The following is a 129,147-nucleotide window of genomic DNA, read 5'->3' as shown; positions in this document are numbered from 1 at the left end:
AAGGGCAAAGTCCTGGACCTGCTGGAGAGCAGCTCTGCGGAGAGGGACCTGGGTGTCGTGGCAGACAACAGGTTAACCATGAGCCAGCAGTGTGCCCTGGCTGCCAAGAAAGCCAATGGGATCCTGGGGTGCATCAAGAAGAGTGTGGCCAGTAGGACGAGGGAGGTTCTCCTTCCCCTCTACACTGCCCTGGTGAGGCCTCATCTGGAGTGCTGTGTCCAGTTCTGGGCTCCCCAGTTCAAGAAAGATGAAGAGCTACTGGAGAGAGTCCAGCGGAGGGCTACGAGGATGGTGAGGGGACTGGAGCATCTCCCCTACGAGGAGAGGTTGAGGGAACTGGGCTTGTTCAGCCTGAAGAAGAGAAGGCTGCGAGGGGACCTGATAAATGCCTACAAATATCTGAAGGGTGGGCGTCAGGAGGATGGGGCCAAGCTCTTTTCAGTGGTGCCCAGTGACAGGACAAGGGGCAATGGGCACAAACTGAGGCACAGGAAGTTCCGTCTGAACATGAGGAAGAACTTCTTCCCTCTGAGGGTGACGGAGCACTGGAACAGGCTGCCCAGGGAGGTTGTGGAGTGTCCTTCTCTGGAGATATTCAAGACCCGCCTGGACAAGATCCTGTGCAGCCTATTGTAGGTGACCCTGCTTCGGCAGGGGGGTTGGACTAGATGACCCACAGAGGTCCCTTCCAACCCCTACTATTCTGTGATTCTGTGATTCTGTGAAAGTCAATTCTTTAATACTGCATGTGATTTTTTTATTGCCAATATATTCTTACATTATATGGGCTTTTCTTTCATGACTGACAATCTTGTAAACAGTACATACCCTGACTTCTTCAGGCTTTTCATTTGTAAAGTAAAATGTTTTATATTTATATCCCTTTCTGCCAATGATATAACTTGTTTAGTCTGCCATGTGTTTGGAAAAATGTTGTGCTTCAGTTTCTACCTTAAGTGACACTGCTTGCATTTTTGGAGCAGAAGAGAAGTTTATAGTATGGTTATACGTGTGGTGTGTTGAGGCAGAGGGCTGGAGCACAGAGTCTTCTGGACGTCTTGAAGAAGGATGTAATTCAGAGCAAGGCAAGTTAGTCTTTTAAAAATAAAATCCGAAAAATACATATTAAACTTTAGTCTTGCCTCAGTGAGCTCTCAGCACTGTAGCAAGCGATTTGTCGCTAGCTGCTGGAGCCTGCCTGCCACTACTTCCAGGTCTGCGCCCTGTGTGGTGTCTCAGCCACTTCTTACCTGCTGCACACACACACCATCAGCAGCTCAGTCCGGCTCCTCATAGAAAGCGTGTTGTGTTGGTTGTGCCCTTGCTTACCTGGCTCATTACAGTTGCTCACAACAGTTAATGTGGGCACCTTGTGCTCTGACCACTGTTGATTTGACCTCTTTGTTGCTGTAATAATGACCAAAGAGGAAAAGCAGCTAATAACCCTGTTCCTTAGCCAGGCACTGGCAGATGTTTCTGGGCGATTTCTTTGCTCTTCCTTGGCCAGTGGGGACCTGCAAGGCTGTGTCCTCCTGTATACCGTGTACATGTGCCAGAACAGTGGAAGTCTGGGAAGTGGCATGTGTTACATTGGGAAGTGTTTGACCACAAACACTTGAGCCTTCAGAAAGGCCATCGGGAACATTGTACTTTCAGACTCCCATGTCAGCGTAGTCTTCATATCAGATCCTGCTGTACAAACTTTATTAAGAAATAAGGAACTGTAGGCTAAAGAACTGCTTATGCTTACTGTTGTGCATCCCCAAAAAGTTCAAAACAAGGATTGTCCCCTCCCACGTCCCTGCCCCCTCAACAAGGTCTGAAATAAGGCCCTTGCCTAGCAAGGCAAATGTAAAGTGACAACGTATTTTTCATTTTTACTGTTGACATGTGGAAGTTTCATTCCAAAGCTTAAAAACACATTGTTCTGAAGCCACATAGGTATCTTTTCCAAAAATACCTCTTGCTGACATTAATATTTACCCACATTTTTGGAGTCTCAGGACAGTTCCATTATTTATTAATTAATGTTGTACTGGGATGTGATGCTTCTTGTGTATCTCCCTGGCTTCCCCTCCTCCCAAAGTTTATGTAAATCTTGATGTTTTATAACTGGGGAGAATTAAATCTGCTATTGAAATGGGCTTCCATCCATCCCTAGGAGTGCCATAAAATTTTAATGTCTTTGTTATTTAGTTTGCTGTATAAGTCAGGAATAATTCTCTGTTTTTCACAACAGTGGACAATTTCTTTAGCTCTGTGGGATCCCTACTCCCTATGGTGTTCCCATCTCCCCTAAATAAACTGATGCTGTCTTGTGGCTACAAAGCTATTCTTCTGGAGACAGTTTCACAAAGTACACGGTGTGTGTGGTTAATATTCATGGTAAGTACTTCATTCATAATTTATCATTAACTTATTCATTTTAACTTCTTCCCAGTGGGCTTTGTAACACAACAGTGTTATCTACTTTCTTTCCCCTACAGCTCTGGACATCTGGAATAGTCTTGCCATGTGTCTTTACCTCAGCCACACTTTCACATTTCTCAAAACATGTAAATAAAAATTATCAGCTATAGAGTCCTAAAATTAGATACCAAATAAAAATGGCTTAGTTTTCAGTGTGAAGGCACTCCCGACATTATCACTGAAATCCATAAATCTGCCATGACAGCCAGTAATCAGTGAAGAAGAAAGCTGCATATCTTGTAGCCTGGAGGTTTTAAGCCCTAAAGAAGGCTTAGGTTGATGCTCCTCTGTGTTTAACGTTCCCATTAATGTGTTAGCGAGCTTTGAAACACATCACCCGCTTATCCATACTTGAAACACATTGGTATGCTATCATAGAGTCATAGAATGGTTTGGGCTGGAAGGGACCTTTGAAGATCACCTCATTCCAACCCCTCTGCCATGGTCAGGGACACCTTCCACTAGACCAGGTTGCTCAAAGCCCCATCCAACCTGGCCTTGAACACTTCCAGGGAGGGGGCATCCACAACTTGTCTGGGCAACCTGTTCCAGTGGCTCACTGCCCTCATTTCTTTCTTACATCCCTTTTTCAGCCTGAAGCCATTACCCCTTGTCCTATCCCCATATGCCCTTCTGAGAAGTCCCTCTCCAGCTTTCTTGTAGACCCCCTTGAGGTACTGAAAAGCAGCAATAAGGTGTCCCCAGAGCCTTCTCTTCTTCCGGCTGAACAACCCCAACTGTCTCAGCCTTTCATCATAGGAGAGGTGTTCCAGCTCTCTGATCATTTTTGTGGCCCTCTAGACCTGCTCCAACAGGTCCATGTCCTTCTTGTAGTGAGGGCTCCGGAGCTGGACACAGTACTCCAGATGGGCTCTCACTAGAGCAGAGCAGAGGGGCAGAATCACCTCCCTCGACCTGCTGGCCATGCTGCTTTTGATACAGCCCAGGATATGGTTGGCCTTCTAGTCTGCAAGCGCACATGAGCACTTTGTGGAGCAGTCTGACAGCATGTGAATTGGATTTCTTTCAGCTGCAACTAAACCAAAAAATACACTCCAGCCTGCCAGTAGGCATTCAGCCCACAGGACCAGGCTGCTGGAAGTCAGAAGTAAAAGCCTCTGAATGCCCAACAGTGGGGATATCTCATATTCACCACCAGCCACTTCAGTCTATGGATATGTTTCTACTGTGCTGCACCTCTTGCTAATGTATTCTTAGCCTATATTCTTATTTCTGCTAGTTCCCACCTACTGAAGACCTTTCAGTGTTGCTTTGAACATTGAAGAAAACTGGGAGAAAAAGATTTGAACCCCCCCTTGCTCATCTATCTGAAATAATTCATTTTGGTACGAACAACATTTAGCTTTAAAGCACTACAATCTTTGCTTGGCTTCAGAGCACACTTGCTCAGCACAGCTTACCTGATTTTTCTGTCAGCAGGACTAATTAGAGGGCACCTGATTTCTCCTCAGCTGATAAAATGACCAGTCTGATGACAGTGTCTGAAAGACTGAAGACTATTTTCCTGTATAAGCATTAGTCCTTACTTCTGGCAGTGGACCCAGGAGAAAAAATGCCACATCAGAAACACGTTATGAAGGATAACCTTGCTTTGGCTCTGGCTTAGCAGTCTGTGACAAGGTGCTGCACTTCTTCACCATCTCTGAAGTGTATCTGGCTATGTAATTATGTGTTTTGCTGAACAAAGTCTTCCTCTACACTGTTTTGGTAATTAAATTTGGTTCCTCAAGATCTTCCTAGCCACACAAGCATAAATCCTGCTAGGAATTGATGCCACCACACCTGTGCTAGTTCAAAATGCACCGAAGACTGCTTTCTTTTCCTGCACAGCTCACCCTCCTTGGGTTATCTCCCAGCCTTCATGTTGTGTAAATGCACTCCAGGTCTTCCCTCTCCAGGTTTGCAGAACAAAAGGTTTTCACAGACATCATGATGTTGAAAGTCCTGTAGTGGGACCTGAAGAGTCACAGTCACAGTACTTCCTTGAGATGAAATAAAAACTTGTTTGCACGTGTTTGGGAATGCTATTATAATATTGCCCAGGAGATCTCACTCTTGAACTTCTGAAATATACTCTGGACTCTGCTTCAGTGGCTAGCAACGGTATTCATAAGTTGTACATAACTAGCTTTTGTTTCCTCTTGCTGGCTATAATTTTGTCAGTATAGAATCTGTACTTTAGGGCTGTTTTTTGCACATGTGGGACTTTATTGAATGATGACCCATCTGGGGCACACTTTGCAAAGTTTCTGTATTTTCTGTAAAAACAGAGGCAAAAATAGGGGTTTCTGTATATAGAAAAAGTAGACTTTTTCTCTCCTACCTAATTGGAAGTAGGAAAAAAAGGACTTTTAACTAAAAATTTGGCATGACTGCTTCTTGAAGCATGATGTGTTTAAATACTAAGGCACTTTAAGGATAAAATACGATGTTGCAAATGTACAGAAGAAAACTGCAGGGAATCTATTTGTGAAGGATGTTTCAGCCAACATATTCATGGTAATGCTTCAGGGATGCCTAGTAATTGGAGCAACTGATATTCTACAAACACCTTCAACACAAGTTTCCTTCCAAATTATTCTCAGTCTAATTTAACAAGTGAAGGAGGTTGTCCCAGGGAGTGGCCATGCACTGCTCTGTGAAGACACCCAAATGATGTCATTTACTTAACAGAGTTTAGCTGGAACAGAACCAGAGTACCAGGGAGGAAGAGGAAGAGAACAGACTTGCAGAAACCTGGGGAAGACACAGCGTTAGGAGGAGAAACAATGGAAATATTTTGATGGTACACCAATAGGGGAGAAAACGGATGGCCTACAAATGCCAAGTTGTAGCCAGAGGAGGTCCTCGGAGACTAGTAAGAGCAGTTGGGACAGCATAAGGAAGAGCTATACTCAGGTTGCTCTTCTCAGATTTCAGCCTGCACGTAATGAATGTGCATTAGGTTAGTCTGCAGAGGAAAGCGTGACCCTCTGCAAGTGGGATCAGGAGTGTTTTTTAAGAGGGAGAACTGTGGATGCAGCTGGAAGAGGAAGTGTGACGGTTACCGGCCGCTCATCACATCCTTCCTCCCAAAGGTATTCATCCTCTCACAGCTGCCAGCTGAGTTGGTCATGTGGATGACCCCACACCTGGTTAAGCAAAATGGATCTAGGTTAGGTTAATTAGTTTAAATTGTATGTCTTTGGTGACCTGACTCATGTTGATTGAAAGTAGCTGGAGAACACTCCTACAGGCTGATCAGTGAGAGGAGAACTTCTAGCAGCAGCAGGCTGTAGAAGACAGTAACCTCTTCAGGTGCAGTGGTACTAAAAAAACTAAGCAAATAAATGGATCAACAGCTGTGTGGATGTTTATATGCTGCCATTCAGCGAGACCTGGACAGGCTGGAGAGTTGGGCAGAGAGGAACCTGATGAGGTTCAACAAGGGCAAGTGCAGGGTCTTCATCTGGGGGGGAACAACCCCATGCATCAGTACAGGCTTGGGGCGGACCTGCTGGAGAGCAGCTCTGTGGAGAGGGACCTGGGTGTCGTGGCAGACAACAGGTTAACCATGAGCCAGCAGTGTGCCCTGGCTGCCAAGAAAGCTAATGGGATCCTGGGATGCATTAGGAGGAGTGTGGCCAGCAGGTCGAGGGAGGTTCTCCTTCCCCTCTACACTGCCCTGGTGAGGCCCCATCTGGAGTACTGTGTCCAGTTCTGGGCTCCCCGGTTCAAGAAAGATGAAGAGCTACTGGAGAGAGCCCAGCAGAGGGCTACAAGGATGGTGAGGGGACTGAGCATCTCTCCTACATGGAAAGCCTGAGGGAGCTGGGCTTGTTCAGCCTGAAGAAGAGAAGGCTGCAAGGGGACCTAATAAATGCTTACAAATATCTGAAGGGTGGGTGTCAGGAGGATGGGGCCAGACTCTTTTCAGTGGTGCCCAGCGACAGGACAAGTGGCATCGGGCACAAACTGAAGCATTAGGAAGTTCCATCTGAACATGAGGAAGAACAACTTCCCTCTGAGGGTGACAGAACACTGGAACAGGCTGCCCAGGGAGGTTGTGGAGTCTCCTTCTCTGGAGATATTCAAGACCTACCTGGACACAGTCCTGTGCAGCCTGCTGTAGGTGACCCTGCTTCAGCAGGGGGGTTGGACTAGATGACCCACAGAGGTCTCTTCCAACCCCTAACGTTCTGTGATTATAGACAAAGCAGGGGAGATGAGTAAGGAGTTACTAGGGCAGGCAGGACAGGTAAAGAACCTTTTGGCGTGGGGTAAGAAAAGAGTCATTAGGGGAGGAAAACAGAGGTTAAAAGTGGGGAAAACAACACATGTTCTATCAATGTGGGGTTTTGATGTGTCCTCTGCGGGGACAGATCCTGAGCCTGTGAGAATTCGGTTGTTCTTGTGACTTACTGTGTAGAGGTGCATACAATTTATTTTCTTTTTTAAACTTGGTATGTTAATGTTGTCTGTATTAGCATGACAATTGAAAACACTTCGAGACTTATGTGGAAATGCAAGAAGATTTAACTCTTGTCATCAACTGAAAAGTCAAATTTCAGATCAAATTTTCAGTGTTTGACTATGGTTAGGAGTTACACTACTGTCTACCTGCTCCCTTTGCTAGCTGTGGGATGCTGTTTCTCGTTCTTCGCCTGTCCTGCAAAGCCCACCCCCTGTTCTAAAAAGGGATGCAATATCATCAGTCACCTATCTAGTAGTGGCTGCTCAAGAGTTGATTGCCTCTTGAATATGATGCACCAAAAGAAAAGGGAACCACCACTGCTTTGCTCCATGTGCACACCTTGGTGGGTTTGAATCACGATAGTGTATCACAGAAGACAAGAGCAGAGAACTGAATGAACATTTTCTTTTCTCTAAAGCTACAAATCTTTAATCAATTTCTACTCTGTGTTTTCCCATCCAAATACCTTATGCACTAATGGGACCTATTGTATTTATTCACATTGGTCATTTTTACAAGAAAAGCTATTAAAAGGAAAGGCTCAAATACTCCAATTTACCATGTATCCGGAGGCTTAACCAAAACTATTATTACATGAAAGAATGGAGGAAATTAAGAACAGGGCCTTCAGAACACCAAATGCCAGTACAATCTTTTTTCCTTCATTTTCTTTCTATCTAATTAACTCTGTCATAAGTTTGAAAAAAATTAGGTACTGAAAAGCAAAAAGGGTAAAACAGTCTTACCTAACTCTTCTGTGCATGTTAAATACTTCCATGCTGCATTGCAGGCATCTTCTGGACTGAAAAAAAAAAATTTTAAATGGCTAACATAAACTCTAATGGTGCTTCTGAAATAATCCTGTCCTCAGTTACTGAACAGCATTATGAGAGCCTCCTAGATCATAACAGAGGGCTGTAAAGGTGAAGGAATGATCTGGTTTAGATGATACTGCTCAGATGAATATGACCTTAAAAAAGAAATATTTGTCTGGGCGTTTTTTTCCAAAGGAAAAAAATGGTCAGAAATATTTTTGAGATACCTAGGATGTTCTCTTTAGTGAGATCAATCAAGAGTAAATTAAATTAGATGGAAACGATCGTATCTGCAGAGCAGATACCCTATTTCTTAGGTCTGGTTTCTAATAACCTGTTTTGCTTCGTAGTGCTGTTGTGATTTTCCTCCAGCCTCCATCCCATTTTTTCAAGCCCGTGCCTCATACAATCTCAACAACTGCATTTATTTTGGTCATAGCATAAAAATCATGGACTTAATCTAATTTAATAATTGTAGGGGACTTCTGCATGGAAAATGATGAGATCTGGTAGAAGAAAAGACTGTATGTTAATCCAAGAGTCAAAAACATGCAGCCTATTTGAATGCTTCTGCTGTAAAGCTTGATGAAGTATGTGAAAAATCATGTTTCCAGTAAGATTTTAATTACCTCATGAAAATCTGCCTCTTTGTATGAAGCTCCAGCTGGATATTGAAAAGCAGAAGAGCCTGGAACCTGCCAGCACAGTCACAACTGTGAAGTTAGGAGGCAGTGAGTTTAAATTCACATGTAACCCCGTGCCTTTTCCCTTACTGCAAGAGCAACTATTTCCATCAAAACGTACATGTCCCTCTTCTAAATGAGCCACAGTGACCTCTGATGTGACAGAATGCTTCCCATGGCAAGTGTTTTCTGCTACTGTGTTCTGGAGTTCTTGTGTGAGGTTCTGGTATGTGGCCTTTGGAGCAAAAGGAAATGTCAGAAGTACTAATGTTTGCTCATCAACAGAACTTCTCCACATTAACTAAGCGCCTCAAGTACACTTGATGCAAATATGACACTTTTTTGTTTTGTTTTGTTTTTTTTTTTCTGCTTGGAAGCTCTGTTTCTTTTGCCTTTGGCTGTTAATTTGCAGTATTATTAATTTTGTGCTTTGGCCATGTTCAGCCTGCTGTTCCCAGGCACAGTGGGTTGCAGGTTTTCTGTGAAGAATTCTAGGAAAGATAGGAACAACTGCAAATTGCCTCGGCTGGCAACACGACAAGAGAAAGTGTAATGTGATGGTAAGCCTCACTGCAGTGCCGCTGTGTGTTGAGGGCAGTCATTTTTGTCTCACTGGATGTTTTTTTCTACATGTGTGCCTATCTTGTGCTGGGAAAAACTGCAAGAGCTCTTTATAAAGGAGAGTGAGATTTTTAAGGCTGATTTCTACAAACTCTCATTTTTAAGTTATGGGCTGAGAACATGCCCTGAATAGATGATGCACTGCGAAACAAAACTGAGACCTGTGTCACCAGAGCAGTCCTCACGTGGACCGAGTCTCTTTGCTGGGTTTAGCTGCAAAGGTGCTGAGCCCAGTAGTTTTTTGTCTGTTGTAACAAGAGTCTGTATTTTGATTCTTAATGAGCGCGGTGGCATCCTGGTGGTAATCTGCCTCATGGTATGCCAGAGTTGTGAATTTTGCTAAGCTTTTCACAAAATTAGAAGGAAAGCATTCATTCTGTTCTCTGAAGAGTTTTATAGCTGTCCTGGGTTCAGCCAGGACAGGGTTAATTTTCACCGGAATCCAGGAAGGGGCACAGTTGGGCGGGCTGACCCCACCTGGCCAAACAGAGCGCGGCATTCCATACCATGTGCCGTCACGCTGGGTTCCGGTGGGGGGGGGCAGCGGGGTGGTGGGAACTCACTCACGGCTCGGGAGCGCACAGTGGCGGTCCGGGAGAGCGGCTCTGTGGGTCGTGCGGTTTGTGTTGTGTTTTCACCTTATCTGTATCGTTGTTGTTACTGTTCCCTTTGTCTGTTGTTCTGTTAAACTGCCCTTATCCCGACCCACCAGTTTCTGCCTGTTTTCTTCCCATTCTCTTCCGCACCCCGGCAGGGGGAGGGGTGGCTGCATGGTGCTTTTGTTGCCAGCCGCAGCCAAACCATAACATTAAATTTGGTGCCCAGTGTGGGGCAGGGACAATGGCAGGGCTGAGCAGCCGGTGTTAAAACAGCTTTCTTAGATTTTGTTAAATTTTGTTATACGCATTTACTGTGTTAGTTAAATAGTTGCGGCAAAAAAAAATGTTTCTGACTTTGATCAAATGCCTCTGGTATGTAAATCCGTTCTTGCATTATGTGTTCATTGCTGTGCTGTTCATTACCTCGGGGAAAGGATCAGGATGATGATTTTGCTGTACTGTATGATATCGACTTATGACATGATAACATCACTGTGCATGACATTAGGCTTGTATTTGCATGCAGCACTGCTGTCATTTCCGTACCTCAGATCCTATGTCTTAGAATTTGTTAATAATCGAACGCAATCTGTGGGGAAAACCAGAGGGGATACCTTCCCCCACTCTTTCACCCCTCCTCTCTCACCCCTCCTCTCTCCTTCAGGCTGGTCCTAAGAATTTTGAGTACCTGTGGCATGCTCAGGTCAGTGTGTTTCTATTGTTATGCCTCCTGAATGGGTTTCAGGTTTTGTTTAGGGTTAAACAAGTAGTTAACAACATGGTGCAGAGACCTGCCCCGGGGCTGGACAGCTGTGAGTGGCTGGGTGTGTGGGACAGCATGGACAAGTACCTAGGGCAGTGGACACCCCCGATGTTTTTTAAACTCACCCCTGAGCAAGTGCAGAATCCCGACAAACTAGTAAAATATCTGCAAAAAGTGTGCTGCCACCCTGGGAACTCCAGAGAGACACAAATCACAGCAATGTGCTGGGGTCTGGCCCACGCCTACGGAGCTGCCCTGTTCAACACTGTTCAGTGCCCTAAAGGGGAAAGGGGGAGGAAGTGAAGTGGCAGGTTCTGCAACTGGCGCTGCCCCCCCAGCTGGCCCTGCAGCCCCTCCAGCCCAGCAGGCAGTCACAGCCCCCCCGACTGGCACCACTGCTGCTGCTGCCGCGATTGCAGGAATGGTCCCTGTTTGCCCGACGGGCACAGCAGCAGCTCCAGCCCCAGTTCCAGCAGCAGGCATCACGGCTGAGCCCAACGACCAACCTGTGCCAGCAGCAGTTGCCCCTCTAAAACTAAAGAAAGACGCAAATAAATCAGATCACTCCGGGAAGGATAACAATGAGCCAGGGTCATCGCGGGAGATAGAGACAGAGATCATCACCTGGTCCCTGTCCCTGAGTGAGCTGCGAGACACACGGAAAGATTTCAGCCGCCACCCAGGTGAACACATTGTCACCTGGCGGCTGCGGCGCTGGGATAACAGGGCCAGCATCTTGGAATTAGAGGGCAAAGAAGCCAAGCAGCTGGGATCCCTGGCCAGGGATGGGGGCATTGACAAGGCTATTGGGAAAAAGGAACAAGTCCTCAGCCTCTGGAGGAGACTTCTGTCAGGCGTGAGGGAGGGGTACCCCTTCAGTGAGGATTTTGTATGCTATCCTGGCAAGTGGACCAATATGGAAAGGGGTATTCAGTACTTGAGGGAATTAGCTGTGCGGGAGCTGGTTTACTATGAACCAGATGATGAGCAGGTACCCACAGACCCAGATGAAGTCCAGCGCACACAATTCATGTGGAGGAAGTTTGTGCGAAGAGCGCCATCCTCATATGCCAACTCACTGGCAGTAGTAGACTGGAACAGTAAAGAGGCACCAACAGTGGATGAGGTGGCTGTCAGACTCCGACAATATGAGGAAAGTCTCTCTTCCTCCCTCGTTTCAGCCATGGAGAAACTGGCCCAGGAGGTCCGGCAAATCAAAGAGAATAGGTCCTACTCCCCACCTGTAAGGGGCCAGCATCTCAGCTATTAGGGGAAAGAGTTCCTCTGCTCAGGAGAGAGAATACAGAGGTTACACACCCCGGGGCACCCTGTGGTTCTACCTGCGTGACCACGGAGAGGACATGAGGAAGTGGGATGGAAAACCTACCTCAGCCCTAGAGGCACAAGTGCGTGAGTTGCGAGGTGGAACAATCACCAAAGGGGATTCTGTTAGGAAAAATGCCGCTCCAGTTTCCAGCAGCCAGCTCTCCAGACCAGGTAGACAGTTTGATCTTGATTCTGATCCTCTGGAGGGGACCTCCAAGTCATTCTTACAGCAAGTGAGCAGCAAATTCTCTGACGAGGATTAGAGGGGCCCTGCCTCCAGCCAGGTGGAGGAAAGGGACAACCGTGTCTATTGGACGGTGTGGATTCGGTGGCCTGGCACGTCAGATCCACAAGAGTATAAAGCTCTAGTGGACACTGGTGCACAGCGTACTTTAATGCCATCAGATTTCAAAGGGTCAGAGCCTATTTGCATTTCGGGAGTGACAGGGGGGTCCCAAGAGCTGAGTGTACTGGAGGCTGAAGTGAGCCTCACTGGGCAGGAGTGGCAGAAGCACCCCATTGTAACTGGCCCCGAGGCTCCGTGCATCCTTGGGATAGACTATCTTAGGAGAGGGTATTTCAAGGACCCAAAGAGGTATCGGTGGGCTTTTGGCATAGCTGCTGTGGAGACGGAAGAAATTAAACAGCTGTCCATTTTGCCTGGTCTCTCGGAGGATCCTTCCGTTGTGGGGTTGCTGAGGGTTGAAGAACAACAGGCGCCAATCGCGACCACAGCTGTGCACCGGCGACAGTATCGTACCAACCGAGACTCCCTTCTCCCCATTCATCATCTGATCCGCCAGCTGGAGAGTCAAGGAGTGATCAACAAAACTCGCTCACCCTTTAATAGTCCCCTATGGCCAGTGAGAAAATCTACTGGATAGTGGAGACTGACAATAGACTACCGTGGCCTAATGAAGTCACACCACAGAAAAAGTGCAATAACTTTTATCCCCAAACCGCCAAAATTTTCATGTTCTATAATGCTGCAGATTAAGATGATTTAAGATTCTTGGAAAAACTTTTTAATAGTTGTGGCTTTTACAATAATGATATTTATTGCATGGATTCCTAGATGCGATTCTTAAAAGCTTTTAGAAACTTTCCAAATCACCTTGGGAAAAAAAAAGCTTTCTAACTATATCAGTGACAACTGACAGCTATGGGTCAAAGAACAGAAGGACACCTGGGATCAGTTATTGATGTCTGAATTTGAATTTAATCATCTTTGCATGTGAGTGTGGACTAATTTCTTTGTCTTCTCTACAGATGTTTTCATTGGCTGCTAAAAACCACTGTTTTAATTTATGAAACGTCATAACAAATTGCTGCAGAGAGGTTGCAAGGTGCTTCTGCAGGTAATTGCGTCAAAAATTATTTTCCTTTCTCAAGGTATATCTGGGAAAGGTGTGCCACAACAATTTGTCTTTAAAAAATATATGAATACGTGGTGTCCAGTAGTGTGCATTGTGAAGATCTTCCTACTTCTCACTTGGCATATGTGATTCAGATGGCTTAACTATCTACATGATGTGGTGTAGATTGATGTGTGAGCTTGATAAAAGGATACAAAGGGATAAAGTGGAACCCCCAATGGCCAAAAGTTTTCCTGAGTGGTAGAACCTCTGTACAACTACATTCGACAGAGTTCATTTTGCTCAGTTTCATCACCAGTGCTTCTGAAAAACAGACCAAGGACAAATAGTTTATGCCAGTGAGGATGAATTTTGGATATTTCCCTTCAAATTCACTCAGATGGGTATTTCTCAAGAATAGGGACAGTGTGTTCCAATCTGTAGGGAAATGAGTTTTCTGTAGAATTCACAGAAGTAGCAAATTTTTTGTTTTCCTAACAGTTCTGCATGATGGATTACTCTTGCATATTTTGTACTGCCTTTCTCTAAAGACTTTCCATTGCCATCAACACATTTACTCAATAAAAACAAACCAGAAGAACCAAGGAGAGTGAATGGCATGATTAACATTTGCTATTTTTTTCAGAGCTGACATGGGTTACTAATGAAGTAGTATAAAATATTCTCAGTAACCCAGTTTCACTTTCACTTTGTCTCCAGACACAGGAAAAAAATGTGGATGGGGGTCTAATAAATTTGTACAGATATTTTTTCAGTGGTCTGAAGTAATCACAGTGTGATTCCAAAGGACCCTAGTCAAAATGTAAAACACAGAAACCTATCTTGATCCACAAATCAGTATGTAAATAGATAACTTCCATTTTTTTCCTCGTAGAAAGCACTCAGCAGTGCCTGTTAAATTATTTGTCATGTAGCTTTTTGATTTCCTTTAAAAATATCTGCTGGATCAGGTAAATTAGAAATGAGCCGCTGAATGCATAGTAAAGTTCTTCACTGCGTCTGCTATTTTAAAATATTTCCTCAAGAGCTCCCATAAAGGAGTATATAATTTATTTCAATTTATTCTCTAGCAATTTTTTAAGAACATTTTGTTTATTTTCCTCAGCAGGTAGAGTTCAGGGCTTTACATAGCATTAAAGTTATAGTGTAAAGCATTTACATGATACTGTATTTTTGAAAAATAGGGAAGTTGCATCAAGTATAGGGATTAGGGATAGAAACTTTTTCAACCTGAATTCACCAACAGGAAAATAAACTGTGTCTGAGCAGCTCTGATGGAGAAATAATCCTTAAAAATGGAAAATAGTCTTTGTTATTTTATTGCATTTGGTCTACAAGATGAACATGAACCAACAGGGCAAACAGCATTTCTTAAACTATTCCATTTGCTTTATATTTATAGTTTTACAAAAAATTCACAGATCTCTTCATTTGGAAGTATTTATATAGCCTCTTACCATCCCTAGAGCAGCTATATTTTACAGGATCTTACCCATTTTTGGAAAAATTTGCAGTGCCTTAGTCCAACAATAAAACAAAGGGTAAAAGCAAAATGAGTGATTTCTAGAGAATTTGATTCTGCAACTAATAAAATCTTATTCTAGAAAAAACCTCCAAAGTTCAGAACTCCCCCTCTGAAATCAGACCTAAAACTCATGTTAGATATCTGTTTCCATAGAAGTTAGATTTTATTTTTTCTGGGAATTATAGATCCGTATTTTCCATTTTTTCAACAAACTTACTTATGAATTTAGTTTCTTTATTATTTCTGCCAATCGTATAACTGCAGGAATTCCACTGTTTTGAGACTTTTTAATTGGCAGCACCTGATGTGTAGCATAAAATCATGGCAAAATAGCAAACCTCCTTTGACTTACTGAGCACGATCTCAGTTTTAAGGTGTCAGGTCTGGCCAGATTCTCTTGCTGAAATAACTTCACAGGTCCTGTGTGGGATGACTGCCCACCCTGTTTGAAGGAGACTGGAGGATCGAAAATCTAATAATAGTGTTCAGCCCCAGACAAAGCAAAGGTGGTGCAAAAAAATGCATGGATAGGGGATGAGGCTGACCTCTCCCTTTCAGGCTGCGACATTTGGTCAGATGTGTAGCCCTGCGGAATTCATGGGACACTTTCTGCTGTAGCGTGAATGTATTGGAAACAGCATTATTTCTTTACCCTTGCTCACAATCGAAGCTGGCCAGGAGACCAGTGGTTTCTCTCAGGTGTGGATCTTGCTACTGTAATCCATGTGTATGATACCTAAGACAAGATATCTCCATGTAGAACATAACCGTAAACCTCTCCAAATATAGCTGGTAGTAGTATAGTTTATGAGCACCATATGTTAATGGTGCTCTGCAATATGTGTCATCTGCCTGGGGTTTGAGTGTTGTTTGAGTTGTGCTTTGTATTGATTTGAAATCCATCGCTTTTGAAATATCACTGTTTCTGAGGCTGTAAAGCTGCAAAAAAGCTGGTGTCAAGAGTTTTACTCCTCTAAGTATCATGTGCTTTGTACTGTTGCCTGTTAAATACTCTGACTCTTCAAAAACACTCTTGCCACTTCTCCAAGGAATAATTAATCTGATTTTGACAAACCAGTGAGCATGCTGCTATTAGGGAATTGTTTCATCCCAGTTACAGAACAGGTTCCTTGAATTCCCACTAATTTGTCACAGTTAAGATCTTGTCACAGATAAAAAGAACACACCTTATATGCAAAGACAAGAATTTACAATTAGAATAATTAAAATCCTATTTATCTATCCAAAGGATTATTGTTATTTCAGTTACAATAATACTGACACTTCTACTTCAGAGTAATGTCCCACATGATGTCCTTGTCTCTAAATTGGAAGGACATGGACCACTCGTTGGATAAGGAAATGGCTCGATGGATTCACTCAAAGAGTTGCAGTCAATGGCTCAATGTCCAGGTGGAGACCAGTGACGAGTGGTGTGCCTCAGGGGTCGATACTGGGGCTGATGCCATTTAATATCTTTGTCGGTGACATGGGCAGTGGGACTGAGTGCACCCTCAGCAAGTTTGCAGACGACACCAAGCTGTGTGGTGTGGTTGATACGCTGGAGGGAAGGGATGCCATCCAGAGGGAACTTATCAGGTGGGCCTGCGTGAACCAAATGAAGTTCAACAAGGCCAAGTGCAAGGTCCTGCATGTGGGGCAGGGCAATCCCAAACACAAGTACGGGCTGGGCAGAGCGTGGCTCGAGAGCAGCCCTGAGGAGCAGGACTTGGGGGTACTGGTGGATGAGAAGCTCAACATGAGCCGGCAATGCGGGCTTGCAGCCCAGAAAGCCAACGATATCCTGGGCTGCATCAAGAGAATCGTGGCCAGCAGGTCGAGGGAGGTGATTCTGCCCCTTTACTCCGCTCTTGTGAGACCTCCACCTGGAGTACTGCGTCCAGCTCTGGAGCCCCCAACATAGGAATGACATGGATGTGTTGGAGTGGGTCCAGAGGAGGGGCACAAAGATGATCAGAGGGCTGGAGTACCTCTCCTGTGAGGGCAGGCTGAGAAAATTGGGGCTGTTCAGCCTGGAGAAGAAGAGAAGAGAAGAGAAGAGAAGAGAAGAGAAGAGAAGAGAAGAGAAGAGAAGAGAAGAGAAGAGAAGAGAAGAGAAGAGAAGAGAAGAGAAGAGAAGAGAAGAGAAGAGAAGAGAAGAGAAGAGAAGAGAAGAGAAGAGAAGAGAAGAGAAGAGAAGAGAAGAGAAGAGAAGAGAAGAGAAGAGAAGAGAAGAGAAGAGAAGAGAAGAGAAGAGAAGAGAAGAGAAGAGAAGAGAAGAGAAGAGAAGAGAAGAGAAGAGAAGAGAAGAGAAGGCTCCAGGGTGACCTTATAGCAGCCTTCCAGTACCTGAAGGGGGCCTACAGGAAGGATGGAGAAAGGCTTTTCACAAGGGTGTGTAATGATAGGACAAAGCAGAAAGGCTCTAAACTAAAAGAGGGCAGATTTAGATTAGGTATTAGGAAGAAATCCTTCACCCTGAGGGTGGTGAAACACTGGCACAGGTTGCCCAGAGAAGCTGTGGATGCCCCTCCCTGGAAGTGTTCAAGACCAGATTGGACGGGGCTCTGAGCAACCTGGTCTAGTGGAAGATGTCCCTGCTCATGGCAGGGGGGTTGGAACTAGATGATCTTTAAGGTCCCTTCTAACCCGTACAATTCTATGATTCTAAATACAGCTAAAATGGTGCATACACACATTTTCTAGTATCTATGCCTTTCTCTAATGTTATACTTACCCTTACACTGGCACTCTGCGTCTGAAGGTCAATCTTTTCAGTCTTGGCAGAAAGAGAAGTTTCTGGTGAGTTGTCTGCATCCTGAGTATCCTGAGTCCCTCCTTGGGAGAAATCTTTCTCATGACTGTAGGGTCAGCTTGCAGGCATTTTAACATTTGCTAACATAGTCTGCACTTATCTCATTCTTCACTGGTCTGTAATTTCGCATTACATTTGAATTTACTATACATGGTAGTTTTGACGTAAGTTAGAGGCTTATTCTTTGCTGTCTTGGTTACCCCTATAGCTGGTTTTACCCAGCTTCCAAGGACTCATCTTTCTCCTGACTAGTCACCAGCCACTGGTTGCCAGCACCTTATAGCCCTGGAGCCTCTGGCATCATGCTGTGTCCATACTGACAAGGACATACTGACTGCACAGCTGTCCTATTCCCTTCATGTTGCTTTTTGTTCAGTATCCCAAGCCCTACTTGTTAATGCCATCTTCTACCTACAAGTAAGCCTCGCACCACACACTTATACAAAGCTATGCTGAAGGCTAGAAGTAAAGCAAAGTAGGTAATAATCACCTAATAGTTGTTAGGTAATTGCTCTTACAACTTAACAAACTGAAACATGGCTCCAGGCAGGCTCAGACTGACAAGTCCTGAGAACTCCACTGGTAGCATAATGTAAAACCAAGGATAATGCTTGGCCTGTTACAAGCAATGGCAACATCATATTTACTGGGTAATGGGGCTACAATAGGGAGTTGGTAAATGGCAGAAGCCGTGGTGTTTGGGGTCACTGAGAAGGAAAGCTGGGGTGAGTGAGGAAGGAGAAATGTGCAGCTGAATAGACATGTGACAGGTGAGTGTGGCATGGGGAAAGAAATTAGGCATTGGCTTCAGTTTGCTTTTGTATATCTTTGGATGTGAAAGTGTAAGGATGTAATAGTGTAGAAGCTTTTCTGATATGAACTCAGTTTTAGAAAACAGGGTGTTTGATATGTCTCAGTTAGCAGGATATAGACCAAATACTAAAGAACAGCCTGTTCCAGAAGTTTTTAAAGACTGTCTTCAGCACGCCTTGCCTCTTGGAGTGCCTCCTCGTTGTGTTTTCTGTAGGACTAGCAGGTCTGCGGTCTGCTGAATCTTCCTCTCATCTGAGTGGGGAGAGTGATCTACACGGGTTCTGTCCCACTGTTACACTCAAGTGAGACTTTCAAAACTACTGCAGGTCCATTGAAAGCTTAATTAAGATTTGTAGCAAATTGAAATACTTCTTGAAGTAGCTTGTCCACCATCTCTCTTGGGGGGATAAATCTGAAAACTAGTGGACCATATTGGTTAGGGAAATCTCTTCAGCAATTCTTCCACTGGTTTAGTCAGTCTGATTTCCAGCACAGCTTCAGCCAGAATGTGGTTAGCATGAAGTTATTGCTGTTGCTGTTTGAGAACAGCAATAGGAAAGGATTGTCAGTAGTTTGAAGACCAGCTTGGTATTTTGGAGACCAGGCTATATCTCCCTGTTCTGCCACAGACTTCCAAAGTGCCTCATTTCCCTATCTGTAAAATGTGAGCAATTACTTTTTTTTCAACCAGTATTTTGTGAGGAAAATAAACTTTTTAAATATTCTGGAAATTTTGGGTGAGAAAAGAAACCATGAATCATAGTTGACTGGAAAAACTTTCTTTTCTGGAAAAAAAACCCCAATTTTTTACAAAGTTAGCAGTGCTTCTTTTTTTTTTTCTTTCAAGAAATACTTTGAGAAGCATGGGAACTGATGAGACTGTTCTTTAATGAAAAAAATCAAAGATGATGACTTCTATAGGCAGTATTGAGCTAGTTGTCAGTAATTAGCTTCAGATGAGATTGTTGTCTTTAATGTTTCTTGACTGTTCTTGGATGCGTTGGAACATACGATGAAAGTGTAATTACAGCCTTTGATATTTTGGTGGATGTCTCCATGCTTCCTGGAAGCAGTCCAACAGGTTGTTTGGCCAAGTGGTTTGCGGGGTAGCCAGGTGACTATACACTAAAGAAAGAAAGAGAAAACTGTTTAATTGTTCGTGCAGTAAAAGGTCTCCTCACATACATTTTATGATGTGGTATTTTAAATGCATCTAAGGAAAAGTCAATCTAATGAAAGAACAAATGCTTTTTGTCTTTTATGTGGATTGTGTTACTTCTATGCTTATTGTACTTTTTAAAGTTCAGGCTTTTTAATACTAATTGTTAAAACAATAAGTTCTGTGTGTCTGGGGTGGAGAAAATGAACATTTTAAAGAACATAGTCTGTGAAAGTGGATTCTGATAGGATGTATGTTGGTTTTGTGCTGGTGTGAGTACTGCTACTCTACAACTACATCCATGCACTGCATCTGCAATTCAGGTCTTTAGTGCTTAAAAAACAATTATATATCATTCAAATCAGAATGTTTACAGTTCAGTAAAGCTGTAAGCAGTTTTAAAGCAGGATCTTGAATTTAGAAGCTCTTGTAATTTCAGATTTCTCTGTCAGATTCACATTTAATAAAACTTCAAGTCAGGTATAAATTGGAAAGTGTGAACTAGGTCTAGTAAGTGGTAGCAAGAGGAAAAAAATATTTTGGAAACTGGGAAAGATATTGGCAGATACAAAACAGAAGTAGTCTGATACCTGCTGTGAGCAGGTGGAAAGGAGCAGGGAGTATTATCCCAGATTCTCTTCTACAGAAGCTCTACGAAGGCCGGGAAGAGATAAGATGTCTCCCCTGGGTGAGCTACCTCAGAACAGCACAAAACTATCTGGGAGGTAGATGTCCCCATTGAAACATTGAGTCAGCAGCCATCCCCTGGTTATGAAGGACAGCTTCAGCTCTTTGGGGGTCAGCAGATGGAGATCTGGAGAAAAACCCCAAACTTGGTTATACTGCAGGTACAGTAAGTGGGAACCGTGGATCCACCAGGTACCAACATGTCTGAACCAACATTCTGGAAACCTTTGCCCATGATATGATTTCCACGTGCTTTGCTAAATGTCTGTGGAGGAGGCTGGAGTGAAGGCTGTCTGCTGCAAGCTGTTTCAGGGCTTATCTTCCTTAGATAGTTCAAATAATCATTATCTCAGAGAGATCCCAGATCTGAAACTTTTTGTCTGTGGATGACAGTGACGAATGTAAAAGCATTCAGGTGAGATGCAGAGGGAATAATTAGGATGAAGAATCTACAAGTCGATTTTGTTTGTAGAAACTGCATCACTGAAACATATATCAAATGTCACTTACATAGGAAGACATTTGTAAAGCTCTAAAAAACCTCTGAGATGTGATTTCCAAGCACTGGATTTCAATCAGCATGGGGAATGAGGTGAAAAATGAAAATGAAATTAATAGTTGTAACATTTCGGTAATCGCTTCAGCTAATGAAAATAGCAACCCTTTTTGCTACTGTTTTACTGAGGATGCTTATTGGGTCTTCTGTTGAATAATACTGTGTAATTGAGGATAAATGTGTGCTATTGTGTTTCTGTTCACTCATAAATTTACTCTTCCTGTATACATGAAACTAGCTGTTTGAGTGCACAAGTGAGTTTGCTGATGAACGAAAGTCCTCAAAACTCAAATTAGTAATGAAATTAATCTGACAATGCAATTTAAAAGACAAGGCCTTAACAGAATGCTTAGATTATATATAATAATTAAATTCGTAGCAAAAAATCTTACAGTAATTGCAATCACCAATTGAATGGCACTGGGGGGTCTAATAAATGACTGAGTCTGTTTTCTCTTAGCCATGTATATGATGGTGTCTGTGCTGTATGCCTTTCAGTTTGCTTGCCTCTTGGACTGGAAAATCATAAATAATGCATTCTCTGGTGTGAATTTCTATTTGCATGTATTTCGCATAACACATGAATCTTAGAAATGAATGAACATTTCTCACATCTGGAATATGTCTAAATTGTCACCAATAATGTCCCCACTACAAATGGCTGAACACAACAGTAAGGCACTGTGTCAAATTTAGTCCAATTCCTTCTGCCATTCAATGAACTACTATGAAAAAAGTGAAGCTCTTCTTGTTCCTAAAATCCTATTTAAAAACAAAACAACAAAAGTCAGAATGATGGCTAGTTTTTATCTACAAGTTGTCTTGATTTTCAGTTGGTTTCAAGAGAACCTTATCCCCTGTACTTAAGCCCATACATAATAGATTAGGTATTCTGCAATAGCAGCAGCATTTATACTCTGGTGATGTTCTGCTAAAATGTGCCTGAGATCTTATGGCTGTCCTTAGTTGAAGTCATACAGTCCGTGGACTTGCTTAGCATCTGAAAAATATTCCCCTCTCAAGATGCACAGAACCACGCCTAGCGTTCCTCCTACCCTGCGAGCAGGTGGCCAGCACATTGGTGCAAAATGTCCAGCCATGCCGCTGTATTCAATTAGGCTCCAGGCAAAGCTGACTCATCTGTTACTATGGGGCTCTTGTCAACCTGGCTGCTTTCGACTCATAAGTGTTAATGTGTATTTACCACAGTGCAGTTGTCAATCATTCACACCAACACACTCATGGCAAGGATTTGCTCCATAGGGTTAGCAGTCGTGCTGTGGGGATGGGACTGTCTCATCCAACCTGCAAAACAGAGCACCATGGTTTTGTTTCGTGCATCTGTTCCTTTTATTTTCCATGAACTGAGTAACAGTTTACCACCCAAAGAGATGAAGGGGTATATCCCATGCCTGTTGTGTTTGGATACCAGCACAAAGATGAGCGGGTCTGTGGTGAAGTCTTGTGGTTTAGGAAATTGTACTGCCTAATTTATTTTTCCAGCAGGGTAAATCAAAGAAATAAATAGAAAATAAATGGAGGTTTTTTTTAAATTTCATTTTCCATACCCAACGTTGCACTTGGAGCAATTCATGAGCACGCCTTAATACTTTGCCTCCACCCCACACCCTGTGTGGTTTGCTGCTCGGTCCCATTTTTAAGGAGCAGAGAAATGGGGGCTGGTTGATTTTGCGGACTCTAAACCATTCTCTGGAAGCCTTTTTACTACTGCTTGCACCCCGTCTTTCTTGTGTAGATTCATCACAGCTGTTTGTGGCACAGCATCAGCCGCTGCTCAGACCCTGTAGTTGAAAGCATGCCCTTCTGCAGCTCAAAGGCAAATTAGTCCATCAACTTAATGCTTATGGGATTGTGGCTCTTGATTACTGAGCTCCTGCCACAGAGGTGATTTAATAACTTTCGAGTCTATGTGGACCAGGGTTGATGGAAGGTCATATCCCAGCTCTGTGAGAAATGTGCAAGTTTTCACTTTGTTTTTTTCCCAGTTTAGGCTCTGGTGACACTGATGCAATCCTCACCTTTTATTTTCCTTTCCTGTTCCCCACTTCTGGCTCTTGCAGCTTTGTCTAGACTACAGATATGGATGATGTGGGAATAATGGGCAAGTATGCATGTGCATGCACACACACGTTTTGTGTCTTATAAATTTTGTATTACCTATGTGAAGTACTCCTGCCTGAATGAATAGCGCTAAATCAGAACAGGCTGTGAGAAGGGAACAACAGGAAATGAAAGAACGGCTAAGATAAGGTATTCAGCTTCATCAACTGGTTTAATAAAAATGTCGCTGGTACCTCTCTCCCGATGTGCTTTGCCTTACTTATATCCTTAGCTCATCACAGATAGAACAACGTGGTGACTACAAAGCATGTTGGGAGGTGGATTTAGGAGGAGAGGGTTGCACAGTGAAGGAAATGTTACCTGAGCCAGCATCTCAACCTACTGAACCAGTCAGAAAAACCATGACCCATGGCTGCCTGCTGTGCCTTTATGCCTAGATGTCATTTTTACCTCTGTGCAAGTGCTCTTGATGGCATTGAGGGGAGAGGCACTTACCGCAGGCAAAGTGAAAGGGCCTGTGGGCCGTCACTGTGTGCTCTGTACTGCTGCATGGGTTGCTGAGAGTGCAGGTGTTGTCCTATTGATGCAGCAGGGTTATTCATCTGCTGAAAGCAACTAGCAGTGGTTCTGCTGGCTTTGAGCGTCTGTCTACAGCATTGGTTTCATTTCTGTGGCACCTTTCCTTTCCTGGCTGCATGAGAAGTAGCATTGAGATCTTCTGTGTCTTGTTAGATCACTCAAACACATGCATGCACAGAAAATATTATCTTCTCGTTGTTTTACTTGATTAGTGTCTGCCATGGTTATGTCCCTGTAGGTCTAGGTTTCAGAGATATAGAGGGCGAGATAATCTAATTATTAATCTTAATTAAACAGCCAAGCCATTTACAAAAACAAAATTTGTATTGAATTGTACTTAGGGTAGGGCATGCACTTCAAATACACTCTCACAGGAACATTAAACTTTCATGAGCCTCTGCATTTTCTGCTGCAGATGCAAAATGCATTTCTTCAGCTGGATTTGTCTTCTGCACTGTGTGCAAGGGTGGGAAAACCCAAATCCTGCTAACGCAAAACATACCCTGCACACTCACTTTTTCCCCTAGCAGCAAGATGAGAGAGGGAATGAGCTGCATATGACTGGTATTAGTCACACTGATTACTATGTCCTACTGGAAGGTATATTGCTCTGAAGAGGCCATTACAGGGAATTACACCCGCACGGAGCAGGGCCGCTCACCCCAAAATACAAGGAACTTCCTCTACCCAGTCTAACAGAAATAGTAGTAGAGCTAAACTAGTAACAGCAGAGTATTTAGGACTAATGGACAAAAATAAAAATACTTGGGAGTTTTACTAGGTGCTAATTCTGGGCTTCCCTTGTTGAGTTCTCTGTCTCTTCTGCTGCACTTTCAGTAGAGCATCTCTTTTTTGTTCTACAGTCTCTTCCTTACTTATTCTTGACTTTAGTTTGCCTCTCTCTTTATGTCTGCTTCATCCCAATGTAAATTGGTATTGTTTAACTGCCTTCTTTGGGTTTCTGCAGAGCGCTGTTTTCTGTCCAGAGCTGTTTTCACTCTTTTAGTATGATTCCTTGCACAGTGGGGTCCTCTCTAGTGGTGAGGCCCCAGGACTCAGTGGTAATAAAAATAACAAAGGCGTGATACTTCATTATCATTTACTTTTATGTTGTTGTCAGTAAGGCAGTGTTATGAGCAAGAAAGTAGACCAATTGCCATGTTTTGATACTTTGAGTCTGGTTTGTAACAATTATCTGGCAAAAGAGTTTTATTAATGCAGGTTATGTGGAAACCACTTGGCTGACAATATAACGAGACCCAAAGAAGCCAACCTAATGGCACCCAGATGCTCCACAAAATCATTGGGTGATCTGAGTATGATTATACAATCATTTCTTCCATCTTAACTAGCCTGTGACCAAATATATTCCTTGGTGATCTTCCTTACTGCACAGCTATGTAAAAAAACCTGGATCTGCAAAAGCTTTTTCCCTTGGTGTAGGAATAAATTGTGCACAAGCATGGCATCATCATGCTATAGGAGGGGCTGGTGGGCTGGATTCTTTACTGTGCTGTGGTTGACTTGCCACAGCTCAGTGCTGTGAAACCAGTTCTTTGCGTGGCCATAGCCAGGTGAGCTAAGAGAGCTTTATGGCTGCCTTGTGCTCCCAAAGTGCTGTAAATTCTACATGGTGAACTAATATAGTAGTGAATCTAACCCAAAATTTTAAAAGTGACCGTAAAAGCCACTTTGTTATGTTATGGGGTTTTTTTGTTTGGTTGTTTTTTTTTGTGAAACGGAACTGTGTTGATGTTTGTTCTCGTCTGATGGATTATAGCATAGCTAGCACCTATAGTACTGTAAGCTGGGGATTCTTCAAGCTTAGTATTCTTAGGCAGTTAAATAAAAAAACCTGAACTCAGTTCTAGTAGGTGGAACAAAAGCTGAATTGATTTTAATTACAGAGCTTTTCTGTTTCATTTAAGTGCCACTGCTCAGTCATTATTTGCTGTCCTCTAGGATGTATTTAGATTTTCAAGCAACTAATCTAGAACAGTCAATTAGCCAGAGATCTACATTTAATTCAAGTTTACTTCTAGTATTTAAAAATCTTTTCTTCTCTATGTCCCTGCAATTTGGAGGGACTGTATTTTAAAGTTCATTTTTCTATATCACCTGGATAAAACCAAACTTTGTTTTAAATAACTATGAAAACGCATGAACATGTTGTTATTGACTTGAAAGTGTGTATTAGTGAGTCATATCTTTCATCATTCTGCACTGGTATCCTCCAATGACTTCATTTAGAAATTGGAGTCCCTTTTGACTCACTAAATCTATGTTCTCATGAGCCCTTAAACTGTTGGTGTTTATACTGAAACTGTTTACTTATTGATTTGGGTAAAGGCTGAAAAAATGATTTGTCGTAGTTATTGCTCTGTTTTGAAAATAAGGAAAAAAATTCATAAGTTTGTCAGATGCTGTATAAAAAAATGGTATATACTATTGAATTGTTTCTGCATCCTTTGGGCATCTGAACTTGTTACTACCTAAGTAGAGCACTGTATGACATAGGACTGCAAAATCAAGTTCCATGTATTTGGGCTAGATAGGCATAGTAAGAATAAAACAGAGTGAACACAGAAATGGAAGACAGTAGGAAGTGGTATTCAAAAAGAAAAAAAGCTTGCATTTTCTTAGGGCTTGACAGCATAACCTTTGCCAAGCCTAAAAGATGGAATGATAGAAAAGTGATGAAAGTAGGGCTGATTTGTGGGTTTGTCCCTAACTGTGCTAGCTGGATGTGCAAAGGACTGACAGAACACAGGGAGATCCCAGATGACTTCCTGAAGTTGCACAGTTTTCTTTTGAGCAGGAATGCTACAACTTTATTACCTGAATTGTGACTACATAATCAGTTTTTTTATGATGAGGGTGGTGAGGCAGTGGCACAGGTTGCCCAAAGAAGTTGTGGATGCCCCCTCCCTGGAAGTGTTCAAGGTCAGGCTGGATAGGGATTTGAGCAACCTGATCTAGTGAAATGTGCCCCTGTCCATGGGACATTTGTTGCCGCCATACATGTGACACAGTTTGTGTCAGGTATAAGGCAATAGTTTCTTCAGGAGCCTACTTTGCAGAGGGTCAGCGAAAGTGCATCTTTTCCCTGTCTTTTTTGGCAAGCCATTCTTAACATTCAGCAGTGATGTGAGTAAATGAGGTCCTCGTTGTGTTCATGAAGGTTGTGGGCTAGCTGTTTTGGCTGAGTGAGACTGCAAGTGCCACCACAGTGCTGGCCTGCGGGAACTGGAGGAGAGGTGTTCACGTGGGAGTGGGAGGAATATAAACTGGGAGAGGATTGTTTGCACCTATTTGTGTCTATGCCAACAGGGTCCTGAAAAGCTTTTCTCCCCTGCTATTGTTAATCACTCTACTTGCAGAGAAAAATTGAAGTCTCTTTAAACTTTTTTTTTCTTTTTTTTTTTAATAGGCTGAATAAGCCACCCCATTTTTTAATATCCTAACCCTCTGTTCTCTTATTTGTTCTGGTAGCTCTGTTCTGGTTTAAATAAATGTTTTATGAGCTTGGCTGACCCTAAGCGTACGCAGTCTTCCAAAAGAGGCCTTGCTAGTGTATTGTACAGGGACACAAATGTTTGTCCCTGCTGGAAATTCCTCAAGGTACATCCAGGGTTGGATGGCATAAACACATGAGAGTCACCCTGCGTTTGGAAAATGTAGCCAGATTGTTCTGTCCTCTGCTGTTTCCATCTGTGGAGCTGTCACAGTGGAAATCTGTAGTAATCCTGTTCCTGATTTTCTGCTTTTTTTGCATCGCTCTTTTTTTGTTATCATGTCTACCCCTAAGATCACTGATTTTTTTTTTTTCCTGTAGGATACTCCAGCCTTCCACTGCACTTGCACTGCTGGAAGACTCACAAGCGCATTATTCCTGTTTGTGAAAATGTCACTAAATGAGAACAGTCGGCTCCAAGACTGAACTCTTGAGGAGTTGCAGTAGTAACCTCCTTTTAGCCTCATAGTTTCAGTACTTCCCCACCATTGGTAGTCATGTCCACTATCTCTTTTACAGTCCTGGTGCTAATCTCCACCTTTACCAACTGAATTAATAACTTCCTATACGGCACCATATTAAATGCTTCAGTGAAGTCTGGTGGATTACATTTTCTGTGTTTCTTATCTCTAGAAAATGAATTAACTTATCAGATAAGATAAAATATGCTAGCTGTCTGACACATGTTTTTGAGCTTGGCTGAGGAGCCAAAGGGACAGTGCTACCATCTGTGAGATCATGACTTACTGATTTTGGAAAGTTCTTATTAATTTTGGATAAGAACTGTGCTCAAACAGAATACTTTGCATTTTTGTTGTTGCTATTTCCTAAATGTTACCTGTAATCTGCTTTTATTATATTATTAATTTTTTACCCTTGCTAACATTGGTTAACCACTTGAGTTAATTTTCATGGAGTTTTGTCTACTCCATATTAAACTTCGATATCCAGTGGCAATATAATAGAAAGTACTGTGTGAGAGGAGGAAAAATATGCAAAATGTTTAGAAGAGTTTCCTTTAGTTTACTGCGCAGTAGGAAAAGGTCTATTACTTGGACTATAAAATAACTACTAAAACCAATTGGCTCCATTCTCCTGGTTTAGTTTCTCTGATACCCTTTCTAAAAATAAGATCTGCATTGCAGCTTTTGCATCATCCCCACAATTTACTACTGAAGTGTTTATGAAGCGGCACAGTCTTTACTCTTAGTCTTTTACCAGGGAATTTTAACAGGGAATATTGATCTGGTAAGTCTCAGTAACAGAGACAAACTTCTAATGAAAAATTAAGAGAAATTATTTCCACGGTGTATCTGCAATTCTTTAGTAGTGGCCTGCAATAATTAGCTTGGCAGTAACTAAGTATCATACTGCATATTCTTTGAAAAACAAGTGTTTATGCACAAAGGTCTGAACAGAGTTGCATCAGTGCAATGCATCCAAATTAAGGAAATACTGCAAGTATATTGATCCTTCCTTCCAGGGACTGATAAAACAAAAAAATGGAAATTATCGTATCACACTTCAAGTGAACAAAATAAGAATTCCTGTAAATAAATGGTCACCAAGTAGATTACCTCTTATAGCAATAAAACCACAAACTGATCACATCTGTCACCATGAACTTTACAATTTTCCGTGACAAATATAATAATGCTTTTGCTTGTTAATGCCATTGTGATACTGTTAATGTTCAATACTCAATGAAGATTTTTCTGAAGAAAAATGGAGCCAGTTGTTACATTGGTGAGAATTAGTCTGGAGAAATAAGATTTCAGTGATCATCTCTCATTTTTTCATGCACAATGAAGTGGTACAGTGTTGTCCAAGCCGCCAAATCCCTTTTCAAAAGACTGTCAGATTTTCCAAAAACTCTAATTTTTTTTGAGTAACATTCTCATTTTCATGGGAAAACCTGCATGGTTTGTGCAGGGGACTCAAACTGGATGCACTAGAATTATTCTTGCAAATACAGCACTTAACTCTTCGCCTGCATCATCTTTGACAATGGGAGCATTGAAAGCTGCCTGTGCAACTGTTAAGTGTGAAAATCTACTTGGCTTTTGCAGAAGGTTCCCCCTACATCCACCTCCTGAGATTCAGAAGCTGACATCTGTTTTGGTTCCTTGACCGAGTATTTGGTCGAGGTACAATCAGTAAAGAGTAAAATTCTTTATCAATTATTCCTAGTGGTAGTTAGCTGAATGCAAAAGCACATGCACTTGTCCATATGACTAAATGCTAAAATGGCTAAATATTGAACCGCAGAGAATCATTAAACATGAGATGATGTAATACTTAGAGGTAGACCTGCATATTTGAGGCTGGAAGGCATCTTTTTGTGCTTATGTGTACGTATGTCTGTTATGCGGAGGCAAATTGTACTTCTCTGGACAGGTTCCTTACCAGATGTTTCATACTACATCAGATGACTGAGGAACCAAAGTACATCTGGCTATTAAAATATCTTATATGCTTACATGATTTATTTGGAAAGCATGGTTGAGACTAGTAAGTTTACAGCTATATGAATAACTCTTACCAGTATCTGGACAGAGATAGTAAGCTTTGGAACTTAAATTAGACTACAGTGCTGTTCTGTGCTTACTTACAAGTCATGTTTGTCTATTTTCAAGGTTATTACATTCAGGCAGCCTTCTATTTACACTATTTTGGTATTTTTGCTGAGAGTGAAGAGACTTAAATAAACCCAGAGTCTCTATGGATTATAGTTATGTACAATTTTATACATGCTGGAAAGCTATAAGCCTTCAGGCTGGGATAACTGCATAATAAACACATATTTTATGAAATAATACCTTTAACACATGTAGCTTAAAAAAAAGGAGAGGGAAGACAGCTCATCTCTGTCTGCCACAACAGACTTCTATCAAAAATAAATCTGGAAGAGCTCCAGTTGTTTTCCCAGTTTTGGAAAAGAGATGATTTTACTTGAGGTTTCCATAAGGTAGCAAGGAGCACTTTTGAATATGTTCAGTGAGCCTGATGACAGTGTAAGATCCAAACTGTAGCAAGCTGTCAGTCAAAGGGAAAAGAGGAGGTGTCACTGGGAACACAGAAAGGGTGCTTTGCATTTAAGACTTTGCATTTTGCCGGTCAGTGATTGCCACTGATGAAGCATGAGGTATTACTGTTTGGTGTTTGCAAGGAGGTAATGTAATTCAGTACTCTGGTACAATTATTGGGTGAGTATTTGATCAATAGACAACACTCATTAACAGAGTGGCTGAAATGACAGTTCAGTGTTCCTTTCACTCTGAAGCACCTACCACTTCAGGTGCCAACTCTGGACATGCAGGTGTTTAACTTCCTCAGCTTTGCTCAGTCCTTTAGGAAGAAAAATGCCACGTCATTGTCCCCTTCTATGAGCAATTTCTCAATACTGTTCCTTTTCTGATATCTCAACACTATCAACAAAATATTCTATAGTGGCACAGTAGTTATATATGGCATATTACAGCTTGCATGGCCTCGTATATAACAGCATTTATACAGCTGCAAGGGTGTTATTTTGCCTTGCTTCTGCAAAGGATTAAATAAAAATGTCGACTTTTCTGTTATTGGTCATCTTAGCAAAAATTCATCAAAACAGGTAGCTAAAGTTTGCTTTTTGGAGCTTAGCTTCTCCTACAGATTCAGGCAAACCTGAAGAATCAAGAAGAGTGTGGCCAGCAGGAGGAGGGAGGTTCTCCTTCCCCTCTACACTGCCCTGGTGAGGCCTCATCTGGAGTACTGTGTCCAGTTCTGGGCTCCCCAGTTCAAGAAAGATGAAGAGCTACTGGAGAGAGTCCAGCGGAGGGCTACGAGGATGGTGAGGGGACTGGAGCATCTCCTCTACGAGGAGAGGTTGAGGGAACTGGGCTTGTTCAGCCTGAAGAAGAGAAGGCTGCGAGGGGACCTAATAAATGCCTACAAATATCTGAAGGGTGGGCGTCAGGAGGATGGGGCCAAGCTCTTTTCAATGGTGCCCAGTGACAGGACAAGGGGCAATGGGCACAAACTGAGGCACAGGAAGTTCCGTCTGAACATGAGGAAGAACTTCTTCCCTCTGAGGGTGACGGAGCACTGGAACAGGCTGCCCAGGGAGGTTGTGGAGTCTCCTTCTCTGGAGATATTCAAGACCCGCCTGGACGGGGTCCTGTGCAGCCTGCTGTAGGTGACCCTGCTTCGGCAGGGGGGTTGGACTAGATGACCCACAGAGGTCCCTTCCAACCCCTACTATTCTGTGATTCTGTGATTCTGTGATTCTGTGAAGTGCAGCTGTTCAAATAAAGATTTTCCCTTATAAACATAATGGCTTACAACTTCTTCTTTTCTAGATACTGGCTTAAATATTGAAGGAAAAAACCACCTCTTTCTGACCTTATTGGCTTTTGATATCATATTTAGCCTTTGGTACTAATATTCACTTGTATTTCTTTCCTGTCCTCCTTGTATTTTGATATGTTTTTAAGAAATTCTAAGTTTTGAAGCAGATTTCCTCTCCCACAGATTAAATTCTAATGAATAATTTAAAAGGTAATATTTTCTGGAAAGAAAGGTGAAATTTTACTCTTCTGAATTAAAATCTCCTTCAGTTCACATATCGTGGACTCCAACACAGTCAATCTAGAACTCTGACAAGTAATCTAATCTGTCCAAAAAAATGAAGTGTATTTCCCATTTTGACTAATGGGTTTTTCTGAAATAATGCCCAATTCACAAGTGGAAAAATGTACTTTGGCTGTCTCATGCTCTCCTTCTCCTCTATGGATTGGGTTTCTTGGTCATACTAGAATATTCACAATAAATCACGGCCTCTCTTCTTGGTGAGGAGAACAGAAATATCATGAGAGATGCAGCCCAGCCTGGAAAGGAGTGTGGTCAGTAACTTCAACAAGGCACAGTTACATGCACATGAACAAAAGCTAATATTTTACCAATATGGATTTGCTTCTAGGTTTTCATTTGTTGTGCTTTCTGGTGACCTATCTGTGTTTTCCCATGGAAAGCTGATAGTTTTTGCAGAAATATGTCCATTACTTGGAAGAACAAAATTCTGTCAGCAAGAGTTTTAAGGCTGAATGAATGTTTTTCGATTGGAAATGTTGGGTTTTGGGTCAGTTACCAACGTAGATAGCTACATTTTATGCTGGCTGGAGCTTCTGTACACAGGTAGTCCCAATAAAAGCATAAAGACAATGAATATTCATGCAGATCCATCTTGATCTATAGCTCACACAGCCCTCTCTAACTAACTGAATATTACATTAGATGCAAGATTTTCTTAGTTTTAACAAATGTTAGACTGATGATTAATTTTTATTAAAGTGGCTTTTTATAGTCTTTTAATTTTGTTTGGTTTGTCTGGATATACAATTTTTCTCTTAGTTTGGGTTAGCAATCAAGACGCATGTTTAACAAAAACAGAACTTGAGATGCATACAAAACCTGTGGCCAGATGGTACAGAGAAATCCAGAATTGTACACATTGCTGTTGCTTCTCTATAGCTTTTTGGCAAGGTGGTTTCAGAGTGAAAAACACTTTAGGCTGAAATCTAGTCTTTATAATGTATTTCTGTTAAAAATGCACTTTCATTGATACAAGGAAATTAGACACCAGAATGTGTTAGTTTCTACTTGTTTCTTTACACTTTCCTTTTTCCCTTTAAGTGATTTTTACCAAAATGTTATTTACCTTAATGTTGTCATGTTGTCTTGATTCCTGGCATAGCAGCTCTGTACAATCACACTCTAGAGCTGCATGCATGAGCATAACTGAAAACCACATTTTCCCAGGATGTCATTACTACAGAAATATATAAACCGATTCCATCCTCATTTACCCTGGAGCATCTTGCACTTCTTTTTTTTTTTTTTTTTTTCGGTCTTAATGGTATATCGATTTTACCAGTTTTGATTTGGTTCCTTTTACGAGAGGGGAAAGGAAGAGGGACTGCCTGGCCTTATACAAACATCTGTGCAGGAAAGCAGCAAAAAGGCCACTCTCTGAATTTGTGTAGCTAAGTATATCCCAGCTCCCCTGATTTATGAATATATTTATGCATGCATACTGAATATTTGGTGCTTTTTTGCACAGGGACAAGCATTTGCTGTTAGTGCCAGCAGAACTTATATGGTTATTTCAACTATACTGGTGAAGAGCAACTTGGTTGCCAGTATAACTAACTGCTGGCATAATACATCAGCCTGCACTCAAGGCTTTGCCAGAAAGGCCTGGATGATGACAGCTGACCCTCTCTTCCCCACTGGTACTCTATCAGAAAGGACCCTGGCTTCCAGCGTTCAGCGACCGCCTTGGCAAGTGCGGCATTGTCTTACCCACTCTGAGTTTTAATCTGTCAGGACTGGAGAAACATCACACCACAACAAGGCGTGGGCTCAGTTTAAATAGTCCATTCGTTTCACGTTGTAATAACCTGCTCTTGCCCTTGACGTTTCCAGTGAATGGAGAATTGGGATATTATCAGTGCCTAGTGAGGATGAAAGGAAATACTTCACCTCAGCTGTGGAAGCACCAGCATCTGTTATATTTTAGCTGTTATCTTTGGCCAGGGACCTACAACTGATCTCACAGCTGAGACAGGAACCATATGCATAAAGAAACTTGTTTTAACCCTCTCCTTGCCCATCACTCATGGGTGCTCACGCATGTGTTAATGTGAGAGCCATCAACAGTCCCTCATCAGGAAATGCCACCTAACAGGCAAAAGGTTAATGACTAAATACAATATTTCTGGTGATAATGCAGGAAGATGCTTTCTTTGTGTGATCATGCATCAGCATGACCGAAAGGCCTTATCCAAATTAGTCAGGTATCTGACATATGCTATATGTAGCTGTACTTGCCTCTTTCCAGCTATGTCTGTGGTTTCACATGATTTTCGTCTACTATGAGGACATTTATACGTACCAATAGTATCCAATTAATTGACTTATTTAAGGAAATTTGGATGAAAGGTGATTTGTTAGTTTTAATGCTACATTGGTGATTTAGCAGGTGGTTGATGCATTTAAAGTTGATAAATTGGTGATCGATGTGTTTTAAAAATAAGAAAACACACAATTTTCCAGAAGCCACAAAACAGACATTAGCGACATGTTGATGTCACTAATAATTTCTGAATGCTGTGACTGTCAAATGGGCTGTGGAATTAGAAAATGAAAACAAAAAAATCAAAACATTTTTCACTTGGAGAGTCTCAGATGAATGTTTTATGGTTTTGTATGTCTTTGTACTCTCCTTCTGTTAATCATTTCCCACACCATAGAAGCAAACAAACAAAATCTACTCGCCTTAAAATCACCTTGTAATTGTCAGTCAAGGAGTTTTCTTTAGCTTTAACTCTTCATATGTAGCTGAAGCTAATAATCAGCTGTACCATAAGAACTCCAAGAAATAATCGGGGTGGGGAAGAAAAACCTGAAAGCTCTTTACACAGCAAACCTAATTACCATTGATGAGGGTTTTTTTTTTTTTCCATTGTCATTTAAGACCAGTATTGCATCCTTTCTTGAGGTGACGCTGCACAAGTCTGTCTTGAAGGGTCAGGGAACAAATAAAAATAAAAGCCTAAGGCAAGCCAAAGTAAATATTAATTTTGAAACTATGAACTGATATCCACAATGAAATAACTTCTTTGGCAAACATCTGCAGTTTTGCTTTTAGTTTTCGTTCTTATAGAGAATAGGGAAAGAAAGGATTTTTGATAATTTGGATGACAAGTAGTGATATGAAACACACTTTAAAGAGGTTTCATGTGCCATGAATTATAAAATAAACTTGTTATATTTCCAAGGTTATGACTGACACATTCTTTGGCTTGACTATGTAATCTCTATTGGTACAAATGCCAGATTAGATACCTTATTTTTGAATGTTTGTAGCTCTTTACTAGCTCTCACAGCTTCAAGAAAACCTTGCAATGACAATGGATAACGTTGTTTCATTTGGAGGGAAATACCAAGCATTCTCAATACATTGTACCTTTGTGTGGCTCTATAAAATGTCATTAAAAATTTAAACATTGTACAGCCTATGAAACTAGTGTTAGATAAAGCATTAGCCTGTGCAGAACACTAATTTAAGTGAAAGCTTAGGGCAAAATGTGCTTTCCAGGTGTGTCCCTATTACAGCAATAGAACACACTGTGGTACGCTCAATTGCTTTTTGATGATCAAAATTCATCACCGGTTCCCAGCATTTAGCAAATAAATTAGGCAGTTTCAAATGGAACAAAAGAATTCTGCTCCTGACATTCCTAGCGTGATGTTAATAGTAGCAGGGGGATGTGTCTCCTTTTCAGATAGTCTGTTCGTAGCCAGTTTCTGCTCACAATAACTACGTGAGAAAATTTGGTTTTGGAAGTTTCATTTCAGTATCATCCATATATGAAATCTAGTGCATCAAAGAAAACTTCATTTCTTTGAATCCTACAGGTATTAAGGATTTAGAGGAAGAAAAGATGTAGAATCTCAAGGGAAAAAAACAGCCCAGAATGCAAATAGCCTAAAATATCCTGTTTCCTGCTCCTCTATTTTGTTTTGTATAGGTAAAGAGGAAATAACCTACTTGAAGTTGCCTAACACTTCTTATTAGAAGATCCTTTTAGTAGAGATTCTTTCTTGTAAACTTACGACTTCTGAGATGAAGTTTTCAGATTTCTCATTTCTTGCTTTCCATCCTTCTTGCTCAAGGGAAAAAAAAAAAATCAGGAAAATTAATTCCATTGTTCCAAAACTGAATTCAAGATTTTCAAGATTGAATCTTTTCAAGGTTGAATTAAGGTAAAACGCATTATTTTCTTTCGTTGAAATGACCGGACTGAGCTGCCAAGGAGGGTGAAATTTAGAGGAGCGACTGGACATAAAAAAGCGAAAGCAGAACTATCAAACATTTTTTCTACTGACACCCAGGCAGTCTGGCAGAGTAGGTGGAAACTGTTGTACTGAAGCCCAGACGAGTCAGGGGGCAGACAGAAACAGAGTCTCTGGATAGTGAGAATATTTCCTCTGTTCCTACTAATGACTATTTTTAAATGGCAGGAAATTTTAACGTGCATTTGTAATTCAGCATGGGAAAGGGGCTGCTGTGTAGAGGTATCAGTGTGATGAAATGTTAATGCAAACCTTTGCTACCCTTTCCATTATAAATTACTTTTTTAAATGGATCCAATGTAATTAAAAATATGCTCTGAGATATTGAGCAAGAAGGCTCAGGTTGAATTGTTGAAGGTACCTAATACACTTTGAAATCAATGACAGTTAGGTATTTACAGTTTCTTCCAATTTACAATTGTTTCCCACCCTGACTAGTTCTAAAATTATGTCCAGGGAACAGACAAGGATTTAATTTCAGCTTATATTAAAACTAAATAAATAACGTAACTACTATTTTCAGACATCTTTGTTCACTGTGCCAACATATAACTCAGCTAAGCCTCAGGATTAACATAAGTGATCCATGATACTAATTAACAGATTTATAAATCATTCTGTATGATCAAGCCATTCATAATTTTCCTGTCATATATGGGAAGGTGTGTGCAGTTGCCAGAAATGTATTACAAGGGTAATGAAAACAAATAGTCCAAAATGCTGAGAAATCAAAGTCTTATTAAAAATAACTTCAGTCATGGATCCAAAAAAGTAATTATCTGCACAGTTCCTATACCACACAACACCTGAAAATTAGGTAATGTTTAACATATGTCAGATTGTAGGCCCAAACCCAAAGTCAATTGTTGAAATCTTTGCCCTGGAGGAAAACGGTAAATCAGACAGGATATTAGAAATGGTGACTGACTAATGCTGCTCAAGGATCAGGACAGGCAGAGGTCCTTCTAGCTGGTAAACTTGGCAAAGTGCGTGTGAGTTCATCAAAGGAGCACGGTAAAGGTGGCTCCACCGCGCATGGCATAGCTGTCATGGTGCGTATGTGCACTTGTGCACGGAGAAAAGAGCAGGCTTCAGAGCAAGGTTTCTGTTTCTTTCTTTTTTTTTTTTTAAAAAAAAAAGTATTAACTCCAAATAATCTCTTGCTGAAATTCAGCCTATTGAGTTTGAAACAGTTCTCCAGGGGTAAGTTCATTAAAGGGCTGAAGTATTTTAAACTGTTTCAATGGGAATTTTATTGCAGTTGTTCTCTTTGATTCTCACTTTGAAGCTAGTGACCATCGATGCTGGAAATGTTAGATTGCTTTTGAGGCAAAGATTGAAAGACAAAACTTTACTCAGCACTCATAGACCCCATCTGGAGTACTGCATCCTGCTTTGGGGCTTCAGGACAAGAAAGTTGTTAACAGACTAGAGCGAGTTCAGCTGAGGGCCACTAGGATGATGGGGGCACTGGGATGAGTGCCCTGGGAGTGGCAGCTGAGGGACCTGGGTGTGTTCAGCCTGGAGGAGAGGCAGCCCTGGAGGACCCAGCGGCTACAAGGAAGCTACCAAGGAAATGCCACCAGCCTACTGGAGGAGGTGCATGGCAGGAGGAGGACAGACAGTGGGCATGAACTGAAGCAGGACAGGTTCCCATTTGACACAGAAAAATGGTTTTTACTATGGCAATCAAGCACTGGACCACTGATGCTGTGTGGTCTCCATGCTTGGAGAGGACAGGATTGGAGAAAGCCTAGGGAAATGTGGTGTGAATTCAGACTTGGGATTGCTTTGTGTGGGAGGATGTGCTGGGTGGATGACCTCTCAAAGTCCTTTCCAGCCTGAAAGGCTCTCTGATCCTAAACGAGGACAGCAGAAGAGAGAGAGACGGCAAGTAAGGGGTAAACAAAATGACTAGTAAAACTTCTGTACCTTGCTAAAACCAAATAGTTTGATCTGTTTATTTTACTTAGTAACCAAAAATACAGTGACATAATTGATTCTGACCATGACAGTCCCCAGGCTACCACAAAAATTGTAGCTCTACAAAGTTTTGCAGTATGTAATGTTGTAACGCCTTGCACTTGTGCAGAACTCCTATCCAGTGATCTCTAACCCTGTACAAACTCAACTAAGGAAGACTCAGCATAGTCCTTTGAGGCAAAGGATATATTGCTGCTAATTTCATTTCTGCAGATGCAGCTTGCAGAAAGTTATCTTGACTGGAATTGCACTGGGTTAGACTGTAAATTTTTGTGGGGTCAGGGGAACTGGAACAGATCAGGTGTACTGAGAGCACAAAACAATGGTCAGCTCTCCACTGAGCAGACATGGAGTACGCATCTTTTTCTGCCTATCCTGGAGCAGCTGAAACATGGACTTTGCAACCTGCTTTACTGGTGAATGAGTAGTGGATACAAAGCATGAGTCTCAGCTTCCTGGCCTTGCAATTGGAAATAGCAGGTATAACCTCAGCTTATTTCCCACTGTTGCTTAATACAGCCTGGCCAGTGCTGCATGGAAGAGAAGAGTTTAAGTCTCCTTTTCTTTTGGAGTCACAGAAAGGAACTGGTGCAGTTTAGTCCACAGAAAGTTAACACTGGACTGTGTTTCCTAGATGTGGGCTTTTACTCTAAGAGAAGCTTGCGTGTTACGCAACAACAGGTGAACGTTTTTTTCCTTGCCTTTACACAGTTTTGCCATTATTCACACATAGTCTCTACCCACACTTTCTGTATAACAAAGACATCTTCTTCAGATATCAGTAGTTTAAGGATTTGTAATCTCATAATCTGTGTTCTGTGCCTACCAAGTTACTATAGCATATCTTTGCATCATGACAGATTATTTAACCACTTTGGGAAATCTTTTGGTTGCCTAGACCTGAGACCAGCATACCCATCTTCACACAAAAAAATAGTATTGTGATAAAAAGCATAAAATACTTATGAAATATTTTCTGTTTAGCTATGAAAAGCCTTTAGGTACTTTATTATTTCCTTGATAAATACAGCAATTTGAAACTCATCTAGCTTGCCTTTCTGATTAGGCTTAAAGGAAAAGTCAAGCAAAGAGGTATTCCTGATTCATCCTCTGCAAAAGCAATGGGTGTGTTATCACAGGTTTTCTCTGCTGGCAGGTCTAGCCCCTATGTAATCTACCAAAATTAAAAGAAGCACAACCCAAGCAGGTGTTCCTCACCATTCACAGACACAAATCCCCACAGTCAGCCATGTGAGTTCACCTAGGAGAGCGTTCAGGTTTAGGTTTCGTTTGGATTGAAGTTTTCTCTTTTAGCAAGACTGACTGTTAGGGGGAGCTACCATCTAGACAAGATAACCAGGTTGGAAGAAACAAACAGTTCTCCTGGGTGCACAGTCTGTTCTCGGGGTTGATGATAGAGGTCAAGGTTAAAACAGAGAAGTGAACAGTGACTGACTGAAGAGCAGCACTTTTTTGACCCTGATTTAAAAAGCGCTACTACACAATACCAGCCTTGGCTTTTGTTTCAGTTAAGGACATACTGCTCTTTGCCTCTCCTCTTGCCCCAAGCAGGAGAAAACATGGGCTGTGTTTTGGCTTAGCTCTCATGGACAGGATTGCTAATGTGATTTCAGAGTCTGGCTGATTCTGAACTTGCTAAAATTACCTTGTGTTCAAATTACAGCTTTGTCAACGATTAAAATAGAATTATCTTGATACTTGGCCTGGAAATTACTTCAAGATGAACACAGAATCCATTGGCTTAATTTTTTAAAGAATAAAACTGACTTCAGATGTGTAGCTGTGGAGATACAGGGGGAGCACAGGCCCATTTCCTGCTACTCCTTCTTCTGGCTAACTTCAGGCAGACTGGTTCTTCTGAAGCTGGATCAACCCTAAGTGGGCAGCGTATGGAGGTGAAATTCACTGTTCCACACCTCAAGTTAGTATCCTAACCACCAGCCTACTACATTCCACTCACCCTGAAGTATAAAACCTCAAATAAGCAATATCCACTTTGGCTGTGACTAGATGAAATTTAATTAGAAATGCTCCAGCTAGCACTATTCATTGAATGATAATGCTGTGTAACCAAATTGTGAAATTATTAAACGCTCGCTGTGTCCCTAAACTGACAATGGAAAGGTGAATAAAATCTGTTAATTGCTCTTTGATTGCTCTAGTCAACTTCCATTCCCTAAAAACTGCTAGGTGATTTCTGTCTGCAACTACCTATTTAGAACATAGCATGTGTGATTTTTTAATTGTCTGAGTTATTTTTGTAGTCATCCTTGAGTAGGGAAAAAAATCAAGCATTTCATATGCTTACAAAATTTCATTTATTTTATAGATATGTTATGATTTGCCTCAGTTTACTTTTTTTACATAGAAGGGTGTAATCCACTGAAGTTGGTGTGGCAGCCCTCAAGACTTACAAAACAGTCTTAATCCTGGGTAAAACCAAGCTGGTGGTTTCTGCGGGTGGGCTGGCTGGAGACTGTGCTGGTGCAATGGGGGCAGAAGTGTGGGGCTGCCTCAGCCAGGAGCTGTAGCTGTGTTCCCATCTCGTCCTTTCCTTCCTCCTTCTTGCCCAATTATTAGGCTTAGCCTCAGGCCCTTTAGAAAAACTCTCATTCTCAGCACAAGATCATGGTGAGGTACTCTCTCAGGGAATGTTACCATCTGGTGTCAGCAATTCTTGTCCCAACTCTTGGAGCAGTTAATATTTTCCGGATACATGGGTGGCAGGATTTTCTGTGGCTGATTCCTTTTGTCTCTTTAAATGCTCATTCTTCATTGCAAGCCTCATGGGCAGTGGGCTCTCCAGCCAAAGCGCATAAACATGGAGGGGGGCTTCTCCACTAGTAAGCTTTTTACAATAGATGTCTATTATTCAAAATAAAGAAGGCAGTTTTATAAGGCCTGTGAGTGTACATTTCCCAGTCTTCTGCTTCTTAAATTACCAGGAATGAAAAAATAACCAATAGTTTGACCTCTTAAATCACAAATTGGATAGGCTTACCATTAAAGGACATTGTAAATGTGTTTCCCATTATTTAGTTCATTTGGTATGTTCAGCAGTGAGTTTTTGGATATTTTGTGGTTTTTTATTTCTTTACAGAAATAATTTGATAACTTTCTTGCCTGGAGTTTGATTAGGTCCTCTGGACCTACAATAAGAGAAATTGAAGACTTTATAATGAAGGTTGGGTTGAATTGTAATATTATTGCTATAAAAACTAATGGGTGCATATTATAAAGTCTGGGTATAATGAATCTAGTGACCTTTATAAATAAGATCAATCCATGTTTTATGACTGGAGACAAAGATTATACTAGAGAACTGTCCCAAATTGAGATGTGCTGCACACTGTTTACCAGAGATTGCTCTTCTGCCTAGGAAGGAAACAATTTTCTTGGAAATTTCTGCAGAAGGTGGGATCTGTAAAAATTCTGCCTGGTGGTCTGATCTTGTTCCCACTTAAATGGATAACATTGTGCACTCATTGTGGAAGTCCTGTCTGAGCAAAGCAAGCATGTATCGTTTTTAATGAGTCTTGTCATCCTTGTATCTCTTCTTATTTTTTATTCCTTGATGAAGTTTTATCTTTTAGTTGATCTTCATAACTCGCGGATGTTTCAGTATAGAAGTAACAGAAGGGAGGGCAAATGCTTTGGTTTTACAAAGTGATTGTAAAAAGTTATTTATAAGAGGATTTACAAAATTTTTCTGTCTGACACTCAGCGTGTTTGGAAATATTTGCATGATTTTTATCTTTTAAATCTTTTTGTCAATTTTATTTAGAGTTTTCCTATCTGCAATCGTAATAATGTGCAAGTGGAACAGGAAGGAGTTTTACTGGAACATGAGTTTTAAATATGTATTAAAATTACATACCAGTACTTCATTTTGATTAATCAGGCTTTATATAAGGGGAGAAAATGCGTGTCCTCTAAGTCGTATCTTTATTTGGGGTACAAGATGGGAGAAATTAAGTGGCTGTGTATCGTTCAAACTATGGTAGGCTTGGTCCTGTGCACACTGCCCATAGGTAGGCTGTGATCACGTTTTGACTGCGATCTGCTAGGCCCTGCAAAAGCTTGAGTAGTTGCCTTTGGTTAGTTAGACATGTGGTAATGCATTTGCAGAGTTAGAGCCTGCTGCCGTGCTTGTCTTTCTTACATTTGTGTGTTGGTTGAGAGTGTTAAGTATGAGGTTCCCAGCTGACAAGGACTGTTGCCTTCCTTACCATTACACCTCTCATATGAAGGCGATGCGGTCAGCAGCTCTTCTGTGGCTGACAGGCTTGGAAGGACACAGGTGGCTTCATCGTAGCCATGACTATGCTTTAAATATTTAACTTGTATAGCTTCATTGCTACCCAGTTGACTAGAAAGGCATCAGTGTGAAAGGCACCTTCTGTTAGCCAACCAGGCTTTGAAATTCCAGGGCGTAGGAGTGTATGCAAAATTAAGTCCTGATCTCAAAGGATGAGAACAGTTTACCTTTGTTTTTCATCTGGGGGGCATATAAAGTGGCCTGCTGTCAGGCAGAGGAAATGAAAGAGGGATGAGATCGACAACTGGAAGTGCAGGTGGTTTTACTGCTTTTGTGATGAAACTGTCTGCTGCCTTTGATTCCTTTAAGGGGAGCATGCAGTATGGCAAACCCTTCCTTTATTTCAGTGCATGCAAAGGAAAAATGTGTTTCATTAAAATGAGTTTCTAAATGTGTTTCATTAAATAAGATTTTGAAAAATACTTAGATGATGATGACTAGATTCTCAAAGATAGTTTAAAGAAATGTGCATAGCATTCTGTGAACAGATAAAATGTCATCTGTAATTCTTTGGATATATTACATGTAATATGCACTGTCGTCCTCTCTTTAAAGTCTTATCAGTAAAACATACAGAATAAAATTGTTATCAGTAACAGAACATTGTTCTAAAATGGCTTTGTCTGTCAAATGAAAGGCAGGACCAGAAATAGATATTATTTAACAGTGCAGCTGCTTTTAAAACTCACATAATGGATGTTCCTAAAATTTTGTTGGGCTGTTTCTAACTTTTTTTAAGCTTTTTTTTTTTTTTTTAATCTCTAGAGCAGATAAACCTAAAGGTTCAGGATTCCACTTTAAGTGGTTCCATAGTGTGAAAGGCTACTGATATCTCATGGAGTAGACAATTTCCATATAATCAGTCTGTGACCAATTTGGTCTAAGATACTGGATAGAGGGGGCAAATCTCTGAGGTGCATTGAGGAAAGAAGCAGTTTACGTACATAAACAACAAAGATAAAGATGTTTTACTGTCACAACCTTCCCACTGGGTTTTCTCTATATGTTTTTAGTCACGTAATTTGGATTTTCTGTTTTTTAGTAATTTGTTTGGCCTGTGTTCCCCTAGTTACTCAGTGTATTCCCATTGCTTCAAGTACAGCAAAATGCAGAGCAAAAAGACAGTCTGTGACCCTAAGAATTTATCATCTTTACGTATGATGAGGAAAAGTGTATGTACACAGTAGAGTAGAGTAATAAAAGAATATTTGTCTACAGGACAACAAATGGTCTCAGCATGCAAGCAACTTAACTCTTGTCAGATTATTTTGGAAGAGCCATCTGTAAAAGAGGGATATGAAAGACGTGATATACATATACTGAAATTCTGTGTAAATACCAAGGTTTCAGTGCAGCCTGGCTATTCAGACAATAAATCTCACCGGAACACCATTTTTGGCCTGTAATAACTCAGACAATGAGTAGAACTAGAGTATGCTGTCAACTGCCAAGGACAGAGTCTGTACATTGATTCAAATTCATCACACAAGCCTGAAGGTGTATTTATATTCAGGTGTTTTTATTGTTTTGAAACCATGTTCTCTGGATAGGATCATTGCCTATGGGAGTTTATGACATACCTGTACATATCCATTAATACCACTTTCCAAGAAAGAAGGAAAGTTATGCATCAAGATCCTCACCAGGCTAGTTTCTACACTGAAGGAAAATGGTAGGCAGTGAAAAACCAAATGTGCATATGTTGTTCAAACAAAGTCAGATTTCATTAGGGTATTGGCTAAATAGCTACAGACAGGTTTCTTTTTTTTTAAAAAAAAAGCAGTGGGGATAATGTTGCAAAAAGAAGATGTAAGGGGATAGGAGAAGGGTCAGGGCTGGAATTTACAGTGGAAGCCCTAAATAAAGGAATTAGGAATTAGGCTATTGCAGCATCTAAAAGAACAACAAATGAAAATGAGTTTTTAGGGTCACAACGGGTAAGTGTACTTCAAAGCATGGCACTGATTACATGGAAAGAGTAAAGCAGGCAGGCTAAGGTTTATGTGGTGTAGTAGTGAATTCCTGTTTCAGCCTGAGGAGATAATTTCTGACGATATCCCTGGTGGCCTGTGAAACTTCTCCATCAGTGGAAATGACAGGAGGGGGTGAATAACCTATAGCATCACCTGCCTTTGCTTTCAGTAACAGATGCTAATGCACAGCATCTTGGTGGATAGAGGGAGGTGTAACTCACACTTTTGCCTCCCAGAGTGATTCCAGCCAAATGTCTGTCATTATCAATACAGCTGTCACGTTGATCTTTGTGGGTGAGAGCTAATGGTGGGTGTTCATTTACTTTATGGAACTTGGGGGGATTTTATTGCTATGCTTTTTTTAAAAGAAACTGCTCAACAATTCCCTTTATAGCCAAGCAGCACATTAGTGCATAGAGTAATAGTGCAATCAAATCCTTCTACGAGGCAGAGGAAAGCGATGCTGCTTTTTTCTCAGAATTTAGCAGCATCCAGTAATCACAGTGATATATGCTAGGTTCATACGTTCTCCCAGGGAGAGAAGGCAAGGGAATAACAACAGATGCTAGGCTGGGTATCGGTCTCTTGTGGTAACAAAAACAACATTGAAGGTTTCAAGTGAGGAAGGCCTAAATGCAGCAAGTGTTGGAAGATCTGGTTGAAGATTAGTCTTAAACCTCACGTGGGGGAAAGGGAGGTGAACTCTTTTCCATAAATCATCCGGATACTTAATTTGATATCAAACATGAACCTTAACATGTGTCATATAATCTGGTTTAATACACATGGGTCTTATTAAAATAGTGTGAGCCAAGGACTGTGCTGATTTACACAAGTTTGAGCAAGTCCTTTGCAAGGCAGAAAGTGAACCTTAATTCAGAGCACTTTCATTTAGAAAAATAAATTATTATGTTTTTAATGATTGTAGTAGTTTTCCTCATTAATGGGTCTGCCCAGTGCCTGTTGGTGTCATTGGAAAAATTCCCATTGCTTTGCAGAGGGGGATTCATCCCCTGAGACACTGGTGGTTATCTGAGGCATGGTGATTAGGCAGAGAGACAAGTACTGTTGGAGCAACAGTGACCCTGGTCCAAAACTGGAGCTGCTTCGGACTTGGGTATCAAGTTGTGAGCCCCTCTCTGTGTCTCTTTTTTTTTTTTTTTTTTTTTTTTTGGGCTGACCGTTCCAGAGCAGACATGAAGTCTTTGCTTCTGAGTGGGGAGAAATCGCTCACGTCTGGAGTAAGCACACTAGTTATGTGGTAGTTTTGTGACTGGTACCAAATATCAGTGGGTAGAGTGGACCACAGCCATTGAACGAGGCTGCCTCACTGGGGATTATCAGACTTGCTTCTCCCACTTGTGCACTGAGTGTGGGCTCCAGGCTCTGCTTGATCAGTACATCATTAGTCAGCACTGAAAGTACGCTCAAAAGTGTGCTTAATAGGCTGACAGAGGAAAAAGAATTTACAGCAAAAGCAAGTAAAAAACAGGAGGTAACTGGTTTCTTGACAGACAAGTGAGCAGCAAAGTGTGATTTGAACCATTAGCTAAGGCAAGCCTTAAAAAAAATAAGCAGCGCAACTAAATCAAAGTATAAGAAGAGAGTCTATTTTTATCTAACTGAATTTATATTGGTTTTACTGCAGTAATTTTGGTATCATTATCCATGATTTATATGGTGTTAGTTAGGTCATACTCTAGTCCATTATGAGGGGTGGTGTTTGGTTTTTTTTTTCCAGCTAAATAGTTCAAAAATGTATTTGAGAAGCTAAACAAATAGCTGTGCAAGAAGATGTGAGAAAATTCTGAGACTGAGTGAAAGAGGAGGATTCAGTCTGCAAAATATTCTGAAGCACAAAATGTAAAATATTTGTGAAGATACATCAGTTCTAAAATAGGATCTGTAACAGCTTAAAAATGAAATGAAATCAAGGAATACAGGAACAGCAGGAATCCCTGCAGGAAGAGACTTGCTAGTTGCAGTTGAATTTAGGAATTTTCAAGCTGCCCTGCTCCAGTCAAAGGACAGAAATAAACTTTTTTATGCTCTGACATTTTACAGAATTCCTACAGGAATGGTCTTTTAAACAAACAAAAAAAGATGATGATTCTGGCACACTAGACACATCTTAATCTGACCTATGAGAAAAGATTCATGAAGAAAGCTGGAAATGAGAAAGATCTTAATTTAAATGCAGGAAAATTCTGAACTTCTGTGACCGAGGCACAGGGAACTCAACACTTTTAAAAACCATTTCTGTGTTAAAAATATGGATGATTTATTGCTGTTGTTAGATGTAAGGAAACTGTAATCTTCTGGGATACCAGATCAGTATTTCTGATTAATCAAAACAAATACGTAAAAATAAGGTTTTCTCTGTATGCTATACTTCATCAACTCTATCTTTGTTTTGTTCGATTTCTTGTTTTACTTCTTATATCTTGAAAGTATTTCAATCCTTTGTACAAATTATTTGTGGCACTGAGAGAGCTTTGTTTCCCAAGTGTTAATCATAGTGAATAATTTGTCTTTTGATGGGATATGATCCAACACTTAACCGCAGGAAGGAGTATAATTGTGTTGAATGTAGCTCCAACTGAAGCAGGCTCAAGGTGTTGCAAAATGGAACCTTCAGCAAATGCTTCAGAACAGCTTTGAACTGGGAGGAAAATAAGAGCTATATGCTGATATCTTTCCTCAGGCAGAAAAGTTTTCCACAAAAAATGACTTTAATGGGACTTTCCATAGAGTGAGGTATTAACATCCAGATTATAACAAGGTCTCATAAACTTGATCAAAAATTACACACAAAACAAAGGGGGTTTTTTCAGAGTTATAAACAAGACTTTAGTTGTTCTACAAAAGGGTTTGGAACTGCTTTAATCATATCACTTATTATTGCAGGGAGTCTCACAAACCTCGTTTATGGGACTTGTGGGGTAATAACTTAGTGTGGTTCAAAAAGGCCTGAATGGTAGCATTTGGGCATAGCTAATTTTTCATCGTTTCTTTCTGTTTAAGTATTGAAATGTTAACAAAAATAAGTGTATTGTACTTAGCTGGAAGGTCACTGCCTCAAATAGCTGACTAAACAATCAGCATTTTCCACCGAAGGGACTGAAGATGAAAAAGTCAGAATGTGAGCATGCTATACGAGGACACATTACTCTTAGGAACATCATTTACTATGAGTTAGTAAAAAATAGGAGGAATTGCAGCTTCTCCTGAGTAGGAGAGAATATTCATATAGTAGATTGACCGTTCAAGCAACATTGGTGATATAATACAAATATAGGATGCAGTTACCTTGATTGAAGGTGAAATATGGCAGGTGACTTCTTCCTTAGCTCTACGGCTCTTTCATTCAGCATAGTGTGCTGCCTGCTCTTTTATCTGTCTGCATTCTTCGTACCCCGTCCAAAAGATGTGCAATGTCATTCTTCTTAATTCCTTTTCAAACACTGTATTCAGCGTTACTGTATGTAAATCCACCTCTAAATCAGTTTATCTGAGTTGCTTTGCAGATACCTTCTTTGGAGGGGTGGGACATATGTCTGCATTTTTGGTTTAGAGACTTAAATTTTCTGAAAAGGCGTAATGCTTTTCCTTACCTGAAAGCAAAGCAATCATTACACAGAGCAAGGTCAGTGGAAGAACTTTGGTGAAAGCACAGAAAATACAAAACTTTGTGAAAAATAGATTGAGAAGTTATAAGAATATGTAAAACTTTCATAGAAGTTCTTTCTTTTTGATAGAGGATTTGTAGTACACTTTATTTCCAATACCTCTAATTCGGCTTCTGAGAGGTGTTTTTGGTTTGGGGAGGGGTGTTAGGACGTTTTTAGTAGTTATTGCCCTTATATGAAGGTCAGCAACTGACGAAATCTTGTGTAGTGAAGATTATAAATGAATATGGGAATATATGCTAGCTAACAGTTGTAATTAAGGCTCAGAAATTTTATTCACTTCCACTCTGCAGTTAAAAGTAAAAAGAAAAAAATATGATGCTGAAGGTATTCTATTTTATGGTGTTTGTTAGAGAATAATTGAACTTCATTACAGGGTATGAGAAAAATCAACAGCAGTGATAGCCTTTTTGCAAGAAGTCTGTTCAGACACTGGCTTCGGAGGCTTTTCTCATGCTAACTGTGTACCCAGGTAACTCTATTTTTTATGAGTGTAAACATCTGGAGAAACAGATCCACTGAATAATATTTTGACTCTCCTAGAGCTGGTTTCATTGGTGACAGACTTAAGCTTATCTAGATGGTTAGTTACACTGAAATAGAGAAAGAATAAATGCTATTAACTGAGGGAGAGAAAACATCTATATAGTAAAAGTACAAGCTGATCTCATTCGAGCTGAGCATTATGGTTATTGTCACAGAATACCTTGCACAGGAGCTTGATTTGTATAGAAATTCTGTATTTTCCTGCTTGTGCAAATGGGCAATTAAATCCTAAAAATATAACTCGTTCCTTGTATTTTGAAAAGAGTAGTTACGTGCTTAATGTAATGCCCATGCTTAGTTTCACTAAACCCATGTACTTTAGTTGACTATAATTTTAGGCAGTCAGAAATATTGCTAAGAAATCATTTATTTCAATATCTCACCAAAAATGTGATCTGTAGGAAAAGATTTTAACTAGTTTACATGTGATTTCTGTAAGTTCATTATGTCACAACTGTTACTTACCACCCTAAGCGTGCTGTTATGAAATTGATAAAAATAGCAGAGAACAAAAAAATCCAGTCTTTAAAGATGTTCGTTGTCATGAGTGTAAATATTTCGTGTTTATAAATCCACACAACTACCATTTTGTATTTATTTCACAACAATGCCCATTCAAATATAAAACTTTCAGATCTTGCAATCCTTAAGCAAAATCTCATCTGTTAAGAAATTTTTGGAAACAAAATACATTAAATATAAACACAAAATATAGGATTAATTTTATATACATTTTTATTGCTTGCTTTTTTGAGTCAATATGGATAGGTTTGTATTCTCAGGCATTCTTAAATCTACATCTTCCTTACTACATATTTTCCATGGCTATATTAGAACTGTTCATATACTTTTGATTTTTATGTGTAGAAATGGCCACAAACATGCACACTCGATACAAAGATAATAATGCACAATCTGGGGAGAGTCATACTGTAGAAGCCATTCAAAAACATAGCTCCTTTTGGAAAAAAAATAAATCAGGTACAAAATTTGCTAAAGATTAAAGAAAGTTACCCTGGAAGTGTAAGTTATAGGAAGGGGAACAGAGGAATTGCTGCTTGTGGACTGTTTTCCTTGATTTGTATTTACAATGTTGAAATATTTTTCAAGCATAAAATCTAGGTAAAGAAGAAATTTTATAGCAGAGTAGTAATCTCCTTGAATTTTTTTAATAGTGTTTCTTACTAATGCTGAAATTCAGGCATCTTAGTGTTGACAGTAAAATCCTGCATATGCATTTTAACTGAGATAATACCTGCTAAATACAAATCTAATTAATTTGGTGTATTTTAATATTTTTTGTTATACAGAATCAAATTTTTCCCCCATAATTATACTCTTGAACAATTCTCTTCTTGTACATGCTTAAAAGTTTGCTGCTAGAGAGATTTAGATTTGTTACTATCATCCTACATGCTTTTACTGCATTGTTTGTCTAAATTATGTTAGACGCAGTTTTATATTTTCAATGAGGCAAGCCATGGTATACACATATATCATCATTTCAATGAAGTTAACAGCCATTTTGTCGGGTTCAAAATCGTTCAGCATGCACACTAGAGAATGTTAGATTAATGCACAATTTTCCTGTGAATGTGAGAGGCTAGAGTCTTTGTAGCATAAATCCATTCCATGCTTTTGAAGACAGTGCTTCAGTCTCTTTTCCCACTACAGCAACAGTTTTATTCCTGTTTTTAATCTGAAACCGAACCCCTGATGACTCATCTTTGACGGAATTTTTATTTTGCTTAGAATGATCATGTTGGGGGAATGTTGTCAATTTACATGAGCTGCAATTTTGACCTGTGGTTTATATCCCAGTGTTACTGCTTTTGCTTGAGGCATAGAGTTGAGGACTAGAAAGTCCTCAATGGGTCGGGGGGGGGAGGGAATATTCCTATGCTAATTTGGACAAATAACTTGTCCATCTTTCTGCTTCTCTCATTTGACTGCAAAAAAGTGATTGACAGCACTTACCTATCTTAAACTTTTTTTGAATGGCGTTCTATTAGAACATTCATTTAAAAAATGCAGCATTTAATCCATTTGGCCTCTGGATGTAGACTCAGCAGCTCTGCAGGCAGGACTTTGTTAGGAAGCTTTCCTTTATGTACAATATGTTGAAGCACAAATGAAGCTCTGTATAGTCATCCATTGGCATGTAAAGAGAGCTCACATCACAGCACAGAGTACTAAAATAATCTTTTCTTTAAAAAGAAATATCTTTCCTGTACTTGATTCTGCATTGGAGGCATCTGTAAATTTGGACCAAAAAGCTTCTCTAGGATTTGATCCAAACAGATAACAGATTACTATGTTGCTTAAAAAAATACAAAAAACATTTATAACACAGTTGCCAAGTTTGAGAAAGAGCCCAGTTAAACCTGTTTAAGTCCCCTCTCATATATCATTAGAGATTTCCCATTCAAAATCTCTCCATTAATGTTATTTATGGGCCATTCAAAGCAATATTATTTTATGTTTGGGGGAAATAAAACTTTGGGGATTAAATATTTCACTTGTCAGTGTTCATTCCAGTAAATGTATTTTTCCCTAGCTAAATCCTAGAGTTCTTATGATAATAACTTGCACTTGTAAATACTTGTATCTGTGACCCTAATCTCTCTTTTCTCATCAAAAATGAAATAATTATATTTCACAAACAGGTCAGCCAGCCAACCTTTCCTACACTGTCCCACTAGTTCTATTTCAGTTTTGCTGTAACCTGAAGCTGACATCTTATAGTAAAACCAAGAACACAGCTATGAAGTACTGACTTCTGCCAGCAAGATGCTGGCTACGACTTTACAAAATCAGAGATAAATTTGATTCAGTTGTGTGCCACTCAGTCAAATCCTGCCAGAGCACAGGTTCACCCATGGATGGACTGGTAGTACTGAACACAATTTCTCTTGGTCTTCACAGATTTTAGGGTAGCAGTGGCTGGCCTAACCCCAGGACTCGCCATCCAGCTCAGTGTTTTTGTAGGTAAAATCACTTCTTCCAGCTCCAGCCCTTTCAGTTACTAGCACCTCTGCTAATGGTTTTGGCTGTAATTTTTCGCCTGTGATGTACAATCATTTTATATTTCTGTCAGAGACATCCCGAACAGAAATTCAGGTGCTTGTGGTATGTGGAACATCAACAGCAGCCTTTGTGTATCTGATGCACATAAGAGTTATTGCATATGCATGACATGTCCTTTGTAGATGTAAGTCATCCTTTCAAGGTGTTTCCAATGAGCCCAACAAGTCCAGCCTGCGACTGAGTCTATTGAATGCCATGTGGGGTTGATTTTGGTGTCCCAAGGAAGCTTAGCACACCTGCTGCGTGAGCCATGGTGCTGGTCTGTACATGAGCAGTAGTGATTCCTTTAGGGCTGACTCTGACAGCCAAGACCTGGCCAGTCACCAATGTGCCTCCAGTTTCAAGCTTAATTTTTTAGTCCATTCTGTAGTACTACACATTTATCAAATAACAAGTAATGAATGGGTCAGAAAAGCATTTCCAAGCTCCATGTTTAAGCAGAGGAAGTGGACAATTTCTGGCTGATACCCATGATTAATCATGCAATGCAAAGCACCTGTGTTTGGAACCCAACAAACTGCAGGTTGCTTCATTGATGTGAAGTAGATCTGTGACAGTGCACAGTGCAGGAACAGAGAAATATAAATTCTAGATTGATGTTGTACTATGCAGGATACTTGGAGGAAAAAACTACTTGAGCTGGATAGGGATCTGTCATCTGTAATGTTACTACATATAAGATTTTTTTTTTCTTTTGCGTACTGTGAATGTATTTTGCATCATGACAATACATTTGTGTTGCTGTGGAAACACAATAATGTTATTTTCGTTGTCCTAGGAAACACAGAAACAACACCCAATAACAGCTGTCATACCAGTTTGGATGGATGATTGTTTTCTGTTCTGTCCGACAAAAATCTTCCATTCCCTACCGTACCTGAAATAGCAGAGGTTCTTGTGATCATTGTCATTATCTTTAAGTATCCATTCAGACAAAATGAAACAGGCACTCTGTGCATGAGATACTCAGTCTCTGCGGTAAGGGCTTTTCAGTCTATGGCACTGGTCCAGAAAGTCACTTTTGCCCTTGCTTAACATCAAACCTGTGAGAAGTCCCACTGAAATCGATGGGACTGCTCATGTGCTTAAAGTTAACTACATGCGTAAGTGCTTTGCTGGACTGATGCCGAACTAAAAGTAAATGACCAGCTCGTGGTTCAGAGTGAGCGTTAGAGAAGCTGAGAAAGTTTGTGGCTATTGATTTTGGTTTTAAAATGGGAGAGGATGTATTTGCTGTCTGTGAGTTTCTGTGTTTCCAGCAACCCAGTTGTGAAGGAAAATTTTATCCTTTGGGGGGAAAAAAGAATTGGAGAGTAAGGTTGAGGGGCAGTTGTACATGGGGGAACTGGATGCCTTGTACCACGGGAACATGTGTGTGTTATGGGGTCATGGTGGTTGTTTTCTGGGTGTTTCAGCAAATGTTCAGTTTTTGTCTCTTCTGCTGCGCTTCTGTGCAAAGGGAAGCAACAGGATAACATTATTATTATTATTACTATTATTATTATTATTACGTTCTTTTATTATCATAGAAGCCCCATGTGTCATTTCTAGCTTTTTGATCAAGTGTATAATTATATAAAGAGCTTTGATTTTTGTCCTGTGTCTCCATAAAATCTGTTTTCACAGAGTTCTTTGGCTGAGTAATAACCTTTATTTTACAAAGAAACTTGGATTAATTTTATAACACTGCATGCAAATGTCAAATGTGTAAATACAACTTCTCAGTAACATCGGGTTCATGCTCTGTTACATGTGGTTACAAAAAAAGTCCTTTACTTAGACCATAGATTTGTCTTCTACACTCTTGCTTATATGTCCAAATATACTTACTCGTATTTGTTCTCTTATGTCTGTGGCAAAAACAAAAGCCAAGCATTTCAGCATGTAAGAATATTCTTAGTCCATATTTATATATGGACCAAAGTTCTTGGAAGAAAAAGTTGATAGGTTCAAGCGTGAGTCCAGTATAATGATAAATTTTGACTCCCTATGGATTGCTTAGTGCTGAAAGAAAAAAATACTCTGGAATCCTGCTGGCCTTTTTCCCAGAGGACCTGACACCAGTTACTCCTAGTTACTGGCTTTGTATTGTACTGTCAGTAAGAATAACTGCTCTTTAGCCTGTGCAAAACTTTGCAACTTACCCAAAGTACAGCGTACATGTATGTGTGAGACAGAAGCAGGCAGGGAGGGAGAGGGAGCAAAGAGAAGCAGTGGAACTTGTACTTTAAGAAATGGGGTTTTTGTCTTTCTGGAAGTCACTTCTTCCATCATCATTGTTCTAGCATTCTGTTCTCCACAACCATTGTCATTTCTTGCTCATTCTAGGATGAGCTGTGTGCGAAACAGAAGATGGACTATGCAATAGCCCAAGCGTAATTCATGGAAAAAATGTTAAGTGTCTCTGAGAAGAAATATTTTTCCTGAGAAATTATGTTCGGTGGGACCTTAATTCAGGTAAACAGGCTGATAGGAAAGAAAGGAGAAAACGGAGAATGCAGTTACTAAAATCTGTAATTCTTACATGCTTTCTGTGGTGGAGGAAGGGCATAGTTGTCTAATTCTTCAGAGATGGCTTGGGTGTGGTGGACATTTCTGGCTTCATTCTCAGTGGACGCGGATTTGGGTGTCAACAGCACGCAGAGCAGCACATCTGCATTTTCTGGCTTGGGATAGTTTATTTCAGTACTACATCCGTTTGAGGGGAGGAGAGAGAGAGAGTGAATCTGCTCCTTAGGGGAGGAAATCCAATGAAACACTTGTGCCAGAGTTGTTCTGTGCTCAGTGCACAAGCTACATAACCCTCGAACTGTATAATTGAAAGCTGACTGCAGTTCTCTTCCATATTAAATTAATTTATGTAGGTTTCTTCAACAATGTGTTTTAATTTTATGGTGTGAGAGTACGAAAGTAATCTTCAGAGGAAAGCAAAGGCATTCAGTAAAACCTGAGGATCCACATGATGCTTTACTGCCTCCTTGGCTGTGCAAAGGGCGTTCCAAGGACACAGCAGAGAGGCTGCCAACCCTCGGTGCTGATGCTTCCTGCAGAGCTGGGGCACCTGCCAGGGGATGATTCAGACCACCTGAATTAATGGTTTAGCTTCCTCCCAGGACTGTCAGGAGCCCAGCTTCCTAATGTAAGCACTTGGTTTAGATGCGTTGTAGGAAGCATGGATTCTTCTGATCTTTCCGAGCTGAAGGTTTGTGTCTGAAATCGGTGGATCTACACGTGCCATAAATCTGCGTAGCTCAATGTCATGTTTCATTCTGGATGACGTTTCCTAGTGTTGACTGAGCAGTTTATCACCAAGGCTAAATTTATTGTTGGGCTTATGATACACAGACATAAGCAGAAATCCTGGCAGCACTGAATCTAAGAGCAAAATTATTTGGTTTCAGTCTATGCTTCCGTTACACAGAAATTAATTTAATCTCCTGTTAACTTCAAGGTGCTTGAGGGTACACATCCCTAGAGAGTATTTACTCGCTCTTCCCTGCTCACCTTCCTCAGTAACTTCTTTCTGGTTTGTTTTGTCTCTTTCACAGGTGAAGATCTCTACCATGCTCTCCCACAGGATTCCTAGCCCTTTCAATTTATCAAGCAACAAGGAGCTCTCTTTGTGTCATTCAGACTTCTAGAAACAACTTTCTTCTGTGAAAACTTATATTCTGTGGTATTATATTCCTACCTCTTCAGTTTTTTTGCGTATTTATCTAGTGAGTCAGATGTGACAGTAGCTTAGATTTTAGTGCCTTGAATCATGTTTTTATCTTGCATCTTGGTGAAATACTAGATAAATTTACATTTCCATACTCCTTTTATTTCTTTTGTCTTTGATGTTTCCATTAAAAAATCCCCTAGTGTCAAATCATGATCAAAATGAACACATAGTCTATAAAGAAATAGTATCCTATGACAGGATTGATTCCCATTGCAATCAAAGGAAATCTTTACTGTGGTGTACGGGCAAAAATCATGATCCAGATTTTTATGATCTATAACCTTCATGATAGTCATAGATGATATAAAAAATACTGTTTGATATGGTAAGGCCTAGTCCTATGTATGACAGCTCTCTTATTGCATTGTGTTCTTTTTTTAGACACTTGATTGGGAAAAAAATATTGACCAACCAAAACAAGCTCAAGAACAAAGACCCAAAAAGCATGAGAGGAAAGAAGAAGAAATTTAATCCCTAATAATGAAGTGAGATTAAAATACATACGGATTCAGTGATGATGAAAGGGTGATAAGCCTATACCCTAAAGATTTTGAGGTGATGTGGCACAGAAAAGTGTAAATAAGAACAAGGAAGCAAAGCTAAAAAAAGCAGCATATTGGGTAACTGCCTTGTGGGAAGATTCATTGATTCTATTGTAGAAAATGTGTAAAAACATCCTACCCTATTTAAATGTATACTCAAGAAGCTACAGAAACAAGTGAGGCGTTAGATGATTTAGAAAACTCTCTCACAAAATTGAATTGTCCTTGCAGGTGTTGCCTATTTCTTTGAATAAGCAATAATGTAATATTGTCTTTTTTCCAATGTCGATGCTTCAAGTTCATTTTTGTGTAACACAAGCTAGTGATTAGTCTCGTCAGTGCAGTGCATCAACAAGATTTCTTCTCTTCCTTGATAGATTTGTATCAGCAAACTGATTCTCCAGATATTAATAAAAATAGGAAAATTGTCAACAACCATGGAATTACCATTTGATTACTTTATATAATTTCCATTTCTGTGTAAATTTTTCTTCTCTTATTCGGAGTACTTCTTGAAATAATATAGCTATCCCAACAGAACAATGTGTGTTCCTTTCAGTCGTCAATACTACTGTTGTAATCATTCCAACCAAACACTGCTTAAGGTAGCACATGAAATTTCTGCCCATTTATTTCAAAGTCATTCAGTACAAACACTCTGTCTGTTCTCATCTGGCAGAGCTCGCATTTACTTCAATAGGGTTAGGATTGCATCCTCTATAACGTTTTGCTTTTGTTTTTCTTTTCAAGTGGATGACAAAGATTATAACATTGAAAACAATGTAAGCATAAAGCTGAAAAGAAGTCTTTTTAATGGGTGACAAAACACGATATATAGTTTTAAGTTGCTGCTTAAGAGGCTTAGGTCAGAGAAGTTTGGTGCTCATATTTTGTTTGCTTAAATCACTGTACGTCTGTATCATACTTAAGTGCATGCTGAGGTTTTCTTTGGCTTCATGAAATGGTGTGCTTCCTTTGTAGTTATGCATTAGTCCTTGATGTAGTTAAAATGAACAGTGTCTCTTGGGTAACTGATTTTAACCAAACTGTTACCTTAGTCCCTTGCAAGATGTTTCTCACCTGTGTTTCTTCCCACGTTGCCAAGTAGTGCGTCCAGTAGGAGTGGACTTGTAGAACAAAATGGTGCTGAGGATCCGATTGCCGCAGTTTAGGGTGTGCAGAGTTACTTTGGATAGGCTCTCATTTGGTCCTATAGACTGACTGCTGATTAGCTGTTGGAGTACATCTGCCACCTTAGTTTCATCCAAAAGGGGTCTGGGTTGTGCTTGAATGGGAACTGAAGCATGGGTTAAGTGCTTTGAAAGCCCACTCCTGAGCCAACCGTGTGATGTAAGTGTGTATGAAGATTATGCAAACACCCTTCTTTTTTCCTTAGAGAAGTACTTTCTGGTAGTATTTCTTTCTTCTGACTTGTCTTTCTTTTCTGATAAAATTACTGTCACCTTACTCTCCCCTCATAGCTTTTCCTTTGCGCTGTGATACCTTCTCTTTCCTGCTTCTGCATAATTCCTTCACTGGTCTCTCCTGAACCCATTTGGTTTACAGCCTTATCCTTTGTCATCAGGCAAAAAAGGAGGCATTTGTTTGTAATGTATGGCAGAAGATACATGATCTGTTACATCATTCTTGACCATGCAAACAAATATTTCTAGTCTGTAAAGTAGTATTCTCAATTATGGTTATTAGAAAAATGTCTGTTTCCATTTTCATGTGTTCACTGATTTTTTTATGATTAAGATCATAATTAATGTGTACCAGAACTTGCTTAGGCATTATACTGATGAAATACACCCAATTTACATGCACCCAAGTCTCATTGCACCTGTTGAGGACCAGGTTTTGTTATTATGATAAAGAAAGAGGATGGGTTTGCTAGGTAAATAGATATAAATACAAGAGAGCCTAAAGCTTTGTTACAGATTTATTAAAATTTATGTAATTTGAATAATCTATAGTTTAATGTAGCTTATTAAACTATAGTATATTTTATGTAATTTGTATAGTCAAAATATAAGCACAATACAGAGCAAAAATCAGATCTGCAATAAAGTTTAATGGTGGTAAGCAAAGGGACAAGTTAAAATGAAGGAAAGCGTTATGATTTGCATATATAAAAGTGAAGTGATACGATCAATGGTTAGAGAATATGAAGGACACCTTAGGAAAGAGCTGCGACTGAAAGAAAACCTAAACAAACCGATAGACCCCAGTGGGTCAAGCCTGAGACTGACAGGAGAGGTGCAGATTGTCTTGAAGTTTTCTCTGGCTGTCTCTGTCTTATACAAGCTCTTTGTTGTCTTCTGTCCTTCCCACAGGTTGGGAGTTAGTAAATGAAGTATTATCTCACTCAAGGGAGAAGCAACCCGAGATTATCTAAAATGAAGAAGAGGGGACCCTGAATGGATTAACAGTGATGAGCTGAAGGTATGGTACTTGCAGATGAGTTTAGCAGTTGGGCTACTTAACAGCGTAGATGTGTATTTATAGCAATGCAGCTAAAGGCATGATCACCTGGGGATTTAATCGGTTTTTACTCATAGATGTTTGCACTGACGATAGGTTGGGCTGGATCAAGTATTTGTCTCGCAGGTAATACAGACTGTCACGGGTAACTCATTAGAGTGACAGTGACCAGGCTTGCTAATTGGAGAGAAAGTTCAGAATATGGGGAAGTGCATGAAGGCACAGATCTGCCATCCTCCCATCTCAGGGTACTCATCTTCATGCTTTGTGGTACCTTGCTGGCTAATAGCCAGGAAGCAGCTTTTAGCTTATCATTATAACTAAAATTAATACGAGATGAGAATAAACAATACACTGCGGGACTCATTATTTGTCTTCCAGATGCAGGGGGTGAGGAAAATATGGGAGTTACTGTTTACCTTGCAATACTTGTATTCTGATGGCCACAGTCCAGGCCCTGACTAATGGTTTTGAAATGTTGAGGATAGAAGTTAAGCAGGCACCTAGATCCTGGACCACACTAGGGAGCCCCTGATTAGTGCATGGAGGGTGAAAAGCAAGGGAAGCGCTGAAACTTGAAACCTGGCCAAAAGCATAAAACCCACAGGGCTTGTGGCTATTGCAGGTAATAACAAAGGGACGGTGTCCGTAGGAAGGTAAAAGAGACGGTTTAGGGAAGGGCAAGTCAAGAAACCAGAAGACTGTGGAGGCAGACGGAGGCGTCTGGCATGAGAGAGTTTGCTGCATGTTTTGGTCACGGCTTAGGGAAGGCACGGTGACTGAGTAACGGGTCTGCACTGAGACTTGCTGATAGAGGCGCCTCGGTCATTGCTGTGTAGGACCATGCAGAAGAATGATGAGTGGTGCAAACGGAAGCCCTGAAGAGCCAAAAGTGCCTGTTCAGAAAGCTAACAGGTAAGAACATTACAAAACCTGGCAAACACTGCTGTGAGTTTGCTTTATAGCTTTATCAGATGAAGCTCCCCAGGCTTCCAGAATGCTATGCTCTTCTCACACTGTCAAATTTCTCATTATGCATCTTCCTTTTTTTAACTTATAAACTAAACATAAACCAGAGATTTCTCCAGCGTTCTGGCAAACTGGTGACTTTAGTGCAAAAGCTCTGTATCGTTCCAGTGATCTTTGACTTCATCCTACATATCTTAAAAAGTAGGTTATTTTTAAATTTCTGTAGTAGAAGTGTATGCCGATAAGAATATCCCTGGCATAGCTGAGATAATCTGAAGTGTTGCTATAATTATGTTACACAGATTATCTGGATCTTGGTGTAATTATTCAGTTTAAAAACAACATTGAGCAACAACATGCAGGAGTTTGGGACAGATGAAGTCTGTGTTGTATTCTGGTGTTAGGTTTGTAAGAAACCATGTATTATAGCTGTACTATCTGAGTAGTAAGGAGAAATTCAAAGAGAAAAGGTAGTAAACATCAGAATGGAAGCATCTTGTTAGGCCATGAGTTAAGAATTATAGCCTGTTCTAAGAGTACAGACAGCTCTCCCATTTAAGTCAAATGAGTAATGATATGAATTTTCTACATGGTGAGACCGTGGTACTTTCTGTCAGAGTTCAGCTTGAGAAAATACCTCATCACTGTCAAAAGTCCTTGGAGAGAAAGTTTCCTTGCTTTTCTTCTTGCAGAGGTTTCGTTGATTGTACGAATTATGAGAGACCAACCAAAGACAGGCACAGTCTGCTGGACACTGTACAAATGGTAGGGTAAGAGAAAATCTCCCTGCCTTCAAGAGACAATATATAAATAGACAAAATAGGAAGGGAAGGGAGAGGGGTAGTACATAGCTATCAATGTTGTGATGATAAATGACATGTTAATTCTCCGTGTTTGGCAGAGGAACATTATTCGGGGATTAGAAAGACAAGGAAGAGGGGAGATTTGTGGGAAACAATAGGGGAGGAGAGGAAGATAAGAAGGGCAGCTGTGGAGCATCACAGAGGTGAAGAGACTGACATGAGAGTGGAACAAGCCTGGATCAAGCAGCCTGTTGTCAAGGGCCGTTCAAGTCCAATCAGAATGGAGAAAATATTTTCAGTATCAGCAGTCCCTGGTTTAGCTTTTACTACAGCTGCTCTGCTGGCTTCAGTGCCTGGTGGTTGCCTCCTTGCAGTTTCTTTTGCAAAGCTCGCATGGCTTGAGTCAGAGGAGATCACCTCTGTGGGACACACATTGCCTTTGACAGGAGTCATCCAAGACCCTGTGGCAGCTGGGACTCCCACCCCCTCCCTTCCTCCAGGCTGAACCTTGAGAAGCCGTACTCACAGCTTGAGCGAGAAAGCTCAAGGCTTTTCAGTGTACAGAAGGTATCTTGCAGGTGAGTAAAAAGTGTGGTGTGGTACACAGGATTTATGTGTTACAAAAGTAAAAGGACTTTTTTTATGCACCGTGTATAAGTTTATCATAGGATTTACTTTCAGAACTGCAATTTGAACTTATGTCCGCTAATGATATGACAGTTGCAAGTGTTGCAACAGCAATGTAATAATTACAGCAGTCATAAGAAGAATTTACTTTACAGAAATCATTGAAGAGTTCAACTCAAAAGCCAGGAAAATTGCTAAAAAGACAGCACCTCTGAAAATCTCACTTGATGAGTCCTCATTAGACATCTCAGTCAAATGACAAATCAAAACTGCCCCCCATTTCAGGACTGGCAGCTTAGGGCTTCTGAATAGATATTCCTAAATCAAGTGTTTTGTTTCTGCCCAACACTTATGTAGAAAAGAACACTGGGAAGTTTGTTTATTTTCTTAGAATTGTAAATTCTGTTTAATCATTATGGTCATTTTAATGTGATCTTATTCAGAGGCCAGATTAGTTCAACTCACTACATATACAGGAAAAATACAGTAGAACTAGCCCTTGACATTTGATATATAAGGTTCCATTAATTTAAATGCTTAAGATTTATTTATTAAGTTCAAAATACGGATATTACATTGTTGGATCTGTATTTTTAGATTCTGGCAAAGAATATGCCTTGTTTGAGAACAGCTAAGTAGCATAAAGGTCTTTCTTCATCCTGTGCATTATCTAGTATATTCCAAAAACTTTTTTATATATTATGTTAAAATGTCTGTCTTACTCTTCACTCCACCAATCAAAACCAATTCAAAAATCCTGTTTCATAATTTGTGTCACTAAATAAAGATTTTTGAAATTTGTCCTTGGTTTTCCCAGCTCAGGTGCATTTGAAAAACGATTAAAAGGGCTCTAAGGGACAAAACTGATACAAGGAGAACTACACTTTTTTGTCAGAAATATGATGTCAATGTTTGAAAATTATCCAAAGAAGTTGAGAATTTCTTTAATTATATAGAAACATGATCCTTAAGACCTTTTTCTGGGGGAAATGGGCTTGCTAATAGAAGCAAATAAAAAAGGGAAAGTGTTTTTTTTTGTTTTTCAGTGGAAAGATTGATATAAACAGACATACAGTATAGCTGATTAAAAACAAAAATATGTTAATTCCAACATGATAATTTTATCTTGAGAACTGGGTGAATTACCTCAGGATTTTAAATGAACTGTGGATTTTTTCCCTCTGTACATCTCTAGTGCTTCTAAGGTTGTTTTGAAGGCTGTGAAGGCAATAGACATACAGCTTGGCTGCAAAGAGTAAGGGATGCTTCCAGGTAAACTCTGTTAAGAGTCATTGACCTCACATTCCTCTGATACCTAGACTTCTGCTAAGTGCCCTTAAAAGAGGAATGTTTTGTAAACTCCGCAATAGGTAAAGGACAATATGTAAAAGCTCAGTCTCCTGTTACTGTCGAAGCATAACTGGGTCCTGCATTTGTCCCAGAGCTCCAGACTCGCTCAGGAAACACCAGCAAACAAAAGCCAATGTGCAGATGCAGTCTTGACTTCCTAGAAAACACCTGAAAGCCCCTTCCACCCCAGAAGCAACCTTCCCAGTTCATGAGTCTAAACACCCCTTTCCTTTCCACTGCAAAATCAACCAAGCAGCAGGGAAAAAATTGTCCTGAGGCAAAGCAACTTTCCAAAGACTAAAAATAATGCAATCTCAAGGAAAAATATCCAAGACACTTACCCTGCGTAGAGATCTTGCCCCTTCAGGAGAAGGAGTGATGTGACAGTTCGATGAGACTTCTCTGGTTTTAATGGTTTGGTAGTGGCTAGTAAAGCAAAGACTGATAGCATTAGAAAGAAGGGAGGGAAGAAGGAGGGAAGTTCTTCTTCCACTTAGAAAAAAAAAAGCACAACAGTCATACACAAAAAATGTTTCCGTGTCCAATTCATCTTCTTGAATACCGGCATCATTTTATGGTCAAAAGCTATGTAGTGTTCACTTAATTTATGGGTGGCAAGTATTGGTTTCCTTTAGATCTCATTATATTTCATATAACATAATGAGTTCCTGTATTACAAAGCTCATTGAGACTTATTCCCTTTTCCTAGGTTTGTAGATGAATGCTTCTTAATAACCACACAAATCAGCCTGGTATGCAAGGCATAAAATAGGTGTCATAGTATCAGTCAGCAGGGCCTGATGTGCCCAACTTCCATGGGCTCATGAAGAATCACCCCATAAGCATCTGTCAGTGTCAGAGTTGCCCCTTTGTCTGAGCAGGGAGACACACATCCGTAACCTATTCTAAATGTGGCAGGTGCTTGCTCTTTCCTCCCCAGGAGAAACAAACAGCTCTGCTGGACTGCACCACTCAGCTTATCCATCATGTCTCCTTGAGGGCTGCCTTGCGTTGGCTATGAACGAAATGAGTCTGCCTTTCCACATGGGATGCATCGTTTTCCTGGGGTCCTGGTCAGGGTTTTTTATAAAATCACAGGTGCGCACGGCCTCTTCCTTTCCCAAGGAGACCCCTCCTCGTGGGCTGTGTGGTGGCCAGGCTGTATCACTTTGCTCAGCGTGGTGCAGCTCAAGTTGTCTGTAGCCCAACTCATGTGGCCATGCTGGTGTGAGAGCAGCTCCTTGGAGAGGCACCTGTCAGGAGGAAAGAAAGAATGCTCTCCAGCTTATTTCCACCTTGGGCCTCATTATAACAAAATGAGAATTGCCAGTTGGACCAAAGTAGAGCTGAGCTGGGAACTCTGCTTCTCTGGGAAGAGGTCCAAGACCACCAACTACCATGTGTGAGAGCGTTTTACCATCACATCATCAGGGCAAGCTGGAATCCCCTTGGTCACGGCTGGACTTGGACCAGGGTGCTTCAGGTGAAAGGTCATGGGTTTTAAAATTGGCTTGACGAAGTGCCCCGTTCTTCCCCTCTTCCTAATTAATGGTCCTGTCTAGACCCTTCTCACGATCAACTCCTACACCTCCTTAGCTGGCCAAAGCCTGCATCTGTCCTCACTCCTCCTAACAGGCTGTTTTTAATTCACATCCCTGAATTCTCTCTTCCATCAGTCCAGGGTTATGTTGCTGCATTTTCCAGGCAATAGATAAAAAATAAGATTGACAAATGAGTTTAGCATATGACTGTCACACATCATTTATTCAATTAAAAAAAAAATAGACTAACTGGAAGGTCCATCTACTGCTTGTTTGCCTTGCCCATCTGGGAAATGGAATTTAAATCACTGCATTGCTTTAGGAGCAGTTTGTAATCCCAGTATAGCGACGTCATACATTTTTCATGGGATGGGAACAGCAGATAATGAGAGTTTCTGCAGTATAGTATGATGTCAAGAGTGATGGCAAGATACACTTTAAATTATAGTTGTCATAAATGGAAATGTGCAGCCACAGAAACAGCAGTTCTGATTTCCCGGGAGAAGACACCGAAGCACTGCCATCAGCTTGCCTGTATTTGCAGGGTGTGTATCTTCCTAGATATTCGCAGCTTGATTCACATTCTCACTATGAAGATGGAAAAACTTCCCAGAGCCTGTAACAGGCTCACCTTTATGCAGAGTATGAGATTTTTTCACTCTTGGTTTAGTACAGTATTTTTCTAGCGTCTTTTTGATTGGCAAACTCTGCTTTTTTTTCCAATTTACTTGAGAACAGGCATGCTTTCTAGATTAAGCTCTCTGAACATCGGAGTTTCGTGGACCACAAGTTGAAATCTATTGTAGTGTGAGGCAGGAGAGTGCTGTGTTTTTGTTTTGCTTTAGGAGTTATTAGCAGCATAATCCCCTCTGATGTTTGTATTTCCAGTTATGTATAGTAGTAAATATAGTAAAGATAATAGACCTTTAGCTGTGAGCTGGGATGCTCTTGTGCTGGGTGCTGTATGAATACAAAACAAAACGCCAGTGCCAGCACCAAAAAATTTTAGACTTCAAGTACAGAGACATGGCTGCAGACTGTTGGGGGGGCAGGTTAATGGGTAAAACACAACAACAGTGCCATGCTGGTGCTTCAGCTGCCATCAAAGATGCTTGTGGGTGTGCTGGTTGTTTACAGTGAATCGCTTCTAGAAAAGAATGGTTAATGGGAGTGAAAGCTCTGGTTGAAAATTTAATGGGCAGTCAATGAAGGGAGCATCGTCAGCCAGGGAGTCAGAGCCAGAGGTCCTGGGGAGGGCTTCAGAGGTGTCCCCTGGGGGCCAAGGCAGCTGTGTACTCTGTGTTAGGGGTACAAAGAACGGAGGACAAGTACCAGATGCAATGAGAGGCAGTTTGTGAAATGTTGATTAGAGAGGTACAAAATACTGCACCATGCTAGGTTTAGCTATGGGAAGCTTAAATTATGGCTAGTTACCCTGCTTGATCCTTAGCTTTAACCTTCATCCAAATAGCCATCTTAGACAATATGTGGCCCACTCTTCTCTTCCTACTGTCCTCTGTCCTCTGCACTGCTTAAATGCCTCCATTCTGTACATAAAGGGTACAATTCATCTTCCCTCTCCTCACCCATCTGAAAGCTATAGGGCTGGTGTGAATTCAGTGTCAAAGCTCTGTCTTTACTCAGTGGGAGCGGACAGTTGTCTACAGGAGCAGCCTCTACCATGGGGTGGGTGAATTATTTTCTCAGAGTCCCTTGTCTATATGACTAATATTGTTGTGACACCTGATACAAATATTTGCGGATACTATTCTTCAAAGTCCGAACCTCCTTGTAGGAGGAAACACACCTAACCTTCAGACAGTTAAAATTAGCTGATAGAAATCCTGCACCAGGTCTCCTCTTTGACTAACTCCCTTACTAACTACCTATACATTTTTGAATCATTGAAAATAACTTTTAAAATGGTAGTGAACTTCAAGTTCCCAGGTATACTCAAAACTACTGTTTCTACAGATAATATATTTTCTGACCCTTGTACAGAACAGAAGAGAAGTTACACTCCATTTCCCATTGCCAATGTTACCCTCCTAAGAACTGGAAACCATTTCTGTGATGGGAGCTTAGACAGGGAGGGCTCGTTGTTGCTATGACCTGAGGAAGTTTCCTCAATATCAAGGTCGCAGTATTGTTTTTTCAAAAAAGATGCAGCAGTGATACTGAACACTGTGTTAGTATAAAATGTATTTTTATCTAGAGCTGACCAAACACAAAAATCCATGGTCAAAAATGTTTTCTACCCTCAAATGGAAGCCGTGAAAGAAAATAATAAACCAAAAATCTGTTGCACAGGTTTTCCCACTAGCTTTAGTTCTGATGAGCTTTAAACTACAGCGTTTATTGGAGTGTCTCCACAGGTACTAATTTAAAAGTCAACAAAGCTGATATGAGCATTTAACTGCTGATCCCTTTAGCAGTTGTTACTGTGCTTGTCCCCAAATCCCAAACAGTCTCACTCATTTCCCTAGATGCAAAAGCCTCAGATGTCCCCAGTACAGCTGTCAAAAACCTTTTGCTGCCTCTCTTTGGCTTCTCTATAACGCTAATGTGCTTTCAGCAAAAAAAGGACCATGATACAAAGACTGTTAAGAAGACTGAAATACGAGTGACTTTCAGTGTGAAATATGAGTGACCTTCAGAATGACATTCAGAAATACCTCAATGAGGAGAAATTATTAGGTACTAGATTAGGTAGTAGATGTCTCCTTCATCTGGCAGAAAAAAAAAATCCAAATAAAAACAAATGGGGATAAGCCAGGTGGATTTAAATATGAAACAACCCATCTCCTGTCTTTGTGACTTCAAATTGAGGGAAATATTATTTGACACCGTGTGTAAGTTGTTCTTCAGGAAAAAGTTCACGACTGTGTTTAAATGGGCTAAGTGGGTAAAATGCAGTATTTTACTATGCACAGCAATATTATGATGACCTACTGTTTCTTTCTGACATAAAGAATTTTAAATTATTGAATCAGGTTACCTTCTCTCACTCTCTCATTATTTTATAGCACTTCATCACCATCTTCACAGTAATTTTCTTTCTGAAATAGCCAGTAAACCCTTGACCCCCAAACTAATCCTCCTGGTTCTCCTCTGTGAATCTCTTTTCCTGCAACTGTTTTCCATTCCTGAAATGTTCTTACTGCTGATCTCAGAAGTCTTTCCAGTTCCACAGTGAGTGTTTTCTGGGTTTGCTTTTTATTTTTCAGGAAAGGTGACCTGTGCTATGTAGTGACAGAAGGACATTAGACAACATTACCAACGTGCTGCATCTCAGCTGCTCCCACTGACTTCTGCCGGACTTTCTGCTTACTGGATCGTTGGTAAATCAGCCTCTATATACTCAAAGAGTTTATGTTTCAGAGAGGCATTTCAGGAAATACTCAGACTGTACTGAAAGAAACAGGAATTTTAACATCTATTTAAACCTGTTCCAAAGCTCATTTCATGTTTCCTTCACAGTTTGTCTACTAAATTTGTTAGTGCTTAGTAGAAGTTTGAAAAAAATGTTCAGTTCTGCTTTCTTATACATCTCATGCAATTACTTTGATTTAAATTCTGCAGATGGATAGTTAGAGGAGGAATATTGCTGAAAGATTCTGCAAATTGTAGTAGTGTATTTTATAAAAAAGGCAGAAATGGAAATTAAAATCCAGAAAACTCTTGGATGAAAACTACTTTCCTCTGCTGTTTCTAGGGCATGTAAAACTACTGACAACATTTGTGTTTGCCAGCTAAGCAGTTTATCAAGTATATATCTGATCATATACTAATGAACCTTTTTGTTCAGATGGAGAAGACAACACTAGGGAAGTTGACCTTTATTAAAGGTAAGATGCAACTTAAGTAATTCCAACTTTTTTAAAATGTTTGTATGTGAAGCAAGATTTTTTCATATGATTAGTCAGTTGTTTCACCAACGGTGACAACAACCCTCAGTACAGAAATCGTATGGCTATAACCTCAGATTTATGGCACGGTGATGGAAATGGCCTGTTTACAAACGCTTCTTTTCAAGCAGTAATTATCACAGCACACCCAGAGTGAAATCCTATTGCTGTAAATGCTGAAAGGTATACAGCAGTGCAATGTGTACAGTGATGATGATTTTACAGTCTTGGTGTTAGTCCAGCATTCAGCTGAGTTGTACTAAAGCCTTTATATATATTTTTTATCTGGAATCATTAAGATAGTGTCTGAACAATACAAATGCTAAATGATTGCACTCTGTCATGGGTAACTTTTAGTCTTCAGTGTTAAACTTTAGAGGGAAAATTTCTTCATTTGATTTCTTCTGCTCTTTGAAGATGTACGTATTCTGTAAATTGCACGTGGTATGTAATTGCAATTGTATAATTGTGCATTTCTACAAGAACTTTTATAAGTGAATCTCAAAACGTTTGAAAGTTGGTACCCGAACAAATTTCTGCTCTGAAGTATCTGAATCTTTTGAGCATGCGTTTTGAGCTGCAAATCTCATGCAAACAGGGTCTGCAATGTGAATTATTGTTGCAAGATTCTATTTGTTGTCAGGCTGGAGATATTATGAGAATTGTATTTTGGCATTTCCACTTCTGACTATGCCAGAACTAAAAATCTAGAGTTTTAAAGATATGAAAATTAATCTAATAAATTCATAGTTTATGACAAGCTCTGAGGTCTCACTGGATGCAGTGGTAGCAGAGGGAATGCCTCTTGCTTGACAGTTATTTACAGTCATCCTGATGAATTTCTAATGGAGATAATTTCTGACTTGCAGAGTGTTCGTTCCATGAATGTTGATCTCCACGCAGGTTAGAAGGAAGCTCTAGGATAAACAGCACTAGCTTTCAAGTAACTGAAAAATTTGCATAGATTAATCCAGTAGTTCTCCAAACTTAACACAATATTGCCAGTTAACAGTGTGCTGCATTGGGAAAGGCATTACTACCCTCTTCTGAATTTACCTCTATAGAAGAGTTAAGCATTATTTGAAACAGAGAGTTCTTTGAGAACACATACCTCTGGATTTTCTTTTATTATCTGTTGCTCTAAAGAGGCATTGCTACAATATCCATAACTGCTCAGATAGTGAGACAAATATATTGACCAAATAATTTTGACATGGATTTTTCTAAAGCTTCGGGTGGTCATTGGACTCATTAATGTGGTGCATTCCAAAGTCCCTGGCAAATTTCTTCCAGAACCATGTCATTCATTACTTTGTATGTATCTATATACCTTGATGGCTCCATTAAAAATTGCTGGCATTAAGGAAAGACACAGTATCTGTGAGCCCTACGGTTACAATTGTACTGAATTATTGAATGTTTGATTAATAGCTGATTTTAAAACAATATGCAAGCCTATTGAGTGAATATTGATTAATAACATAGTTTCAGAAACAAGGACTACCTTATAAGGAACAGAAAACAGGAATACACATGCCATCATGATCATGTGGGTATACATTTCTGATTTGTTGACTACTCTTTAGCCAGTTTTGATAAAAGCAGTGGAGAATTATAGTGTGAGCTTTGTCAGGGACTCAAAAACTAAGATTTGTGTCAGGAAGTCTTTTTGTGTTGATTATGTAGTTTTCATCCTCTTTTTCTAAACAGCATTTTCATAAAAAGAAGGGGGAGGGGGGAAGAGCCTGTGCTTCTTAAAATGTTAATTTCCTTTAAAAGAGTATTTCCTCTGCTTCAGGAAGTTGGCACGCAGAAAACCACTTCTAAATCAAGCTGCAAGCCGGTGCTGTGAAAAACAAAGAGTTTATTGGTACCAGACATTTGTAAATAAGTAATTGACAGTCATGCTATAACAATAAGCAACTCCAAAAAAAACAGGGAGCTGCCAGAATAAACAAGTTTTCAATGAGCTCCATCCAATGCTGTATCCATCAGGGTCAGTCCCATCAGTGGTGGTCAAAATAATAACACTGGGACCAGCTGGAGCTCTGCAAAGCAGTGGCCATCTCCCACTTTTATCTCTTCCTTCCTTTTCCACAGTTTTCCAGTGGGATCCCTGAGCATGGGCAGGCTGCGAGCTGTAGCAGTGTTGTCTGAACAATGTGTCTGAGTGTTGGTGACAACTCCATAACCTCTGGAATTACTGGGGATTTGGATATGCAGGGGCCCAAGGTGAGAGGCATGCTGCTGCCGGCGGGGCATAGGCTCAACACTTCAGCTTTTGAGGGAGCAGAATCACTCAGTCTGGCCTCCTCCCCTTGGGTCAGTGCTGCGGGGGACACGGTGCAGGAACACACAGAGCACATTTGCCTTTCCTCCCTTCTTGATAATTGGGTGGGATACAATGAACCGTCATGGTTTTTGCAACAGCATCTAATGAAATTTTGAGGTAGATTTTTTCCTCCCTCTCCCCACCTTTTCAAGGTTCTAGCTGGCTCTGTTCAGTCCACCCTTGCCCCCTCCCATCAATAATTTCTGTGCTTTGTCCTTACCTGCTGCATTGCTGCCTTAAGCAGGTCTGTAAAAAGCTGGCAGAGCAGTAAGGTAAGAGGGGGCTGCAGCAGACGTTTGCCATATTTCAGCAACTAGCAACAGTCATATGAAGTTGACGGTAAAATGTAAGGTAAGAATGGGTGTAGGGTGTGTGTTGAACTGCAAGCACTCTTTAGGAGGAGTGGGCAGGTTAAAAACTGTATTATATAACAAGGCACTTGAGCAGAAAGTTCCTGTTTATCTCAGTGAACCATTAGGATTTAAACAAGGGAGTGCAGACCTCTAGGCTAATTCTGTTCCTTTACTCTTGGCTAATGCAACATCAGCAGGATGCCACACATCAGGCTGGTCAGCCTAGGTGAGAAAGCGTAACTTTATATTAGTGTGACTTAAAAACAAAGTTAATTACGGCCATCTGGGGAGTGAAACAGTGACTATTGAAAAAAACCCACACAACTGTCAGGGACTACAAGTGAGGTTGTTTTTGCCCACACCCGCACCCTGGTCCCTTTCCCCCATGGACATTTACTTTCAGAACATTCAACGGACAATCCAAAGAGCTAGCTTTCCTCATGTTTTATAAATGCAGTCTTACTGTCTATGTAAAGCTCTTGACAATGAAGTTTTTCGAAAGTTAGAGATCTCAAGACTCTTAAATGCCTTGGCTTAGAGTATCTGCTATATAAGTTTCTGTTGACCTTGACCTTCAGGTTTTTTTTTTTAAATGGCTTTCCCAGAAGGAAAGGAAACTGTAAGGTAAAATACAAATTTTCTTTGATAGCGTTTACCTTTCCTGTCAGAGGTGATGTTGCAGGGGTCTGAAGCAAAAGCAGGGAGGGCTGATAGGCTGGTGACAAGGAACAGTTTCGGACCGTCTTTTCTCAGCTTCTGCCCAAGACAGTTCATGGTGTTGTTTGGTGGGGGGGGGGGGGTGGTTGTTGTTGTTGAGCCAGCAAGCAGGAAAGTCAGATTATGCAGAAGATGGCTTGAATTCCAGTGAATTGTGTTTGAGGTGTCAAGAATCATAGAATCATAAATTGGAAAACATTTCTAAGACCATCGAGTCCAACCATCCACCCAACACCACCATGCCTGCTAAATCATGTCCCCAAGTGCCATATCTACAAGTTTTTTTGAACACCTCTAGGGTTGATGACTCCACCACCTCCCTGGGCAGCCTGTTCCAATGCCTCACCACTCTTTCAGTAAAGAAATTTTTCCTAATATCCAATCTAAACCTCCCCTGATGCAACTTGAGGCCATTGCCTCTCGTCCTATCGCTAATTACCCGGGAGAAGAGACCAACACCTGCCTCACTACAGCCTCCTTTCAGATAGTTGTAGAGAGCACTGTCCCCCTCTCAGCCTCTCTTCTCCAAACTAAACAGCCCCAGCTCCCTCAGCTGCTCCTCATAAGACTTGTGCTCCAGACCCCTCCCCAGTCTCGTTGCCCTTCTCTGGACACACTCCAGCACCTCAATGTCCTCCTTCTAGTGAGGGGCACAAAAATGAACACAGTACTCCAGATGCGGCCTCACCAGTGCTGAGCACAGGGGCACGATCATCTCCCTGCTCCTGCTGGCCACAATATTCCAGATCCAAGCCAGGATGCTGTTGGCCTTCTTGGCCACCTGGGCACACTGCTGGCTCATGTTCAGCTGGCTGTCAACCAACAGGCCAAGATCCCTATCTGCTGGGCAGCTTTCCAGCCACTCCTCCCCAAGCCTGTAGCATTGCATGGGGTTGTTGTGACCAAAATGCAGGACCTGGCACTTGGCCTTGTTGAACCTCACACAGTTGGCCTCAGCCCATTGATCCAGCCTGTCCAGATCCCTCTGCAGAGCCTTCCTACACTCAAGCAGATCAACACTCCCGCCCAGCTTGGTATAATCTGCAAACTTACTGAGGGAGCACTCAATCCCCTCATCCAGATCATTGATAAAGATGTTAAAAAAGACCGGACCCAAAACTGAGCCCTGGGGAACATGACTCGTGGCCGGCTGACTGCTGGATTTAACTCCATTCACCACCACTCTCTGCGCTTGGCCATTCAGCCAGTTCTTTACCTAGTGAAGAGTACACCCATCCATACCTTGAGCAGCTAGATTCTCCAGGAGGATGCTGTGGGAAACAGTGTCAAAGGCCTTACTAAAGTCCAGATAGGCAACATCCACAGCCTTTCCCTCATCCACTAGGTGGGTCACCTGGTCATAGAGGGAGATCAGGTGCTGGAGGTAGGCTGTTGAAACTCTTGTTATATATGTGCATAAATCTATTTTATCTGCTTTCATTAAAAAATGTTTAAAATCATAAATACTACAGGTCACAAATGACGTAAGACAAAGACAATAGTACAGTAATAGATACTTACCCACACTTATACTGTAAATCAAATATAAGCTGTTATAGAGCAGAAACCCATTATTTTTAGAAATGTAATAAGTATTTCCAAAGAGATGTTGCATTGCTGAGGCTATTCTAGGCTAACAGGAGGAGTACTTGAATTGTTCAGCAATAATCTCTTCAACATTCATGTCATGACAGCAGATTTCTGAAATGTTACTAAGCCAAAGTCACTCTTAATTCCCTTGATGTGTGACACAGTAAGCGAGAGCAATTATCCCCAAATTTAGCTCTATTATTCTCAAACTGATGTATATTTCCCCATAATATTAACTGAATGGCTTCTAAACAATCAAACTTCAGTCTTGCAAAACTGCTTGCGTGCTATTCAGTTCAGCTATGTTGCTCAGTATTTGTGGTGTTCAACGAACCAGCTGTGCCTATTATTTTTCATTCCCAGATTAAACCTCTGAGGGCTTTGGCAGCCTCAAGCTCTGTTGAAGTCACTGGGCTCTGAAGATGCTCACAATTTCATTATGTTGGTGTTAGAAGCGTTGGAATTTTCAAAGGCCTACCCACCAAATATTGCGAATAACAGTAGCAAAACCTTTTCACTTTGCACAAACACTAGTGCAACTTGGAGACCATTCCATCCTCCACTTGGACATCTGTTTGAGACATCTGCTTGAGCAAAGGGTTACCAGAAATAAGTAACAAGGATATTGAGACCATTGCTCAATAAACAAAGCCATTATTTTGCAATATTTATAGAGCTCTGCAGGGGTTTTCCAGGGATCAGAACTTGGCTGGTCCTAGCAGCAATATTTTAAGTTGTGTCATATGGATTGTTTTGTGTTATTAGAGCTGAGTGCTGTTATCTGCTATTTCAGAATTGCTAGTTACAGATCTTGCAGCAATGCATTTGTGCGCTGTAACCCATAGCAAAATGCCATGTAATTTGAATACCAGCTTTACCCACCTTGAGTCTCTCTGGTACGTATCACTCTCCAGGGAATGTGTCTGGGCACCTTTCCCATTTAACCTGGTTGATTGAACACTACGCACCCAGGCACGTTGTTTTCAAAACTTACTCTTGAACGTTTAGGTGTAAACTGTCCCAAGAGAAGCATACAGATAATTGCCACTCAAACCAGTTTTGTAGCAATGACGCATGGCGATTTTAAGACAACCTTCATGTGTTTTACCAAAACTCAGCCTACACAGTGCTTTGAGACACAAATACAATCAGATGCTTTTTCTTGTACAGTTAAAATCGTGTGGTTTTTTTCAATAGATTTGCATATATCTCCAGAAAGAGCTACTCTTCTTAAGCAGCAGGTAAGAAAAAGAATATGGGTAAAATATTTGGGGAGGAATGGGAAAGGACATTTAATATATTTAATCTTATTATACATTTTTCTACATTAAAGTCAACAGGCTGCAAATATATTCTGCTACAGAGCTTTATGTAAGAAATATCTCTATAAGAAAATACAACTCATTAAACATTTCCTGTAAATAAATTATCCCAAATAACCACGTTTTGCAAGAGGAAAAGTGGAGGTAAGCCAATGATAAAGATTGCCGAGAGCCCATTTCTGCACACACCCCCCGTCATTGCCCCCCCCCCCATGCTGGGTATTGTGTGGTCATAACGCGAGCAACAGAGTTCCTCTGCTGGGTCTGAGTATGTGCTGTGCCAGTGTAAATAACACTTGCAAAGTTGGTTCCTGTACTTTTTTAATATCTTGAAATCATGCTATTTCTGAGCTTTATTCCTGTTTTAGTTATACCAGAAAAATTCCAAAATAAGCAGAGTTGCAATGGTAGGACTGCAAGACAAAACTGTGACTGAAACTATTAAAAAACAGAAGACCCTGTCTCTGAGCAGTCCCTCTAGTTCAATAAAAACTAACGCCAGTATGGAAAGAGGCATGTGAAATACTCTTCTTATTTAGAGTCTTATGAAAGATAAAGACAACGGAGCTGAGGTCTGTGTTCTCATTAGGAAGTCTGAGTCAGGTGGTCTAGCTAAGCTATAGCTTTAAAACAACCACTGGTGGAGACATGTCAGTGGAAGAAGGTGTCTTAGGTATGGGTGACACGGTCTTCAAAGTTAAACTACAGACTGCTGTACCCGCATTGTTCAAAACTGATTAAACAGGAAAGTCCCTTGTATTACAAAACATGAAAATGGATAATTATAAATGGCTAATTATAACTTTGCAGTAGGTCAATTATAGAATCAGAACCTTTAAAGAAATATCAGTCTCTTTACCAATGTCTATACAAAGGAATACTTGCAAATAAGTAAAATGAAAAAAGTTTGAAAAGAGCTGGGAGACACGTCAAGGGATAGAGACTGTTCTTTTTTTGGCCGGTACACAAACCACATAGGATTGTCAGCTGTTTCCACAGTCCATATACTTCCATCATTCTTGGCAGAACAGTCCAGACTGAGAGGATGTCAAGTTCAGGCTGAACACATGCTGGCATTCTGTGACATCTCGTGATAAGTCATTTGTGGTCATATCATCTTCTTACATCCTTTTCTGCAGGAGAGGAGGTGCTCACAAGAGCCAACTCCTTTTTCTTTGCTACCTCTAAGAAACAAATCCATTATACTTCTGCAGAGTGCCATCAGTATCCCGTTGCTACTAATAAAATGTAAAAATCTGAGTTCGTAGCAGTGTGCTCTAAACATCTCAACAAATGTCTACGTCCTCTGTAGTAACAGCAACAGTGACACAACTTCATAGCCCTTCATGTTAGGCCCTTCAATGCTCTGCTATTTCTTTCAGAAACGTCTATAATGCAAGTATGCTTAGGTAAAGAAAGTATATCTAGGACTAAGGAGCAACTGCCTGTATATAATTCTGGATTCAGCATGCACGTATTTGCTTCATCTGTTCAACAAACGTATACTAGCAGTAAACTGAGGCAAATATAAGCAATTAAGAGGCATACTATGAAATTGAATTACATAAAGCATTTCAATTTACCTATGTATAGGAAGCAAAACCCTGTTTAAATGCCTCCTCTTAGAGAAACTGCTGCTCTCTTGAAATTGTGAGGTGGCAAGTTTTCACCTCTTTCATGAGGACCTGCAAAACATAGCACTCTTGTCCTGCAGGAGTGCTTTCTTTGCTGAAGTGTCAGCCCTGAATGACAAGGGCGTGTGGACATTCACAGTAACTTTATTTTCATTTCTTATACCTGCGATGTGACCAATAATGTGTTGACAGATGAGTCTTCCTGGTGCGCACTGCTTCCTAGAGGAGTACAATGTATACAATTAATTTAGCAGTCATTACCATGCTGGAAACCCATTGTAGCCCTAACACTGAACCCCTGAAACATCACGGGACAACACAGTAAGGTAAGGGACATTAATTTCCCTTGTGTTTGTTTGCATACTAACATTTCCCACAAACTGTAGAAGTTATTTACAGAAGAGTTGCACACTAGGAGAACTCCAGCTGCGCTTGGGTTTACCACCAGCTCAAAAAGAAATGCATCTGATGTGACTTCTATCCTGTTACTTTAGCCATTCCGCTTCCATTTGCAGTCCTCATTTCCCACCATGCCATAATGCATTAAATACATAAAGACACAGTCAGTTAATACAATCTCCCCAATCTTCATTCAGTTTTTCTGGCACACATGAAGTCTTGATTTAGAAGAGGAGGTCGCATCTTTCCATACTTTGCAAGACAGCCCCTTGGCACAGTCACATCGTTGGAAAATCTCCAGTCCATGGGAGCCTTTCTTGCGCTGTTTGGTGCACACCTCCCCCTGATGCAACACAGGCTTGCAAATTTTCGTCCAGAAATGGCGAGCACAGCAGTGTCCCTCAATACAGTCTGATGACCGTAGGCAGGGATCTCCTTCATGTCCTAAAAAGAGTGATAAAACTATTTTACCTCATGGGAAAAGGTGAAAGTACAGATTCAGTGCAGACTGGTGTAAATGATGCTCAGAAAAAGGAGAGATGATATTTCCATCTGTGGCTCTTTGAAGGATGTAAACACAAGGGAAGATACGAATTAGGAAGGTTCAAGGGGTTAATTAATGAGACCTGCCATAAGACTTAGTAAGGAGAAATTCAGCTACAGGATTGTACCAGGTCCATGAAGATGATCAGAGGGCTGAAGTACCTCTCCTGTGAGGACAGGCTGAGGGAGTCGGGGCTGATCAGCCTGGAGAAGAGAAGGCTCCGGGGTGACCTTAGAGCAGCCTTCCAGTACATGAAGGGGGCCTACAGGAAGGATGGAGAGGGACTTTTCACAAGGGTGTGTAGTGATAGGACAAGGGGGAATGGCTGTAAACTAAAAGAGGGCAGATTTAGATTAGGTATTAGGAAGAAATTCTTCATGATGAGGGTCGTGAAACACTGGCACAGGTTGCCCAGAGAAGCTGTGGATGTCCCCTGCCTGGAAGTGTTCAAGGCCAGGTTGTATGGAGCTCTGAGCAACCTGGTCTAGTGGAAGGTGTCCCTGCGCATGGCAGGGGGGTTGGAACCAGATGATCTTTGAGGTTCCTTCCAACCCTTACCATTCTATGATTCTGTGATTGCAAGCAGAATTACAAGTGCTTGATTACACGACTCTGGAAGAGTAGGACATGTGCAGTCTTGGACAACTGAAAAAGAGATTGTCAGTCCACCTCTGATACAAAGAAAGCAGATGGTAGTTCAATCACAGGAAGTGTAGGTTGATGCATCACTTTTTGAGTAATGCTGTGAATTCTCACGATAGACATTCACTCCCTGTAAAATTACTGCCTATTTCTCGTTTGCATTGCTGTATCTTAACAGGAATAACATGATTCATAACACGATGGAACAAAGCAGTGTAATGCAAATGTGATCTTACCTTTTATGTGTGAGAGCTTGGAGCGCGGCCTCCCTAGGTTTTGCCATCCCAAATCCTTGCTAGCATAATGACCGTTCTTCTTGTTGCGTGGCCCTTCTAGTGCAGGGATGTGAGGTGTAAGGATGCTTTCAGTTACTGGTATGCAAATACCTGCAAGGAAAAGATGGTCAGTCAAAGATCTGAAGAGAGGAAAAGCAGCCAAAAGACATAGGCAGACCAGGATCAGGACCAGGACGATGAAAGTGCTGGGGCTTGGCCTCAGTGACGTTCAGCTCTAATCACACCTCTGTCCCTGATCCCCGGCACCTAACTTCACAACAGCTCTGCTTCATTCACTGTCAGACAGTCTCGCTGTCACTCTGGGTGTATGCTCTGAGCACCTGGAGACTGCCCTGTGGACAGCTCTCTCCAGTCTCCAGAGCAGAGTATGGGAATGCAAACAGTATGGTTGTAATCCCCTCAGGAAGAGTAGATCAAGGATTCACGAAGTCTCTTTTGCTTCCTTAAAAATAAGGTTTCTGTGTAGTCTTCCAGTGAATCAAACCACATTGAATGTAATGCTGTGATTTCAGTCAGCAGCAGCATCTTTTCCTCACCCCAAAACTGGAAAAAGTTGGGTAGTACACAAGCCCTAAACATAGAAGTACTATTAAAGAAAATGGAGTGGAATGAAGTAGAAAATGACGTTTTCTTGGTTTAGAAAAAGAAGCACAGTCACCCAGAAAAAAATACTGTTGCTGGGAACATTCAGAGAAATAAATGCTATCAAAATGCTGATTTTATGGAGTAAAATCAAGAAATGACTGACGTACCATTGTTGCAGCGGTTCCCAGGGCAGCACATGCCATCTCTGTGGCAACGCTTCTTCTTCCTCCGGCACATCATGCATGCAGACGTTGCATGATGAGGACTGTGACAGTATCGCCCAACTTCGCATTCCTTATCATTGGTACAAGGATAGGCCTGGTGGGTAAAAGAAAGGTTTACAGTGAAGCCCTCATTTGTAGAAGGCATGTAAGCAGCCAGTTTAAAAAAAAAGAAACAAAAACAAAAACAAAGCACCACCAAAACTCCCAAACAAAGAAACCGACAGTTGAGATACAGGAGATTGCAGGTAGGGATGCTTCACTGCAGCCATACAGCAGTCTCTAAGCTCACACTGCTGGTGAAGATGTATCTGCTTAAAGAGTCAGGAAGATAAGCTCCCTGGTGGTTTCATCTTTTCTTTCCTCAAACATATGCTGGCACAACAGAACTCGTATTTTGTGGGTTCAGGCCTCTGATTCACAGATGAGCTTAAAACTCCACAGTGAAGAATAAACAGAGACATAAAACTCCTCTCAGTTGGTAAAAACCTGAAACACACCCTGCAATATGTAACATTTTAATTTAAACTCCAAGGAGGCACTTTCCTTTGATAGTAGCCAAACACACTGATGGATAAGTTCACTATTCTCACCGTACACCACACTGGTACAAGCTCCTTTGCAATTGCACCACTCCCACTGGCCCACACCAGTTGGATTCCTTGGAAGTGAACAAACATCACTGGTCAGCATTACACTTTGATAACCTTTACTGCACTTATGAGCTTAGTATACACCTTAAACTTGTCACCTGCCAAACACCCCCCTATGGTATGCAGCATGGAATATATTATAGACCAGAGTCTTGCACATATAATTCCCTGCAAGAAGAGACATGAGTATACAGTTGTCCTATATTCATCAAAACCAGCATTATCTTACAGGAAAACTAATCTTTAAAAAAAGGGTGTGAAAGCATTGCATTCTCCCTTAAAGAGAGCAAGAAAGAAAAGTTTATTCCTACAAAAGGGAAAGACATGATGCGCTTTAAGCAGATATAACAACCCAGGCTGCCACATTGCAGGATCCTTTCTGCTGACTCCCACACAGCTACAACTATGCTCTCTGACTGCATCTGATTTTACTGCCTATTAAATTCATCACAGATTTTTTTCATTCCTCAAAATTATGCTTGAGGAATTTGTTTAGATAAAAACATGAAAATAAATTTTGGGCACTTTCTGGAAAATGATGTTTACGCTTCCTCAACTATTATTCTCCAGCATTTTAAATAAATCAAAGTATTGTTTTTACTGTTTTCAGAATGGCTCTTGCAATTAATTATTCACCACAAACAAAAAGCTCAACTGACCAATTTTCAATGCAGGCTGATTACTTTTCTAATAATATTTTAAATCAAGGCTTGATTATATTGTTTTCAGAAAAGAAAAACTGTAGGGTGTTGAGAATTTGCTCTGAAAATTGTTGGTTTAGATGGAGAACTTCTTGCTTCTCTGTCTTTGTCCCATTCTGTTGAGAATCGCAGAAGAAACAAGAGGTCTGATAATAAAACCAAGCAAATTTCTCCAGTGCTTTTAGTGGGAGGGGGAACCATGCCATTTCCCACGTGATTTCCTTAGTTGTTTTCTTCGTCAAAATTTACTTTAGAGTACCAAAAGTGCTGGTTGGATATTTCCCAAGTGCTGCTTCCCCATTACTTCTGACTTCTGAATATGTGTCTTTGAAGAATGATTCCAGAGTGCAGCTGTTTGGAGTAACCTGATGTATGTGTAAGTTTTTTCCCCTCAAGAATAAACATTTCCTCTTGAGTTCATCCTTGAGACGATGAACATCAAAGAAGGCCAGATCTTTTAGCTAGGACTAGCAATAAGAGACAAATGCAAACACTCACCTGTTTGGTACTCTGAAGGCATGAGTGGATTCTACGTATTCTAGCGAAGTGGAATTAAAGTGCTCTTCTCTCAATCTCATCACTCCTTTCCCTCATTTGTCCAGCACGAAATTATCAACACTGACTTACAATTGATGATATAGTTACCATAAAAGTTAGGCTTCCCTGACTTAAATGAGATCTTACAATGTAGAAAAGTGATTTGATATAGACCTGTGCATGGTTATATTCAGTTTGGAAGATCCTAACACTGCTAGCTAGGGGAAATGCAAATAAAAAACAGATGAATTAGCTAAAACCTGGAGATGAAGGCATTTTAGACCCTTATCTGTCATCAAGACCTTCATAACAGCATCTTTTTTCCAATATGGGCATGTGGTATACACCTGCAACTTGTCAGCAAGAAGTCTACTTGCAGTTTTCTTTCAGTTCCTCAAATAGCTTCTAACAAAAAGAGTTCCCTGATCCTGAATGGTGCTAATGAATGCTCTCACATACCATAACTAGCATCTGTTTTACTTCTGGCTTTTAGGCTGAGTGACATGTAAAAGATATTTTAAGATATGCATCTAATTGCCAACTCTCAGTTCTGTCTTTAAGAATGGTAAAAGAAACAAAAGACAATTTTGACACGAAAAATTGCCAAAGTGACGTAACTCAGCCTTTAGTCCCACTCTAGAGCCCCATCCTAAATAAAGATGACATTTTGAAACAAAAAAATTAGCTAAAACATCCACCTACCTAAGGCAAATGACTGCAGCAAGTCAAAAAATCATTGTTACATGTAGCTCAGACAACAACTGGCAAGTCCATTCAAAACTCCAAAAGACCAGCTGCCAGCCAGCTATATGAAAACCCTCTTGCAAATGTCTGGTGCCATCAGTTGCCTTGATCTTTCTTCCAAAACCACCATCCATTTGATATCCTAGCTATCAATCACAGGGAGCTTGAAACAAAAATGCCTGCATAGCCCTGTGTCTGTCTCACAGTCACTAGACAGTCCTTGGAACAACTTCTGCTCCCAGCAAATTAATCTCTATCACTACACAGCACTCAGTATCGAAACACAAAAATAAACCAAAATAAGATAGTGTGTAGCCTTGGCTAACAGGAGGGAAAATGTGTTCATAATTGTCCCATTGTTGGTAGTAGCTGAGCCAATCTATGTATAAATTTGTATATACTTTTTTAAAACACAGGATAAAGAAAACATACTTGTAAAAACATACATGCTAACAATTGTCTATGCATGAGTGAAGGTTTTCAAAATCTTCTACGTCACAGTGCCTGAAACACAGTTTTTGTGTTTAGAGAATTGCAGCGAACATTTCCTATATACAAGGCAAAGACACAAATCAGTCCCAGATGGAGAGGGAAAAAGCAAGCTGTAAACCAGCTCTACTTCCCCAGAAATGATAACTAATTCTACAAGGCACATCATCTCTTCACATTCTTCAGCTATACATATCATTTTCTGGTCGTAAATTACCCACTAAATACAGCTTTGATATTATGGGAAACCAGATGAAACCGAGATAAAATATGTAGCACTCCCTGAAGCTGCATTTAAACAATCTTATTTAACTTTTTTAGCCCAGATTACTGGTGATCAAGTCACCCGTAGCATGACATAAACTACATTTGCCTGTGATAATGAGTTGCATTTTCAGAATGTATTGTCTGATTAAGAGCATTTCTTGCTGAGATGTTTTCTCCTCCATCACTCCAATTACTTTTGTACCCTTGTATAAAAGATACTGTTGAATGCGTGTCCAAAAATGTACAACAAAGATGTCCTAGATTTTTTGCAATGTTGGAGGATTCAGGCTACTTTTTAAACAGGTGCTGCTCATGCTGTATGGGGATGTCCCCCACATCAGTCCACCAAGACTAACCTTGACCAGCCAGGTCATTGCAACATGGAAACGTTAAACATTTTTTTTGGAGAGAGAGAATATGAACCTCCATTCCTGTCCTTCCTGAATTTCTATTCAAAATATAGAAATACACCAGGAAAACGATGCAGATGATAGAGGAGAAACCTTGAGGGGTTTTATAGCGAACAAGTCCTTCCAGGACTACTACTGCAGCTCTTCCTTTTGCATTAACTTCACAGTGACACTGACGAAGGGACTGACTATCTAACTTTTGTGTCTAAGTGGCTAAAGCCATTCCCTCAATCTGAAGAGTGTGCAGTAGTGAGGTTTATTTCTACCTTTGTCGTCCCCTTTTGGCAGAGGAGATCTAACTTAGCAACTTTTTTTGGGTGGAATGAGGTTTTCCTGATATTTTTTCTGGAGTCATTTACTATCCCACATATTTTATATGGTCATCCTAAACCACAGAGTTTCATCGCAGGCTGGAGCAATACTATATGGTGGGACTGTTGTGCTACGGAGTCAGTCAGTCCGAGTCTCTCTGTCTGGCACTATAAAACATAACGGAGAATCGCTCCAGGGGGAGAGTAAGACAGACGCTGTAATGTGCTGAAGGGTGAGTGAGTAGACTGATGGCAGACACACTTTATTGAGCTTTGAGAGATAAGGGCTTAAATTTCAGTGTGGCCTCCAGCAAATATTGGAAGACAATATTCCCTGCCAGTGTCTTAGTCACCAGGCTCTCATTTGTTCACATTATGATGTCTCATTTTTTTTTATGCTGAAGCTACTCCACGCTGTGCTAGCTAACTATGTCAGAGAAAGGCAGGAAGAGCCACTGGCATTTTTGCCTAGGCTGTATCATCACTTACCCAGCAGAAGCAGTCCTAGACACTGCTGGCTTCAGACCCACCTTCAACGCAGAGAGAGCTGTGCCTAAATAAGTGATTTAGTGGCACAGACATCAGTAGTGACTCCCCCAGAAGCAGTTAACTTGTTTTTTTTAAACACATCATAAAGTCCAAGTGCAGAGTCGGTCCTGGCAGGAGATCATGGCTACTACCACTCCCAGCAGAAGAAAGAGCGTGGAGGTTATTCATTACCTTTTTGCTGTGGATGCTGAGCAGAACTCAAGAAGAGAATTAAAATTTCACGTACTGCATAAATGACAACATCATTGCGGTTACTGTGCTGGACGCTCAGTCAGCTTCTGTCTCATATAACCATCCCATGATGGTACTGGGGACTGAGCTGAAGAACAGGAGAAAAGCCACAGCCAGTCGCACAGCCAGAAAATAAGAGCACTGTAGAGCTACCAGATTGTTACTTCATCACTCTTTCTCACCTGGCAAAGAGGCAGTAGCTACTGCAAAGGTGAGACAAGTGACTCAAGAAAATGGTCACATACGTTATCCCAGGAACGGTCTTGCTTCCTAGGCACCAGTGTGTTAGATATCAAATTTAGGCTACTACTCACTGTCTTGTACATACAGAATCCCTAGTTATTAATATCCTATGCAAATACCTGTGCCACTAGGTTATGCTATCACATCCAGCATAAATGTTTTCTTCTGCTGTCAAAAGGCTTCTTTTTTATATCACACCTATATAATCTTTTATATTCACACCATGCCTGTGAGACTGCTTACCACAAATACATTGGTACTGCAACTCAGTCTATTACTCATTACTTAAGGAAAAAAGGTTGTTTTCTCTATTTCAATTAATTACACTTTTATAAATGTAAAAATAATGACTTCAAAGGAGGTGGAAGCTGACCTCTCCATAGCCAGTGTACTAACTAGATGATCAAAACCAGCCTGAACTATAGGCAAGAGGACAGAGTTTCCACCCTCCACATAAGAGATGAACAACAGAGCTTGTTTGCTCTCTAGTCTTGGGACTGCACATATTGCTTAATATTCCACAGCCATCAGGCGCGATGAAGCAACCAACTGGCTCAATCATGGTGAGAGACTCTCCTTTCCATCCTGCTTTGGACAGGACAGAGCTATCCTTCCGAGCGAGAACTTTGTCCCCACAGAGCAAACATATGAAACAGCCACAGGGGTGCCAAGTCTGCTTTTGCTTTTCTCTGTCTCTGAAGAATCAGTTAACGTAAAGTAAAAGCACGCCAATAAATTAGGAAACGCAAACATATGCTTTAACCAAATAGCTGCTGTCAAGACTAATTACAAAGAATGCAAGTCATTGTTTGGCTCCTTGGTTGGGCCTGATTCTGACTTGAGATCTCAAATTTGTTTTGGCTTTTAGCAGATGAACATTGGTGCGACAGTTCCACGCAACATGTGGGCTGTAGAGGCAGATGAATAGATCACACATGGGATTTGTCCCACTCGCCTCTTTGAGAACAGAATGCAGATCCTCTCTATGAAAACCAAGGAGAAAACCTAACACGATCTCACAGGGCACAAACCTTTGTAACAATGGAAAGAAGAGCTCTTCATTCAGAGCCACATAAATGTGAGAAAGCAAAATGGAGGGAGGGAGAGGGGGAGTCAAAGCTTTTGAACAAACGAACAAACGAACTCCCAGCTCTTCAAGGGATGGTTTTTTTTCCTGCAAGGCGATTAAACTACTTTCTGATAGCTTCTCAAATGTATTCAGACAAATCCTCGTCTAAGTGACAAACTTCAGCCTGGCTTTCTCCTAGCTGCTAAGAAAACGTGTACATTAAGATGTGGATGGGAAATGACCATCATTTACTACTATTTTGGTTTTAATCCCAAATGAGAAAAGAGTTTATCAGCAGCCATCTGGAGCAATGCAGTTTTCCCACAGCACTGCTGATGTTGCTTTTTTCTATTCTTAGCTCAACACTAGCATAGATGATAGCGAGGGATCTCACTGTGCACCAGCAGAAAGCCATAGTTAATTTATCCTACGGAGGAAATCATGCTGTGCTCTCAGACAGCTCCAGACATGGATCCTGTCGCAGACTGATCTCACCAGAAACTCAACTCTCAGTGACTGCTGTGGGACAGACCATTCCTGAAAGCAAAATTCACAGTAGTTGCAATGAAACAGATCGAATCCATTCAGTTGCCATGGCAAGTTTAATTTAGTTTTCCTCACCGAGCTTCCTGCTTGTTGAAATAATACATCTCTGACCCACTTCTCTGCCAGACTCAGAAAGAAAAGCACCATCTTCCACCTCTACATTAAGCACAGGCACTTTATTCTAACAATAACTTATTTTTAACTCTTTAACTTAAAACAACACTGCTGTCCATGAGCTCTGATTCCCAGAGTGCTACATGGTGGATACATATCCTGCAACCTCCAAAGATCATTCCTTCAAACTGTGTGGCTAATGGCCCCGGAAGCCTGCATTATTAAGACAATAAATATTAAAATTTCAAAGTAATACTCAATCTACTGCTAGACCACCAGGGGAAGAACATTTCTAAAACATGCAGTAGTCCAGCTCTCATGAGTTGCTAGAGCCAAAGAAAACTCAGATCTTAACAACAAAAAAAGACAACCTCACTGAGGTCCCTTTAAACTGACAAGGCTGTAGGACTCACGTGAGTCCTGACTCAGGCTTTTCTCGTCCCAGCAAAAATGTCATGGAAAACAACTGCCCCTTGCGCGGGGAGCTGTGCTCAGGGGGAGCGCGTAGCTGCACCTGGTGGAGAGAGAGTCAAACACCTTAAAATAAACACAGGAGCTACGTTGCCCTGTTGCATGCAGAGCTAGTCAGCATGAGTGGTACCTCTTTCAGTGCAGACAGAAAGCCTCCAAAGACTTTTCCCACACGAAGTATCACACGTTCTGTGACCCTGTGTGATGTCCTGGCTCACGTGGTCGATTTCAGCAAGCATTTTAGGTCTACAGCAGAACCTCTTATTCAACAGCTTACAGTTCAACACCTTTTCTTACAGAACTGCCTACATTTTTTGTTACTGGGAGGAGGCAGATTGTGTTTAAAGCTCTCCCTGGCTTCAGGAGGACATACAGAGAAGGTAATCCAAAAGGCTGCAAGTGGATCAATTAAATTCCTGGGTAGACACTGTCATCTGAACTAAACTGGCCTTAATATAGTGCATCTTACATGTGTTTTGAAAGTATAAACTCAAAAGGTTTTGTGCACTTGAAGTAATCCACCTTACAAGTTTATTCAACTTGATTCACCTTAAATTCCTCATCTAGGTAAAACCTGCAATGAGTTATATTTCCAAATGACTTGAAGGGCAGCAGACTATGCCCCAAACATGCACAGATGTATGTTGTTTATATCACAGAACAGCACAAAACCATCACCAGCACACAACATATATGCTGTAGTTCCCAAGGCAGCACAGCTATGGGTCTTCCTGTTCTATCACACCTTTAAGAAAAATTATCAGCTTTACATCTGTATTAGTGTCACTCTGGCTGAATCGTGCCATTGCAAAGGAAGCTTACTATGTTTCCTGCCCCACACACACTTTGCAATACACAGGTGCTGCAACTTTCCCTCCCTACTTCGTATCGTGACCATGGGATTACGTAGCAGTACTTTCTTCTCAGCACTTGGAGAGACCATGAGCCTCCTGCATTGCTTGATTTTGAAGCAGGCTTCCTGCTCCATAGAACTGGTACCTAACAGAAGACATTATTAAAGAAGTTTCAAAAGTTTGAGGAACAATTCATTTGACCCCAAATTTAATAGACTTTGTCTCAATGTGTATGATTCATATTCTCTGGTGAACTACCAGCAGCAGCATTACATCAGAGAGCATCAAAACACTGTTAGGTAATCTTTGAAGTCAACACTGTAGTACTAAATCAACGTTACAGGAAGCCTCTAGGTCTTGATTTTACGTCATTTCCAAATGCATCACCAAAGACTGCTTGAAGAATAAAGGTTTGTTAACACACACTTTGTTCTATGTCCAGCATTTTCAGCAGACTGTTCTTGCACTTTTATCTCTCCCTTTTCCCCACCCTTTTTCTGATGGTTTTGCTTTTTAGTTTTGTCTCTAATTGGCTATTTATCATCTGTTCCAGAGTAAGATTCTTCTGGCTTTTTGATCAACAAGTTTACTGTGATGGATGAACAGTGGGTTGCCAAAACCAGTTTTCCCTCTGGATCTATTAACTCTAAAAGTATGGAGTTTTTTATTAATCTAGGAATACTATCCAGATGGAAATGGCTAGCAGATCCTATGGCTCACAAAACACCAAGCATTAAACCGCAGGTAGGTACTCAGATACTGTGGTTGAGAGTAGAGTAACACTGCTGGGAACTGGCAGCATGTTACTGTTCTAACACCTGGGTCTGAACATCCACAAATCATGACACACTTTCAAGGTGGAGCTTTTATAGGGAACCACCTCTGCAAGTATGTATTAACAGCATGAAAAATGAGATGACAGCTTTACCTTCTGTAGTACAGCTACTAAGGAAGTAAACTTCCTTTGCTTTTAAACATTAAAAAAAAATCTAGAAAAGCAAGGGGGAAACCCTGCCTTATTGAAGTCAGTGCAAAAACTCCCTTTGTCTACTACAGTGCCTGGAGAGAACACGCTTCCAGGTTATAAACATTTGTGCAGCGTCTGCAGTCCTCACCCTGGAAATGACTTTTAGGTATTCCTTGAAGAATACACTTTGCATTGCAGAATACAAAGCATTTAAGGCACTAGTTCTCAAAACACAAATTCTCTGGCACACATGTTTAAAAGGACAGGCCTGAAAACATGAGTTCGTGTCAGCTGGAGAGACAGCCAGATGCTGTATGTCTGAGAAGATGAACCGCAGTCTCCACCTCAGCAGACCACTGACTGCAATCTAACATTGTTACTGAATGTCAGCATTATTGTTTGTCTCCCTGATGGTCATTTATGTGAGAACACCTGGCTTATATGCCTCTTTCAATCCCCAGTTCTTTCTCTATACATCAGAAACCATCACTGTCATCTGATATTCAAAATACCTTCCCTCTTTTCCAGTTCTATATGAGCCCCTCTGCAACATGATGGCTGTGACTGCTCCATTGCGAGGGGCACTGAGACGGATCACGTCCTTTGAACTCAAAAGCACCTACAGAGAATTGAAATCAGACATCAAAAATCAGCCAGCCCAGCTTTAATATCAGAACAAACAAACAACGTCGGGGCACCTGCACCAGCTCCCCCTCTGCAGTCTCATGCAGCACAGAGAATTCAGAGACGTGGTCACACAAGTTCAAGACGTTAAAGGACAGGGAAAGGGAAGGGGGAAAAAAAAAAAAGGTTCTTCAGTTCTTATATTTGGTCTGCATCAGTAAGACTGAGAAACAGGACAAGTCAACAATGCAACTTGGGTCTTTCCCCTTCATAACAACAGGAAGAATTACAATACAAGAACCTGGCTCCTCATCCTGACTCATTCTAGGAGCAGTTACGCTTGTATGAGGAGCCAGCAGTTCTTGTGCAGTGGGACTACCTGCAGAAGAGCAGCTGTCCCGGGAAAGGTCCTGGTCACAGCCCCCTGCGGGCGAAGGCAGCTTCTGTGGGTAGACTCATCTTGCTGTTCAGCTCACTCCTCAGTACAAGTAAAAGGAAAAAGTTTAATACTAGGCTGTTAAGGCAAATTATCACACTTTACTCAAAGGAGGCCAAAGATGGTGGAAAAGGAAAGCGCACCATTAAAAGAAATCTTTTTACTCTTACTATACAATTAAGTTAGAACTGGCTACCCAACTTCAGACTGTGGTAAATAACATAGCAATCAAGGTTTCAACACTATTTATCATTTTTTCCTTTTTCTTTTAAAATGCTCCTGGTTAATTTTGCACAAACAAAAAATCAGGAAGAACACAGCAAGACAAGAATAACTTGTGAGTAAAACCAGATGAATACTAACATATTTACATAGTGTAATGACTTCACTATTAATTCAAACAAACCCAGGCCCCAATTCTCAGAAGAGCAAGCTAAGCACGTGCAGTCCAGGAGGCAAAAGCAGGGTGGCTTCAGACTACATTTATGTCTGCAGACCCTGAGTTAGTAGGGACTGCTCTTGGTTTCAGTCTGCAACAGCCACTGAGGGACCATCTTTCATTCCAGACATTGTACTCCAGCTACACCCTCTTCTTGATTTTATGGGCATCCTTCCATATTCAAGTAAGACTCCCTTCAGTGCTAGGGACCATAACACAGAAGAGACAAGACAATAGGGTTTCAAAAAATATGATTTATACAAAAAACTCTTAATGTTATAGAAATAAGAGAAAAAAAGAAAGGGGGGCGGGCAGGATCCAGACTCAGGTCCACTACCTACAGGGCACAGTCATTTCTTAATAAAGGTACAAAAAAAAAAAAAAAAAAAAAAAAGTCTAAAGAAACAGGAATAGTCCTATGCAATTTCTGAATCAAGCCAAAGCAGACATTTTCCTATTCTAGTGGTTGTCAGCATGCAATTACCTAGGATTCTGGCATTTAACATTGAATTAACTATAAATCTGTTCTCCACCCTCAAAATAAGCTGTTCTGCAGATGAGACTTGTATTTATCCTCTTCCCTTTTACGTTTTACCATATCTTATGTTTTCAAGCACTCTCTTCTTGTCTGAAAGTAACACGTGGAGTTACGGAATCTCTTCTTTGTTCCTAGATGTCTTGGATGTTGATCAACAAAAAGTCATTAAAAAGTTTAATCCTCTACACTTGGCACTACATCTTTCTGAGAGCAGCTTCTTAGTAACGATCTTTGGAAGAAATATCCATTAAGGATTTTTTTTCCTTATTCTGGTCACCCACACTTTATAGTGGGTGGCCCTTTCGTTTATCTTGTTACTATATTTCCACTTCTAAAGCTAAGCCAGATGCAGCAACCTGATACTACTTTTCAGTTCATGCAACTGTATCGCAATGAAAACTTAGGTATATATCTGATACTTGTTAACAAGGCCAAAGAAACAGGAACCCTGGTAAGATTGCACCACCTTCTCAACAACTTTTACACTTCATGAGTTGGATTCTCCAGGGTACTCCATGCTTTGTTAGCAAGCATTTTTTGCATAGTCAACCCATATTTGAACTCCTCTTGTTGGTATTATTTGCATTATAACCATGCCCAGAGGTAGAATGTAGGTGCTATACGTTCTTATAATTCTGCATGATCAGTTCTTTAACTGCTAGATAGTCTACATAAGCAAGACCAAACAAGAGCAGAAAAGATTTTAAGGGTTTTGGTTGGTTGGTTTTGTTTGTTTGGTTGGTTTTTGTTCTTTTTTCTCTTTCTTCTTTCTTTTAAACAGTTAGACCCAAGGTAGTGGAGATTAACTGGCTTGGCACTTTATGCCAAGACCACATAAGAAGTCCACAATACACAAGTAATTTTCTTCAGCCCTCATCCATTTAACTGTATGACTCTTTCCTTTTTCTGAACTTGTACCTTTCCTTTCAGATGTGCTAAATATAGAGGGACCTGGGAGTCCTGGTGGACAACAAGCTAACCATGAGCCAGCAGCATGACCTTGTTGCCAAGAAGGCCAATGGGATCCTGGGGTGCATTAAGAAGAGTGTGACCAGCAGGTCAAGGGACATTATCTTCCCCCTTTACTCTGCGCTCGTGAGGCCCCATCTGGAGCACTGCGTCCAGTTCTGGGCTCCCCAGTTCAAGAAAGATGAGGAACTACTGGAGGGATTGCAGCAGAGGGCTACGAAGATGATTAGGGGACTGGAGTAGCTCTTCTATGAGGAATGGCTGAGGGAGCTGGGCTTGTTCAGCCTGAAGAAGAGAAGGCTGCAAGGGGACCTAATAAATGCTTACAAATATCTGAAGGGTGGGTGTCAGGAGGATGGGGGCAAATGCTTATCAGTGGTGCCCAGTGACAAGACAAGCGGCAACTGTCACAAAGTGAAGCATAGGAAATTCCATCTGAACATGAGGAAGAACTTCTTTACTTTGAGGGGGACAGAGCACTGGAACAGGCTCTGTCTAAACAACCAGAAGGGTTGTGGAGTATCCTCCTCTGGAGATATTCAAAACCCAATTGGACGCGGCCCTGTGCAGCCTGCTCTAGGTGACCCTGCTTTGGCAGGAGGGTTGGACTAGATGATCTTCAGAGGTCCCTTCCAACCTTAAGCAATCTTAACGCCCACAAATCCATGGGCCCCGATGGAATGCACCCACGAGTGCTGAGGGAGCTGGCGGATGTCATTGCTGAGCCACTCTCCATCATCTTTGAGACGTCCTGGAGGACAGGAGAGGTGCCCAAGGACTGGAGAAAGGCCAACGTCACTCCAATCTTCAAAAAGGGCAAGAAGGAGGACCCAGGGAACTACAGGCCGGTCAGCCTCACCTCCATCCTGGGAAAGGTGATGGAGCAGCTTATCCTGGAGGTCATCATCAAGCAACTGGAGGAAAAGAAGGTTATCAGGAGTAGTCAGCATGGATTCACCAAGGGGAAATCATGCCTGACCAATCTGATAATTTTCTACGATGGCATGACTGGCTGGGTAGACAAAGGGAGAGCCATGGATGTTGTCTACCTCGACTTCAGCAAGGCTTTTGATACGGACTCCCATAACATCCTCCTAGGGAAGCTCAGGAAGTGAGGGCTGGATGAGTGGTCGGTGAGGTGGATTGAGAACTGGCTGAATGGCAGAACTCAGAGGGTTGTCATCAGTGGTGCCAAGTCTAGTTGGAGGCCTGTAAATAGTGGTGTCACCCAGGGGTCAATACTGGGCCCAGTCTTGTTTAACTTCTTCATCAACGACCTGGATGAAGGGTTAGAATGTACCCTCAGCAAGTTTGCTGATGATACGAAACTGGGAGGAGTGGTAGATACACCAGAAGGCTGTGCTGCCATTCAGCGTGACCAAGACAGGCTGGAAAGTTGGGCAGAGAGGAACCTGATGAAGTTCAACAAGGGCAAATGCAGGGTCCTGCACCTGGGGAGGAACAACCCCATGCATCAGTATAGGCTTGGGGTGGACCTGCTGGAGAGCAGCTCTGCGGAGAGGGACCCGGGTGTCCTGGTGGATGACAGGTTAACCATGAGCCAGCAGTGTGCCCTGGCTGCCAAGAAAGCTAATGGGATCCTGGGGTGCATTAGGAGGAGTGTGGCCAGCAGGTCAAGGGAGGTTCTCCTTCCCCTCTACACTGCCCTGGTGAGGCCTCATCTGGAGTCTTGTGTCCAGTTCTGGGCTCCCCAGTTCAAGAAAGATGAAGAGCTGCTGGAGAGAGTCCAGCGGAGGGCTACGAGGATGATGAGGGGATTGGAGCATCTCTCCTATGCGGAAAGGCTGAGGGAGCTGGGCTTGTTCAGCCTGAAGAAGAGAAGGCTGCAAGGGGACCTAATAAATGCTTACAAATATCTGAAGGGTCGGTGTCAGGAGCATGGGGCCAGACTCTTTTCAGTGGTGCCCAGCGACAGGACAAGGGGCAATGGGCACAAACTGAGGCATAGGAAGTTCTGTCTGAATATGAGGAAGAACTTCTTCCCTCTGAGGGTGACGGAGCACTGGAACAGGTTGCCCAGAGGGGTTGTGGAGTCTCCTTCTCTGGAGATATTCAAGACCCGCCTGGACAAGGTCCTGTGCAGCCTGCTGTAGGTGACCCTGCTTCAGCAGGGGGTTGGACTAGATGACCCACAGAGGTCCCTTCCAACCCCTAATATTCTGTGATTCTCTGTGTGACTCTGTGATTCCAACCCCTACCATTCTGCCATTCTGTGAAATATCTGACTGTGTCTTTAACAATTATCTCCTCTATACAGGGATACAAACACAAATCAAGGTGGCCACACTTACCACCAAGTTATGAAAAAATGTAGTCCTACTTTCTAAAGTCATACCCATGGAAGCATATTTTACATAAAGAAATTGATTGCCTAAAGCAATATATATAGATGAACCTACTCAGCCTATTTAATAGCTGCCAAACAATTCTTAGAGCATGGATACATGCAGAGCTCTCCTTAAACTCCACGCTGAAACCAGTCATTGACCATGGCTATGTCATTACAGTAAAGGAAGACTTCCTTGCTTACCTTTTTACTACAGCATTTGCTGGAAGATGTAAAGGAGATGTGATTTATTGCTTTCCCCGTACTTCTCATGATACTCCAGAGAAAAACAAACAAACAATATAGTAGTTTTAATTAGGCAGATAAAAATATAACTGAAGTCTTGGGCAGCTGAACCAGCAGCAATGGAATTATTGAAATGCTTGATGTTATTTATATGTTTATACTTGTGAGAATATAAGCATATCTATAACAGCTTACTGTACACAAAGAATGATTCACCTCTTAGGCAACAGATTGTTTTCCTAGTTACTTTGCAAGGCGGCAGAAAAGCAGACTAGACTGACATGAATGATAAGTACCTCATCACAGAAAAGTAATGAAGTAACACTACATGGCTTTCCTCAGTCATGAGAAGGCTATTTCCCAAGTCAACCAATTCCTTTTCATCATCCCACTCTTCAAATTCTTCAGGAAACAAGACTGCACAGAATACTTTGCACTCAAAACAAGTGAGAAGGCACATTTCCCTGGCAAGATGCCCTTTGCACCATGTCTTTAGCACCGTGCTCTGAAGAGCACGCAGGCTTGAGGATTCGTCTCCATCTGCACCGCACCAACAGTAACGTCAGTGATGGTTACACACCTGCTCTGCTGAAAGAGCTGCAAAAACCACTAGGCAGCTCTTTGCGTATCCAAGTGCCTAAATCCACCTGAATGTTTGCATGTTTTGTGAAAACACACAGCAAAAAAAGCAGAAAATACACCCTCTCCCACAGATCACTCAGTCCTAAAACAGGCGCAATTCCCACTGGCTTCTGAAGTTTCTCCCAAGTAGGAAAATCTGCCCGTAAAATAATAAAGTATCACCATTAAAATGTTAGAGTGTCTCCTAAATTTAGTGCATTTTCCTTGAAATCAATTCAAAGGATCATATGGGATAGGAGAAAATGGCACTTTGCCTACTAAGAGGGTCTCTCAAAACGGAGGCATTGGGACACACAGCCTTGCAGCTACTTGCTGCCTCATTGATGCAGGAATTCTGCTTCCTGAAAGTCATGCAAAATGGTCACCAGAATAGCACGGAGAGGGGCTAAACATTAGGTTTTGCCATTGTTTCCTAAGCAATCTCTTGCCAGCCTTCCTACATGCACAGGAAGGGAAGAGGGGAGAGAGTACAAGACCTCTGCAGTGCTTTGCTGCTACAGCTTCGCATTTTGACCCCTGTCCAGATGAATATGAGTAGAAATGCCCCTCCCTGGAAACGCTGAAATGCCATTTTCACTGCCATTCGTTTTCTTTGGTATCAGTGGCACCGAAGGTGTCAGCTTCTGCTGCAGCCTGCTGTACAGATGCCGACTCTCCCCATACTGAGTGTGGGTACAGAGGCTGGAGGAAGGATGAATGAGTCCCTCCAACCCCAGTGCCTGCAGGGGAAGGACAAGAGGCTGCGGAGTCCCAGTTCCTGATGTGGGAAGCTGCTGCTCTGAACACTCCCGTAAAGCCCGCTCCAAAGCAGGGACTCTCTGAGGCCGTGCTACAGTTACACTGTTAAAAATTAATTTTTCTTGAACATACATAAGCATGGGGCACATAGTGTTTTATTCCTGAAAACCCATACTTGGTCCCCTTGGTGCATTGGTCTCATTTTAATCTGAACGGCCCAAAGGCAAGTCAGCGCTCTACCTTAAAGGATGAAGAGTTAGGATATATACTGTAGAGAGGTAAGCTTTGTCACTAAAGATAAAACATACATTTTCATCAGCATAATTAAAATGATCAGTCAAAATTCTTGGTTTGAGGGTGTCAGGCTATCCTCACCTGCAACAACAAGGCATATGAATTACTTTATACTTAGCTTAAGTTTTAGATAGCACATAGCATACTTGCAAATATTTCATCTAATTTAAGTACCTTTATCCAGGTTCATTCAATAGAAGAGATTTTTTTCCTCAATTAAACCAATGCAATCATGCTGAAGCCCATAGGTTGAATGTGTAAAAGTGCATTGGGATCACTGGTATCAGTGTAGATACTGGAGCAATCCCTCAGTAAGCAGTATCATACAAGTACTGCTCATCAGTTAGGCCTCTGTACACTTCAGAATATTACTTCAACACCAAATAAAACTACATTGCTATTTTGACTTTTTTCTAGAACATTCTGAGAGAACATAGCCCCTCTGCTCAAAAACATCCCTCTCCCAATCTTTTCCCGTTTTTCCTCATCTTGTATTAACAAAATTTACCACGCTTAATCATGAGATCTGGAAAAATACAGGAAGAAGCACTTGCTTATACAGTTAGGCCATTTTTGTTTAGACAGGGGACAAAACCTGTCTACACACACACCTTTGCAATCACTGACCTCATTCATTATTTCTCTCCTGTATTTTTATATCCTCATTGTAAAACTTCATGAAAGGAAATCGAAGGCACTGACAAGTATAAGCATTAGCAGCAGTGCAATGATCTGTCACATCAAGAAAACCTAGCTGTTTGTAGAGTGATGGCCATTTGGGACTGTGTGCTAGGAGCAAAATACAAATACCTGGATCCTCCCCAGCACCTCTTCCAGCTACTTATACAGACCTTTGTTGATCTTCTTCCCTTGTTTCTTTTCAGCGCTGGCTTCTTTTTACTCATGGCTAAGCCACAGTTGTTTACCATATACCAAACAAAGTCAAGTTAATTACCTTAAAGTCTTCAAGTCAAAGCACATCTGGTCTGGAAATGAGAGTCTGTCTTAGGCCCCATCTTTCATGCAGATAGTCACACACACCTCTGAATGGAAAAACGCCTGCGTGTTACAGATTTGCTGAGGAACGTGCAGTAGTACCCTTATTATTCCTATCGGGTGTAAGTCAAGAAAGACTTTTGAAAAGTTCAAAAGAAAAGCAGGAAACTGTTGTTTCAATGAGACTCCATTAGGCAGAACTCTGTTCAGGACTCTCCCGGGTCGCTGTTTTCATTAGCAAGCTACATGAATAACAGCAAAGCTATCTGTGCAGCGCTCGTCGCTTGGGTGCAGGCTCCCGCTCTGCCAGAGTGCTGTCTTTTAGATGTTCAACCCAGCACTGCTGTTCTCTGCTTTGGGAGAAAATACTGTTGTAAAATCAATGGAAATATTGTGGCTGGCTAACAAAAGGGCTTTCCCAGCCAAAATCAGAACAAAGGTTTTAATTAATTTAGGAAATCAAAAGGCTAAAAAGGCATGATCTTTCAATCTCTCCCTAATGCAAGTCTTCCTTGTTGTGATATGTAGTCCCATGGTTTCGCTGGGCTTCACAATGGATTTACTCATTAAACATGAGAAAAGATTTGAAGAGCAGGTTATCAATACATGACAGCATAAAACTATTATGAAATGTAAATTATGTGTTGGTTGGAAGCACTCACTTTAAGTTATTTAGGGCAACTTGGACAAAGTCTTGAAAAGAGGCATACAAACAGCCTGGTTTGTTCAGAGAAAAGCTAAGACTGTGTCAATCTGCCAATGAGCTCAAAAATCCATTTTGTACATCTGAAATGAAACTGTTTCAAAGCTTAAATAATCTGCTTTTGTAGACTAACCAAGTCCATAAATATTTAAGTCATTAGTCACATTTGCAAATCTCAAAATACTTTAAAAACCATTACTGCATTCAATAAAAGCAGCTGTAGAGCAGTCCACAAATCTACTTTTTCTGCTTCCTCTCAGCAAAATCTGTTCAAATTTCAGAGTTCAGACTCCAGTTCAATATTACAGAACAAACATATCTGAGACAATAAACCAGATTACTTTTTGATCCCGAGCCTTTCTCCACTGCTAATTATGGCTAAGACAGTGCTTACATTTAGGCTGCTCCATACAGCCACCAAACCTACTCTAGCAGTTGACTTCAGTACCTACAAAGTGTCCAGTTCCTGCATGGCCCCATTGACTCTGACCGGATTACTGATTGAAGGTTTTGCCCTAAATGAGGGAATATAGCAGCTCTGCACTTTGAGTATCAGGCTGCTTGTGGCGAAACAGAAAAGACCCGCAGGTTTGTAGTCAAGCCCCAGCGGAGAATGGTGGTGGATCTCTACCATCTACTGTCAGCTCTAACTTCAGTGCACGGTGTTGCTGCTCCACAGGTCCCTGCTGAGTGCTTCCCATGGATCATACAGGAAGTCAGGACTACAAACATTTTAGTTCTCCAGATTCTATCTATGGTTTGTCAAAAAAAAAGGGGCCTAAAATGCCCAGTGAAACTTTTACTGTTGTTTGAGAGGAATTAAACCCATCCTTGTCCCCCGGTAGGGTGTCTGCCACCAAGGGAGTTCTGTAGCTGCTCCAGAGCAGGGTGTCAGGGCAAGGCCGCAGGCACGGGGCTTGTGCTGGCAGGTGGCACAAACACTGCTAGTAACACCTTATTTCACCAAAAGTGCAAAGATGTGGGTAAAGTACAGTGAACCTTCCTTTGCCGCCTTTCAATTAACTGCTGAACCTCGTTTTCAAAATTCAGGAACTAACACACTTCAGAAAACAAACATTATTTCAAAAAACCCCACCACTTTTTACCCGAAGAGTTTTGCAAGAAACAGTACTACTGAAAAGCTACCAGCAGTCTGAAGTGGACTCTCTGAGGAGAATCAGCAACAGCATAAGCAGGAAAAAAATTCTCAAAAAAAAAATGTGATTTTTTGTAACAGCCTTGGGAATAACATATTGGCAAAAGGAAAAACAGCAACAAAAAGTGCTAAGAAGCAGATTTTGGTACTGTTTAGGGACTGGTCTGCTTCCGTAGCCAGGACTAGTGACTACCACGAGCCAGGCTATCACAGATTCTATATGAACTCTACCATGTTCAGGATTTCCAGAGAAGGAGACATACATATGTGTTCATGCTTGAAATGTACCACCTACCTATACCATATGCACATGCTAAAACCTATACAGAGATGCACTGATTATTTAATTTTAAAATTCCTTTTACTTACCTAGCTAGATGTCACATGAATGGTTAGAAGAGATACAACATGGGACCACGCTGACACATGGCAAATTGTAACAGAATGTAACAAACTACTACATCATTTGCAAGTATACAATGTTGTATATAATTTTTTTCTACTGAGAGGCAGCAGAGGAACCTCAGTTACAGACAAGACTCGCATTGTTCTAAGCAAAGCAGAAATAGGAATTCCAGTGCAAATGCCAGAAGGGTTCAAATCTAGCTCTGTAGTGGATTTACAAAGAGCTGAATGAGGTCCAAAGTCTTTTAGGATATGTCAACAAATCAAACTGAAAACACAGCTATTCCAACAAGGGGTCTGTATGTACTTACATACTGCATACTGGTATACCTGCCACGTAAGAATTGGGTTTAGTTAACTTAGGAAACTCTTCATTTAAGTTTTATTTGCTTCTCCCTTTTGAAAACAGCTTACTATTTTATTTTTTTCTTTTATAGGCCACCAAATTACATGTGACCAAATGTACCTATTTAGTGAAAAAGGGTTCCATTAGTATGTAATCTTATCCTTGCATTGTTTTCTTCTGAAGGAAAATAATGGAGAACAGGTGGAGATGCTTAGCATCAGGCTCCTGTTTCTAGAATTACAGTCTACTGGGAGCCACCAGCAATCTCTGAAAGCTGTCATAAGCGCTCAGGAACTAGTATGATCCAGAGCACACTCAATACATTAAAGCGTCTTTTTGAAAATTTAAGTAGGTGTGACAGGAGAAAACTGGCTGAATGGCGCAGGGATTGTAACGTGTCCTGATTTCCTTCTGCATCCCACAATAAATAACTCAAGCTGGCCTCCATTTCCACAGCAGAAATTAGGCATTTAAAAAATTCAAATAGGTACCACATGCACTATAAACCTTTCTGGTTTAGTGTTCCAATGCAGCCACATTCATGGTTTTGGAAAATACAGGGTTTAAATTCTCCTAGAAGAACTTCAGAACGCTTATCTCAGTGCCACAAAAACAGCAATATCAATAAATATCTCCTTGATGTAGTTTGAAAACCTTCTGATGTTACACTGCACAAATAGTTTTACCCAGTGAGTAACAACAACACATGTCAAATGGACATCTCTTTGTTTTATCAATCCCATCCTTACCTTACCGAGTAGGAATATGTTTAGAAACAATTCTGTAACTGACACCTGTGTTTCCTAATGCATTCTCATGATGAACGTGACACAGAAACAACACCATCTAAAAGATCTATACAAGCAAACCAGCTTCATAGCCACGTTTTAACATTTGGTTCCAAAGCTGAGGAGTAGGACAAAGGCAACACATATCTGCATGGCAACTTCAACTGACATACAATTTTACAAAACCAGACATGGAAGGCTGGCTCATATCCCTAACTACTGTTCTGTGTCAGACAAGCCAAGATACACACTTACATGAGGAAACAGTTAATGCAGGTTTGTTTTGTATCATTGTAGTTTGGGAACAATAGGAATTAAAAGAAGATAAAGTTATTTTTGCAGGGCCACATTTTCTGTTGGTGGAAATAGGCAATCTCCCACCAGTTCCCACAGGAACAGGTCAAACTGCACCAAGTAGTTAGATTCTACTTGACACTCCAAATTTCTTGCATAGCTATATGAGATCAATGTTACATTTATTATTACTGTGGTTATTTCTTTCGGGAGACCTTAGTCAACGTCAAAGCTGTCCCTGCAAGTTGAAATCAGTTGACACTAGGCTAACTTCAACTGGCTTTGGGGCAGAGTATGTATGTTTTAGCCATTTTCAGTCTCACCTGTGTTAGCTTTCCTCTAAAACAGGAGGCAGTGTCATGAGCTGCAAATCTACAGAAATCATATTCTGACTCAACAGAGCTCAGGAAATACTTTTACTGCTTCTGGTTTTCCTCACAGTCTTAATGCTGAGAGAATGCCCTGTTCTCCAACAAGTCCCATGCAAGTGTCTCTCCACTTCAAGCCCAGTTGCTATGACAGAAGAAAATCAAAAGGTGTCCGTTGCTTTGAAGATACTACACAAAAAACTCCACCTTACAACAGCAAGACAAGCCCAGTCCACAAAACTGGGATAGATAGCAAAAGAGAAAAGTAGTAAGGAAAGAGGATGGCAAATACTATTTTTAATTCTTGGCATAGTGCTAACAAAGTTTTTGTCTTTAAACTTTCTTTTCCATGATAAAAAATGCAACTGTTGTCACAGGGTTTTTTTAACCCACGAAACACTACTTTTGCACTATAAAAACTCTTAGTCTTAATTAGTCTTTCAACCTGAAACCAGGTTGCTGAGGTAAGGGATTATGCTAAATTGTCTCATCGGATCCATCTAGAGTCAGCTAGTTTCTGAATTTCCTTAATACAGGAAATAATAATTTATCACTCCTGTTAACTTGGATCCAAGCTAAATACCTGAAATCTCTTATAGCATGCACATCACCAGCAAAATTCTTGACCAAAAGACAATCACAGAGTTGTTATTACTGCTGATGAGTTAAACAGAAAAAGTAGTGCACAGCCAGATCACAGGACAGGTTTCATCTCCAACAGATAAAATCATCCTCCTCCTGTTTGTGAACTCACCAAATTTAAACACTGGAAGACAATGCACATGAAAGCACACTATGCCATTTTAAACAGTACTGTTTCACAATAATTTTGCTTTAATTTCAAACTTCAAATTTATCTTCAAAAGATATTTAGAAAAGGAAATTTGCTATGCTTTGAGCAGTGAATAAGACTGAAAAAATGAAATTTAGAATGGCAAATGATTTTGTTTTGAAGAGATCTAATTTCTAGAACGTTTTTCCCCCTAAGAAGAACTGAAGGTTTTTGTGTCTTTTTCAAAACTTCCAGAAAATATTCTTTTATGACATTTTTCCTTTTCCGGGTACTAAAGATTGCAAAAACAGTTCTAATAACATCAGAGTATTGGTAAAAAAACAAAAATAAATTATAACTTTCCTGCTTAATCTACATACCATAAATAATCTTAGTATGTATATGAATACGTATGCAGATATACAAGTCAAATACAATGTAAAAAGTAACATATAGGTACAAATTAGGATAAACTATTACAGCGAGAGAGCCAGAGACATTCTTCTTACTATACCATCCCTAATATTATGTCCTTGGCTAAAATTCTGAAAGGATTTTGAGGCTAGAAACGCTTTAGTTGCTTCTGAAAAATCTTTTTCCACAGCCTGACTGATAATTTGCTAAGTCAATCGCAGCACAAAATTACCTTAGACTAGGGCACAAAGATTTTGCATTTAGCTCTTACAAATACCACAGACTTACAAGCCTTGTATTGCTGAAATTTCCTTTCTTCTTGGCATAGACTTGCACAGGTGGAACAAAATCAGTGCAACTCAGGGAGAAAGAGGTGTTCCCAGTTATAATAGCTTAGAGTGATTTTTCCTTTTCAGAAAAGGAACCTTGGATTTCAAATACGCATGGCTGCTGGAAGAGGCAGCAGAGTTATAATACCGTGTTTTATAGGATAACTGGCCCTTAAGTCCCTACACCCCTTTCCTCCATGCTTGGATAACATACTACAACTAATACTACCACTAAACTTACCTCCATGGTAGAAGAGAATTCTTTTCCTCATGAAAGGAGGATATAAATGCAACAATGATGAATTTAACCAAGGAACAACCATGTTAGAACAAAAGATAAACAGGGAACTGAATGCTTGATTTTCCTCAAAGTCTCATTTTTAGCTCCATTTTTGTTGCCTTACAGATGTAATGAATATACCATCTTTCTTCAAAGAACAGAAGGCTTCATTTTCAAAATGATGTGTTGCCAGATGACTCTGTCCTGAATCGTATCATTCTGAACTAGCTGGGAGATGGTACATATACATGAATTGTATGTATTACATGCGGGATAGTGTTCACCGTGCCGTGATTTCAACAGTTCGCTGATAAACAAAGTTTCCTTTTTGCCCAGATTGCACTTCTCCATAAGCAGAACATTAGTACCTTGTGGCAACACACTGTGTAGAGAAACTGCATTGCCCTGCATTTGACACAGTTGTTCACTCTTCTCAGTTTGTAAAATCTGGATCCAATTTTCAAATGAAAGATCACTTTGCTGAACATTTATTTTTCCTGTAGAATTACTTTACCAATGTTTGGTGAATAGGCTCTTTTCAACCTACGGGGTTATTAATTTAGATTTTTATTCTCTTCAAAATGTTGGTGGAAAATGTTTGTCTGCTGGAGGGGCACTGCATGCTTCTGATCTTTAGGTTAACTGACTTCTACTGCCTAAAAACCAATGAGTCAGCAAGTAAAAATACAGACAGGAGGTTAAATGATCATTAAGTATCTAAATGAACTGGGAATTACAGCCTCAGTTGTCAAAAGTCGGTCAGATTAATTGAGTTCTAGTCTAATTCAGAGTTCTGGGAACTTCACTTTCTATACACTGAAGAGTTTATTAAACCAAACAATATAATATTGCAAAGAGACTGATGAGCAAGCGTGAAAGCAGAGAAAGATGGAAAAGGAATGCAACAATAATCTGCCGATTCAAGAGCAAATGCAGGTTCCCAAAGCAAACACTTTTCCTATCTGCAATAAATTGTGATATTTTTCTGCTTAGAATCTGTACAAATTGTGAATACAGCACATTTTTTTCATTGAAGGATTAAAAAGAAAAAAGCAGCTTTTTATTCCAAGAATTTTTATGGGAAGAGGGAGCAGTCGCAGTGAAATCTTGCAGTTTCCATTACATTTTTTTCTGTTTCCTCTTCAGCACTAAAAGCACCAAGTTCTGATGTTTCCAGGAATTCTGGAATCAGAATATTCTGTCAAAAAATGGAGTTTCAAAAGCAGAAAATATGTTAGGTATGAAGCTTTTTAAAACAAATATTTCTAAGGCAAGCTTAGAAAAACTACTGCTTAAAGGAATATTGAGTTAAACAGTATCATTTTCAGCCTGTGTACTTCCGATTAAACTTTATGACAATTAATACCGTTCTGTATTATTTGCATCCATGTCTTTCTTATTTGTAAATACTCTACTTCCCATTGTGTAAATGTTTGGATTTAAGTTATCATCTTCAAAATATTTTGAGTTCCTTAAATTATCATATAGTTGTTTCAGAGAGGAGCTTTTCCATATAATGGGGAAATTCAGATGGCATACAATGACAAATTTTTGGAATCAATGCCATAAAAGTTTAGCATAACTGACGACTGAGCAGACCAAACATTAGACTAAAAAACAATAGGCTTCTACTCATCAGTGAATCAAGTGGTTGCTTTACGCTTTTGAATGAGACGCTCACCTACTGAATATAGCAAAAACAATCTCCAGAAAAACAAAATCTATGCTGCTCTCACCTGTGCATTTCCGTCAGCAACAGCAATGATGTGGTGTCGAGATGCAAGTAGCAAACCAGTGTTTTTGTTACCACATCATGCATACCTGTACTGGCTTGGGTGGCTGCCAGTGCACAGGCTAGAAATACTAGGAACTTTTCCATTTATGAGCCCATCAATATAGAGGAGATAGAGGTTTTTATTAGATGTCTAAGGCCAACTCTATTTTTTTTCTTGAATGCATTTGTGCAGTGTTGGTCCACGCGCTCTAATTTTATAATTACTTATCAAAAATTCTTTGCTTTTAATTATACCATCTTGCAAAGACATAGTAACACTGTCTTGAGGGAAGGACATGAGGGAAGAATTTGGAGGCTTTGATTAATTTCTTAAAGTACTGATATGAGAGCTGACACAGACGACAGAGTGGAGCTGTGACTCAGGCTTTCTCTAGACATCTAGATAAGCAGGCTGATTTTCAAAAGTGACCAAGTACCCAGTACCTTTCGGCTGCAACCTGTAAGTAAGCTGGAATCCCACTTTGAAAAATCAAGCTGCATACCTAAAACCGTAAAAGGGATGTGACAGCCCCACATTAGCCTGAAAAAAACAAAACTGACAACCAAACACTCACTTGTGGCCCCTAGAAATGCTATATAATGTGCCCATTAAAAACACCATGCACAAAAACCTATTGTGCTATATGCACAAAACCAGCAGAATAAACAAATATGCACCATTAGTTGAGATTTTTTTCCCAGCAAAAATGGTGTCAAAATCAGAGATTTTAACAAGCAGTCAAGTTCAGGATAGCAAGTTCCTCTACATCTCTGGTTTCAAGACGGAAGCAGACTGGACTTGGTCACAACTTGATCCAAAAATCATGTCCTGCATTAGACATGTTACAAGACTCATCACGTCAATCAGCTAGCCACAAGACGTCACATCTTGCTCTCAAGTGCGGTACAGAGGCAGTGGCTCTGCCAGGCTCTTTATTGAGTCTGGGTGGTTGGAATCCAGGTTTGAATGTCAAAGTATTTTAAACATATGTGTTAACCATGGCTCTTAACTGGTTGGGAGCTTGCAGCTGGAAGAAGAGATCAAAGGAGGGTTTTAAATATTTTTAATACTAACGATACTCATTAAATCAGAGCCAGTAACCAGAGACTGCAGCTAGGGGGAGCGGCTGGGGGAAGACTATGTTTTTAGGCTGCAAATTCCCACTTTTGCCTGATGTGGAGGGAGACCTGAGGAAAGAAACTTCCCTAGCATGTGTCAAGCCATAACTTTTATTTAGGCTCCCTAAAATCTCTGGTCAAATAGATTTGAAAGGTAAAGTAGGGGAATCTTGGGTTGTTTGACTGTAATCCTGAGTTGCTCTTTGCTCTCAGCTGTCTGTATATATTTGTAGGTGAAGCCAATCAGCCCTGTACTTCCCTGGTGATGAGAGTAGTTTCCATCAAAACTGTATCAACTTTGGAAATGTTAGACTTTTCAAAAAGCTGTCAGGTTGTTCTAACGGCAGAAGTGATAAATATAATTTGCACTGCTAAAGTGTGCTATCAATGCATCACTGAAATACAGAGTATATTTAAAGGAGAAAAATCTCACTTTTTTCTTCCAAGGTTATGTATTCTCATCAGCTGAGAACATACTTCACCAAGAGGCAGGAGGAAGTATTGACTGTTCCTGTTACGAGCTCGCAAGGAAATGACACTTACCCTGCTGTCTAGTCCAAGTTTGCTGACATTGTCTATGGTGAACTCTGCCTTCAAACATAACTGTGCATACAGAAGGGCTGAGAGGTCTGAGCAGAAAAAAGAAGGTGGATTCTGAAGGTAAATTTAAGTCGATTCACTAAGTTATACAGAGTTTACCATAGAAGCTCACTACTAAATTACAGGATGTATTTATGAAGTTTCTATATAAAGTTAGAAGATACTCAGACCTATATATAATGATAATTTGGGAAGGAATAATTTATTCCGGAACAAAAAAAAAATGCTTGAGGAAGTAACAAAGGAAAGCAAAAAGAGCCCCCCAATACAAAAGCCTTCATTCTGAGTGATGAATGACTTGAAAATCTGACCCTTTTTTTGAAAGTATTTACTTCCATAGCTGACTAAATGGTAGCAAAATTCTTTGAAAAGTCTCCCCTGACTTGTGTGTGCTACATACTTTGCAAATCTGTCCTAAGCTTATTTGTCTATTTCTTCTTTCTTCCATTTCCTTTCCATTATAGTCATGTTTTCCATTTGCCGCAGCAATGACTTTGGAATATTTAACATCTTGCTTAGAAGTCTCTCTGGGTAACAAACCCACACTGAAGTGGGAGTATGCACACTGATTTCAGTGGGCATTAAAGAGGATATGAAAGTCAATGCCCACTTGCATAGACCCAAAGATTGAGTCCAACAAAATATTTAAATATTTGCCTGACTAATATTTATGTATGCACATCCTAACTGAGGTAGACAATACCAACACTTACATTGAACCACACATGCTTACGTTTCCTGATAATTAGAGGAAACAAGCTGGGTTATTTATGATACTGATAAAATTTAAATTAATATTGATTTATTACATTGATAAGAATAATAAATTATTGATAAACTACATAAGTACATAAAAGTTGCCATAAGGCATCAGAGCAAAGTGGTCAGACCAGCGACTTGCTAGTTGCAAATACTCCAAGGAGTAAGAAAATAGGCAAGTACAGAAGGATTTCTCATTTCTCCCAGATACATTCTCCCAGCTTCAGCAAACAGCAGCTTAGACACATCTGAAGCTGGAAGCTTTACCACTGTTTAGTACCTACCAGCGCATTCTCTCATCTCTGTGTCTGCCTCATCTCCATTTGAGCAGTTCCATATGGATCCCACAGCATCATGCAGCAATGAGTTATACAATCTGAAAAACTAGTTCCTAGCTGCCTGATAATTTCACGCTGTCTGCTCTTGGCTCTTCTTCTAGGGCATACACTGAGTGATTGCTCTCCACTCGTCTTTTCCTCATCCTTCATTATTTTATATCTCTGTCCTGTTCTCCTATGGTCATGCCTTTTCTAAACTGGGGCGTTGCATCCTATTTAACTTCTCCTGTGTTAAAACAGTTCTGCTGCTCTGATCACCCCTGCCGTTCTCCTCCCCCATCTAATCCTGACTGCTTCTATACCCTTTTAACAGTTATTCAGGGTGATCAGCACCATGAACTTCAAAGTACTGTAAAAATGTCCTCTGTTTTGTTCCTGATATTCTGCTTGGCTTTTTTTTTTCATTTTTTTCTTTTTTTCTCTCTCTGCTGCTGCTTTGACATTAGCTGACAGCTAACATGACTCTAATTTAGAAGTTATCACTCTATGTGACTAACTGCCATCACATGATGACATGTACATTGCTTTATACCTATAGAAATGTAATTTTACCTGTGGGTTTAATTTCTCAGATGCTCAGTATACTGAAATTTGCTACACCTCTTTGTGGTCCATTCAAGTTCTTACTGTTCTGAACACATTTCATTAAAAACTTCTGTGCCTCACTAATGCCCCCATTTTCCAGACAATTTACTAGTAAGTTGAACAGCATAAGTGCCTAAAAGATTCGTGTGAAACTTTGTTTATAGCCTCCCTGCATGGTGAAAGCTGGCCACTTAGTCCTGCTTATTTTTTCCCTGTCTACTGATCAGTTATTAGTTATTCTAATCAGTTATGAAATGGGTTAGCCCTTGGCAATTCAGTTTCTTTCAAGTTTCTGTACTTGAGCTATAGCTCTGTTCACACAAGTATTTGAAGAGCAGTGGTAAATTGCTTGCCAGAAATGGTATCATTTGATTTTGATCTGTCGTTAGCCTGGTAAGAGAGTGCTGTTTTGAAACATTAACCTTAATATTATCTTCACAAATATGATTAAGGCTGAGTATTAAGACAGTGTTTTGTGAGGCAGGCTGGAAGGAAGAGGGAAGCCTCAGCCGTGTTATCAGGACAGCAGAGCATTTGAGGTTATTTGTTCTGGAAAATATTCAGGTGAAACATACTGTGAAAATAAACTTTAGAAGAAGCAAATGTTCACAAAATGTCTTCCAGTAGCTACTGGTTAAATTAATTTCCTGCCAATAGGTCATTTAGGACAGAAGGGGATCAAAAGTAAAAGCAGTGTGAAATTTACTAACAAGTGGTCAAAGTTTTCCCAGCATACAAGCACAAAGACCTCCAGAGAAGCCAACAGCACCAGAGCTCCCCATCCTGCGGTAACACAGACACATGTTGTACTACTGACACTGCACAAACAGTGTTCACGGACGGTCTTGGCTGCTCGTGTTATTTCAGCAGCATGGATCATCCTGGCGGAAATTCAGCCCTGTGCCACCTAAGCAGCCCTTCAAGCCCTCCACCTGGTATCTCACAGAAACTGGTCTGCCCTTTGGTCAAGGGATAAAACTCAAATTTTAAGTGCTACATTTTAAAGATCTTGCATTAAAAAAAAACAAACAACAAAAAAAAACCCCAAACAACAACAAAACACAAAAAAATTGGAAAACAACAACCTCTCAAAAACCCCAAACACACACAAACTCTACAACCTGAGACCCAAATACTGTCCACCAGCCAGAAGAAACACTGGTGGTCAAACCAGGGAAAGAGAGGAAATCAAATCCAGAAACTGAGTGTCAGTCTCTGTTGTGCAATCTGTTCTCACAGAATCAGCTAAACCTGAATTAGTGAATGCCACTTCAGTTTTTGCTCCTACCGTCACTACATCCATGGTATCTGGGAAACGACTTAGACACATCTCTGGAGAACAGCATGGGTCCGGTGCTTCCAAAAGGCCAAAGTCAATACATTCATGCGTCAGATACATGTGCCAGGGTAGCGATCCCAGCTGCACAACACATGATGTGTCAACCCCTTTACATAGGGCGGGTCAGGAAGAGGCTCATTAAAGAGAAACGCTACAGCTCTGCTTGCAACATCTCTGCATCCTTGTCCAGTTTTACACAGAAAAAAAATTACCCTTCTTTAAGAAAAGGGTTACTCTGGATGGAGACTGAAACCCATGCAGAGGGACCAGAGGAACTGTGTACGGCACTTTAGATACAGATCCATCACTGTTCTTTCATCCCATTATTTCATCGTTGAGGGAACAGCATAAATTATTCTGATTTAACTTTTTCTGTAATAATATTTATAACAAATTATTCTGATGACCAAGTTCAGACTATCTTACATAGGTGATGAAAGACAAGAGAGCTCCTTCTCCTGAGAATGCTTTGCAGCGAGGCAGCCTCGGCCGAACAATTTCCTCTGAGTTGAATTCCTCTCCTGTGTGGAAGAGGCCACAATCACCCTCCCTAAAGGCATGCAGAACCTTATTCCCACTGAAAACATTCAGGGAGTTATGTAAATAAATGCCCTTCAAATTCATCCCATCTATAAACAGGGCCTAACCTTTGAGATGGCTTTCTGCGCAGAAGCGTGTGGCACATCTTGGATAAGACGGGCAATGAGACAGCAGATTTTGCAGACTAAGGAGCCCAAGTGTGGCATTTCTGGGCAGCATGAACTTGCATCTGTGGCCACATTGTTTTGGTGCGTCTGCTGGGAAACAGTGCTGAAGGGGACTGAGTTACATCACTTCTTTGGGTACTGAACTGTCACCACCGTCACAGACATTCCCCTTGGTGGACCTGAAAGCTGTTCCTGAACAAGTACATGGTTGTTATATAAGATGACAGTTTATCTCTCATTTTCCCCATCCTTGACCCTTCCATTCCGACCTTTTAGCTGTAACATAGCCTTCAGTGCCACCAACTTCAAGAGTGACAACTGCACCCCAGACCTGAACCTCACACACCGCTATCATACCTGTTCCTACAACATATGCACTGGCTTCTATTCATTTAAAACCTCTAAAGCAGAGTTAAGACAGTGCTGTCCCACTCATCTGTTTGTTCCTATTGGAGTGGTATTTTGTGGGCAACTCATTGAGACAAGTCTGAAAGTGGATACCCCCTCCAATGTCGAATGGTATCTTGGCTAACCAGGCCTTTCTGTGGTACATGCCTGTTCAGAAAAACGAAAGATTTTCAGTGATAATCCCTGTTACACAGACAATCTGCAGCCCATTTGCTATTCCTTTTTGGCTCAATTTTTAACAGGGCCTTAAAACATATTTTTCCTTAAAATGACAACATTCTTTTCTGCCCTCTTTGTTCATAGGGCTTTGTGTGCTCATAAACAGTTTAAGAGTTCCCTTAACACCTGTGGTGCACATGTGTGCCTGTAATAAAGACTCTCTTATCTATCCTTCACTGATAACTTAAGAGGACAGCGTTTAGGAAAAGGCATCATCCTTGCGACTGTACTGAACAAAACCAAATCCAAACCCCAAACCTACAGCAGCGACAGTAAGGCCAGCATGCCTGGGGAAGGAGGGAACCTGACCCACAAAGCTCATTAGAAATCTACTTTCCCAGGGACTGAGGAGTGTAGTTTTGCTGTCCAGTATTCAAATCCCCCACAACCTGATCTCACTGAAGTGCACCAATAACAGACATTGCATTTCAAACTAACGTCTTCTGCCTACCAGGCATCTCCACGCATGAAGATCTTTAAACATTTTACAAATGACTTTTAGTAAAGCCATTCAAAATCACTGTCAAGCACAGGGCCAAATATGTGCTTCCCAGTTTGGCAAACCAGAAAAGCAAGCGGGAAAAAGCTAAACATGAGACTTTGCCTTTCAGACTCATTCTTTCAACTACCCAATAACCATCCTCCTTCAGCACTCCGGCCAGTTGTTTCTTCCACACTTCCAGTGAAATCCAAAGACAGAAAAACTTCTTGCACTTTCAATAATAACGCATTTTGATTTACGATTTATCTGTCTACCACTGTTGTTTAGACAATACTTAAACCAAGGCTTTCATATCCGTATAGACAAACAGAAAGCCTGAGTTCCTGCTCAGGGAGGAGTGGTAGACACACCAGAAGGCTGTGCTGCCATTCAGCGAGACCTGGATAGGCTGGAAAGTTGGGCAGAGAGGAACCTGATGAGGTTCAACAAGGGCAAATGCAGGGTCCTGCACCTGAGGAGGAACAACCCCATGCATCAGTATAGGCTTGGGGTGGACCTGCTGGAGAGCAGCTCTGCGGAGACGGACCTGGGAGTGTTGGTGGACGACAGGTTAACCATGAGCCAGCAGTGTGCCCTGGCTGCCAAGAAGGCCAATGGATCCTGGGGTGCATCAAGAAGAGAGTGGCCAGTAGGTTGAGGGAGGTTCTCCTTCCCCTCTACACTGCCCTGGTGAGGCCCCATCTGGAGTACTGTGTCCAGTTGTGGGCTCCCCGGTTCAAGAAAGATGAAGAGCTACTGGAGAGAGTCCAGTGGAGGGCTACAAGGATGGTGAAGGGACTGGAACGTCTCCCCTACAAGGAGAGGCTGAGGGAGCTGGGCTTGTTCAGCCTGAAGAAGAGAAGGCTGAGAGGGGACCTAATATATACTCACAAATATCTGAAGGGTGGGTGTCAGGAGGATGGGGCCAAACTCTTTTCAGTGGTGCCCAGCGACAGGACAAGGGGCAATGGGCACAAACTGAAGCATAGGAAGTTCCATCTGAACATGAGGAAGAACTTCTTCCCTCTGAGGGTGACGGAGCACTGGAACAGGCTGCCCAGGGAGGTTGTGGAGTCTCCTTCTCTGGAGATATTCAAGACCCGCCTGGACAAGGTCCTGTGCAGCCTGCTGTAGGTGACCCTGCTTCTGCAGGAGGGTTGGACTAGATGACCCACAGAGGTCTCTTCCAACCCCTACCATTCTGTGATTCTGTGATTCTACCTCTGACACCCTTTGAAAATTTTGCAGTATCTAGCACATTGTATATATTGGTGCAATAACAAAACATAGAACCTCGTATTTCCCACGTAATAAAAGATGCATCTTCTTTCCCATTCTAGTCACTTCTCTAGAGAAATGGAGGGACAGAGTCTTCCTTATCCTCCCTGCTGGCCCTGAGGCTGGAGTAGAGAGGCTGAGCGGAAGGCAAGCAGACCTGTGACTCCTTTCCAGCTGGCAAACCCTGCTCAAAGACACAAGGAAGCAGCCTGTACCGTCTCAAGGTTTTGCTCCATCCTTCCTTGACCTCCCTGGACTCCCTGTTGCTTATTTGGAAAATTATGCCAAAAATGCTTCCCAGTTAGTATAATCTGAGCTATGCTAAAGCTATGCTGCTACTCAAAAACAACTTGCTAAGAAAATGCCCCCCGGAGACTTGTTTACACAGTGGGGAGCAGATCAGCACGCATCAGACAGCCGTGCTGTGACTTCTCTTTCTGGCTGCCTCGTGCTGGTTATACTCCGCTCGCACTGACATCACTGGCTGGGCCCCAGTGCCAAGGTCTCAGTGCAAGGAAGACCCTAAGTCAGACTAACCACAGGACAGTTTGAGATTGGCAAGACTTTCTCAGCCTCTTTCAGCTTAAACACTGGTAGAAAGTCTGAGAGAAATTTTCCTCCACAGAGAAAACCTTAATCTTCTAGTTAGACAACACCACACACTACAATTTGATACTTAATAAATTGTCATGAAGCTATAATACAAGTATTCACTTGGTCACTTATCCTTTTAACAATAAAAAACAATTGGGACTGAAGCGCAGTTGCAATTTGTTGCAGCTGCTGTGGCAAGGACCCCCTCAGAAAGTAATTTCCAGAGGATTCTTCTTGTTAAAAAGCCATTTCTTTGGCGAGGAGTGGGATGTCTGGAAGATAGCAATGGGGACAAAACCAAGCACAGAAGTTTACAAGCATTCCTGAAGAGCATTTTAAAAACCCTGTATTTATTCAAGCAATTACAAAAACATTTTATGCAGCTAAGCAGTTTATCCCCCCCATCAAAATAAAAAATAGACTTTTGCTCCTAACTTTTGATAGGCAGTTTTCCTCATTACTTCTAAGATGACACACGGGGCAGCACCAACCTCTGCCTCCACCCTGGAGAAGGTGTGGAGAGAGGATAGCAACCTCCTAGCTTCCCGGTCCTGCCACAGCTCCCAGGATTTCCACTCTTCAATTCTGACCCACACTTTCTCCCCACCACAGGAGTTGGTCAAGGTACTTGGTTATGACTAATCTACATCGCAAATTTAGCTTTGTTGGGAGTAACCGGAACTGAGAGGGTCTGGAACAACTTTCAGTCTCGCTGGGCAACCCCATAGTGTTCAGCTCACACGCTGTGGCATGTGGTTGTTTATGTGGGTCAGATGGTATCATTATTACTACCTGAGCAGATGACAAACTGAAATTTAATAACGACAAGTCTGGTAAAACTTTCAGGCTACACTAAATACATGAAACAGTCTTCACGTTTACTTGATGGATCCCATCATCCCTGGGAGCTAAGGGGATAATCCCCCCGCAAAAAGAAGAATAATGATGTGAGGTTGTTTATCTCCGTAAACGCTCATGAGATCATCATCAGATCGCACACCAGCCACGCGACCTTCTCTAACCTGCCAGACGGTCACCCTGTTCCCTGATGCAAACGTAGGACAGCAGCCAGCTTTTTCTTCCCTTCTGCTTCTTCCATTATTATTATCCCTTCATGTTACTCACATATGGTCTCTCCCTATGTGAAAGCTCTATGTTGACTATTTAATCACAATCTATAACTCTTTCTTTGGTAAGAAACGCCATTATCCTCTCTACCTCTAAAGAGGAAATGGCCATTTTGCATCTCCTCTCTGCTTCCCCCCTGCCTGAAGAACGACAGGGGAGATGATGTTTGAAAAAGAAAGCAAGTATCCTCCCAGTACTCCTCCTACCAGAGAGAAGTAGGAGACTCACAGCTGAGTCTCTGTGTCCTGGACAACCTAATGCCCCACAAAATGGAGAGAAACACAAACTTTTCTTTTTTAAGATAGCAGACAGGATCCTGAGTCTCCCAGCAAATTCACAATGAACTGGATGTGAGGCAGGCTCTGCTCTCTCCTTTTCAAGCCAAAAGAGAAGAAACAAAGAAATATGGCAACTTCTGCAGCCTGTACTAGCCCTGCCAGGTCAGGCCAGTAGAAGCTTCATTTGGCCATTTTTCACTCAGCTGCCATTGAAGATACACTGCGAAGGCAAACTGCCTGCCAAGCCCAAGGCTCCCTAACACCATCCCTTGCTTGCAGCTCTATGTCATATCGGACAGCGGTTTTTCTCCTATTAAACCTATGCTCTATAAAACCTTACTCTGAACAGAGACTATGTAAGCCAAAGCAGCTCTGTGCTATAGCCCACATGAACACACCCACAGTAAGAAAATCAGGGAAAGCATTCAGACACACCAGTAAATCTAGATGTAAGAGCGGGCGGCAGGTGGAGTCTTCCTTAGAACTTGCAGCACTGGGAAGCCCCAAATCTATTTTCAGTAGTGACTTCAGAGAACATCCTAAGCTATTTGAGATGGGACCCAAGCCCCAGTGAAACACAGGATCTAGATCTCTATGGCTTCTTTTGAGTTGACATGAATACTTGACACTGGCCATCCAGAGTACCGTGGCTGTACTTCATGAAACATTAGAGTTTTTTTGTAAAAAAAAAAAAAAGACTTAAAGAAAGGGAGAAAGTAATATGAAAGCAAAAAGGTTAAATATGAGACGATAGCACATCTGTCAGCATCCCTTTTTTTTCTTTTTTGATGCAATCAAAATCTTTCTGACACTTCTGAAAATTAATTGAACTAGGTTAACCCCAACTAGATTAGTCAGGCTTAGCATTTTGCATTTCTGTTAGGGGTTTTACACACAGTTCTTGCCCCTCCTTCCAGAGACCTGGTTTTAGAGCAAAATGTCCAGCTTTAGGATCTTTGCAGGCTGTCACAAAGAGGTGCACCATTTTCTGTATAGGAACACATAACAAAAGAAACAATTCTGGAAATTACCCTGCTCTGAGCAAAAAGGAAATATAAAAGTTTCCTGCTCTAACATAAACATATTCTGTTCGCTATTCTTTTTAAGAGATCTCCGCTTTAGGCATTTCAGACTTACAAGGAAGAGATCACACTGACAGCAAGTCACTGCTTCACTCAACACAAGCTGCCAAGACATGTAGAACTGAACCTTGTCCTCTTATTCACTGGACTGATAAATACGCTTTTAAAAGCATGCATGGCCTGGTTCACACTTACATGATGCACAGAGAATGAGGCAGAGGGCTTGCAGAGTGAAGCAACACCTCATTCCCAAGCATGTGCAGAACAGTCCACCTTCGCTTGCTGCTAAAAATGCGAAACCAGTGCCATTTGCACTACATATGCACAACGTGCATGTCTCCAAGATTCATTACCACGCATATGAAAATTCAGTCATATCAAAGCTTAGCTTTAAGAAAATCCCAAGGGGTTAAACCTTGTGCTTATGCACTCTGAGGGGGGAAAAAAACAACAGCTCTTTTTTTTTCTTTTTTGTAGCATTGCCCTGGTCTTTCCTTTTGTAAGAACAAAACAGCTGCTAAATGAGTGAACTCTGTTCCTATGGTGTGTTTATATCCATTCATTTTTGTAACGCAAGTTCTGTTTGTGTGAACACAAATGTATAAATCATAGATGGATTTAGGGCCAATCCCAAGAAAACCATAACCATGATGAACAAAACTCATTATCTGAAAACGGCTGTGCTTTGGTCATTTAGTACGACTATACGTATCCTTTTACGCCATCTCTCTCGCTCTAACACTACTTGCTGTAGCTCATTCTAGAGCAAAGGATTCTGCAATGAGCTTGGAAGTATCACAGATTGACCTATTTTCACATTTCATTGCAATGTGAAAATTACTTTCTGTTCATGAAATTTTCCATTAAAACAAATCTGCCCTTCAATCAAAAAGGGAGAAATTCAACAACAGTGACGGTTTGGGGAAACATATGGTCATTGCACAGCCTATACTTGATCAAAAAAGAAGAGATGAATGTTCATGTTCTCTAACAAAAATAAAGACTTTTACAGGCAAAATTAATTTTACAAAAGTAACAAACCTTCTTATCTTCTTGGCATTTGTATGGGCCTTTCACATCCATAGATATGAAGCTCATAGAAGCTGGTTTCAACCTAAAGGTAAAGGTACCAGAAACACAGCCTAGAACACAGCACTGAAAGATGAAGACTTCCAAAAAATTTTCCGCAGTTCTCTAAAAAAATGATAAAAAATCAAAATACACTTGGAGTTTTACCGATGCAGGAAAAGCAGAGAGGCGGCTTCTGTTTTTCTTCCACGTTAGTGTAGTGCCATACAACCTTCATCTCCTCAGATCTGTCACACGTACTTAACAACTGCAGTGCCAACACCGACACAAAGCCCCCAGCACCGCGGTGGGACATGGCGACAAGCTGTGTGCCAACGATGGGCCGGGCGGGGGCTGCTGGCGCCAAGTCTGGCCCATTGCACCCCGACTCTTGCCAGCCACGACCAGTGTGTGCATGTGGGAGCAGCATGAGCTTGGCAGCGACTTCTGCAAGCCCAAGTGGGAATTGAAGGTGTCTGCTTTGAAGGTATTCTCCAAATTAACATTTTTACATATATATATATAAAACTTGTTTGGACACACTTAAAGAAATTCTTAGATACTCAAAACCCAAAGAGGGAAGCAATGCTTGAAAAACAAACAGAAGCAGGAGCTTTACAGGACTCCTCCTTTGCAAAGTTAAATTCCTCTTGAACGACATTACCAGGGCAAAGCATCTGTAAGTACAACTGTAAAAGGACCAAAGGCTCAACTGACAAACCATGAGATATGAAGTGCTTGCAAGATACATCTGGTGTTGAGATAATTAAAATCAAAATTAAACTTGTGCTATATTTACATCTGCAACACATCAGTTGATCAAACATAATGAGTTAATCAGATTCATTTTTCTGAGGGCAAAATGTAATCATGCTTCATCATCATTTGTGTTGTCCTTAGGCTCTGACAGACTTTCCAGACAGAAACTAATGCTTCCTAAGTATTTGCACACCCAATAGCACACCAGCGTCCTGGAAGTTTTCTAGGCCTTGTTGCAACATTGATAGGAAATAGTTGTAGCAAAGCGATTTTATAGGAGCTTTTGCTCTATATTAAGAAGTCAAATAACAATAATAAATTGAAGGTGACACCAAGCATGAGACCCAGGAAGAAGATAATACTCTGCATCCCACTTTTGCAATCAAGAGACAAGCCACTCGGCTATTTGGCAAGACTGCTGCCAGTAAACCAGTATGTCTCTCAGATTCCTAACAGCAAAGAGCAAGAGCAGAGAATACATTCTCTGGTGACCTCTGCAGATTGAGCAATTCTGTATTTATTTTTTTATACAAAAAAAAAAAAAAAGCTGTTGCTGGATGTAATTTCTAGGTATTTTAATTAATTTATTTTTAATCCCATGGAGAAATAATTTATACTGTCTTGGTTGCAAGCTATTCAAGATATTGTGGTTACATTTTTGGTGTCTTTGGTACATTTTATTGTAACATTCTCAGGGCACTGCAGTCAATTACTACATCTCGTGCTGTTTTACTTGCTACAAAGCATCATCCAAGCATTTTCTAGCAAGCCCTTGTGCATAACTACGTCCAGTTCAAGAAACACATGTAAGTCCATGCGCTGATAGGTATGAGAGCACTGTCAACTTAGCCATGTGGATTAATGACTTTTTGGTTTGCCTTCTGTGGTCTCAAGCCTCTTAGCTCAAGCTAAGTCTAAAAAAAAAAAAACCCAAACAAAAAACACCCTACAAAACCAAACATTTTTAAAATCAAACAAAGTACATTTGGAATACAAAGTCTTAGCTGATACTTGTCTATTCATGCCTCTGCAGTGCTAAAACTTGACCCAGTTTTTCAGTCCTCTCTCACTTTTCCAGACCTCATTATCTCTCATTCAGCCTCACGGTTGTGCCGGTTGCCTCTCTTGGCCGTCCCAGTTCTTCCCTTCGTTGCTGCTGCTCCCATCGTGCATGTGGAGGAAGCGGGAGGGACAGTCCCAGTGGGAAGCACAAACCCCACCAGCCATGCAGCAGCAGCAAAGGGAATGAGACATGGGACTTGCTGGGGAAAGAGCTGAAACAATGGCTGGTGGCCAGGACTTGGAAAGGGCAGAATATAATAGCGCCCACAGATTAAAGAAGGAAAACAGCTGGAAATAAAGTTTGGTATGTCTCAGCCTATCAGATCATTAAAGGTGGTTGAATGTGAAGCAGTGCAACCCCAGCACCGAGCCTCAGAGGACAGAGGGGAGTGTGACCCAGTGACAAGAAGTCAAAAAGATGGTGAAGTGAATTAAAGAGACTACAGAGCCATCATCCAGGAATCTGTGGAACGGCTGTGCCTTTCAATCACAGCTACGATACATGGGATTTTCCCTTTCAGGTTGCATCCCCATAGCTGAGCGAGAGCGCTCACACAGAATAGCTTGCCCTGAACACAGTGGAAGCTGTATCCAGCCTGCAGAAAAATTAATCCACCATTGTTGCTAATCTGGCCTTTTTCATTTAGGACTCTATTCATTGTATCGTATTTAGAGAGATGATGTGTCCAGAGTAATTCCCTAGAGAGCCTACTGTTCCTAGAAGCCTTTTCTCTAAATCAAGTCTTGAAAGGAAATTGATGGCAGACAGTACGTAGTGTTGACCCCTCAAAAAGTAATGTACAATAACATGCACCGTATGGTCCTATTTCTAAGCATATTTTTCCCTTGTGGAAATGCTGTAGATACTTTCCGATTCTCTGTGAAAATGGGAAAATATTAACAGTTTGCAGAAAAGGGAAAACAGAAGTGACAGCAAAGAACAGTGAGACAGTGAAATCTCATCGATTTAGCACGTCAGTGCTTCTTCTTCTCTGCTGATCCAAGGCAGTAAAGGGAATAAGAACAGAAAACAAATAATATTCCTCAGAAAGACATAAAAATGTAAGTCTTACTAAAATACACATTTGCCCCGGTAGTCCCTCCAGCAAGCCGGATCAGCTTGCTTTGCTCTTGTGAGTATTTTCATTAATCTGAACTGGAACTTTGCCTGACAAAGGAGCACTGGATCTTCCCTTTCTGGGCAGAAGTGCTGTAACTACCAGCTGAAATACATCAACACTTCAGATAACCCATGAACTACTGTATCCGTTGATTTACTGCTGATTAAAGACTCCCAAGTTGCTCCTAGTCCTGAGAATTAACATAATTGAAAACGTTACATTAACATATTAAAGAAATGTTCTGAAAGTGCATTAGTATACCAAGCTGAATAAGTAAATAGGTTGCTGGCTGATGGTCCTTTCATCAGTTTTGGTGAGAGTTCTTCGATTTCCACTATGTGTATCTGCAGAGGGTTGAATACACTGCTCAGAGCTGTCACAACCGCAGCAGCAAAATTCTATCAGTTTTCGTTTAAGCTGCGTGTCGTTAGTCCTTAATAAAGCTATTTCCCAGTTGTAAACAAGACGTTCAACTCACCATTTAATGGTGCCAAGATATAAAAGGTACTCCTGCTCTTGACACATTATAAAATCCACTAATGCAACAGATTGTTTTAGAAAGCAAAGCATAAGCCTGTTCTTTCAGCAAAAGGCATGCAAAACTTCAGTGCAAAGTCCCATAATATAAACAAATCAAGTACTAAACTTAAAAGAGAGTACTTAAAAAAAAATTATGAGAATGTCATGTCTTAATTGGTTGAGATGTGTGACACAACTGTCAAAAAAACGCAGCAGCTTACCAACCCTGCAACTGGAAGTATCGCCAAAGCTAAAGCATTATCACAAAAGTAACAACTTTTTTTCTTTTTCTCCTTTTTACTGCAATTCTGTGTTAATTGTGTTCTTTCAGGCAGGTGGCTGAAAGTAACATCTACAATTATTGGTAGCAAATCTGAGTCATTTTCACAGGCTGCATCAGCATGAGACCGCGCAGGAGCTGGGGACGGAGTCCCAGGGAAAAAGGGTAAAGTCAGCACCGGCAGCCATTGACGGGAGGTCAGACTTTGCTTCCTGGGAGCCAAAGTCACTGATTCTCCAGGGGTCTTTGCTCCTGCTACAAACAGGAACATACTAACACGTGTGCCACTGCTTCTACCACTGCAGATACTTACAGTATCTTCTGACTTGAAGTTTACCTGGTGAGTTCATGCCAGTAACTAGAAGTCCCTAGAGAACAATCCAGGTCGGCAAGTAAGGATCAAATCTTGCAAATACAATCGGTGGGCAGTGCAACTTGTTTTCCAGGAACTGGGTGAATTATAATCAATCATTCTCAACATTATGCTGAATACACATTGAAGTCATAAGGATGTTGTGCATAGGGAAAGGTGGCAAGACTTCTCCAACAGGCAAAAACTATGTGTCGTGTTTGGGGCTGTACAGTGCAGCCCAGCAAGTGCTCACACTCATGAGACAGGTAACACTCATTGGGAAAATAGGTCCTACACATTGACTTTTGGGGAATACACAGCGAACAAAAGAAAACTCAAGGAGAACATATAAGAAAGCATATCATGCTCCTGTATTTCCTCAAAGTGATTTAACATACTAATTATTACAACGTGCACTAGGAAAGAACACAGTACTTTAGTAACGTGAAACTTCAGCACAGCATCTGTTGCTAAATTTTGCTCAGAGGTAAGGAGAGGCAACCAAATTCTGGGTAAACTATAAAACAATTGAGTGGCTAGGGAAAGAAAGCTTGGACAAGTTAAAAAACAAATTTCTTACACGCAAAAACCAAAACCACCACCACTGTTATTACGCCTGCACACAAAACCAAATGATAACATTCAAATATTAGGCAGCTGATGTGAAACACACTAGCAAATTCAGTGGATTACTTGAATTTGCAGCTTCTCTGCTACTTTACGGAAAATGTAGGCAAGATACAGACCCTTCAGGCACTGAGTATTTTGCCTTTTTAGTGCTGAATGCTGGCAGTTCCCTTGCTGCTACACTGTTTGTTGTTTATGAAAAGCAGCTGTATTTGGAGGTACTAATAATACCCAACAGTATAACTTCTATATTTTCTGAAGAAGTCTACATCCTTCAACACCACAGTGTGCAATATTCATTCCGTCCAAGTTGAGACTCAACAGAGAAGTAGAGGACTGACGGCTTAAAGTACTGCTTTATATTTTACCACAACAATAGTTGAAGACAATTTTCTATCAGACTTCCAAGTTTCCCAGTATGATAAAGAGGAAAGAAGACTGCATAAGCAAGTCCAAGTCTTTTTTTCATAAAGTTTCTATAAATTTTTCTTTCTTCCTTACACTTAAACTTCCTATTCATGGCTGTTAATCCCTGCTTATCCCAACTGGACATAACCAGACAAAACTTCCACAACCTCTGGAGCATATTCCAGACAAGAAACCTAGAATTTACTCTCTGTCCAAATGAACGTGCCTTCAACTATTCCACTGTGACAGCATGATTTTTATTCTCACCATGGAGAAAGACATCAGAGATCAACTTGCTAGGTGTGATTTTTAAAACCAAGTTTGTTTCACTGCTGCAAACACAGTTTTCACTTCACACTCCAATTTTCCTCACCAACGAAAGGTTTAAAACCTTCCAACTTCCATTTGCACAGTTCTTAACACCAATTATGACACGATCTTGTCCCAGACAATCCCGATGAAGTAAATTAATTAATTTAACAAAGTGCAGCTTTGAAAAGAATGCAAGGGGAGGACTAGCAGTTATTTACATATAGCAGGCAGACAGACAGACACTGAAGCAATGAAGCGATGTCCTACCTCTCCTTGCCGGTGATAGTGCTTGGGAGGCTTTCTCATCTGCTCTAGCATTTTGCCCTTCTTACTGCTAGCAAGCGTCAGTCCCTGGTGGATGCCTGCAGATCTGTTGGTTGCCTGAGTTGGAGCCTCCCCCATCAGGGTGGACTTGATGGAGTTCACCTTGGAGCTGGAGCTGTCTAGCTGGGAGCTCTCCACGATCAGGACCGCGGTTAGTAAGAGGAGACAGCAGGAGCACTTATTCCACATCAGCACGATCATCTCCCCTCCCCCCAAAAGGACTTTTTGTTTTTTAAGGCAAAGAAAACAAAAGAAAGAAAAAAAAAGTTCTAAAAAATATCTCCCAAAGTTGTTAACAAAGCAATGGATTTCAATGCCACACACTCAAGGAACTGCTGAGAGACACGGGAGAAAAATAATTAAAAAAGAATCCCCTAGGAAAAAAAACCCGTGTCAAGTCTATAGGCACTGAGCAGCTATCGGGTCTGTGAAGTGATGGCTTTTCCCTCCAGGTCCTCGAGAAGTCCAGGCAGTTCTTTAGCAACTGAGAGCAAGAAGCTGCGAGGCAACCGCTCCCCGGGCAGCTCCCACCAGCGCAGCCCCCAGCACGTTTGCTGCCGCTTCGCAGGGAGAGCGAGCGAGCGAGTGGCTTCCCCCCACTCCTCCTCTCGCCGCACAAGCCAGCAGAGAGGAAACTCAAACCAGATCCAATCCAAGCAGCACCGGCAAAAGCTGGGCTTAGTTTTCTTTCACTCTCTCTCTCCCCCCCTCTCTTTGCTTTTTATTCCCCTCCTCCTTTTTCTGCCTTTTGCCTCAGCCTCTGCAGCCAGCAGGAGTGAAAGCGCCCGCTCTCCTCCTCCTCGTCCTCCAGCCGGGCGGTGCGGGGCGAGGTGCTGCGGGCATCCTCCGGCGGGGCGGGCACGGCGACCCTCGGGGCTGACTGACCCCCTCTGCCCCCGGCAGACCCCCAGGGGGCTCCCTGCGCCCGGCTCCCCTCGCCCTCGGGGGTCTCCGCCGCGGGCTCTCGCCGCCCCCCTTACTGTTATTGCCGCCGCCCCCAGCCCGGCCGGGGACAGGCCGCCCAGCGCCCCTCGCCCCCTCCGCCCCCCCCCAGCTCCCACCTCCGCCGAGGCCGCCGCCCCCCAGCCCGGCGGGGACACCCTCTCCCCGGCCGGGGCCTGCCCCGCGGCCACGCACGGCCCCAGACACGCGTGGCCGCGCTCTCGGCCGCAGCCCGGCGCCGCAGCCGAGGTCCCGCCGGAGGGGTCGGCCGCCGGCTCCCCCGCCGGGCGCGGCCCAGCTGCAGCGTGCGCCGAGGGGCTCCGGCCCCCCGAAACCCCCGGCAGCGCGCAGCGCGTCCGCCCCGCGGTGCGGTGCTGTGGCAGGGCCGCGACGGCGCGCAAATCCGGCGGGCTCTCCCGCCCGAGCCGTGAAGCCACCGCCCGGGTGAAGGAGCCTGCACGGCTCCCACGCGTGTCACTCCGCAGTGCCGCTGGCAACCCAAGGTCCTGGCTCCGTGTCCACCTTCCCCATTCCCTGGGCACGAGCACGCACCCGACTGCTGTGCGACGTCCAGGTGCTGCTGCCGACACCCACCCGCTCCAAGGCCCTCGCATGTCCCTGCGCCAGCACCTAAACGTGCTTTTCGGGGAAAAGGCGGGTGAACCGGGACACGGAGAGCGAAATTAGCAGAACTGGGGTAACTCCGGCTCTGAACTTTTCCCGGTTACCTGCAAAAGGCTTGGTGTGGAGAACATCTCCATGGGGCACTTGCGTGCTGCAGTAGCTACAAGCCCTCGGCTTTCCCATGGACACGTGAAAGTGGGTTGGAAGGGACAAAAGGTGGCAGAGGAGCAGCCCTCTTGCTGCCTCACACATACATCTACAGACACTGCCACGTCTGGGAACCGCACAGGGCATTTTCACGTTCTCCCCACTGAAATGACATATCAGCCCCCAAGATTGTATTTTAAACTGTTCGAAAGAGCATGGCATTGGCTCTGACTCGGGCTTCAGATGAGCTTGTGTTTACTGGTTTTGAAGATGGAAGCAGTTTTATTAGCATTTGACTTCAGAAAATTGGTTTGGGGGGGAAAAAAACACCGAAACCAAAAAATCCCAATGCTTGCCGCCTTCACAACATTTCCTTTTTCCGTCTTTATGCAGCCTTAAATAAATGAAAATAATACTTCTGTATTCATGCCTGGCAATTCCTGAAGACATTTGTAAGAAAATGTTTCTAAAAGACCAGAAAGCAAATGTTTCTAAAAGACCAGAAAGCAATCTTCAATTTCACAAGAAACTGATAAAAGCCAGTCCTTCTTGATTGTTTTTCGACATCCAGCCCTCCCGGTGTTTCACCCCTCCCGAACCCAAAAGCAAACAGCTATCAGGGCCACAGGAGAACCTCTGACAGATAACTTCATAGAAAGCTGGCAGCAAGCTGTATCAACACCACATGCACACACAATGGGTAAAATCCCAGCCACAGAGGAACACGCAATCCACTCAAGATGTACGTACGCAGTGTCTACACACACCTGCATAGGCAGCCTCACGCACAAATACAGCAGGGCTGAGGTCCACCCACCCTTTCACACAGCATCCAGCTGAGATGGAGAAACAGAAACTGGTAACAGGCCCCTGATTTCTCATAACAAGTCAGCCCTGCGTTTCCTCTTCCTATTACCCGGGACTGCCCTAGTGACATTTTGTTTTCTAGCTGCAGATAAATAGACTGCAGAGAACACTGAAGTTACAATTCACATCTTCGTTGTATTCTCCATATGTGCCACCACAGAGCCTTAGCCCTGATCCATCCTGCGTCGTGGATGGTACCAAACTGGCAAAAGTATCGAGTTAGCAGGTTTTGCAGGATTACCACAAAAACTGGACAAGCAAAATGTCATTTTCTCACCCCTAAGACATTTGATAAAATTATGGGTGGGTCTCGGCTATTAATCAAAATAGATGGGAGGCTGTGTTAATTCAAACAGCCCCTTTCTTCAAAATGCTTTACACAGCTCAGAATTTATGGTATATTTCACTGGGCTCTGAATCTATTAACTGACTTATTTGTTAACTTTCATGACAGCAATAGCAACCCCCCTCAAATTATGAATTTTTTGGATGTTATCTCTTGTGTGCACTCAAGAAATACCTCCACCCACGTGTCTTTTGCTTCACTGAGGGCTACAAGATGGTGTATTGTGTTAGCATTTGGCTGCGACAGAGAGTCTTTAAAAAAAAATTCAGAAAATATCCATCTGTGTTTCTCTTACGCAGGAAGGAACAGAAATTTATAAGTCATTGGTGGAGTATTCTCCACTAGAGTTGCTTTGAATAAGGGAGGATTACAAAGGGAACAAAATAAACTGATGAGACACGCAAAGAGAATCCATGACAATAAAAAACACAATATGATGACCTCATGCAAGTATCATTCAGCTCTTCTTGAAGTAAATGGACATGTGTGGTATTAAAGAGAGGCACGCAGCACATAAAGGACCAGGCTGTAAGTAAACTCTGTCTAAAGGAATTAAATATATATCTATGAATATGTTCTTAAAATTATAACTTAAATTTATAAATGTAAAAAGCAAGCCGCACTCCAAATCCTTTGATGCAAATAACAAAGTCCCCATATGTTCATAACCTCTAGAAATTTGAAGAAAACCAGGGGGGAATGTGCAAAGCTTTTCAGATACTTAAGAACAGGTGCCCAAATTAATTTTTTCACATCAGTCCGGGTTCAGCTAAGTATGAAGTTCTTCAGTCTGCTGGATTCAACTAAGGTTCTAGACATTAATTTAAATTTAATGGGAATGGAAGTGGGTATCTTTCCAGCAGGGCAAGACCTACCTGGTAACTCACTGCTCTGGAAGAGACGACAGTTGCAGCATCTCTGAGGAAACAGAAACAGGTTTTCCTTTGCTGCCCTGACAGATAGTTCCCTCCAGACAAGGCAATGACCCACTTCACTGCAGCGCAACTGCTGCCACGTCAACGCGCTGCTCAAGACCAAAAAAACCAGAAGTAGATGGACACAACACTAAACTTGTGTTGGGGAGGAGTTTTTTTTTCCCTTAATAAAAGCGTGATACATAGATATATTTGCAGAGAAACAAGTTATTTGGTATTTTGGCTGGGTTTTTTTCCCCCACTTTAAACTAGCATTCAGCCCACGGCTTGAGTACTTCAAACTGATCAAATACAGACTTCCAAAACCAGGTGCAGATTTCCTATGCTCCTCACTGCAGCAACTCTTACATTCTTTCAAGACGCAGATTTGCCTCACAATATCTACTCAAATAGGATGCTATGGAGGCAAAAATACCAAGAAGTATCTCTGATTTATGATTGTACCACTACAGCCTAGATTATGAGAGACACCAAGAACTTCTAAAACACTGAAGTACCATGGAGGATCTAGCACAGAACCAGCTACAAAACCAGTGGCAGTCAAGTGCATGAAGTACACTAAGAAGAGGCTGTCACACTACTGAAGATCAGGCAGAAAGAGTTTACCACTTAGCTCACCGCTAAGTTTGGGTACCCAGTTTGGAGAAGCTAAGGCCCACGTGCTTTGCGCGTGTGTGTGGTTACTCAAACATTTCAGAGCAATACAGTCTTTTGCCCAAAGAAACATTTTGCAGCTAATCATACGGAATAATGGAAGGCACATTACCCTGAAAACCACAGTCAGTGACAAATGCTACGTAACACACAGCATGGTCACTAGAAATCTCTCATCAAGTACCACATTGCAGAGACCGAACCTTCTCCTGACCATTGCGTACACAACCCCAAATCTTCCTGGGATCCTCCAGAGGTGGCACTTCCGCCCTAACTCTGGAGGCAGGTTGTCTGAAGACCCTCATGCTCAGCTTTAACTGCCAGTCCTTCCCACAGATTGCCAGCAGGCAGGAGAGGCTGTGCTGGTTACAAGTCACATGCACAAAGCTCAACAGTCAAGAGGGCAAACGTTCACTAAACACCAGTGAGACCTCCAGCTGCAAGCACCGAGAACTACATCAGTGAGCCACAAGCAGTCGGTTCTCATTTAATGTTTTAAAAATATGTATTTCAATACAGAAATATGCATTTATATCTATTTGGGTCTAAATTAGCATGCTTTCTGTAAGGAAAGTAGGGGTTGGTTTTTTCTTGTTTGCACCCATGAAGAGGAGACACACAACAGAGTAAAGCTTGTATTTATTTCTATATCAGGCATTCATGCCTTGAATAGATGTTGGGGGTTTAAATGTTCCGAACACATATTTCTGTGTTACAAACACTTTGGTGTTTCTTTTAATTATATTTGTTTATAAATTTAATGAAAAAAAAATAAGTGGCCTTAAACAAACAAAGGTTTCTGTTGAATTTTTCCAGTTTCACTACTTACCCTTGCCAAAATAAAAAATGGCAAAAAATTTTCAATTTGTTAGTATTTTGATTCAAAAATATCACCACTTAAACTGCTTTTCTACTATATTTTTCTATAAGAACTCCCCTCTGATATTCTTTGCTAGGGAGTTTCATTAGATTCATTGTAGCCCTTTTTTCGTTTTTTCTTGGAGGAGAGGGGATTTTATGAGGCAGGAAAGGCAAGGAAGAGTAACCTTTTTTCCTCTTTTTCCTTTTGCCTTTTTCCCCCCCCTTTTGTCTCTGAAACTTTTTAAAGGAGGAAATATTTGGAAAAGCCAGAGTATAATAGAAATCAAGACAAAAGTAAGAAATAAAGGAACACAAGAAATTAATTCATTCAATTTAAGGACAAAAAGGAAATACAATGAAAATGGGAAGATCCTTTACCTGAACTCCTCCAAAGGGCCAAAATTACATACTGTAAATGCAAAATATTATGGGCCAGATTATAATGCTGTGTGTTTTACAGCATCTATATTTTAAGCCATTTGACTTCAGTTGAACGGTTTTTGATTTATACCAGCTTTAGTCTAACCTAGTGTCCTATGTTTTTCTTTCCCTTAAATAAACATAATTACCTGTTCTTCAAATTAAATCTGTTTTTGATTCTATATAAAGAATTTTGGGATACTTCTTGTATGAAAGGCATTCTATGACAGAGGTGTATTGTTTTTTGTTATTATTTTTCAAGCTCACCAGCTGCACTGAATTTCCATTGCCCCTTACAGCAACTCTCACAACTTGGATATGACCAAATCTCCCTAAGCACTGCCCCTGGGGCCTACTCTGTCCTTTATTGAATTTCTGACTAAAAAATTCAATGAGGACCATCAAGCAGTACCAAGTTTTGCTAAGGCTCCAGCTCAATAATACAAAATTTACTTTTAAAAAAAAGCACATTTAAAGAGTTCCTTCCCCCCTTCTATCCTGCACCTCTCTATGGGGATCATTTTGGGTTCATTTCTTTCCTTTTTCACCATTTTTGTACTCAGTTTACAACAAAATCCCTTCAATCAATTTCCCCCCCCACCACAAAGAAGGCTTTGCATGGCAACACAAGGGCAAGAGCGTGCAGGCACTGGTTGTAGGATGGGGAGAAGGGAATCCCCTCACCCCAGAATTTCCACCAAATGCTTCATGTCCTGGGACTGTGGCCCCAGCAAAGCACCCAAAGGACAGGCTGGGATGTGAGATACCTGAGAGCACGACAGGTGGGTATGAGCTCCAGCAATCCACGCTAATGCAGCTAAGGTCACCACAAAACCCTTCTCCACTGGTAATATTTCTATATTAGCATCAGGCAAAACACTCCTTAGAGCTTATGCCATATTCCTACCAGCACTGAAATCCATAGATGTGACCACCGCCCTAAGAGCTGGCCTGCTGCTCCTCTTCTTTCTCTCTTGACAGCGGACATGTGAAAGCTGTAGCGCTATCCCTGCAACCCAAAAGTGCCAGAAAGCCACTTCCGGCAGGCTGTCGGGTGGGTAAAGCCCGTCCTCCTCCTCAGCCTTCATCCCTGACCGCTCTGTGCTGCGGGACATGCTGCCAGCGCAGCATGGGGATGGCAGCAGTGGCTTGGCATCGCTCCTCAGGGCTGCTGGCATACCCAACAACTAGAGCAAGCCAGCGCAGCACTCGCTGAGCTGTTGCCACAGACGTCCCCTGGCAGGAGCTTGACGCCAGCAGCAAAGCATCCCTGCACTGACGTCATGCCCGCCTCGCTTGGCCGTGTCAAGAGGTCCCAGTTCACCTCTCCCTCTAAAGGTTACCCTCTCCTCGCAACTGTCAGCAAGCGCGGCTGCCGCTGTAATTGCTGTCTGGCCCAGCTGAGCCGTGACGGGCGGCCCCGGCTGCAGCCGGAGCGGGAGGCACGACCGCAGCCCGGAGAGAGGCAGGCTCGCAGCGTGCAGCCCCGGCCACGGAAACAGAAGAAATATCACATCCTTTGATTTCTGTATTTTTGGGTCCAATTCCTAACGCCATACTCCTCATGAGCAGGAAGGCAAATGATGCAATAAAACTGTTTTGAAAGCTGTATTTATGATTTTTTTCCTGCTAATTTATTTTTCAAAAAGATGAGTACCGAACATTACTGTTATTCCTCATAAATAACTCCTTTTCCTGATTAAAACAGTCCAGGATGGTGTCACAGTTAATTAACGACAGAGCATGCTGTGACTGGCTTTGATGCTCATGGTTCAGGGTTTGAATTGGCCCCTCTGACAGCCATTAACCCTTTGGAGTGGGAATCACCAGTTTCTTGGGAGGACAACAAAAGCAAAGGGAAACACTCCCAGCCCACCAAAATTAATAACTGTCGATAAACATTGCTTCAAAAGCCAAGCGTAACTACCAGTCAATGTGAATTATTTTAAGCCCCTTCATTATTTTCTCCAAAACATGTCCACTATGCCACTGAACCGAACTCAGCCTGACTGCGCTCCCAAAGCAGTATACATTTCAGCATCAATCAGAAAAAGAAGTACTTTCCAAAAGGGAAGGTTTCAGCAAAACACAGCAAAGGTGCGCGTCTCACGTCCGAGAGGCCACAAGCTAAACCCTCCGGTCTCCCCGACGGGAGCGAGAGGAGCAGCAATGGTCAGGCGGTATGTTCTCCTCCTCCTGCTCCTCCAGTGCAGGACTGCTGCTGGCCCCACCGGAGCGCTCCCCAGCACGAAGCGCCGCAAGGAAGATGTATGCGAGCTACACTGTGTGTGCACAGCACGTGGTTTTCCAGAGGTTTACAATGCACAAACCAAAACATGAATTTGCGGTAAACCCAGAAAGATGGCTGATTTGATATGAAAATAGCTGAAATTTCAGCCTCTGTCCCCCAGCTGCATATGTTGAAGAGCTGTTAAAACAATAAAAACTTTATAATTAGCAAGTCTACATACACCCATTTTCTTTGCAATATTCTTGGCAATATTGAAGCCTAGTTACTAAAATTTTCCAAAGAAAAACAACTGTAAGGAAAATTCTCTTCTCAGGAATGAAAGCGGCAGAAAAATATGAGGCTGAG

At 41.4% G+C, this 129,147-nt stretch overlaps 1 protein-coding gene across 1 annotated transcript; it reads right to left on the bottom strand.

The window, feature by feature from the left end:
- Nucleotides 1-73,795: 73,795 nt before the first annotated feature.
- DKK2 (dickkopf Wnt signaling pathway inhibitor 2) lies at nt 73,796-120,956 on the bottom strand. Its single transcript, XM_009932138.2, has 4 exons — nt 120,699-120,956; nt 77,901-78,051; nt 77,089-77,238; nt 73,796-76,110 (listed from the first exon to the last, which is right to left on the bottom strand). The coding sequence occupies exons 1-4, from the start codon at nt 120,954-120,956 to the stop codon at nt 75,860-75,862; spliced, it is 810 nt and encodes a 269-aa protein (XP_009930440.2). The 3' UTR covers nt 73,796-75,859.
- Nucleotides 120,957-129,147: the final 8,191 nt, after the last annotated feature.

The sequence above is a fragment of the Opisthocomus hoazin genome, chromosome 5 (genome assembly GCF_030867145.1).
Source record: "Opisthocomus hoazin isolate bOpiHoa1 chromosome 5, bOpiHoa1.hap1, whole genome shotgun sequence".
Lineage (NCBI taxonomy): Eukaryota > Metazoa > Chordata > Aves > Opisthocomiformes > Opisthocomidae > Opisthocomus > Opisthocomus hoazin.
The sequence above is the reverse complement of the archived record's forward strand: the minus strand, read 5'-3'. Positions and strand labels throughout refer to the sequence as shown.

Excerpts from the sequence above, each read along its gene's own strand:
- DKK2 (XM_009932138.2), bottom strand. The coding sequence starts at position 120,956 with ATGATCGTGCTGATGTGGAATAAGTGCTCCTGCTGTCTCCTCTTACTA. Across the intron at positions 77,239-77,900 it reads TGGGAACCGCTGCAACAATG|GTATTTGCATACCAGTAACT; the intron begins GTACGTCAGTCA and ends TTTTCCTTGCAG. Across the intron at positions 76,111-77,088 it reads CAAGCTCTCACACATAAAAG|GACATGAAGGAGATCCCTGC; the intron begins GTAAGATCACAT and ends CACTCTTTTTAG.